This window comes from Cupressus sempervirens, chromosome 3 (genome assembly GCF_028749045.1).
Source record: "Cupressus sempervirens isolate cs-2001-9-10 chromosome 3, ASM2874904v1, whole genome shotgun sequence".
Taxonomy (NCBI): domain Eukaryota; kingdom Viridiplantae; phylum Streptophyta; class Pinopsida; order Cupressales; family Cupressaceae; genus Cupressus; species Cupressus sempervirens.
Window position 1 is genome coordinate 102,258,727 of NC_143120.1, and position 144,179 is coordinate 102,402,905.

Genomic DNA, 144,179 nt, shown 5'->3' on the forward strand with positions numbered 1-144,179 from the left:
GAGTGTGAGAGTAGGGGGTGGCAGAGAGAGAGAGTATGACGATGTGGGAGAGAAAGTAGGTAGTGGGAGAGGGAAAGAGAGAGGGGGGGTGGGGGTGTATGTGTAAGAGAGATAGAGTAGGGGATGGGAGAAAGTGAGAGTGTGAGAGAGTAGGGGATGGGAGAGGAGAGAGAGAGTAGGGGATGGGAGATGAGAGAGTAGGGGATGGGGGAGAGAAAGTAGGTGATGGGAGAGAGAGTGGGAGAGGTAGAGAAAGCTTGTACAAGATGGGGGAGAGAGAGAGTAGAGAGGGAGAGAGAGAGATAGTAGGTAGTAGTAGTGTGAGTGTGAGAGAGAGTAGGGGGTGGTAGAGAGAGTACGACGATGGGGGAGAGAAAGTAGGTAGTGGGAGAGGGAGAGAGAGGGGGAATGGAAATGTGTGTAAGAGAGACAAAGTAGGGGATGGGAGAGAAGAGAGAGAGTAGGGGATGGGGGAGAGAAATTAGGTGGTAGGAGAGGGAGAGGGAGAGAGATAGGGGGGATAAGAGTGTCTGTGAGGGATCTAAAGAGTCGGGGATGGGAGAGGAGAGGGGGTGAGAGAGGTAGAGAGATTAGGTGGTGGGAGAGGGAGAGTGAGAGAGAGTAAAGGATGGGAGAGAGTAGGAAGAGAGAGAGGGAGGGGATGGGAGAAAGAGTAGGGAGGATAGAGAGTAGGGAGGATGGGGAGTGATGTGTTTTCAGAAAGTAGGGGGTGGTAGAGAGAGAGAGAGTACGACGATGGGGGAGAGAAAGTAGGCAGTGGGAGACAAAAAGAGAGAGGGGGGATGGGAGTGTGTGTAAGAGAGACAAAGCAGGGGATGGGAGAGAGTGTGAGAGTGTGAGAGTAGGGGTGGCAAAGAGAGAGAGTACGATGATGGGGGAGAGAAAGTAGGTGATGGGAGAGGGAAAGAGAGAGGGCGGGATGGGGGTGTATGTGTAAGAGAGATAGACTAGGGGATGGGAGAGAGTGAGAGTGTGAGAGAGTAGGGGATGGGAGAGGAGAGAGAGATTAGAGGATGGGGGAGAGTGTGAGAGAGTTGGGGATGGGAGACGAGAGAGAGAGCAAGGGATGGGGGAGAGAAAGTAGGTGATGGGAGAGAGAGTGGGAGAGACAGAGAGAGCTTATACAAGATGGGGGAGAGAGAGTAGAGAGGGAGAGAGAGAACTTGAGAGAGAGAGAGATAGTAGGTAGTAGTAGTGTGAGTTTGAGAGAGAGTAGGGGGTGGTAGAGAGAGTACAACGATGGGGGAGAGAAAGTAGGTGGTGGGAGAGGGAGAGAGGGGGAATGGGAATGTGTGTAAGAGAGGCAAAGTAGGGGATGGGAGAGAAGAGAGAGAGTAGGGGATGGGGGAGAGAGATTAGGTGGTAGGAGAGGGAGAGGGAGAGAGATAGGGGGGATAAGAGTGTGTGTGAGAGATATAAAGAGCCGGGGATGGGAGAGGAGAGTGGGTGAGAGAGGTAGAGAGAGTAGGTGGTGGGAGAGGGAGATTGAGAGAGAGTAAAGGATGGGAGATAGTAGAAAGAGAGAGAGGGAGGGGATGGGAGAGAGAGTAGGGAGGATAGAGAGTAGGGAGGATGGGGAGTGATGTGTTTTGAGATAGTTATCTCAAATCACCAAAAAATGGTCTAAAACCAACCTTGGGGCCCATTTCATCCATTTTAACTTTTGGTCTATTATGCTCTCTATTATTCTGACAGAAAACACGAGTTTCAACATCTAGCAAACACTATTTCAACACTTTTGGAAGCTAGAAAACACCAAATTCAATCATTGGATACGTGATTTGAAGAATTTTTGAATATTCCTTTAATAGAAAAGGTTAGTGCAATCCATTTTAAATATTTTTTGTCGATATATAGATACAAATTTGATTATAATTTGATATGTTATGTAATATATAGTGAATTCATTGAAAATTGTATGTTTGAATGAAATGTTATTTCAAAATGGTTAGAAATTTGACAAGTCATTTGATATATATTGTGTATTCATTCAAATAATTATAATTTTTATATGTAATTGAATAATTTGTAATTTACACATTTTTAGTAATTCAGATGTTTGAATAACTTGACATGTAGAAATCATCATCATGCCAAGGAAGAAACCAAAGATTCAAACAAATGTAGATAGGGAGAGAGATTTGACAATTAAAATATGTAAAATGAAATTACTACATGAACAAAGAAAACTGCAAAGTAATGATGAAGAATTAACTTTTGAAGAGGATCAAGAACCACCAGTATAAAGAAACAAAGAGGAAGAATTAGAAAGACAAAGAGAATGAATGAGATTGTTACACTCAAGAAGACAATTGAATTGTGAAGCTACACCATCCTCCAATGTTGGAGTCATATCGTCCGTACACCATCTTTGAATTTTGGAGTCATATCATCTGCTACACCATCTTCCAATGTTGAAGTCATATCATCCTCTCAGGTTGAAGAGACACTGATTTATAGATCTAATGATATACACACTCCATCATGTCATGTTGAAAGCACAAAATCAACACATCAAGTACGTGATATTCCATCTTTTACATCTTATTGCTAAGGCACGTCATCTTCAGTTCAAGGTATGCAATACACTCAACCTTATATTGATGTTCAAAATGTTGAGAGAATTGAAGAGATTAGAACACCTTCTAGAATTTGTTTTAGAAAACCAAAATATTTGATTGATATTTATACTGACATTTTGAAATCAATTCCTGACAAGATTAGCAAGCGTACTTGTCAAATAAAAGTTAATCATATGTGGAGATTATTTTTTGAAGAATTAAATATTATAGGTCAATGCCAATTATTTGTTGAAATGATGAGGAATTTGAAATTTAGGCCTATCATGAAGATTCTTGGGCTAAGAATGATGGATGATTCAAATGAAAGAAATATTGTAAAGAATCTAATGAGTGCTTATGACAAAGTGGGTTCTAAATCACGCACCAAAGATAGTAATATCACAAGAGGATTACTCACATCGACAATAGAAAGTATCCAAATGAAGAAAGCTCCAATCATGAGAAAGACAAGAAAAACATTAAAAAATGGTAGAGGTACCTTAAGGAGAGCCATGCTAAGGTGTGAGAGATTAGAAGATCCAACAAAAAATGAGTTAAGGACATTTAGCGGTAGACTATTGCGAAACGATAAAAAAATTAGTGAAACCTTGAAATCATTGATCGAAGATTTTTGAAAAAATAACACACGTGTTTCTCCTAGTCAAAGAGATGTTGTAAGAAGGAGGATTGGTAGCCGAAATCACGAGCCACATGCGAAACATTTTTTGGACCCAACTTAGACACAAATTTTTGCAAAATTTATTGGTATGTATCCTCAAAATCAAATAACTCAAAGATTTTTTGAGATGGTTAGACCTTTTTATGTGAAAATAAATCACACACACACAACTTGTTGTTGTAGGATACATATTGAATTTTCTAACCATTTTGATGTTTTTAGGCACATATGCGTAGTTTTGCATTCTCAGTTTGTTTTGCAGGATTGTGACATAAAAGAGCCACCAAGATCTTTAAGGTAATTAATATCCAACATTTTATGTGAAATAGGGGATGGCCAACAATTTTACAAGACATCATGCTTGGATGGTATGTGCTTATTTTGTGGTTCTTTGCAACTTTTATCAACTTTTCAACATATGGATAGTACACATGCAATTGGAAATGAAATAGTATATTATGAAAAATTCAAGACAGTGACATTTGCTCTAAAAGATGGGAAACATGGTAAAAGATGTGATCTAGTTATTGAAAATATTCTAGTGTATGAGTTCATGAAGATTTTTCATGAAAAGATTATGTACGAGTATGCAAGACATACCCATAGAGCTCGATGGTTGGATTTGCAATTCAAGTTGTGCAAGGATACATTTCCATTGGATACCATTGTTTTGGTTGTAGATTTTGTAGAGAACTACACACTACAACCACAAAATGAGGTGCAAGCAAAGTATTATACATATCAATAGGTTTCCATATTTATTCACATAACATTCATGCATTCACCTACAAGTACAGAGGATGACAAGAATATTTTGAGGGAGTACCATTTTTAAATCAGCGATGATCGATCACATTCTACGGAGTTTGTACATGGTTGTTTTCAACTATTTTAAGGAGATTTGGCTAACAGGGGCATATTATATCATCAACACATTATTTGGTCAGACAATTGTGCATCTCAATTAAAGAATGCATGGATGTTCTATTGGTTGAGAAAGATGCATAGCTTGTGTAGAATTCAATATATGTGGAATTTCACAGAGGTTGGTCATAGTAAGGTAAAGCACGATGGTGCAGGCGCATGCATTAAAAGAGCCTTGGCTCATAAAGAACTAAAGTACAAAGATGGAGCAATATTGATAGATGCAAAATCCATTGTCCAATGGTGTAACACTACAATGGGTCCAAGTAAGGAAGGTGAGTCTACAGTTCATAGATTTTTTTGGTTGATAGATAATACTAACATTGCACCATATCAAGATTGTTGCACACTAACAGGATCTAGTGAGTTACACTCTTTTAGAAGCTCTGATACAAGTTCATGAAGTATCCACACACAAAAAATGGCATGCTATTGTCCATCATGTGCAGAAGAAAATTGGGATGACTGTGAGTCAACTGAATGGGTGGACAAATGGGATATACAGGTTTTGGACCCAATTGACACCTATCATCCCCCACAAGCACTATAAATGGTAGAGATGGATTCATCTATTGACTTTATATATATATATATATATATATATATATATATATATATATATATATATATATATATATATATATATATATATATATATATATATATATATATATATATATATATATATATATATATATATATATATATATATATATATATATATATATATATATATATATATATATATATAAAATTTCAATATGTAACTTTATAACTTTTACCCAAGTATTTTTTGAATTAATCATCGCATTTTGTACATTAGTCACTGCAGGCCATGTTTTTGTTGTTATTGCACCTGAAGACAATGAAGAAGGGATAGATTATTATTTTTTTTGTTTTTTTGAAGCCAAAAAAAAATTGGATCACTCAGTTATAGATGGTGAAGGTTTAGAGTACCATGTCGGTGCGGTGGTTGTAACAGGAACATGGCTTAGACGATATCCTATGAAGAATCCTAACTTGTGGTTATTCAAGGATTGGCAAACAGAGAGGAAGATTCTTCATTATTCAAACCTTGTTGTTGCATCAAATGTCCACTTGATAAAATATGGTGGAAAACCACATAATAAGATTCTTTGGAAAGTTCGTGAGTCATACCATGAGGAAATACTTGAGACATTAAAATGTCGAGCAGATCCAGTTGGCTCATTAGATTGAATTGGGAGAGAGAGAAAAAGTGATCAATTGGATCCAAATACAATGTTACAACCTCTTCCCCAAGACTATCACATGACTAAGGTGGACCGTATTGTTATGATGTGTAAGTGATGAGATTTAGTTTTGATTTATTTAGAATCTAGATACATTATTTGAATTTATATTAGATTCTTTAATAGGACCCTTATTTTTAATCTTATGTTAGATTTTTTACTGTGCCAATTCTTCATTTGTAGGTCACCAAAGAAAAGGGCTAATAAAGTTGATGCATAAGTGATAAAGGGTGAGATGCCAAAATCATCTATGAAATGGTATTATCAATTCACATCCTCAATATTTATTAGTGTTCTTTGTTCAAGTACCATTGTATGCTAATCATCTTATGCCTAGAATTGCAGAGGTTAAATTATGTCAATACTAAGGTTTGTAGCATCAATACTAAGGTTTTTAGCATCAATTGGTCATGCTAAGTATAGTAGTTGTATCATGAATCCTTCTGAACCAATATGACTAAGATTCTCGGAAGAAGACTAAACCATATCATTTGTCTACTCCCTCTTTATATAAGAGTTTGTCAAACAATGAGAATGAAACATTGATTATTACTCCCCCCTCAATGTAAAATTCTCATTGATTGCATTTTCTAAATTTTTAAGTCACTATCAAACTCTATATCATTGTATTCTTCTTATCATCAAATTACACAACAATGAGAATATGAACGATGACTTCTTCACATGAACTTGACAATTATAAATGCTACATCTTAATAAATGTTTGGGCTTGGTCTTTACCATTTGAGCTTATAATACAATGCATTGGCTTCATTTGTATTTGGAAGTATTTATTATGTTTGTTCCAAAAGTCATTCTTCGTTTGCCAATGAAAATGTGACTATCATGAAAGGCGTAGTCTTATAATTTGTAATTTGTATAATGGTATAAAAGCTAGGTTGTGGGTTTGAATCCATACAACCTATGATGAGTGAATAGTGTCATGCAAAACACCCTTCATTTCTTTTTCTATTTCAAACACATTCAACCATAATTACCACCATTACCACTACCAAGGGATGAAGTCTTGTAGGCTTATAGGTAAAATTCTGATTGGTAGTGATCTCCTTAACAAGGTGATCTTGCTACGAGGTGGACTAGTATCAGTGTCCAATGCAATACTCTCCTTCTAGTTGAGAAGAATATTTGACCCATTCATCTAATTGCTTCCCTCCCAAAATTTTCCATTGCCCCCATGACCCTCCTTCTCATGCATTTATTCTATTTATTCTTCTACCTCCTCCTCTGCTTGGCCATTTTGCAACACCAACTGGATGGAACTCTAGCCTTCCTCAAAACCATTATACATGACCTCTCCTTCTTCAATATATTCTATAAAAAGTTCCTCAACCCTTGAACCTTTCAAAACACCAATCTCAGTGGAAGGCTTCTAGACCAAAGGAACTAGTAGATCCGGTTCTTTAAGATAAAGAGACAACAAATCCAATTTTCTAGTGACTAGATGGAAAATTGGGGAAATCATTTCAATTAGTTGTAAATCGAAAGGAATTATAAGTAAACTATATCAATATAATAAGTAACTTAGTAATTATATCAATATAATTTAATTACTAAGAAAATGAATTTATTACTCTAACATATAGTACATTATTTTGCACACAAAGGTGTTGAATTTGCTGCTTAACAGATTTGCATACATGTGTAATAAATATTAAGTGTTGTAGCTTTGGGATCAACACTATAGAATGAAGGATGTCATACTACATTCACAGAGGTACCAAAATATTTTATTTGATATGGAGACAAAAGAAAATGTGTATTCTTCATAACTGCATTTGAGTCTCATGTATTATCATTTTCAGCTATTGACATCAGAGATTTATTTACATCTTCATCATTGTATTGATCAACGAGTCCTTCTTGCACTCACTAGTTCTAAGCCAATGACTAAGGTATGAAAGAGTTTACATTAAAATTTCATTAGTACTGAAATTCAATATAAAATTCATATATAATTTTGATTGTAACATTTCGAGTTACAGAAGATTTTAGACTAATGGACTAGTGAGCATGTTAGGAAGACCTCGTTATATACACCATCTCCCACTTGTTGGCAATTAAAGACAACTAGGGATTTATTTTGTTCCCCTAGTTGGAAAGAGTATATATCTAATGATGTACATTTTACACCTATATGGCATTATTGGGCATATGTTTTGTATTATTTTTTCTATGTATGTCATTTTTTACATATATTTCATGTATGACATTATTAGACATATTCTTATGATGTTTCAAATTATTGATAAATGAACTATATGATATTGTTAGACCTTATGGAATCAACTTTGATTTTTTGTTATCACATTGGTTTGATGCTTGTATTACTGGATTAGTTGATTGGATGCTAAGATTTGAAGATTGTGAATTTTAAGATATAATATTTTGAAAAATCAAGAAATTTCATAATGCATATTACCTTAGACCCATACAAATGTTTTTTATATTTAAAGATCAATAGTTATCCATAGCTTACAAAGTTTAGCACCTTTATGTTGGTTGAATTCTTTGTTGAAATTTGTGACTATGGCTACATGAATGGTTTGAACATATGATTTTATCACATGTTCTAGATGTTTTTGCATGTGAATGGTTTTATGCCACTTTAATTTTATGCCTATAAAACACTATATACAATGATGCTTCTTGTTAGCTTCAATAAGACCCTATCTTGCGCAACATGCTAAAACCTCAATAATGATGTTTTTTTTGTTCATAGTTTGAATACCCATGTTTGTAGAGTTTGATTCTATTAGTTTTATTTTATTAATAGCCCCATGATATATTTTTAAATATTCCACATGTTTGGTTTTATATTCAATCAATCAACATATTTTCCTTTTAATTCTTCCACATTTGGCATATCCATCTAACAATGAACTTATGATACTCCCATCAAGAAGTGCATGATTGCATAGTTTTATGGTGGATGTCCCTCTCTTTTTTAAATTCCATTTCTTTCAATTGTATTTAAAGGTCATTAAAGTTTTTTCAAACAATGTGATTAAATAAATATCATTCAGCATTTACCTCTATCATCAAGGTTGATTCATTCCTCCTCTTATTTTACCAAATAATTTGGATGAATCACCCATGGCTCCTTACATGTCTTGAAGAAAATTTTCAAAGACTTTGCAACATGTCTTCTCTTCTTCCATATAGTTCATGTTCATTGAATACATTTGGTCAAACAATATATATGCTTTGTATATTCTCACAACACCTATAGTCATGGTACAATGCTTACAAGATCCATAGTTCAAGAGAAGCTATGTGAAGCTTCTAGAACCATGGACCTATAATTAATTTAGTATTATTGCATCCATGTTACTTATGAAAGTGGAACTTTCACATAGATAAGTAGCAAAACCAAAATTGAAAGCCAAACTTAACATAGAAAGGTAAAGCAAGCCTCAACTATATTCTCATTAAACACTGTGAATTCAAATATCTTTGATGGGGCATATCTCGAAGATCATGCAAGATATGGATGAGGTTCTAGTTCCTACAAGACCATGTTGCAGAGACCTACAATAATCTTGCTCACTTTTTGGAGATCGCATTCCATTTTCAATGTACAACGCCATCTCGAGTGATGCTGAAACTTGTAGTGTTGGCGAGTACAAAGTTACCACCTGCCAAATCTCTCTCATCTTTCATCGTGGGATCAAACTATCTACTCCATTAGCTTTGAGAGGTTGGGTAAACCCTATCTCCAACCTTTTCTTTTCCCCTTCAGTGCTCGAACGTTCTCAGGCATGCTAAACTGGAATGTCCCTAAGGGTCACTAAATGCCACAGGGTTGCAATCTTTGATGGGGCATATCTCGGAGCTCGTGCAAGATATGGATGAGATTATAGTTCCCACAAGACCATGTTATAGAGACCTACAATAACCTCTCTCACTTTTTCGAGATCACATTCCATTTTCATTCTACAACGCCATCTCGGGTGATGCTGAAACTTGCAGTGTTGGCAAGTACAAAGTTGCCACCTGCCAAATCTCTCTCATCTTTCATCATGGGATCAAACTGTTTGCTCCATTAGCTTTGAGTGGCTGGGTAAACTCTATCCCCAACCTCATCTTTTCCCCTTTAGTGCTCAAACATTCTCAGGCACGGTGAACCAGAATTTCCCTAAGGGTCACTAAATGCCACAAGGCTGAAATCTTTGATGGGGCATATCTCGGAGCTCGTGCAAGATATGGATGAAATTCTAGTTCCTACAGGACCATGTTGTAGAGGCCTACAATAACCTCTCTCACTTTTTGGAGATCACATTTAATTTTCATTCTACAATGCCATCTCGGGTGATGGTGAAACTTGCAGTGTTGGCGAGTACAGAGGTGCCAACTACCAAATCTCTCTCATCTTTCATCGTGGGATCAAAATGTCTACTCCATTAGCTCTAGGTGGCTCGGTAAACCCTATCCCCAACCTCATCTTGTCCCCTTCAGTGCTCGAACGTTCTCAGGCGCGCTGAACCAGAATGTCCCTAAGGGTCACCAAATGCCACAGGGCTGTAATCTTTGACGGGGCATATCTCAAAGCTCATGCAAGATATGGATGAGATTATAGTTCCTACAGGACTATGTTGCAAATACCTACAATAACCTCTATCACTTTTTGGATATTACATTCCGTTTTCATTCTACAATGCAATCTCGGGTGATGCTGAAACTTGCAGTGTTGGCCAGTACAAAGTTGCCACCTACCAAATCTCTCTCATCTTTCATTGTGGGATCAAACTATCTACTCCATTAGCTCTGGGTGGCTAGGTAATCCCTATCCCCAACCTTGTCTTTTCCCCTTCAATGCTCAAACATTCTCAGGCATGCTGAACCAAAATGTCCCTAAGGGTCACTAAATGCCACATGGCTACAATCTTTGATGGGGCATATCTCGGAGCTCGTGCGAGATATGAATGAGATTCCAATTCCTATAGGACCATGTTGCAGAGACCTATAATAACCTCTCTCATTTTTTGGAGATCACATTCCATTTTCATTCTACAACTGTAAGGAAACTTGGCAACAAAGAATATAACCATTTCCACATAACCCATAATAGATCTGAAATAAACATGGAATTAAAATCCACATGCAAGAGAATAGACAACATACCCACAAAATGTGACACAAGATATACCCTGGGAAACCCTCATTGAGAGAAAAACCCAGCCTCCAAAAGCATCCATCACCATCTATTAATCAGCAAAAAAATACCATTACCATACAACCATGGAAGCCTTCATGGCCATAGCCACAACCGAGCAAACTATGTGAACAAGCATGAATCCACACATCTCATGCCATGCTTTCAACCTTCACAAATACTCCCTTGGCTAACCTGTCAAGCCTTGTCCCGCTCGAGTCTTGCCTTTTGTCTTCTCCTTGTCACTCTTTTTCTGTACAACAACTACCCTTGTGGCTGCTTATATAGTAGCAAGTCCCACAAAACCACCAAGTGGTATTACATAAATCATGTGCTGAAACCATGTGCTACCTAGCCCACTAACCCCACATTTGATATTGGGCATTTAATTCTTTTCCCCAATATTAAATAATTACATGAAATATTATCACAATGTTACAATACAACTCATCAAGTATATCCCATGAGAATCTTTACATGTTGCACGCCCATCTAGGTACAACATTACATAATAAAATAAAATAATAAAATAACAATATTATGCAATGTGTGCAACACCCATTATGTCAACAATCTCCCAGTTGTTGTATACATTGCATAGGGTCAATCCGTAGCCGCATAAATGAATAAGAGAACAATCCCTCCCAGCACATCCACCATCATGGATCAAAATACACCAAGTGCTTCATCATGGTACCCGCAACAAAATCAAAGTATCCAGCATCTCAAACATGAATGATCTCACCTCCTATTATGCCACTCCCACTGGACATACATAGAAGCCATCCAAAGAGAAAGCCACCCAACCTATTGCATTAGAAGATCATAAAATCTTTTACCAACTAAAATTCCAAGCACAAATAACCTAATCCAAAGGTAATCACCTGTATCCGTAGTTGTCAAAATATCCATAGCTGAAATAGCACCCACAACAAGTGCCAAACCCATCCAACTATCCATACCTCTAAGGTATAACAAGTGAATCTTATATCACCGACATATCCAATCTGCAACCTACAATCACAAGCCTCAAGAGCAATACCTGCCACATATATACTAAGAAGCTCCCACTGCAAAAGATAATGTCAAATCTATAACCAATTCACTCACAACATCTCAAAGAAGTGAATCCATGTAGTATCAAGGACATCCACAATACATAAACTTATATCCTGCAAGAACAACTCTCATAACAAGTCTCCAATAGTCTCCCAAATTCTCCACAACCAAAAAAGGAAAGAGATAAAGAAATAATCATGTCATCTCTCACATGACATACATGAGCACAAACCAGTGATCACAATCTCTAACCAATCTCAAATCCAATGTAGGAAAAACTAAACATCCAGGAAGATAACCAAGACCAGAGAAACCATGCAAATCATAACCTGTATCATATCCTTCTACACACACCTCTAGATGTAAATTGTGCAAGTATGATCTCCTCCATAAAACCCCAACAAGAAGCCTCAACAACACCCAAACCATACCATATAACTAATCATGGATGTAAGCCTCTCACAAGAAGATCAAACTCAATAAAACCATTCCTAAACCAAGGAATAACCATTCCTAATCCAAGGAAAATGCCCAATATGAAATGTCCCTTTTCTGATTTTACAAGATATTTCCAACCTTTAATCAGATCTTTAAGATCAAACAACTAATATCACAAAGATCTTCCAAATTTCTCAAGAAACCCCAAATCGGGTATGCCAGAAATTGTGCCAAAAGCTTCACAGCTTCACCAATTATTAATAAATCTGAAAGTGGAAATTTTTACAGAACTTTCAGCAGCATAAAAGCCTACAAATTGACATTTCCAGATCCGTATAGCCTTTACACAACAGCTCGAAAATGTAGGAGCAAAACTATGCTCATCGGGCTCCCGAAATAGCACAAAATATGCCTGGAAACACCACAAAAACACAAATAAACTATCTCAGAAGTTTAATCACGTCCCAATATATATATTCAGCTCTATTTTAAAATTTAAAAGTCTGATATACAGCAGCAACCCAAATTGATATGAAATACTCAACTGTAAATACCAAACTCATACAAAAATACACCCGAAAGCTCACAAATCTGCACTGTTCAGCACAAAGGCAAACTCTGTATGAGCATGCACATGGAATGGCTTCAAACTCCCATCCTTAGCCTTCCTAGAAACCTGCAAACTCCCATTCTTGGGTGTCCCTAGAAACCTGCAAATTCCCGTTCTTGGGTCTCCTTCTCCACAGGTTTGGCAGCCTTTGAAGAATAACAAAGAATGAGCAAAAATCAAGTTCTGAAATCAGCCCAAAATGCCTCCAAACCCCTTAAAAGAGGGCATAACTATAACTCACGTCCAAGAGAGGTTAATGAAACTTATTTTAATAATAATTTTTATTTATTAGTCCAACGGTTTCCAAAGATTAACTCCCTTTTTCTGAAACTTCACTTTCTTGGGCCTGCCTGCCTTAGCAAAGATTTTCTTTTTTTAATTATTTGAAAAGGGGACATGACAAGTCCTCCCCTCCCAATCATTGCTTGTCCTCAAGCAATGGCTGAACAATAAACCAATCAATCCACCTGGATCCCAAATGTAGTCATGAACTATACTACTACCAATTAACACAGGCTCCTGTAATATCCTCTGCAATATGACCAAGAGGAATCCATAGTCAAATTGACAATTATAGCTCAACCAAACTCCAAAATCACCACTACCACAATCAAACACCCATGAGGCACAAACTCTTAGAACATCAGAACCCAAGTAAAGTGGACAAATCAAACTACCAACACAGTAAATACCATCAACGCATCCCACTGGCCTATATGGAATGTACAATCCAACTCTGCAACAATGGTGAACCCTCTCGAATGAAACTGTACCAAGTATGGAGAATCCACACACTGTACAACTCCTGCAGTCAACACAACTCTGCAAATCATTGGCCACTATCTCATAACCATTACTCCCATACACTACTAATGGTGAAAAGAGATTACAAGATAAAGAGTAAGAAATGGAATCCAAACCAAATTTGTCTGCCATCAACTCCTCAGCACAAGGATCAAATGCTAACTGATGTGCATACCTTGCAATATAATGTTGATAAAAAAAACCAACCTCAGTCAACAGCTCACCATGAAGAAGTGATACAACCCATTGTGATTGATCACCAGCTAAGTCAAGAGATGTCATAGCCAAAGGAGTAGAATCAATAACAACACCTGCTAATGCATCACTCCAAAACTCTTGCTCTAATTCATGTATTATCAACCTGTCAATTGCAGGACCTATCACCATGTCATGCCCATCACAACTCTCATCCCGAGGCATCAAACTATCCCATAACTGATGATAAGCACTAGGAACCAAAGTACATCTCTGTATCATCATCTCATCAACATGGTATTTCACACCTCTAATCAAATTTTCAAAATCAAACAACTGCTATCACAAAGATCCACCCAATTTCTCAAGAAACCCCAAATTGGGTATGCCGAAAATAGTGCCATTAGTGCTAGAGGTCACCACCATGTCAGGCATACCACAAAAATCTACTACAGAACCCAACTCAATTGAACCTGACTCTAGTGGGAATGAACCTGATATGCCAATGTTAGTATCAAGGATGGATGCATCCCCATCTCTACTGTCTCTAACAATCTCGGCCATGGACATCCTCGGATCACCAAACACCATAGCTTGTGACTGTATAGAATCAGGTAAAGACTGTAGTCGCTCTAACTCCATGGTCACCTTAGCCAAATGAAACTGTGACTCCTTGAGAGCCAATTGTGTACTCTCAAGAATATCAGAAGTCACCTCAAGCTGCTCAGTAAGATCACTCACCTCATCTTCCTTGGCCAACAATGCATCATATGCTGTACTGCCCCACTCCATAAGATAATCTCTGTCGGCTACCAACTGCATATAATTCTATCTCAAAATCTGAATAGCCTCCCATAAAGAGTGGATCTCTGTCAAGGAAAGATAACTTCCTCCCTGCTCATCACTAGTAGGAGAACCCCATCCATAAACTGCTAACAACTGACGAGCAGCATCGAAATGTTGGCAAGTGATAGCAATGTCTTGGTCACTAACTCTCAACTGATTAGACACATGATGGCACTGGCTTGACTGTCTCCTACAAACCTCCTCTGATGCACTGTCTGAAGGAGTGTCCTCAAAGTTACTAGTCTCTAGAGTATTACCATCCATATCCTGTGAATCAAATCTAAAGCTCATATCAACATACGGAGTATCAAAAACATTAGCATTGCTATCCAACTCCTCTATACCCAAGGAAACTAAGTCTTCAAAACTGCCCATTGCATCCTTCTGGATGTCATCAATGCCAATATGATCCTGGGACTCATCTATACACACTGCCAAATATGAAATATCATCAACACATTCCAGCAAGTATGGCCGACTGGATATATGAACAAAGCCCAACATTCGTGTATAAAAACTAATACCAACATTAGACAAGATACTGGCACAAGAAAAGACAACACCATGTAATCTGCTAATCAAATCCATGATAGCACCCAAACAAACACTGCTACCAAAAAGTGTTTAAGATCTCCAGTCAACTGAATCCCAAATGCCAATATAACAATTTCGAGTCCATATCCGTAAACTAGAATCAACTGGTAACTCAAGCAAACTCCTCACCTGAGTAATATGACCAATACCAACTAACTCCACATACCTGTCATGATGAGATAATGAAGTCACACTACTATCTTTGTTCACCTTCAGCTGGCTGGACAAATCATGTGAAGTACTACCAGCCTCAACCTCATGTGATGAAGCATCTAACTGTGTCTGGTACTCTTTCTTAGCAAAGTCATGAATGCTCAATGTCTGCTCATCTTTACTAGGTATCTCACCATCCTGCACAACAACATCCTCATAATCATCATCTGAACCCACTACACTGTAGTCACTGCCTGTTGTAACTATACCATCCTGAATACCTGTGGCATCACCCTTTGACGACCTGTAAACAATTGTCTCAATTTGAGTATCAAGTTGACCGTTACTATCAATCTGTGTAATATCCTTTCCCACCACCTCCTGTGGCAGAGTAGAATCTGAGACCTCTACCTGGCTATCAGCTAGTTTCTCAAACTCCTCATGCAAGTTCTTGGGAATTGTGTCATCTGTCCTGTGAGAAAATCTGCCAAATAGAAATCCAGTCAACTTATCCACCTTAGCTGGGTCAGATAACATGTCATTCATTATACGGTGGTGCTCAACCAACTGTTTAGACATGTCATGGCTTATTTTCATAAGTTTATCTCGAATGTCTAAATAACCATCCTTTCTACTATTTTGACTCTGGCTATCAATTGTCCAAGATCATTCCCTCTGAGACTCTGTACTATACCTGTCCATTCTGGATAAAGTAGAGTGTAACCCCAATAGGATATAACTTCTTCAAACACCAAGAACTAACATGCAAATGATTAAAAGTAGTATGCAACCATAAATTTGGACATGCAACTTATTAGAAGCAACATGCAACCACCAAATTATGACATGCAAGATCTGGGTAGTTGTCAAAACTGACCTGCAACTTCTACAAACCCTCAGGCTGGCAAGATCATGGCTCTGATACCACTGAAATGTCCCTTTTCTGATTTTACATGATATTTCCAACCTTTAATCAGATCTTTAAGATCAAACAACTAATATCACAAAGATCCTCCAAATTTCTCAAGAAACCCCAAATCGGGTATGCCAGAAATTGTGCCAAAAGCTTCACAGCTTCACCAATTATTAATAAATCTGAAAGTGGAAATTTTTACAGAACTTTCAGCAGCATAAAAGCCTACAAATTGACATTTCCAAATCCGTATAGCCTTTACACAACAGCTCAAAAATGTAGGACCAAAACTATGCTCATCGGGCTCCCGAAATAGCACAAAATATGCTCGAAAACACCACAAAAACACAAATAAACTATCTCAAAAGTTTAATCAAGTCCCAATATATATATTCAGCTCTATTTTAACATTTAAAAGTCTGATATACAGAAGCAACCCAAACTGATATGAAATACTCAACTGTAAATACCAAACTCATACAAAAATACACCCGAAAACTCACAAATCTGCACTGTTCAGCACAAAGGCAAACTCTGTATGAGCATGCACATGGAATGGCTTCAAACTCCCATCCTTAGCCTTCCTAGAAACCTACAAACTCCCATTCTTGGGTCTCCCTGGAAACCTGCAAACTCCCGTTCTTGGGTCTCCTTCTCCACAGGTTTGGCAGCCTCTGAAGAATAACAAAGAATGAGCAAAAATCAAGTTCTGGAATCAGCCCAAAATGCCTCCAAACCCCTTAAAAGAGGGCATAACTGTAACTCACATCCAAGAGAGGTTAATGAAACTTATTTTAATAATAATTTTTATTTATTAGTCCAACAGTTTCCAAAAATTAACTCCCTTTTTTTGAAACTTCACTTTCTTGGGCCTGCCTGCCTTAGCAAAGATTTTCTTTTTTTAATTATTTGAAAAGGGGACATGACACAATATAATACCATCTCCCAAAGTCAACCAGCATAACAACATATGCATATGGAGATAACCAATGCTAAACCATCTCTCAAATGAACCCACCAGAACTAACTCATGTACCATAGCTCAAGATCCATATCCATGAAAGACAAGCATAAATATAATGCAACTGAGAGAAACAATGGGCTATACCTCTCAAGTAGAAAAATGCCGAGTAGACCAAGAGTGGGGAATGAGAATGCTCATCAAGATACGTAAGTCTCCAACCAAGACTCATCTAAGAACAATCTCCTCTCAAGTCCATATCAGGTGACTGCCCGTCAGACTTCCTACTGAAACCATCAACCGTCCCAACAAATACTTCTCTAATCCAAGAGAAATCAGCATCACCACCGTCTCTAAGTATCCATGAGCACCTATAACCAATCAATCCATGCCAACTCCAAATGCAACATAGCAATATCATGAAGTATCCAGCTTATGATCAATGTACTCCATACCAAGAAACTAAACCAAGATCAATGTCAAAGTTCCAACCATGGCCTCAAGAACATAAACATGACAACATGATCTTACCATTTCAATCAAAGAGATAACATGCTCCATATGAACACACCGTAACATGTCACAACTCTAAATGTGTATCAAGAGTATACTATGACATAATAATGAAACCATCCTCATACCAAGGATAACATGCCAAATAAAAGCATAAACCACACCTTTACCAAGAACCCTGTGAGTCCTCGAGATGCAACCATCTCCACACACCATGAAGAAAAACCATCTCCACATACCAAGAAGAACCATCTCCACACACCATGAAGATAACCAAGAACTCCATGAGTCCTCAAGATCTAACCATCTTCATACACCATGAAGATAACAAGTGCACCATGCAAATGTCAAAGATGCTTTTGTAGCAACAGGATCTAAGACAACCCTCCAACATCTACAAATACTCAATAAATATATCAATGCCAACAACTCCCACTCAACTGTGGTACCAAGTCACCTATGGCATCATAAAATCCATCCTCTCCAAACCAAGAAGATATAAACCAAACCAGGAACTAATCCTGCACTGTCACCCCATCACTATCACAAGCTCCCACTAAACTGTGTATCCAAGCTATCCATGACATAATGATAAAAAACCCATCCTCTAACCATGAGAATCAACCAAGGCATCAAACTATCAAAGAACTCAAAGTGCACATCATGAGCTCCTCAAACGAAACTAAATAACTATGATCCTCAACCAATAAGATATACCACCATAACTGTATCAAAAATCTAAGCTAATGAACATCAAGGATGTACCTGTATATCCAATCATGTCATTCCAAAATCCATGGCACCATGATCACATCCATGAACCGAGCATCTAGTTCTCAAAGTATGTCCAACCTGTCAGCAAAGTCAACCACAATCCTCTGCCATAACTGTACCTGGTAACAACATCTCATCCCTTCTACATGAAGAAAATAGTAGATCATGTGACTTAGGGGATAAACAACCCAAATCCAAGCCACCAATCTGAATATGCATCAATAATGAAAGATCAATGGGCAAAGACAACCCATAACCAAGCTATAAATGCAACCTGTAAGTATAGACCACTTACAACACTACACAACTTGTAGACCCAACAAGTCATCATGCATATCCAAACGAAACACTGATAACCATATCATCATGAGACCAATCTAAAATATGAACTCAGTATACAATGACATCAAATCTTAAATTTCTAATGCCATAAACTCACAATGTTACCCTAGTCAAAATATATCTATAAACTGTTCAGATTAATATATCAACAAATAAATCATGCCAAGCCTACACCAAATCTGAACCAATGTGTAGAGCTCTCCAAGAGCTTTCTGTTGACTATTCAAAGTCCAAAATCTGACTCCGTATGCCTAAGTTATGCCCTAATTCGTGCTCAAAATAAACAACATCTGACTTTAGGGCTCTTAAAACCTGACAAAATTTCAAAATCATAGAACCAAACCTACACCATCTTGTAGTGCTCTAAATTAGCTTTCCAATGCCTATAAGAACTTTGAAATCCAATATTCTGAGAGAAAGTAATGGCCATTTTACTAAGACAGTCTTTTTACCATTTTCAGTACGATTTTTCATTTTTTATTTTTTTTCTATGACAAAAATTCCGACGGGATTAAGTTTGACGACCATCATGGGCTGAAACCAAAAAACTCTTTCATTTCCTCTGAACATGGCCAAACTAGGGCATATTATATATCAAAATTTATGGAAATGTCGACCTAGATCCAATGGTGAGATCTGTTTTTACCTAGGAGGTCATTTTTGCAAGCTACCCCCCAAAACCCTCATTTAAATGAAACATCCGAAAAAATATTTTTGTCCAACAATTTCACATGCCCAAATTTTTTAACATCCCATCATAATAGAAAACCCAAAAAACCCTTAGATCTGCAATAAATCATTCATATATCTTGCCCTTTCTTTTATCCACTCATGCATTCCCATGGATTCAATCTAGGGTTACAATAATAAAACCATAGCTCTGATACCACTTGTAAGAAAACTTGGCAACAAAGAATATAACTATTTCCACATAACCCATAATAGATCTAAAATAAACACAGAATTAAAATCCACATGCAAGAGAATAGACAACATACCCACAAAATGTGACACAAGATATACCCTGAGAAACCCTCATTGAGGGAAAAACCTTGCCTCCAAAAGCATCCATCACCATGTATTAATCAGCAAAAAAATACCATTACCATACAACCATGGAAGCCTTCATGTCCATAGCCACAACCGAGCAAACTATGTGAACAAGCATGAATCCACACATCCCATGCCATACTTTCAACCTTCACAAATGCTCCCTTGGCTAACCTGTCAAGCCTTGTCCCGCTCGACTCTTTCCTTTTGTCTTCTCCTTGTCACTCTTTCTCTCTACAACAACTACCCTTGTGGCTGCTTATATAGTAGCAAGTCCCACAAAACCACCAAGTGGTATTACATAAACCATGTGCTAAAACCATGTGCTACCTAACCCACTAACCCCACATTTAATATTGGGCATTTAATTCTTTTCCCCAATATTAAATAATTACATGAAATATTATCACAATGTTACAATACAACTCATCAAGTATATCCCATATGAACTTTTACATGTTGCACGTCCATCTAGGTACAACATTACATAATAAAATAAAATAATAAAATAACAATATTATGCAATGTGTGCAACACCCATTATCTCAACAACAACGCCATCTTGGGTGATGCTGAAACTTGCAGTGTTGGCCAATACAAAGTTGCCACCTACCAAATCTCTCTCATCTTTCATCGTGGGATCAAACTGTCTACTCCATTAGCTCTGGGTGGCTAGGTAAACCTAATCCCCAACCTCATCTTGTGCCCTTTAGTGCTCAAACATTCTCAGGTGCACTGAACCAGAATGTCCCTAAGGGTCACTAAGTGCCACAGGGCTGCAATCTTTGATAGGGCATATCCCAAAGCTTGTGTGAGATATGGATGAGATTCTAGTTCCTACAGGACCATGTTGCAGAGGCCTACAATAACCTCTCTCGCTTTTTGAAGATCACATTCCATTTTCATTCTACAACGCCATCTCAGGTGATGATGAAACTTGCAGTTTTGGCCAGTACAAAGTTGCCACCTACCAAATCTCTCTCATCTTTCATCGTGGGATCAAACTATCTACTCCATTAGCTCTAGGTGGTCAAGTAAACCCTATCCCCAACCTCATCTTGTCCCCTTCAGTTCTTGAACATTCTCAGGTGCACTGAACTAGAATGTCCCTAAGGGTCACTAAATGCCATAGGGCTGAAATCTTTCATGGGGAATATCTCGGAGCTCGTGTGAGATATGGATGAGATTCTAGTTCCTATAGGACCATGTTGTAGAGACCTACAATAACCTCTCTCACTTTTTGGAGATCACATTCCATTTTCATTCTACAATGTCATCTCGTGATGCTGAAACTTGTAGTGTTCGCCAGTACAAAGTTGCCACCTACAAAATCTATTTCATCTTTCAACGTGGGATCAAACTGTCTACTCCATTAGCTCTAGGTGGCTAGGTAAACCCTATCCCCAATCTCATCTTGTCCCCTTCAGTGCTTGAACTTTCTCAGGCATGCTAAATTAGAATGTCCCTAAGGGTCACTAAATGTCACAGGGCTGCAATATTTGATGGGGCATATCTCGAATCTCATGCAAGATATGGATGAGATTCCAATTCCTACAGGATCGTGTTGAAAAGACCTACAATAACCTCTCTCACTTTTTGGAGATCACATTTCATTTTCATTCTACAACACCATCTCAAGTGATGCTAAAACTTGCAGTGTGTGATGGAAGGATCTTAATTATATTGTTGGAAAGCATATCTAGCATGTCATTTTTGGAAAGAAAAATCATGGAACTTGGTAAATGTCTCATAAGTTAATGAAATTTGTTACTACCAGATTATGTAAATTTAGGATTATATGATCTCCAAGAGTTTGGTTATGTTCTTTAGCGCACCTTGCACGCAAGGTAGTGTGTAGCTTCTACTCCCTCTTTGTGAGTAATGTTAGTCACTTTGTATATGTAAATTTGTTTTCAATTGGGTATGTTATTTTCAACCTTAATGGTGATGAAGGATTAGCTTGAATTAGCTTGTAACTATCTAGCCACCAGATTTTCTGCGATTCCATCAAATGTGGGATTTGTTCATATTTATTTTTATCTGTTGTGCTCTTGAGCTTTGAGTCTTTGAATTTAAACTTGTGCACTTTGGTTTTTGAAATTTTATGTTCTTGAGGTGGCTAGGAGGTATGTTCTATGTTGCTAGTTATGTGTTGTGATGTTCTCTATCAGGTTCAATGTCGAACATTGATAGAATGTATAAGGGAGTAGATTGCGAAGAAGATACCGTTCTCCTTTTTGTAATACACTATTTATTATGTTTTAATTCCACTTGGACCCATTCCTCTTTTGGCAATCCCTGAGATTGCCAATTCTTATTAATTCGAGTAGAGACAAGATGAACCAGAGATCAACCAAGGATAAGGATAGCATAGTAAGAAAATGATTATTTATCTGGTGGATATAAGTCTTTTATATAACAAACCATTTATATGCATAGTAAAAGAATTGAATATAGATTTGAGACATATTGATCACCTGCAGTCTGATCATCTTCACAAGTATGAAACTTTTGTTTTACTGTTTCATGCAGGTTTATTGAACTTTCTTTATGAGGTCATTTATAGATGGGATGTTTAAAGGTTGTTTTCCTATGGGCTATCAATACTTTGACTATATTTTAAGTCAACAATTATCAATATGGGAAAAAATGGAACTCGTTGTATTTTGAAGTACTAAGAAGATGGCCTTGCCCTTCCCTAGGAGTTTCAGAAATGGGAGACATTAGGTAAGAGAGTGAAAATTTTACTATCACTTCAATGCACATGACACAATTGGAAACACAAATTTTGATGGTAATCATTTTGTGATAAGGGGGAGACTAGGGATGATCATTGTTACTATCTCTTTAGTAGTGGATTTTTGTTTTCTCTTGAATTTGGTGGTGGGAGATCAGTGGTAAGTCTCCTTGGATATTCCTTCTTATGATGTTAGTGACAAGTGTTGCTCTTTGAAAACACTTGTACAATATTTTTTAAATTATTAGATAAAAATAGATAATTGTAAGTATTAAACATGATTAGCCTTTAGTTCCTAGAAGATCTTTATTTCCCCATCAATGCATTTAGAAAGTTAAGTTTTAAGAAGATCATAAATAGAAAAAATTAGAGAAGCGATTTAAACATTTATATTGATTGGAAACATGTGAGTCTTGAGTTTCCTCTACCTTTTAAAGAACATTCCTTAGCTAGCATACCTAATTCCACATTCCATAAGAGTGTCATTGCGCTAAAGATTTAGGAAACCAACTACTCTAAGATAAGGCTTCTTGGTCAATAATAATCTAGCCTATTGAGGTACACAATACTTCTCAATTAAATTTGTGTTAATTCAGTATTAATTTTGTAATTAACTACAATTTTAGTATCTATGTATAGGGGGTGACTGAGAAAACTATTTGAGGTCCAATTTGAAAATATATTTGTAAGGATCTCGACCAAGGTTCACAACTTTGATGATTAATACATTCATTCAGGCTAGAACCTCACTACAAAAAAATAATATATAAAAAAGGTAGTGAATAACATCATGTCTAGAACCAAATCAACCAATGAAAGTCAAATCAGCATAATGTGGACCAACAATATATGCATTGAGTGGGTTGTCATAAAAAAGCTTCAGAATAAAATTCATGTCTAGAATTAAAAGACCTTAAAGAATATTTATGCTTGTAACACAAATGGCCATTCAAAACTGAATATGATTACAATATGTAAACTAGCATTACAAGAACTTGTAATGCTCTTGTGAACATCATGTTAATTCTTGTAAGAATCCCTAAGATGCTTGTTATACTCAAAATTGTGTTGAAATTGAATTAATTTTTATCCTGTCGGTTAATTGGCTTAGGGTGATAAATGCTTCTTGGATGGAATAATGAGTTTGTGATTAACTCTGTATTAAGATTCATAGCATCTTCTAGTTATTTGCAAAGGAAATTTATAAATTAAGCTAATGTCATATGGCTTGCTTGAGAAAGATGTCCGTGTTTTTATTGATGGGTACTAATGACTGTCCACATTTAGTTCTTCAATATCCTATTTGACAAGTTTTCCATAGACATTTATTTGCCATACTAAGTATTTTTGAAAACATATTTGAGTAGGAGCACTACAGTAGATACTACATGATGTTTTAACAAATAATTTAATTGGTTAAAGACTATTATTTCCAAGGTATTATGTCATAGTATTTTAATTGTAATGATCTTAGACTAATGATATTCTTGAAGGTAACTTTGACATGCAGCAAGAAAGACAAACTACAGCCAAGGATATATTGTGCCTACAACCAAAGCCATAAATGCTCACAGCCAAAGCCACTAGTGCACATAGCCAAAGCCATGGATGCTTATAGCCAAATTTACGAGTGTTCACAGCCAAAGCCATGAGTACATGAAGTCAATGATCACAATTGTTTACAACTATTCACTAGAAACAACTTCTTTGCAGTTTTTGAGAAATACTAATAAAGCAAAAAAGAACATCTACTAGTTGGTAGACATAATGGCAACTCTTTAGCAATTGAATTTAATTTCATACATGCACATATATAATTTAATGTCATACATGAACATATCTAATTTAACATCATACATGAAAAAACATATAATATAAAATGATAACCAATAATGTCATATACATTAACAAACACATAATATATTATGATAACCAATAATGTCGTATATGAACAAACATATCATATATTAACCAATAATGTCATACATCAAATATAGAATGTCATATGTACATCAAATGTATGTCAAATATGTCTCTCTAATACCTATATATATACATGGGGAAGGAAACAAGTCTCCCGATGTCCTCTACTGTCGTGTGGAGGGAGACAGTGGAGATGACGGGGCCCTCCTGACACGCTCACTTGACCTCTTGTTGAGGCTCTTCTCCAGGTCCAGCTGATACAAGGAAAGTAGATATGAATCAATATTTATTATACATTGAAATCAAATATATGTACGCATAAAATCAATTATTTTCTTACTGCCAACAAATAGTCACTCTGTAAGTCCACCTCAAATGATCGTGGACGATCAAGCATGACAAGACCCTACAACAATTCAATAAATATAATCACTTATAATAACATTAGAAATTTTGAGATTAACTATTATAAACAACAACTAAAATGAAGAAAATTCTTTCATAACTCTGTCATTGGATGTGAGCTAGCCATAGCTATGACCACTCCACTATCAACAGATTGTCGCAGATGAGGAGGTGTGTTCGACATCATGAGCTGCATGTCATACAATACACATTATATCTAACATGAAACATGGAATAAATATAATCAAATGAATTAAATTAACATGAAACAACTATACCTATGTGAAGCTCGTATGATGTCTTTGCTCTATGTCTATGGTAAAGGTTGAGGGTCCTGTGGAGAACTGATGCACATGCATAATTTTTTTGTCAATCCTTAATATGATTATGTAATAAATATATGTATTAATTAAAATAATTAAATTGATACATACCTCAGGACTCATCGAAGGGACAAAAAATGGGCCTGGAGGATCGCTGCTAGGCCGAACAACACTTTGACCCTAAATTTTGAACAATGTCAATAAATGCTAATTAATTAATCATTCACTATACATATGAAATGTGATCAAATTATTAATTTACCTGTGTGTCAATGCCAAATGTCTCATTCAAGAACTGATTGGTGACAAGCCCATCATCTGCACCATCTTCGGCATGAGTGCCAAATGTGCATAGGGATCCACATGAAGTGCACATGTGACCACGATGCATAGAAGGCTCCCCCTCAACTAATGGGCTCATGGAATGGATGAGGGTCTGCGTCAAAGCATTAATGGTCCCTAGAGTGCTGGCCTCTACATGTTCTTTCACAACTGAAGGAATAATCACATGCTCGTGTTGTGGATGGACCACAAGTGCCCTAACTACATTAGGGTCACGACATGCTCCTAGCCTCTCAAATGATGATCCCCCACCTCTACCCTGGGAGTCTAACATATCAAAATAATTGGGGATCTCCCCAAGGACAAACTCACAATATGATTTCTTCAAAAAATACATGGGGAACTCATGATTGTTGCAAGGAGGGGCATCAAAAACCATCCACCATCTATCCCAAAAATTATTTCTAATAGCATCGTGTATGCAAAAATGGATGGGGAATCATTTAGTACCCTCTCTAATAGTATTTTTCTCATCGAGTTTTCTAAATAATGCACATATACTACCTTTTGGTATTTCTTTTTTTTTTTTAACATCTTCATATGACAATTTATTTGCATAAAATATTTTTTGTTCATCCCTCTTAGCCCACCAAATATCTAACTAACCACTAACTGAGGCTATCAGAGTGTTAATGGATTTGAGGGATGATGCCAATTGAGCCCTCATTGGATTGGTTTGTTCAGATTTTTTCAACCGAGCAATGAGTCTTTCTAATTCAGTTTTGCCTCTCTCTATTTCATTTATTATATTTTTTTGTGTACTTGGAGGAGGTCTTGCAATTGGTTTAGGTTGTGGAATTTGTTGTTTTTCTTGAGGAGGGTTTTGATTTTGAGGTTCTTGAGGGTTTTGTGGATTTTTCAGTTGATTATGGACATTTCCTGATAAAAAAATCAATTGAAATTCAACTAAATAAACAAATCTAAATGAAATTTGTAAAAACCTTACAAAAGAATATAAAAAACCAATAAAACAATATGGAAAACATATTAAACAATGCAAATTTAAGTTTATATCACTTACCTCATCGTCGTGGGTGTGCTCGTTGTCTTGGATTTCGTCGATGAGGCATTTTGGCAAATGGTGGTGAAATTTCATTGTCAAACCCATGTACGTGATATTGGAGAGCCAAAAAAAAACTGAAAATGATGGGCCACAGGTTTGCAGCCCATCATATAACTTTTTGGTCATTAGAATAGTGCATACACACTATAGCACGTATGCGCTATTGAAAATTAGAAAAAAAAAAAAACTTGTCATCTTTTTGGCACCACAACTCGGTGCATATGCCTGTCATTGCACACAAGATATATAGTTCAAGCAGATTGAATAGTGTTTCATGTGAAGTAGTGGACTTCACACACAAGGTGGTTAAGAACAATTTATCATATGACCTTGCTAAGCTATTGTTGAAACAACTCAACAAAAATATGGAAAGCATAAGAAATTAAAAGAATAACCCATGTAAGTTTGATTCCTTGTTAACTTGTCTATTCTTCTATGTTCAAAAATTCTTCCCCTCAAAAGGCACTATGGTTTGGAGAAAATATGTGTTGTGCTTTATTAAATAAATAAGTATATTGCCCAGATGGGTGAAAATTACAATAGTATAATGGACAATTATTTTGATGCATTCAAGGAGAAAATGAACAAAAGATTTAGGATTCCCAAGAAGCTAGTTGATGATTATAAAGATGATACATGTTTCATGGTGGATAGTGATAAGGTGTACATTTAGGTGGTTAAGCCTAGAATTGTGTGTGTAGAACCTCTTGGTTATGAGGTTAATATTGATGAAACCAAAGATATCATTGAAGCTCTCCTAAATGATCCAATTGATCCTAAGGATGCATATTTTGTAACATATGATGAAGAAAAAGCCAGGATTGAACCAGAAATAAAGTTTCCTTAGGCAGTGAACAAAGGGAAGAAAGGAATTGCAAAAATGAAATCTAGTTCAACACTTTTGTTAATTGAGGGAAAAGGTGAAGATGAGGAAGTAAAGGATGACAAAGTAGAGGATGAAAAAGAATCTAAGGAAGAAGACCCACCAAAGAAGAAGGGCAAGGTAATTATCACTAAGTCTCTAAAGCCATCCACTACAATTTTCACAAGGAGACCTTCAAGGAAGAGATCTAACAAGGAAGGAGCAAACATTGTACTTAGAAAGCTTCCACCCACCTTCCAAGAAAAATTAAATGATCTAGAAGTAGGAGCAGGTATAAAAATTTCAAATCATTAAAAAATGAAATCAAGACAATAGAGGAGCAAAAGAAGATCGAATGCCTAGTGTTGAATAAAATGGGTAAGTGGAAATACTCACCAGATCGACTTGCTTCTCAAATTTGTAGTGAATTATTAGAAAAGATTAAGCCAAGATTGAATTTTACTATGAAAACTATCAAGGATATATATGGACAAACCTTGAGGTAGCTATAATCGAGCATATCAGATGTTGAGGTAAAAGAGTCACTAAAGAAAAATAAAGATAAACTGACTCTAAAGTTTAATACTTGTCTAGTTTTAATCAAGGACATTGAGCATGTTGTAAGGAATGCAGAAAACACTTGGAAGAACATTTATCTACTACATAAACCAAGTGATTTTCTAGTTGATGTTAAAGAAGATAATGAAGAAGAAGATAAGGAGAAAGATGAAGAAGAGAATGTTGAAGAAGTAACTCACTTTGACAATGAAGAAGATGAAGAGGATCAAGGACAAGAGGCTGTTGAGAAAGAAAAGAAAGATGTTGAGGAGACTAAGCTAGTCAAGATAGCTGTAGCAATCATTGCCTCACTTCCTCACTCTCCAAGAAAGCCAGTGTCAACATCAAGTGTGGAGACAACATCAACAAGTTTGATTGTGACCACTAGCGATATATCAAATGTCCAATCACTCTTTGTTCCTACTTAGCTTAGCACATCACTAACAGAAGTGACTTCCACTTCATCTACTGAGCCAAAGATTCCTCCTTCATCTATGGAGTTGAGTATTTCAGTTTTGACTTCTCAAAATTTGACTTCTTCAATTGTAAGCACACTAGTTTTGGGTTCTACAATTTTGAGCACACCAATTTTGGGTTCCTTGGGTATTTCTCTAAGTATTCCTTCTATTAGAATAGTATCAATTTTTACTGCAAGCCCAAGTATCTCTACTATTGTTTCTATTCTGGATATAAAGGATATAAGTGTAATGATAGTTGAGCCCAAGGTTTAACTAAGCACAAAATTTTTAGGCAAAGGAAAGGAGATAGCGGAAGACATTGATTTAGATGAGGAAATAGTAATCCCCAATTAGGATATTTACAAGCTTACTCCAAACCAAATGCAGACATTTGGTGAACTCCTCTAGAAGAAGGCTAAATAGTAAAGGCTAAGAGAGGAGAGAGATAAAGAGTATAAGATGATTGAAGATTCTAAAAAGATTTTGGCAAAGGCTATAGGATTTGAGATTGACTCTGCTCAACCTATTTTGTATCAACTAGCAAAAGTAGTCCAAAAATTGAATGAAGACACTAATGGACTAGAAAAGCTAGTGTAGAAGAATGAAAATAAGTTTGATAGTAAAGTGTTGGAACACATTTCTCAACAAATTCTCGTTTAGTAAGTAGAACTTTCTATAATTTTGGGCAATTTAGAAGCATCATGTTCAAATGTATCATCACTTTTTGGGAAACTATGTGATGTTTCTAAATTTATAAAAGAAATAAAGGACAAATCATCCAAAATAGATGAAGATCTAAAGGCTAGTGCTCAATAGCTACAACTTGACTCTATTTTAAGCTCTAAAAAATTTCAAAGAATAAGATTTTTGTTAGATATGCAAGCAGAATTGCTAAGGGAAGAAGCAAGGATCAGATCCACATTGATTAACATACAAAAAATTATACTTCCCAACATGGATGCATTGTAAAAAAATATTACATATTCAAAAACTCTAATCAATGATAGAAACTTCTATATTATGGGTTCCATATGATACAATTGTCAACAAAGGTACAAATTGCACTTCATACATGTAAGGTCCTATAGAAAAATTGGGGTAAAACCTTGGCAATCATTTTTAAGGTACATTGTAAATTTTTCTCTCATTTTGGTGTTTCTATGTAAATAAAAAGAATAAATCTTTGGCATTACTGTCAAAAAGGGAGAGAGAGACACTTTGAGTGAAAAAGAGGGAAGAGAGATACAATATGGGAAAATATGCTATGCAAGAGAACTTGCAATAATATAGAAAGACATGTTGTATATAGCAGGAAGATGTATAGTATACTATATATACCTTACAAAATTAATTTTAAAAAATACCAAAAATAGTATACTCTACCGAGCCATTATCACGTAGTGATGGATATAAAATATTCAATTTTGGCTGATAAATGTTTTTGTCACTAATGCCAAAGGGGGAGATTGTTGACATATCAGTCAAGTTTGTTATTAGTGACACACACTTATTCAAATTGTATATGGTTACCAAGCTCATTGTATATTTTATAGTGTTTTCCATGTAATTTAGTTGTCACCAAGTTCTACAGTTGCTACCAAGTCCTTTGGACACATCCTAGTGGTTATCGAGTAGATTTAGTTAATGTGAAGACCAACAGTTTAACCCATGTATTTTAGTTGATGTCAAGTTTATTAATGGTTATCGAGTAGTGTAGTGTTCACTGATTCACCCCTCCCCTCTTAGTAACTTAGCTTATTCTTGAATATTTTCAACAATATATTTTTTTTTTCTCAAAACTGAGATCTTTTTAGGTGTTAAAATACATGGTTGTAGAATTTTTTAATTACAATATACTATATCTAATTAAAACACTATAAACTCTATATGAGAATATTCTTAAATCTAAGCTCTATAAAATGGTGTTTATAGATTATTAAAAATATATCATAAAAAATAGTAAGAGTTATTGTAATGCCACTTTCCTGAAATAATTTTATTTCTTTAGTAATTGGATACAAACTAGTATAAAACATGCATTTAATAGACATTTTCAATTGGAAAAGTGTGAGACCATATATAGCTTAGCTAGAATGAATTTATCTAGATCATATGTTTTAAAAAAAATATTTTTAGATAGAATTACTCAAATTCAATCATTCTAATAAGTTAGCATAAAAGGTGACACAACTTTGTACTTTTTCCCTCACCATATCTTGTGTCAAAGTGTTATGAATATTTTACTTCTTTCATTCTTTGATGCATGCAACTAGATGAGAATATTATATGAAGGATTAATTGGTTAAATAAGTTAAAGTTTTATTGTCTCCTATTCACCCCTCCCCTCTTAGTAACCATGCCTATCTAATATTTCCAGCAACATCATTACAAAATTTAACACAACTACCTTTGTATTGTTCCATGGTTTCAAACTTTTATCAATGTAAGAAATGATAAGCTAGAGCTCGGAAAGAAGATAATCCAAGTAAGTTAAGTGTGAAATAATATTACTAGGAGATAAGCAAGATCTAAGAGCATACACCAAGATAGTTCAACAATGGAGACAAGGATTTGAAAGGGGAAAGAAAAGAAAACCCTTTGTGAGTATTATAAATGATAGAAAATGCCTAGAGAAGAGAGAAAGAAAGTGGTGGAGCAAAATAGCTCAATACAATAATATCAAAGTGATGTGTAAAGAAGAAAGAGAAAGGAGCATCTCTATTAAAGAGATGAGAAAGGAGTTGTATGTGTTCACATGTGTAACTCCTATTTCTATGAATGCCACATTCATAATAAGTTTGTGCAAAGTGCCAAGATCCTCTTAAAGAGAATAAACTAAATTCCTTATTATAAAAATGAGTTGTCCTCATATGTGGAATAAAGGACAAGTAAATGACATGTCCTCCAAATGTGTACAATAGGAAAAACTATATTTAGGGATCCTTGAAGTATCTCAAATTAAATACATCCAAGAAAATATTAATATTTATAACACCCTCCCTCCCCACCTTAATCTTTACTTAGGGAGCTTACATCAAATGGTTGTAAATCCAAATTTTTACAATGAAATTGAAATATCTCTTTAAAAGGTGGTTTTAACAAAACATCAGCCACTTGATGTTCATCCTTACAATAAAGGAGGGTAACTTGATTGTTTTCAACCTTTTCTCTAATGAAGTTATGTTTAAGAGAAATATTTTTTGTCCTCACATGAAAAACAAGTTTCTTCGCTAAGGAAATGACACTTTGATTGTCACGATGTAATGGAGTAGGTGCTTGTTGAGGTAGACCAAAAAATTCAATAATTATTCTAAGCCATAAAGTTTCATTAGAGGCATTAGTACAACCTTTATATTCATCTTAGTTGAACAAAGAGAAATAGAGTTTTCTTTCTTACTTTTCTAAGAAATTGCACATGAACCAACAAAGAAACAATATCCACAAGTAGATTTCCCATCATTGGGATCTCCACCTGGATCAGAATCAATATAACCATGTAAAATATATGTAGAATTGGCATCATAAAATAATTCCAAATTAATAGTTCCTTTAATGTATCTTAAGATTCATTTAGCAACTTTAAAATGTGTTTGTTGAGGTTTAGACATAATTCTAGAAACTAAACAACACTATAACCAATATCAAGTCTAGTAAGAGTTAAATAATTTAAACTTTCTACTAGTTTCCTATACAAAGTTTCATCAACAAAAGAAGTTTCCATATTAGCCATTAATTTAGTTCTTAATTCCAATGGAATTGAAACATGGTTAGAATCATTCATCACAAATTTTTCTAAAAGATCATGAGAATAATTACTTTAAGAAAGAAAAATACCCTCAAGAGTTTGCCAAATTTGCATGCCTAAGAAGTAATGTAAAATACCTAAGTTAGTCATCTAGAATTTATGTTTAATTTGCAACTTAATATCAGGAATCAAAGCATCTGAACTCGAAGTTAGAATTAGATCATCCACATAAAGAATAACAATGATAATATCATCTTGAGTATGCTTAATATATAAGTTAGGATCGTTCTTACTTCTAGAAAGGCCTTGAGATATAAAGAACAAATTAATCTTAGAATACCATTCTCTAGGTGCTTGTTTGAGACCATAAATAGATTTTTTAAATTTACAAACTAGATCTTCACTAGCTTATTTAACAAATCTGGAGGGTTGAGCCATATAGATTTCTTCATGTAAATCACCATTTAAGAAGGCACTTTTAACATCCATTTGATGAATAGGCCAATTCATTTTAGAAGCTAAATAGAGAACTAATTTGATAGTACGCATTTTAGCAATAGGGGAAAAAGTTTCATTATAATCTAACCCTTTAATTTGTGATAAACCTCTAGCAACTAATCTAGCCTTAAATTTACTAATTTCATTATTGACTAAGTTCCAAGTTTGATTAGCAATTAAAGAGTCATTTTCCTCTTGCATGGCCATTTGCCAATGAGTTTGAGAGTTAGCTTGATCAAAGGACTTAGGATCATTATAATTCATAATAATAGTCATCAGGGCATAATTGTAATAATTAATCCATCTAGATTTAATTTAACTGAATCTAGTAATGTAGTCATCACTTTGACTAATTAAGCCTTGAGCACATATAGGTTTTTGTTTAGTAGTAATGGAATCATCACTAGAGGAAGAATTATTATCAATAAAAGCATCATTATTATATATTTGAATCTCATTACTAGTAGAAGAAGAAATAATAGTTGGAGCTTGAGTAGTAGGGTTAAGAGTAGGAGTAGGGTTTAGAGAAGGAGGTTGGTCCTCCACTAGCACAATTTTAGTGCCACTGAATTTTGCATCATGGCCAATAGGACATTCATGAACACCATTTTCTACAATGCAATCATCCCTTGCAAATTGAACTTTATTAGTAGTAGAATCATAAACTCTATAACCCTTGGTATTTTCATCATATCCAACAAAAATATAAGAAGAAGACTTAGCATCTAATCTAGGCCTTTTCTGTATAGGAGTATGAACATAAGCAATAGATCCAAAAATTCACAAATGATTTAAATCAGGATTCCTACCATATCAAGCCTCTTTAGGAGTATTATCCTTGAGAGATTTAGTAGGAGTACTATTAAGAAGATAAGTTGCACAAAACATAGCTTTAGCCCAAACTTTATAATGAAAATTCTTAGCATGTAACATACATCTAGCCATTTCAACAATAGTCTAATGCTTTCTTTCCACTACACCATTTTTTTGTGGTGTATAAGGAATAGTAAGATTGTATTTAATTCAAAATTATTTCAAATAAGAGTTAAAAAAATTATTCACATATTCCTTTCCATTATCTATTTTAAGAATTTTAAGTTTAAAACTAGATTGCCTTTCAACATATAACTAAAATTCAATGAATATATCAAGAACTTGATCCTTGCTATGTAGAAAATAGATCCGAGTTCATCTGGAAAAATCATCAACAAAAGTAAGTGCATACCAAGAACCTTTGATGGAGTTATTCTTCATGGGGCTTGAAAGGTCACTATGGACAAGGTACAAATTATGAGTTGCTGCCATGATTTACAACTTGGAAAGGGCACCATATGCATCTTACCACTCATACAACCAGTGCAAGAAATTTTGGAAGGAATAATGTGAGGCAAACCATCAACTATATTTCCTTTTTGCATTGAAGTAATATAATCCAAATTTAAATGGCCATGTCTTTCATTCCATATGTTGAAATCAATGGAGGTATGTAAAGAATACTGTGAACTAGCAAATTCACAGAATTTAAATAAATTTTCATGATCCATTTTAGTATGAGAAATAACTTGTTTAGTTTGAGGATCAATCACATAGAAAATATCTTTATAGAATTAAAATTTATAGTCCTGACATAACTTTGCAATAGAAAGTAGATTAGTTTTCAAATCAAGAACATAAAGCACAACATGACCATCTTTGCCACAATAAAAACAATGAGGTTTGCAATGATTCCTTTGATTATTATTATAGTTGAAAATATTACAATTGTTATTGTGATGATTTTTATGGTTATTGTTATTATTGTTATGGTTGAAATTAGATTTATTATTGGAATGATTAGATCTATTATCATGATTATGATTATTATGATGATGATCATTATTATTTGAATGAAAGTTATTACTATTTGAATTCCTAGACATAAATGCATGTTCAGTTGATTTAAGAGTACCAAACTGAACTAGCTTAGCTTCTTCCTATCATAATTGGTTTAAAAAAATAACATAAGCTAATTGAGTAGTTAAATTAGGAATTGCAAGTTGGGCATGTATATTAGTTATAAACTATTGAAACTATCTAGGAAGACACATTTTAAGAATAATATGAATTAACTAAATGTCAGCTAACTAAACACCTAAACCAACTAGATGACTTTTAATAGTATCAAATTTTAAAAGAAATTCATCCATGGTTTTGAAATCTGTATACCTGAGGTCTTCAAGTTGATCTTGCATCTATATTTTATGGGATTCATCTACACTATCATAAGTGGTTTGCAGAATTGTCTAGGCTCCATGAGCTTTGGAATAATTTACAATTAATACATATAAATTGGGAATGATTGAAATACCAATTAAACCTAAAGCTTCTTCATTTTTAATTTTGCAAGCATCTTTTTCATCTTGGGTAGTCACTGAACTAGGTTCAACAGAAGGATTAATGGCTATTTCTAACATGTGCTTTCTAGGAGTGATAATTAGAACTATTAAGTTTTGTTTCTGGAACTAATGTTGAAATATTTATGGAAAAAAATGTCCCCCATAAAGAAATATGACTTAAAAGTTAAAGTTAACTAAAAAAAAAAACTTCCTATTTAAAATATGAATAAGATTCTAAAAGCTTAAACTGGAGTTGAAAGAAACTTGACAAAAAAAAATTGAAAAAAGAGGTAACAGATGAATAATAAGGCAACCCTGCAAGAAAAATTTAGAGGAATGATGAACCTACAATGAAAAAACAATGATGCAGAAGTGTTATGAAATGATTAAAATGAGCAAGGAATTTACAAAAAATGGAAAATGGAAACAAGAAATTATCAAATTAAACTAAATGATAGATGTATCCAACTAAAGATGATTATGATGCCTAATGAATTTAAACAATTAAGTAACACTAAATAACTTATAAGTAGCCAAGATTATAAGTTATAAATATATTTTATAACTTTATAATATGACTACAATAATAAGTTATATATGATAAATTAAAATCCAAAAAATTATATTAAAGAAATAATAATGAAAGCTTTATAACTTAATGTATCACTTGAACTTAACTTTGAAATAAAACTAAAAAAAGAGAGAAAAACATATAAGTTATGAAGAAATATAAAATAAACCTATAACTTATAATATATAATATGAAATTATGAAATGGAAAAGGCTTGGGCAGCAAGCTGCAAGCAAGAGCACAACTAAAAAAAAAAAAAAATAAGTTTGGGAGAAAGGTGGTTGGGCACTCATGTTAATAGGAAGAGACCAGTGTGAAGGGCATGCCATAACAATAGTAGAAAAGCCAACAATGGAAGAGGAGTGGCTACAAAGGAGCAAGGAGGAGCAGGGAGGCTGTGAAAGAAGCTTGGGCCATAGGGTGAAGGAGGAGAAAGAAACTATGAGGGAAGCTTGAGCCATAGGGTGAAGAAGGGATGACAAGCAAGATAGAAGAGCATGCATAATAGGGGTTATGCCTAAGTGAGGAATGAAATAAGGTGGGAGCAAACACAATAGGGTAGCAAGCCACAGGGGTGAAATTGAGAAGGCACTCTAATGATAGAGTGATTCATGCAACAACAAGATGGGTCACAAGGGAGGTGTGAGACCTACAAATGAGCAACAAGCTATTACAAAGAAAGATCAAACACCAAACAAAAAGAATACAATCCCAAAAAAAAAAACTCAAATGAAATCCAAAAGAAATGCAATGAAAATGCTAACAAAGAAGGAATACTAATTAAAAAAATAGCCAAATAGGAAAAAAGAAATAAAATAGGAGGTTAAAGTAAAAATCCTAAAAAAGAACTAGAAAGGCAACTGATAAGGTAGGTTTAGTTATAAATGCTCACAATTTCAAAAAAAATAATTAATATATGATTAAATATTAGAAAAAAATGATTGAGTTAAAATATTTAAACTTGCAACAATAATATGAAATTTTTTAGACTTTTAATGTAAGGTGACTAATGTTATAGTCATCAATAGGATTAATTAGTTTTTCCCTACAATAAAAATATTAGGAAAATAATTTTTAATATTTTTAAAATTTTAAATAATTAAAAAATGCACACTATAAATGCTATTGAAATAAGGATAGGTAAATGCTACTTGTTAAAACTAGAGCAAAATAAATAAATTTTAAGAGAAAAACCCTTTGGTGGTAAGCCTTTCAAAGAGGGTTAGAAAAAAATGATAAAAAATAATTTTAAAAATAAGAAACCTGCACACACAATATATTAGGATGAGCTAAAAACCATAGCACAATTTTTTTTCTCTCAATAATGTCTCCAAATAAGGTTTGCTCCAATGAATGGAAACCTTCAACACAAAAACTTAAAATGAGGATTAGTAACCAAGTTTTGATACCATGTAAGAAATGATAAGCTAGAGCAAGGAAATAAAACAATCCAAGTAAGTTAAGTGTGAAATAATATTACCATGAGATTAGCAAGATCCAAGAGCATACACCAAGATAGTTCAATAATGGAGACAAGGATTTGAAAGGGGAAAGCAAAGAAAACCCCTTGTGAGTATTATAAATGAAGGAAAATGCCTATAGAAGAGAGAGAGAAAGTGGTGGAGTAAAATGGCTTAATAGAATAACATCAAAGTCATGTGTAAAGAAGAAAGAGAAAGGAGCACCTCTTTTAAAGAGATGAGAAATGAGTTGCATGTGTTTGCATGTGTAACTCCCATTTCTATGAATGCCACATTCATAATAAGTGTGTGCAACATGTTAAGATCCTCTTAAGGAGGATAAATTAAATTCCTTAACAAAAGAATTATAAAAATGAGTTTTCCTTACATGTGGACTAATGGACAAGTAAATGACATGTCCTCCACATGTGTACAAGAGGACAAACTACATTTAGGGATCCTTGGAATATCCCAAATTATATACATCTAAGGAAAGATTAATATCTCTAATAATCACTAGTCCTATCATGTGAACAACCACTAATAACTATCCATCTGTCACCTTTACTAACATATCAAATTATTGTTATTTTGTCAGCTTCATCAGAATCTTATTTCACAGCAACATAGAGAAATTTTTCATCATTCATTTCACATTTCATTATCAGTTTCTTCTTTAGCAATATAACATGATTTCTTACCTTTGTCTTTTTATTCCTTGTTTCACTTGGTGTCTTAGTAATGGGTTGATTGTTAGAAACAATAGTCCACCAAGATAACTGAGGGGGTGAATATATTATCTTACTATTAAAATATTTATCTTCTTTAAACAAACTTAACCATTCAACCAAAGTAAACAACAACCATAATAAGATGCACATAGACAATTTACACTAGATAGGTTAACTAGGGAAACCATTGATCAGGGGGAAAATCTTAGTGGGAATGATTTCCAAAAGATGATGTACTAATATAAATATTCCTTGTTAGATGATGGACCTTGTTAGGAGTCTATTACAACATTTAGTACATATGTGTCCCTATTAGGAGAGTTTGAATCTCTATTAGAAGATTCCAACCCTATTAGGAGTTGTAGTACAATGTACGCAAGAAGATCCCACTGCCCAAATATGCAATTTCAACTACAAGAAGAGCTCACTGCTCAAACATGCAATTTACTATTATGTTCTTCTTTCCTCTTTTTCTATCAACCAAACCAATCATTGTTAGACCTTGTATACTGAGTCACCAACCTTGGATCCAAATATCAAATCTCAGATCACTCAATAAAACCTTAGCAATGAAGTTTCATTCACTTCCACTTTTTGATGATCATCTTTGCATTCCTGTCTCTCTACTTCTTACAATCACTTCTTCCCTTCCCATTTGATAAAGGAAAATGTCCTTCCTTTATACTAAGCCCATAAAACAATTCCCTAAGTTGGTTGTTAGACCTTCTCAATTAATCCTCATAGAACTACATTAAGAACACATTACACTTAGCAATAACATTAATCTTTCACCTTGCAACTTGAATATCATGACAAGCGAACTTAGCCATGTCATCACCAACATGTCTTTTTCACATCCTCAACCTCAACTCTTAGAATAATGACTCTACTAAGAGATATAACAAGTTTACTAGAACATGCCTTTGTAAAGTCTATCTCAAAAAAGACATCACCAAAACTTACATAACTTCTTCTGGGTTTATCATTTCTTTTTTTGACGTTAACTACATATAATAGATACCTTGAAGTATCTCCCATAACCTTGAATAGTGATAATACTCAACTAGCCATCCATACCAACTTGATATTTCCATTGTTCTTCTAACAAATACCATAGAAGACTGCTACATTGATATCAATGATAAAATTAGTCATGAATGTAACATATCATCACAGTAACATATCCATAATACTCCCTGATAGGATTATCATTAGCATTCATGCTTCCAACAATCTCCCCCTTTGGCATTGATGACAACATAGATGAAAAACATCTAGTTCCAAGAATACCAACAAGACTATTAACCTTTCTTTTCAAGTTCTCTTCATCAATCATTCTCCCCCATTGATATACCTCAATGTTCTTTTTTTCAAACTATCATTTCATATTGTGCTTGTTCTTAATATGATGTACTTGTGCTTTCTTGTCTTTTCTTATCACCATGATGTTCTTCCTTATGATCTTCTCATAATGTTTTTCATGCCAAATTTCTCTCGCATTGACATCAATGTGAAAGGTTTTAACAACTATCAAACTTAATAAAAATTGATTCTTACTAGCTCAAGTGTCCAAAGACACTATTCAAAACAAGATCCAACAAGAGTCCTAAATGACTTTGTCCATAACAAATACTCCCCCATATAGGAAGCATCAACATTCAGTCTAGACAACAATGGTGCTCTGTTACATTGGATTGATGCACTCTTGCATCATCTACTCTAATGTAGGAAGGTGCATAACCCCTAGCATACCTCACAAATACTCAAAAGTCTCTTTATAAGATGCTTAGTGAATATATTTGTAATCTTCTCTTTAGTGTTCACATACTCCAGTCTAATTTCTTTTTCTCCAACTTTTTCTTTGAACATGTGATACTTAATATAAATGTTCTTGGTCTTTGAATGCAACACTAGATTCTTAGATATATTCATTGTGCTTGTGTTTTCATAATGTATGACAATAGTTTCACTAATTTCTATCCTTATATCCTTCAACATCTACTTCATCCAAATAACTTGATTGTAATTATTTGCTGCTGCAACATATTTTGCTTTTGTTGTACCTTGTGATGTACAATCCTACTTCTTGGTTAGCCAAGAAACCAATCTTCCTCCAAGAATGAAGGCTCCACCATTAGTGCTCTTCCTATCATCCATACTACTTGCCCAATCAACACCAGTATAGGCACATAAAGTAAAATCATTAGATCTGTCATACCATAATCTGAACTCAAATTTTCCTTTCAGATATCTAAATATCCTCTTGACTTCTGCATAATGTGCTTCTCTGGGATCAGCTTGAAATCTCACAACAATTCCAACCGCTTTTGCTATATCAGGCCTTGTGTGAGTCAGATATTGTAAACCTCCAATGATAGACATGTATTTCTTCTACTCAATAGTAGGTGTCTCATCCTTTGTAGATAACTTGTTTCCAATCACCATAGGCGTTCCAATGAGTTTGCATGTTTCCAAACCATACCTTTTCAATAAATCCATCAAATACTTAATCTAAGAAATAAAGATTCCTTCTTTATTCTATACAACCCACAATTGTAGAAAATATTTCCATCAAATTCTTTCTTCACCTCTTTAGAAAATTTGTCACTTTCATCCTCATTTCCTCCAAATATGATGTCATTAACAAATATTACCAATATCATCAAACCATCATCAATTTATTTCCAATATAGATTACTATCTGCCATACCTTTTCTATATCTAAGCTTTGTCAAATTCTTGTCCAACCTTTCATACTAGGTTTTGGGTGCTCGCTTCAAGCCATACAATGCTTTCTTCAATTTTCATACTATGTCCTTATCATTTGTCAAAGGACAACCTTCAAGCTACTCAATGTACACTTCTTCTTCAAGTTCTCAATTCAAAAATGGTGACTTGACATCCATCTGATATACTTTGAATTTATTTTGTGTTGCATAGGCTAAGAATAATCTTACTGCTTATATTCTAGACACAAGAGCATAGGTCTCATTAAAGTCTATTCCTTCTTGCTATGAGCAACCTTTAGATACCAATATTTCTTTGTTCCTTACAACTTCACCTTGATCATTCCTCTTGTTCTTGAACACCCATTTAGTTCCTATCATATTTTTGTCTACTAGTCTAGGGACCAATTCTCATGTCTCATTCTTTACCATCTAATCCAATTCCTCTTTCATAGCTTGTTTCTAATAATCATCTTTACATTCTTCATCTACATTCTTAGGGTCAACTTGAGATATCAAACATAGTTCTTCATTGACTCTAGTTCTTGTCATCACATGTTTATCTTTGCTTTTGATGATCTTCTTAGATGGGTGATTCTTTATCATATTCTTTCCTGAAGTAGGAGTTACTTTCTCAACTCTTAGCTCTATTGAAGGTTCTGAGCTTTGTTCCTGCCTTAGCTCTTCTTCATTCTACAAATCATTGTTAGTCTCAAGAAATACCTCATTATTCCTTGGCTTAGTAACAACATTATCATCTGAATTGTAATCAACTATTCTCTCCTGTATCCTGAACTTTTCATCAATTCTCACATTTGCACTTTCCATAATAGTCTCCAAAACTTTTTCCTCTACTACTTTCTCATCATTAACAAATCTAGACTCATTAACACATTATTTCAAGGATCTTTCTATGCTTTTTCTAAATTATTCAAGTTTATTAGAAAATAGATTCCTTCTAGCTTTTCTCAATCTCTTAGGACATCTACTCAAAAAATGACCAAATTCTTTACATTCCCAACAAACACAAATTTTCATACCTTCTGGTTCTCTCTTTGTAAGTATATCAATACCTTCCTTTATCTTTATGTCTTCTTTTGATCTTGATATACCTTCTCTTGTACTTTATTCTTCTGTATACAACAGAAGAATTCTAGATCTAAAAACTCAATAATATCCTCTTTACACAAATATGATAACTCACCAAGAATTTCCATCAATCAAGTGTCAAAAATTCTTTTATCAGATGTAGGACTATCCTTCCTAAACATTCTTACCATGGATCCCCCAAAATTATTAAACTTTATCTTCAAGGACTTGGTGCTCTGATACCAATTGTTAGAAATAATAGTCCACCAATATAACTGGGGGGGGCAGGGATAAATCATTTATCCAATAATTAAAACATTTATCTTCTTTAAAAAAACTTAACCATTCAACAAAAGTAAATAACAACCATAATAAGATGTACATAGAGAATTTACACTAGATATGTTAACTAGGGAAACCCTTGATCAGAGGGAAAACCCCGGTGGGAATTATGCCCACAAGATAATGTACTATAAATATTCCTTGTTAAGGATGGACCCTATTATGAGTCTATTACAATATTTAGTACATGTATGAGTCCCTGTTAGGATATTCCAAACCTATTAGGAGTTGTGCCAACTATGTTAGGAGTTTTAGTACAATATATGCAAGAAGAGCCCACTATCCAAAAATACATTTTACTATTATGTTCTTTCCTTTTTTCTATAAATTGAACCAATCACTTTCAAACCTTTTCAACTAGGCCATGACCCTCAGATCCAAATACCAAACCTCAAATCACTTAGCAAAAGCTCAGAAATGAAGTTCCCTTCACTTTTGTTGTGCTTTGCTTAACTTCGCATTTTGCTCTCTTTGGTGCTAACAATCACTTCTTCATGTCATAATCCCATCTCTTATGATAAAGGAAAATTTCCTTCCTTTATATTGAGTCCATAAAATAATTCTTTGATTCGACTATTAGACCTTCTCAATTAATCATTATAGGACCACATTAAGAACACATTACACTTAGCAATAACATTAATCTTTTGCCTCGTAGCTTAAATATATTTCAATACACATAATATCATGATGAGTTAACTTAGCCACATCATCACCAACATGTCTTCTTTACATCCTCAACCTCAACTCTCAAAATAACAGCTGTAGTAAGAGATATAACAAGTTTAATAGAACATGCTTCTATAAACTCTATCTGAGAACAAACATCACCAAAAATTACATAACTTCTTCTAGACTTATCATTTCATCATCCAAAATTTCTTGCATATACTATATTCTCATAAGTGTCTCCCATAACCTTGGATAGTCATAATACTCAACTAGCCATTCGTACCAACTTGATCTTTTTGATGTTCTCCTGTCAGATACCATAAAAGACTGCTATGCTAACATCAATGACAAACTTAATCATGAATGTAACATATCATCATAGTAACATATCTACAATACTCCCCCATAGTAATATCATCAATATTCATGCTTTTGACATTGATGCACCAAGTTGTGGGGCCAAAAACATAACACAAAAAATGGATTTTAAAAGTTCTAAAAGTGCACACGCGCTATAGCATGTGCACACTTTTTAAAATTACAATTTCTAATATATGGGTTGTAAACACATGGCACATTCCATTCCATTTCATTTATTTTTGCTAATGCCTTCTTTCTCCTCAATAGTGCACACACAGTTTGTAAAACTTAAAGAATTTGCTAACTCGACTCCTCAAAATGCCTCCTCTTCATTAGAGGTCAAGATCGAGATCTTGTAGTATGTTTTTTACAATTGTTTTTTCATTTTTTTGCATTGATTTGTAGGCTTTTACATTTTTTTTTTTGTAGGTATTTTTAGTTTTTCTTTAAAATTGTTTAATTAGCATGTCTTGACATTGTTCAAAATTTAGGGTAAGAGTGTGGATGGCCATAGTATATATTCCTTGATCCCATTTTATGTCTTGCCGACAAGTTGAGAGGTATGTATCAATTTGATCATTTAAATTAATATATATATTCATTAAGTAATTTTTGAAATTCTTTAGAATAACTGGGGGGTGAATTAGTTATCCAAGGTCCAAATGTATAAATAAAACTTTTCTCAACTTAATGAACCCATAAAACATTTATCATCATGCATGTATCCATAAGATTATGCAATCAATTAAAACTTGTAGGTTACTATCAAATCAATTTGTAGAAATGTAAATATGAAACATAACAAGTTCAATAGCATGTTTGACACAATGGTTTACGCAAAAACCCAATTTAGGAAAAACCACCAGTAACATGCTACTCTTTTTCACTCTTTTGAAGTGATGCCATGTGAAAGGCCAACCTTGTTAAAGGTTACAATACACAGTATTAAATGTGACCCTATTAAAGGATTTCAATCACCCTATTAGGAGCAAGCCTTGTTAGAGGAATTTAGACCATTCACTTGGAATGTCACTCAGTTAAAGGATTTACAAATGACTATTAGGTCAACCTTAATCGAAAGGATTTACCCTAGACTGATGTAATGATTAGAGAGTAATAGTAAGGCTTGATCTGATAAAAAATTACAACTCCATTTGCAATTTATAGATCTATGTTTCAGTCCTCTGTTTTGCCTGTCTTTCACACTCTTCAGCTCTAATAGCTTGTTCATCCTTGAAGAATTCATACCCTTAAGCCTTCTTTCTCATCATGCCAATGTAGACTCTTCTCTTAGGTTACTTGATGAAGCAGAACCCTTGACTCCTTGTCTTCCTTAGGTTCTCACACATGAAAACCTTTCATTCTGACCAACCATCCCTATAAATAGGAAATTAAGATCTTTTGTTGCTCATTTTCTATTGTCTAATTTACTGTTAGGAAAGATTAGGTAGGATTCAATTAATCTACCCCTCATTTCATATTTCTTCTAGAAACTTCTCCTTCAATCCTCTTTGAATTCACCTCAAAATGGTTTACCTTGAAGTATATGCCACCAACCCATCAATCTTATCTTCCACATGGTCTACATAATCCAAGAAAACAAACTTATTTTCTCAGATCCATAAAATTCATGATCTTTCAAATAATGCAGCCACTTAGCATTAACTTGCTCCTAATGCTCGACACATACTAAGTTGTTTAACATCCTCTATAAAATCACTTGACATGAAATAAATTTTATTGGCACTCAGCATAAACTAAACTTTACTCAACATCCACTATTTTTCTTGTCATACACTAGAATAGACTTTTACTTAGATCCAACTAATTTTCTACTTAGCTTGTACTCACTTTAATTGGCACCTACTAGCTACTCAATCAAGCTTGGTAGAAAAACTTTGTTTAACTTGTTCTTCTAAACTTACTTAGTATAACTAGCATTTGCAACCTTAAGTAGATTATCAATACATCATATTATCACTATCTTAGCTGATCCTTGTACTCCCTTTTTATATCATAACTCAACTTTTCCTCTAGGTGCTATTGTTACATCTTTTGATCCAATCATCTTCATCAATCAAATAAGTGATAGTACTTAAATCATATAATAAGTTTTCTTACTATCAAATTGCAAGTTTAAAATCAACAACAAAAAAATCATTGAAACATATTTATCATATTGTGATATTTCTATCAGGATTTAACTGTGTGATTTTTGAGTCAAAATCATTGACCCATATTCCATGAGTAGTGATTCAACATGAATCCATCTCTCATGAGAATAAATGTAACACTTAGCACTCATTGGATCTAGGTGATGCTCATAGGGGTGAAGCACCGAGACTTCCTGGGAGGTCACCCATCCCAGTACTACTCCATCTTGAGCACGCTTAACTATGGAGTTTCCTCCATGGTTAAACCCAAAGCTTGCAACTCTATTTGCAAAACCTTCACCAAGTGTTGTGCCTTATGAACCATACTTATATCAATCTATTCTCAATAGTCTCCTTCTTTAACAATCTTCCTCAATCTATTCTCAACAATCTCCCTCTTTGGCATTGATGGCATACCAAACTGATCAACCAAACTAACTAGGTTGAAATTGTAAGACCAACAAAATACCAAAATGAAAATAATACCTTGTACTGAAATCTCTCCCTCTATCAGAAACTTTCATCTATTCAATAGGTTACAAAATTCTTTTGTGTCATCCTTGTAACTCCCTCTGTATCTCCCTCTTACTAGGTAGATGTTAGGATTTTTCCTTCTTTGTTTGATCTCCAATCTCTTGATTTTTAATTTTTTTAACAATAATTGTCTCCCTCTTTCTTGTACTTTTCTTGATTAGCAATTATCTCCCTCTTTGACAAAAATGCCATAGACTTGTCATCTTAATATAAAAATATGAACTTCTTTAGTTTCTCCCTCTGTCACCTTACTTGTGGTTAATTTGTAGTTTTATCTCTTTTATTACTTTAGGAAGCTCCTAAAGTAAGATCCACTACATCAATATGTAACATATGAAAATCAACTTATTTGATGTAGAGCACTCCTTTTGTTACTTAGATGGCCTTTAATAGGGGTATCACCCCTAGTTTATCTCTTAGATACTCATGAGAATCCTTAGGTAATGCTTTTATAAAGATATCAACAATTTGTTCTTTTTTGATACTTTATTGCAACATGCTTAGTCTTTGTGTGCATCACAAGATTCTTTGATATATTAATAGCACCTTTATTATCACAATAAAGTCTCACTAGTTCTATGATATCTTCCTTCATATCTTTGAATAGTTGTTTGATCCATACAATGTTTTTACAATTTACAACAACAACATATTCAACTTTAGTAGTAGATTGTGAAGTGTAATTTTGTTTCTTTCTATTCCATGTGACCAACTTCTCACCTAAGAAAAATGCTCCTCCACTAGTGCTCTTTCTATCATCAATGTTTCCAGCCCAATTAGCATTAGTATAAGCTCTTAATTCAAATTTCTAATTTTTCTTATAGTATAAACCATACTCCTTTGTTCCTTTCAGATATCACATTATTCTCTTTACAACCATCAAATGATTCTCCCAGGGATTAGTAGAGAATCTTGTAACTATCCCTATTGATAATGCAATGTTAGGTCTGCTATGTACTACATATTGTAATTTTTCAATTATAGATCTATATAATGTTTGATTCACTTGAGCTGAATCATCATTCTTTGACAATTTATGTCCTATCACCATAGATGTACTTACTAGTTTGGAGTCCTCCAATCCAAAAGTTTTCAATATTTCTTTGACATAGTTTGATTGAGTGATGTATATACCATATTTCATTTGATATACTTACAAACCCACAAAAAATTTGATCTCTCCAAACATAGACATCTCAAATTCTTGCTTTATTTCATTTGCAAAACCATTACATTAAGCATCTTGACCTCCAAATATGATATCATCAACAAAAGTTTCAGATAACAAAATACCTTATCCTTTTTTTGTCTTCATGTATAGATTGTTGTTGTCATCAATCCTTTCAAATCCAATCTTCACAAGATAATTATGAAGTCTCTCATATCATGCTCTTGGTGCTTGTTTCAAACCATATAAAGCTTTGTGTAATCTACATACCATGTTCTTATTATCAACATCAAAAAATTCTTTTGGCCATTCTATGTAAACTTCTTCCTTTAATATGCCATTTAGAAATGTAGATTTAACACCCATTTGATAAACTTTGAACCCTTTGTATGCATAATAAGAAAGTAGAGTTCTTACTCCTTCCAATCTAGCAATAGGAGCAAATATTTCTCCATAGTCAATTCCTTCTTCTTGTGCATATCTTTTACAGACTAACCTTGCCTTTTTCCTTGTGACTTCACCATTTTCATCTAGCTTGTTTCTAGATACCCAGTTAGTGCCAATCACTTTTTTTTTTCTAGTCTAGGAACTAGAGTCCATGTTTTGTTTTTCTCAAATTTTTCAATCTCTTCTTTTGTGAATTTACTCTAATCCACATCTTCTAAGGCATGTTTCACTATTTTGGGCTCTTTCATGTTTAGAAAACATGTATCATTTCTAAACTTGTTCCTTGTCATTGGTCTAGCATCTTTATCTCAAATGATTTGTGTAGCAGGATGATATCTCTTGACATATTTAGACAATCTTGGTTTAGCTCTAGTTTCTTCATTTGGTCTTTCAACTTTAGAGTCACTATGTACATTTCTTTTGGGTAGTTTAGCATCTCTTTTATGTATACTAATCTCTAAACTAGAATGTGCTCCGACTTCATTCTATAGCTTTGCATCTGAGTGTAGCTTGGTTCTTGAATGCAACTCAACATTCATAGTATGTGACTTGATAGTCACTAAAACTTGTTGTCAGTTTGTAGCTTGATTTACAACATCTTCTTCAATAGACATTCCTTCATAAAAGTATACAAATGATTTGTATTCTTCTGGTTCTTTCATAGCTTCATCCTCATATACTTCTATATATTCATCAAATTTTACATTTACAATTTCTAAAACTTTTTTAGTGTTAGTATTTAAACACTTATAAGCTTTACTTCTTATGGAATAACCTAGAAATTGTCATGTCCCCTTTTCAAATAATTAACAATAATAATCTTTGCCAAGGCAAGCAGGCCCAAAAAGGTGAATTTTTAGAAAAAGGGGATAATATTTGGAAGAGAATGGACTAATAAATGAAAATTACTATTAAAATATGTTTTATTAACCCCTCTTGGATGTGATTTAGGGTTATACCCTCTTTTTAAGGGGTTTGGAGGCATTTTGAGCTCATTCCAGAACTTGATTTTTGCTCATTTCTTTGTTGTTCTTCAGAGGCTGTCAAACCTATGGAGAAGGAGACCCAAGAATGGGAGTTTATAAGTTTCTAGGAAGCTTAAGTATGGGAGTTTGAAGCCATTCCATGTGCATGCTCATGCAGAGTTTTCCTTTGTGCTGAATAGTGCAGATTTGTGAGTTTTCGAGCGTGTTTTTTATAAGAGTTTGGTGTTTTCAGTTGAGTATTTCATATCAGTTTGGATTGCTATTGTATTTCAGATTTTTAGATGTTAAAATAGAGTTGAATATATTTATGTGGTCATGATTATACTTCTGTGATAAATTATTAGTATTTTTGTGGTGTTTCCGGGCTATTCTGTGTTATTTTTGGGAGCCCGATGAGCATTGTTTTTATCGTTCATTTGGAAGTTGTTGTGTAAATGCTATATAGATATGGAAATTTCATTTCTTAGGCTGTTATGCTGTTGAAATATCTATAAAAAAAGTCTGCTTTTAGATTTATTAATAATATGTGAAGCTATGAAGTTTTTGGCATTATTTCCGGCATACCCAATTTGGGGTTTATTGAGAAATTGGTGGATCTTTGAAATATTGGTTGTTTGATCTTAAAGATCTGAATAGAGGCTTGAAATATCTTATAAAATCAGTAAAGGGACATTTCAGTGGTATTAGAGCTATGATCTTGCTAGCCTAAGGGTTTGTAGAAGTTTGCATGTCAGTTTTGACAACTACCTAAATCTTGCATGTCATAATTTATGGTTGCATGTTGCTTCTAATCAGATACATGTCAAAATATATGGTTGCATGCTACTACTAATCATTTTCATGTTAGTTCTTAGTGAATTTGGTGGTTGCATGTTGCTTCTAATCAGTTGCATGTCAACATCTATGGTTGCATGCTACTTCTAATCATTTGCATGTTAGTTCTTGGTGTTTGAAGAAGTTATAACCTATTGGGGTTACACTCTACTTTATTTAGAATGGATAGGTATATTACAGAGTCTCAAAGGACATGATCTTGGACAATTGATATCCAGAGTCAGAATAGTAGAAAGGATGGTTATTTAGACATTCAAGATAAACTTAGGAAAATAAGCAATGCCATGTCTGAACAGTTGGTTGAGCACCACCGTATGATGAATGACATGTTGTCCAACCCAGCTAAGGTCGATAAGTTGACTGGATTTCTATTTGGCAGATTTTCTCACAAGGCAGATGACACAATTACCAAGAACTTGCATGAGGAGCTTGAGAAACTAGCTTATAGCCAGGAAGAGGTCTCAGATTCTACTCTGCCACAGGAGGTAGTGGGTTTAGATAATGATTATGAGGATGTTTTTATGCATGATGGTGAGATACTTGGTAGAGATGAGAAGACATTGAGCATTCATGACTTTGCTGAGAAAGAGTACCAGGCACACTTAGATGCTTCATCACATGGGGTTGAGGCAGGTAGTACTTTACATGATTTGTCTAGCTAGCTGAAGTTGAACAAAGATAGTATTGTGACTTCACTATCTCATCATGACAGGATGCGAGATATGATAGAGGATCACATTCAAATGATTCAATTAAAGGGTAGAGATAAGGGAGTTCAGGAAAAGTCTTCTTGTGTTGACTTACAAGTGATTAGGGAAGGAATGGAAATGATGAAGTTGAGTTATTTACATCTTCTATCAGATTGTGACCATCTTCTTATCCTTCTTGGAGACTATTCAGATGCCTTGAGGAGGAAGGAGGAGGAAGTTGACAGGCTTTCTCACAAGCTTGAGGACACTCAAGCTTCTTTGGTGAATACTCCATTGGCATTATAAGACTGGGAGAGACATGGGGATAAGCATGGCATGGAATTGAGTTTAGTTTCATCTTACACTCCTGATACTCAGCTTTTTGTGAATGGTAGATCATGTGTGGTCATTGATAATGTTTCGAGTTCATCTTGCATTCACATCCAGGATATAGGGACAATGTCAGATAGGTATGTGGAATTAGTTGGTATTGGTCATATTACTCAAGTGAGGAGTTTGCTTGAGTTACCAGCTGATTATAGTTTACGAATATGGACTCAAAATTTTTATATTGGCATTTAGGATTCAGTTGACTAGAAATATTTAACACTTTTTGGTAGCAGTGATTGTTTGGGTGCTATCATGGATTTGATTAGTAGATTGCGCGGTGTTGTCTTTTCTTGTACCAGGAGCTTGTCTAATGTTGGTATTAGTTTTTATACATTGGTGTTGGGCTTTGTTCATATATATAGTCAACCATTTCTGCTAGAATGTGTTGATGATATTTCATATTTGGCAGTGTGTATAGATGAGTCTCAGGATCATATTGGCATTGATGACATCCAAGAGGATATAATGGGCAGTTTTGAATACTTAGTTTCCTTGGTGGTTTCTTTTGGTAAAGAGGAGTTGGATAGCAATGCTACAATTTTTGATACGTTGTATGTTGATATGAGATTTGGAGTTGATTCGCATGATGTGGATGGTAATACTCTAGAGACTAGTAACCTTGAGGATACTCCTTTAGATAGTGCGTCAGAGGAGGTTTGTAAGATACAGTCTAGCCAGTGCCATCATGTGTCTAGTCTGTTGAGAGTTAGTGAGTGAGACATTGGTATTGCTTGCCAACATTTTGATGTTATTCGTCAATTGTTAGAATTTTATGGATGGGGTTCTCCTACTAGTGATGAGAAAGGAGGCAGTTATCTTTCCTTGACAAAGTTCCACTCTTTATGGGAGGCTATCCAGATTTTGAGACAAGATTATATGCAGTTGGTAGCTGATAGAGATTATCTTATGGAGTGGGGAAGTATAGCATACGATGCATTTTTGGTCAAGGAAGATGAGGTGAGTGAGCTTACTTAGCAACTTGAGGTGACTTCTGAGATTCTTGAGAGTACACAGTTGGCTTTCAAGGAGTCACAATTTCATTTGGCTAAGGTGACCATGGAGTTAGAGAAACTACAGTCTTTACCAGATTCTGTACAATCACAAGATGCGGTGTCTAGTGATCTGAGGATGTCCATGGTCAAGATTGTCAAAGATAGTGGAGATGGGGATGCATCCATCCTTGATACTAACATTGGCATATTGGGTTCATCCCCACTAGAGTCAGGTTTAGTTGAGTTGGGTGTTGCAGCAGATTGTTGTGGTATGCCTGACATGGTGGTGACCTCTAGTACTAATGGCACAAAGACTAGAGATGTTGTATCAAAGACATGCATGATGTTGGTGAGCTGACAGTTGGCATGGTTCCTACTAGTAATACTACTCCCTTGGAAATGTCTTCAAAGGTAGTAGTCAGTTCCAACTTGGTTAGTGATCGATTCAAGTTAGTTACATCTAGATTGCAGTCTGAGCCACTGACTAAGATTGGCGCATTCTATCAACATTACATTGTGAGGTATGCTCATCGATTCACCTTTGATGACCATGTTGATGAGATGATGATACAGAGATGTACTTTTCTTCCTAGTGCTTGTCATCAATAATGGGACGGTTTGACACCTCGGTATGAGAGTTGTGATGGGCATGACATGGCGATAGGTTCTGTAGTTGACAGCTTGATAATACATGACTTAGAGTAGGAGTTTGGGAGTGATGCTTCAGTAGTTGTTGTTACTAATTCTACTCCTTTGGCTATGACATCTCCTGACTTAGCTGGCAGTTAGTCACAGTGGGCTATATCACTTGTTCATGGCAAATTTGGTTTGGGTTCCATTTCTTGCTCTTTATCTTGTAATGTCTTTTCACCATCAGCAGTGCATGGGATTAATGGTTATGAGATAGTGGCCAATGATTTGTAGAGTTGTGTTGACTGTAGGAGTTGTATAGTGTGTGGATTCTCCATACTTGGTACAGTTTCATTCAAGAGCATTCACCATTGTTGCAGAGTTGGATTGTACATTCCGTATAGGCCAGTGGGATGCATTGATGGTATTTACTGTGTTGGAAATTTAATTTGTCCACTTTACTTGGGTTTTGATGTTCTAAGAGTTTGTGTCTCATGGGTTTTTGACTGTGGCAGTGGCGATTTTGGAGTTTGGTTGAGCTGTAATTGTCAGTTTGATTATGGATTCCTCTTGGTCATATTGCAGAGGATATTGCAGGAGCCTGTGCTAATTGGCAATAGTATAGTTCATGACTACATTTGGGATCCAGGTGGATCAATTGGTTTATTTTTCAGCCATTTCTTGAGGACAAGTAATATTTGGGAGGGGAGGACTTGTCATGTCCCCTTTTCAAATAATTAAAAATAATAATCTTTGCTAAGGCAGGCAGGCCAAAAAAGGTGAAGTTTCAGCAAAAGGGGATAATCTTTGGAAGAAAATGGAATAATAAATGAAAATTATTATTAAAATATTTTTTATTAACCCCTCTTGAACATGAGTTAGGGTTATGCCCTCTTTTAAGGGGTTTGGAGGCATTTTGGGCTCATTCCATAACTTGATTTTTGCTCATTTCTTTGTTGTTCTTTAGAGGCTATCAAACCTATGGAGAAGGAGACCCAAGAATGGGATTTTATAGGTTTCCAAGAAGGCTAAGGATGGGATTTTTAATCCATTCCATGTGCATGCTCAATTATAGTTTTCCTTTGTGCTGAACAGTGCAGATTTGTGTGTTTTCGAGTGTGTTTTTTGTAAGAGTTTGGTGTTTTCGGTTAAGTATTTCATATCAGTTTAGGCTGCTACTATATTTCAGACTTTTAGATGTTAAAATAGAGTTGAATATATGTATTTGGTCATGATTATACTTTTGTGATAAATTATTAGTGTTTTTGTGGTGTTTTTGGGCTATTCTGTGTTGTTTTCGAGAGCCCAATGAGCATTGTTTTTATCCTTCATTTGGGAGCTGTTGTGTAAATGTTATACAGATCTGGAAATGTCATTTTTTAGGCTGTTATGCTACTGAAATTTCTATAAAAAAATTCCACTTTCAGATTTATTAATAATATTTGAAGCTGTGAAGTTTTTGGCATTATTTCCAGCATACCCGATTTGGGGTTTATTGAGAAATTGGTGGATCTTTGAAATATTGGTTGTTTGATCTTAAAGATCTGATTAGAGGCTTGAAATATCTTATAAAATCAGTAAAGGGACATTTCAGAAATATACCTTCTTCACCTTTTGCATCTAGTTTACCATCCTTGAAGTCTTTGAGAACATAAAATTTGCTTCCAAATACCTTAAAATATTTTACATTGGATGAGTATTCATACCATAGATCAAAAGGTGCTAAATAAGTACCTTTCTTAACTTGTACATAGCTCAAGGTATAGATAGATGTACCTAAAACTTCTCTCCACTATTTCAAAGCAACATTTTTCTCCATCATGAGTTTCCTAGCATAGTCCATCATAGACCTATTCCTCCTTTCAGTAATTCGATTTTGTGGAGGGGTTCTATGGGTAGATGTCTATCTTTTGATTCCTCTATTATTACAAAACATCTCAAACTCATTGGATATAAATTCTCCTCCTCTCTCAGATCTCAAACACTTCATACTTTTACTTTTTTCCTTCTCAACTCTTGCTAAGTACTACTTAAACATTTGCGAAACATCATATTTCTATTTTAGAAATATATCTATCATCATTCTAGAATAATCATCAACAAGAAACATAATATAGTTATCTCCTTTGTAGCTTTGCACTCTAATTGGTCCACACAAGTCAATATAAACAATCTCTATTATTCCTTTAGAGGTACACGTTTTACTCTTAAAACTTGAGTTTGTCATTTTCCCTAACTAACATTGTTTGCACATTATATTATCAGGCTTCTTCAACTTAGGGAAACCTCTAACTTTTCCCATGTTACTGATACTAACCAATTTATCATAATTAACATGACATAACCTTTTGCACCATATCCTCACATCATCAAACTTGACAATTAGACAAGTACCATCATCTATATCAAGATAGAATAGATTACTCCTAGTTTGATCACCCTTTCCAATCAGTTTCCCATTAGTGTCATATATCTTAGTAATCTTGTTTTCAAACTCAACCCTACATCCTAATTATTTAGTTGTGACACACTCAAGAGATTATAGTTAAATCCTTCAACATAGTAAACATTGTCACACTAAATCTTATCTATGAGTTTGATAGAACCTTTTCCTTTTATTAAAAATGGTGCATCATTACCAAATCTTACACTATTTCCATCATAACAATTTAAGGTAATGAAATTACTTTTATCTCCAGTCATGTGATGTGAGCACCCACTATCAATAATACATCTATCATTCTTGTTCACACAAGTCACAAGTGCAGTTGCCTCATCTTCATCAAATTCATCCTTGATTGAAACATACACCACTTCATCATATGTTCATCAAATTCATCTTTTGTTTCCTCTTAAAAAATGTACCAAGTTTTCTTGCATTTGTCTTTGTAGTCCTTACTATCTCCATTTCTTCTACTTTTGTACTTGTCACCAGCTCTGTAGTTCTTCTTCTCTAAACATCTAGCAATATTATGATCAACCTCATTGTAATTGAAACAAATGATATGTAATTTACCTTTGAACTTGCCTTTACCTCTATGGAATCTTCTTTCTTGTAGTGCTTTAAATTATTTTACATCCTCCTCATCTGTATCACTGTCACTAGAGATATACTTTGTCTTTTTCTTCTTTTTCTCATCAAGTTCCTTTAATGATAGCTTAACCTTGAAAGCATATTCAATATTTTTAAATTTATAATTATCAAATTTAGATAGCTCAAAATAAGTGAGCCTACCTACTAGACCTTCAAGTGATATATTATTCCCTGATATACATCTCAATTCTTGAATTATAGAAAATCTAATAACATATATAGGCAACAATGTGCTTAAAAATTTTCTTAGTATATTATTATCACCTATTTTATAGCTTATTTATCCTTGCAACATATTGAGCAATATGTTCACTATCTTTCATTATCATATCATCAAACTTACCTCTTAGACTTTCATCTTTGGCTCTTAGAACATTAGTGTGTCCTCCATAGATTATGGTTAAGGCATCCCACATTTTCTTTCCACTGTCAAGACTTTTTATATCATCAAATTTAGCATAACTTAGGGCAGAATCAATCTCCAACATTTTTTGTTTGTGTTCTTTCTTTTTTTTCATATCCTCAACTGTTGGGGCTCCATTAGGATCAACATTCTTAGTAGTAATGGCTGATTGTGAATGATCTCCAAGTCCTCCAAGGTGTAGCTTCATCAGAATTTTCCATGCAGGAAAGTTATCTCTATTAAGCTTGGGTACTTCTCTTTTTAACATATTGATCTTTGTGCTTCTAGTACCTTCAAAATAGTCCTAATAAGTATATTAGGATTTGATACCACTTGTTGGAATTCTTTAGAATAATTGAGAGGGGGGTGAATCAGTTATCCAAGGTCCAAATGTATAAATAAACTTTTTCTCAACTTAGTAAATTTGTAAAACATTTATCATCATGCATGCATCCATAAGATTATGTAATTAGTTAAAACTTGTCGGTTACTATCAAATCAATTTGTAAAAATGAAAATATGAAACATAAAAAATTCAGCAACACCTTTGACACAATGATTTATGTGAAAACCCAATTTGAGAAAAACCACCAGTAACATGCTACTTTTTTTTACTCTTCTGAAGTGATTCCTATGAAAGGCCAACCCTATTAATGGTTACAATACACACTATCAAATGTGACCCTATTAAAGGATGGTAATCAACCTATTAGGAGTGAGCCTTATTAGAGGACTTTAGACCATTCACTTTGAATGTTACATAGTTAAAGGATTTACAAATGATTGTTTGGTCAACCTTAATCCAAAGGATTTACCCTAGACTGATACAATTATTAGAGAGTAATAGTAAGGCTTAATCTAATAAAAACTTACAACTCCATTTGTAGATTATAGATCTCTATTTCAATCCTCCACTTTGCTTTGCTTTCACACTCTTAAGCTCTAATAATTTGTTCACCCTTCAAGAATTCACACCCTTAGGCCTTTTTACTTATCATTCCAATGCAGACTCTTCTCTTAGGTCACTTGATGAAGCAAAACCCTTGAGTCCTTGTCTTCCTTAGGTTCACGCATATGACAACCCTTCATTCTAACCAGCCATCCCTATAAATAGGAAATTAAGATATTTTTCAACTCATTCTCCATCTTCCAATTTAGAATTAGGATGAATTAGGTAGGATTCAATTAATCTACCCCTCATTTCATATTTCTTCTAGAAACTTCTCCTTCAATGCTCTTTGAATTCACCTCAAAATGGTTTACCTTGAATTTTGTCCCACCAACTCATCAATATTATCTTCCACTTGGTTCATGTAATCTAAGAAAATAAAATTTTTAGCTTCGATCCATCGAATTCACAATCTTTCAAGTAATGCAGCCAGTCGACATTAACTTGCTTCTGATGCTCAACACATACTATGTTTCTTGGCATCCTCTATAAAATCACTTGGTATGAACTAATGTTTATTGGTGCTCGACATCAACTAAGCTTTAATTGGCATCCACTATTTTTCTTGGCATACACTAGAATAGACTTTTACTTGGCTCCAACTAATATTCTTCTAACCTTGCACTAACCTTTCTTGGCACCTACTATCCACTCGGTCAACCTTGGCAGAGAAATTTTGTTTAACTTATTCTTCTAAACTTACTTAGTGTAACCAACCTTTGTAACCCTAAGTAGATTATCAATACATCATGTTATCATTGTCTTAGCTAACTCGTGTGCTCCCTTTTTATCTCATAATTCAACCTTTCCTCTAGGTGTTATTGTTACATCTTTTGATCCAATCATCTTCACCAATCAAATAAGTCATAGTACGTAAATCATATAAGCAACTGTCTTACTAGCAAATAGAAGGTTTGACATTAGTGACAAAATAATGATTGAGAAAAACTTATCATACTTATATCAATATTTTCTCAATGTCTCCTTCAACAATCTTCCTCAATCTATTCTGAAAAGTAATCATACGAAAGATTGACAAAAAAGATTTATCCATGTGCATTAGTTCTCTACTAGACCATTGACATTCACAAGGGACTCTATGCCTAGGCACGATACGAGCTTCGTAGAGGTACATCTATTTCATGTTAATTTAATTCATTTGATTATATTTATTTTATGTTTCATGTTTCATGTTACATATAAATTGTATTCAATGACATGTAGTTGTTTAAGTCTGAGACTCCTCCTCATCTTTGCCAGTCCATCGATCATGGAGTTGTTGCCGTGATAGCTAGTTTAGAGCCATTGACTGAGGTATGAAAGAATTTTCTTAGTTTTAATTGTTATTTATAATAGTTAGTATTGAAATTTCAAATGTTATTTATAATTGATTATATTGATTAAATTGTTGTAGGGCCTTGTTACACCTAATTGTCCATGAGCCTTTGAGGGGGATGTACAGATTGACTATATTATGGTGGTAAGAAAATAATTAATTTTGTGTGTAAATATATTTTATTTCAATGTATAATAATTATGGATTTATATCTACTTTGTTTGTATTAGTTCCAGTTAGAGAGGAGCCTAAACAAGAGGATGAGTGAGCGTGTGAGGAAGATCCCATCATCTGCATCATCACCCTGCTTGCAATGACTGAAGACCTCTAGGGATTTTTTTCCTTCCCCTCATGGGATGGATAAGATATAGGGATAGAAACACATGTATAGACATTAGTGGACATATATCTTGGATTTTATGTTAGTGGACATATTCAACATATATTTGATGTATATATGACATTTTATATTTGATAAATGACATTATTAGACTTATGACATTATTGGCTAATATATGATATGTTTGTTCATGTATGAAATTATTGGTTACCATAATATATATCTTCTTTTACTTGTTTAAATTTTAATTACATTTCATGTATTTCATTTAAATGTAATTTGCATCCAAAATGATGCAGAATGCTCAAACCAAAAGCTAGTGGATTCCCACAAGAACACTTTTAAGGAAACCTACCTTTCCCACCTTCCTAAATATCTTGAAAGACTCTTTCCAACTTGGTTACAACACTAAACAAAATTCTACCAAACTTCACAAAACTACTTGATCACTTTCCCTATCCAAGACTTGGGAAGCAATAAGGGAAAAATGAGTAAATTTGAGAAATGGATCATAATCAACTTCTTGCTTCAAACTAACACCTTAGACAGGTCAAGGGACACCTAATAACTATCTCAAAAACTTTATTCTATCATCTATTCCATCCTTATAAGAGATTCTTCAACACCCTATGAGTGAAAACAATCTTCCAGCATCCTATGACTATATTTTCTTCGCAACAACATGTAGTTTGTTGATTTTCGTCCAACTCTTCAAAAAGGGTAGTGATTATGTTTCAAACCCATGAAATGGATATTAAGACAACCAAGAAGATCCTTATCATCCTCCACTAACTCTATTAAGTGATAATATGCAATGAAAGTGGTGTTTCATTCTAAAAAATTATGGTTGTGTTGTTCTAAATAGGGAGTAATGATATTTGACAATAACTCAATGATGTTATATACAAGTTTAACATTAATAACTTTTGAACTAGGAACATAGTTATCAAATTTATCTATATCAAAAGTTATTAGTCTTCCAACTAGAGTATCCAAAGATATTTTATTATTTGGATCATATCTAATCTCTTCAATTTCAAATACTCTAATTGCATAAATAGGAAGAAGAGTTCTAAATACCTTGCTTACAACTATTTTCTCTTCAATGTCTCCTCTAGATGCTTTGATTTCACTTACACTTGCTTTGATCCTTTCTACATATTTTGCAATGTTCTCATCTTCTCTCATTTTCATCTAATCAAAATGACCTCTAAGACTTTCAGCCTTAGCTCTTCTTTCATTGTCATCTCCTTTGTAAATCCAGCATAACTAAGAGAAGATGCTATATCAATCATCATGATGTTATGATTCTTCTTTTCAATAATATCTTAAATAGATAATGTTCTAGTGGGACTCTTGTATTCAATATCAAGATATTTACATCTAGAGTCACTAATGGTAGCCAAGTGTAACCTCCTAAGTCCTTGCCATGCTGCAAAATTGTCTTTTTTTAGCTTGGGGATCTCTTTTCTGTAAGACATCCTGATCTTTAGCTTAGGTCTTTGAAACCTTCTTCGCAAGCACCAGAATCTTTGATACCAATTGTTGGAAATACAATAGGAGTAATTGAGAGGGGAGGTGTGAATCATTTACTACTAAAATAAATCCTAGATCCCTTAGATGTCAGCACAAAATTCAAACTAAAAACAAAATATTGTTGATGCTTTGTAATCATACATAAAATGTTATAACTTGATAATTACTGAATGTTCTTAATAAATGCTTAATATGAAAATTTTTTGTGTTAACTGTGATTACCCTTACTTTAACTTAATTGGAAACACATAAAGAAAAATAGGATGAACACATTTGGCACCAAGTTTTAACATGGAAACCCAATTTGGGAAAAACTACCAATTGCATCTAGTTATTTTTTTCACTCTTCTAAAGTGAGCCATGTTAGGAGCCAACCCTATTAAAGGTTACAAAACACACTATTAGGTGTGACCCTGTTAAAGGATTTAATCACCCTATTAGGAGTGGCCTTGTTAGAGGTCTTTAGACAATTCAATAGAACTACGACCTTGTTAGAGGATTTACAAATAGTTGTCAAGCCAACTTTGTTAAGAGATTTAGATCACTACTACAATGGTTAGAGAGTAACAATGAGATGACCTAATTTGAATGCGATTGAATTGATGATTACAGATCTCTATTCTAGCTTGTACTTGATCCTTCCTAATTGAATATAACTTTTATTCTCCACAAGGATATTCTTCCTATTCTTCAAATTCGCTTCATCTCTTTATCATTAAATCTTCAATAACATCTTCACCCTCTCACTTTCAAATTCTCAACTTGACCTTATATGTATATCTTTCATATTGTCAAGTCAGCTAAAATACAACTTAAAATAATCAATATCCATTACCTCAGTTGGCAAGAACCAACAGATACATCAATTAAGCTTATTATGCCAAAATAAAAAAATCCTTCATTAACACTGCAAACTTTTGAAAAACCTTTGGCAACTGAGTGAGCTCTATTAGCACTAATTCCATCCAACTTTTCTTCATTAACCAAGTGAGCTTGGTTAACACTCATCCTCTATAGTCTTTTCTTCAATGCCCAAGTGAACTTGGTAGACACTGCCTTCTAAACTAGGAAATCACAAGAACACTCGGTAGATACAAAAAATTATCTTTACTAGCTAAGTGAGCTTGGCATATACTGAATGATAATGATATGACATTTGTATAACATTAAAGACAATATACAATTAATCAATTGCATCCAACAAACTCAATCTTTCCTCTAGGTGATCTTGTTACCTCATTTGATCAAATCCTCTTCATCAATCAAACAAATGATAGTACTCAAATCATCTGAGTAGTTGTCTCACCAGCAAGTAGTAGGTTTGATATTAGTGACAAAAGAATTATTGAAACACATTCTTATACTTGTATTGATCTACTTTCAGAAAAATATATCTATTTGGAATAATTGTGGCAATTTTGTAATGTATTGTACAAATTCTCACTCCTAAAATTGAATAAACATGTTTTTGGAAGTTTTTCACATCCAAGGGTCTCCTTAGTATATGTGTCATTATGTTATTAGTTTCATTTGAATTTTCTTTCAATATTCATTTTTATTAATTAATCTAGAGTATTGGTTGTTAGAAATTAGATTGATATACATTATTCTATTTTCCATTTTATGAAATTTGTTGAGCAATTAATTTATAATTGGGCTATAGAAATTAGCATAATATTAGATATTTTTAAAATTGGAATACATAATCATTTTTTGAGACATAGATTTGAAGGAACAAAATAAATTTTAATTTTCAATTTCTTTGAAGGTTCCATACTTTAATGATAATCTTTCTTTGACATGTGGATAGGCTTGAGAGTCTGTTAAAATACTTGCAACATAAGGTACAATTTAGATTAGCTCTCTAAGAAAAAATAGAGTGGACCTATGCAATTATATAATGTCTCCACCAAGGGATGATCTTATTGCCCTAGACGCACATGAATTCAAGAAGGTCAAGGTTCAATGGATTATCTTTGATAGAATAAGAGATTACTGGATTGCCTATCTTTAAAGGAGAGGCATACCAACGATATGTGGGATACACTTACAAAACTATAATATTGTCATATGATTGTGCTTAGAGACAAATTAGATGATATCAAGATGTCCAAAAGCAAGAGCATGGTGTTAGTGTAGTTTTTTATTTTTCCTATTTTGCTAGGTTTTTCCTACACTTTTAATAATCTTGCTTAGATTAATAAAGCATGTCTTATTAGGTGAATGGTTTTGAGGTGTCACCTTCCTACATGTGAGAATCCATTAGCTATCTTGGGAAGATACTTTTCTTTCTTTAGTCTGATAGATGGTTCCTCCTCATTGGTGGGTGTTGCCACCTCTTCCCTCTTCCTAGCCTATATATGCATGCTACCTAGCTTGTATTTGCATCTCTTGTATTTGCATCCTCTTAATGCTATTTTGCTTCTAGCATTTGCATTACTCCCTTGGAGACTAACTCTGTGTTGCTATTTTGATTTTTTATCATTTGCATTCATAGTTTAGATATTTACTCTTTGCACTAGTTTTCTGAGCTATTAATCTTTTCAGATTCTAAAATGGTATCAGAGATTTTTTATGTGCAAAAGTAGATTTTAGTTTCCTTATTTGAGAGATTCAGGGGGGGGGGGGGGGGGGTGCTAATAAATTTTATTCTAGTTTTTGGAAAAACAAAGTATGCTCTTCTCTTGCATCTTTGGATGATCTTGAGAATTAGAAAAGTTTTGACAAAAATAGTTTTTCTCTAGGGTTTCAATCTCAAATCTAACAACCAACTTGCATATTTGGAGTTTTCAATCAATATTGCAGGTTCTAGCATGCCATTGATGGACTTAGGAAGCTAATCCAGCATTTGCATGTCATATTTTGGTTGCTGGAGTCGTTTCTTGATTTTTGGAGCCATTTTTTACTATTAAAGGCGCCTAATTTACACCATAGCAACATCTTTTGTACATCAATAAGAAAAGCACTTTTTTGATTTTGTTCGCAGCCGCAAAAAACCATCTTTGTATCTTTTAGATTTTGCATGAAATCTATATATTTTGCAAGATCGAGCGCAGAAAGCTATAGGCGTACCCCTCTTCGTTGGCAGTCACAAATTTGAACGTAGTTTTCAAATGTCTCATTCTTGCTCATCCATACTCTAATTTTGATGATTCTTGTTATGATCTTGGCTATTTTTTTGTGCTCTATCCACTAGTGGGGTTTTTTTTTTTATTTTAATGCATAAATTTTTCAAAAATTCCAGATTCTTGGCCGTAACTGTGCATAGTTCTCATTTTGGAAACTTCGAAGGATCATATATTTCTCATACAACCTCATATCAAAGTAATTCTTTTTTTGAAAGTGCATAATTTTCTAAGTAGATCACAGTGGTGCTATTTGATTCTTTGATTATTGTGCCTAAGTTTCACTTTCAGCATATGCTCTTCATGAGGGTTTGTAATGCATTGAAATGAAGACCACTAAGTATTTCTTTCTAGTGGTAGTTGTAAATGCACTAAAATAAAGTGCCAAATCATATTTCTTTTGAGGGGGTACTTTGATTGAGTAAAAAGGGGGGGCATTGTCATGGATGGGTTCTCTTTTTTTTAGCATTTCTTCTCTGCATTTCTTCATCATGGATCAAACAAATATGCCCATCCTAACTCCATACAATTAATTTGAGTGGAAATCATGCATGACAATCCACTTAAGGAAAATGGGATTAAATAGGATAACTATGGGACTTGAAACTGAACTTGATAAAGATGAAGATAAGCCTAAGTGGGTAAACAAATGTGATGAGGCATATGGAACATTATGTTTTTCTATTTCTCTTGACTTGCTATTTCACATTGAGTCTTTGGATAGACCAAATGAAGTATGGACAAAGCTAAAAACACAATTTGGCACACAAGATTCAATGAGGGGTCATATGTTGGAAAATGAATTAATTAGTTTAAGTCCAGGCAATTTCAACACAATCCAAGATATCTTCACCAAATTGAAATCACTAAGGCTACAGTTAAAACAATGTTGAATTGAAAAGAAAGATGAACTACTAATTCTTAGTATTCTCTCTAAGCTAAGTTCAAAATATTTTGTGTTTGTCTCTACCTTCTATGCTACTAAGGGTGTGCTTGGTACTCAATTCATCATGCTGTCTCTAGATGATTTTGCTATCAATCTCATTCAAGAACAGGACAAGCTAATCTAAATGGGCACTCTTAAGTCATCTAAGTCACATGCCTTAGCAACCAACCAAGGCACAAAAGAACAAAAGGGACAAAGTAGTAACAACAATAGTAAGGATGAGAAACAAAATAATAGTGAGGAAAAGAAGGATATGATACCAATTTCTTCAAAAGAAACTATTGATACCTCATCCTCTAAGGGCGATAAGCCTAAGAAAGAAAAGGTTAAATGTGCCTATTGTAAAAGATTTGATCATGATGAACATAAATGTTTGAAGAAACAAATTGATCACTTGACATACATTCTTGAGAGGAATAATATTAGTATTTTTGAGTCTATCAAACAAAGTTCTAATGAAGAGTCTAACAAGGCAAAATAAAACAACAAGGGGAAAGGAAAGGGCAAGGCTCTTGTTGTAGTTTCTTCCTCACCATCCACTTGGGCTCTTGATTTGGGTGCTTCGCACCACATGGCTTCATCTAAGGAAGAACTTGCATCCTTGGAGCCATGTACTATGCCTTCTATTTTGATGGGTGATGACACTCCTATTGATGTGTGTGGGAGAGGGTCTGTTGATGTGGGGGATGGCACATTACATGATGTTGTTTGTTTACCCTCATTACCAACTAATCTCCTATCACTATACCAGATCACTCATAAAGGTTTAGGTAAGTGGATTGAGTTCACTCCTGATCCAGTGGAGATACGTGAGTTGCATAGTGATTCTGTAGTTGCATTTGGGAGAGCAGATCATCAGTCATGACCCTACCTATTTTCTCACTTTGTTCCTGATCCTCCTTTATTTGTTTTGTTCACTCACTCTAATGATGCGAATAAATTATGGCATGAGTGGTTTGCCCATCTTAACTTCCACTATTTGCATCAGCTCAACCAACAAAGCATGGTCATAGGGTTTCCTTAGGTTCAATTCTTAGGAGGTGTTTGCCAAGGTTTCATTCTTGGTAAGAATCCTAAGGAAAAGTTTGACGAAAGTAAGGCATCGAGAGCTTCACAGATACTAGAGTTAGTTCACAGTGATTTGGCTAGTCCATTTCAACATCCTTCTTTCAGTAGGGCCCAATATGTCCTCACATTCATTGATGACCTTTCTCGATATACATGGGTGTACTTTCTCAAGTAGAAGTCAGAGGTATTTGATCATTTTCAAGACTTCAAAATTTTTGTAGAAAATCAATCTGGGAAAGCCATCAAGGTTTTGCACATAAAAAATGGTGGTGAGTATGTCAACCATTGGTTTGAAAGATTGTTCGCTTCAGAGGGGATTGATTTACAATATTTAGTTCCATACAATCCTCAACAAAATGGTGTTGCAGAATGGAAGAATAGATCCTTAAAGGAAATGGAAAATTGTATGATTCACTCTAGATCTCTTGCACCATAGTATTGGGCAGAAGCCATTAACTATGCTTGTTATATCTAGAACCATGTTCCTCACCAAGCCTTGAAGGGAGTTGCTCCTTTTGAAGCTTGGAGTGGTCAAAAATCATCAGTTAAGCACTTTCAAGTTTTTGGCTCCCCTGCATGGGCCCACATTCCTACAGAGAAAGATAAGGCCTTAGATCCACAAAGAAGACCTTGCATATTTGTAAGTTATCCTAATGATGTGAAGGGTTATCGATTGCTCCACCCTACTACACATGAGTTATTCATTGAGAGGAGTGTTCAGTTTGAGGAGGGATCTTCAAGCTCACTTTCTATCACTTCTCCAACTCCTTCTACCTTGACATTAGAGTCACTTGGAATACATGACAGATCTTCTAATGAGTCAAATTCACCTGAACAGTCTTCTACCTCTACTTCTGATGCAGAAAGTGATTTAGAGAACTCACCTCCTTCCTCTCCTAGTCATCATTTAGAGGTTAATGATTCCCCTCTAGATTCTCCATCTTCCTATCCACTTTGGGCTAGAAAAACCTTGTAGTCTACAAGTGATTGGGTTGGGGATCCATCAGACACCAACCAAGCTTATTCACAATTCTAGGATGCTCCACATGTCTTCATTGCTACTGCCTTAGATCCACAGTCCTTTCATGAGGCTTTTGGTATTCCTGAGTGGGATATAGCTATGTAGGAAGAGTATAGTTCCTTGATGAGGAACGACACTTGGGATCTTGTCCCTCTTTCTAAAGGAAGAAAAATTGTTCGATGTAAGTGGATCTATCAAACAAAATTTGCAATAGATGGGTTAATTGATAAACACAAGGCTTGCTTGGTCACTAAAGGATTCTCTGAGGTTCCTAGGATTGACTACTCTGAGACTTTTGTGCCAGTTGCTTGAATGAATTCCATTCGAATTGTTCTTGAAATTACTGTAGCTAATCATTGGGAAGTAAATCAAATGGATGTGAAGAGTACTTTTCTTCATGCTGATCTTCATGAGGAGAACTACATGGAGCAGCCATAGGGCTTCCTTCAAGATTCTTCACTTCTGTGTTGTCTTTGAAAGTCTCTCTATGGCCTCAAACAAGCTCCTCGGGCCTGGTATGCCAAGATGGAATCCTTCCTTCTATCAGTTGGGTTCACTCAGTGCCATTCTGATCCTAATGTTTACATTTTGAAACAGAGTGATTCAGTTCTATTTTTAGTTTTGTATGTTGATGACTTGCTGATCACAAGAAGTTCTTCACCCATCATTAAGGTTGTCAAAGTGGTCGTTCAGGACAATTTTTTGATGACTAACTTGGGCTTGTTGTATTACTTTCTAGGGTTTGAGATCCTTCAATCTCCTTCTGGGATCACCATCACATAGTCCAAGTATGCTCTAGATTTACTCTTGAGGTTTCATATGGTTGACTATAAGCCCTCTTTGACTCCCTTCCTTTCTAGATTCAAACTTGAGGCTCAATGTTCTTCTCCACTTGGTGATGGCACTTTGTACCACCAACTTGTTGAGAGTCTCATTTATCTGACTCATACAAGACCTTACATCTCCTATGTTATAGGCATGGTCTCTCAATTCATGCAGGAGCCCCATGAGCTACACTGGAAAGTAGTCAAGCGGATCCTTCACTACATTCAAGGTTCTCATAGCTATGGGATTCACTATGCAATAGGTATTGAGCTTGATTTGGTGGGCTAGACAGATTTAAATTGGGCAAGTGATTTTGAGGATCGCAAGTCTACTTTAGGGTATAGCTTCTCACTTGTGTCAAGTCCTATTTGTTGGTCAAGAAAAAAGAAATCTACTATTGTTCTATCTTCTACTAAGGCTGAGTATTAGGGAGTTGTAAATGCTGCCACTAAGGCCATTTGGCTTCAACATCTTCTCACTAAGTTTGGTATCCAGATTAGATGGCCATTAGTCATATTTTGTGACAACCAGAGTGCCATTCAAATCTCACATAATCTAGTTCATCATCAGGGGACCAAACACATAGAGGTCCACATGCACTACATCTGGGAGCTCATCCATGGTCATGTCATTGACCTTCGCTATTGTCTGACTTTTAAGCAAGTTGCTAATATCATCACCAAACCCTTCACTGAGAGCAAGTTCCTTCATTTGTGAGCTTTGTTGGGGGTGCAAGATGCTTCATCTTTTGGGGGGGCCTCTTCCTCTCACTCAGAGTCCTGACTTTTTTTGGGGGTTTAATAAAGCATGTCTTATTAGGTGAATGGTTGAGAGGTGTCACCTTCCTACATGTGAGCATCCATTAGCTATCTTGGGAAGATACTTTTCTATATTTAGTTCGATAGATGGTTGCTCCTCATTGGTTGGTGTTGCCACCTCCTCCCTCTTCCTAGCCTATATAAGCATGCTACCTAGCTTGTATTTGCATCTCTCTTTTTTGCATCCTCTTAATGCTATTTTACTTCTAGCATTTACATTACTCCCCTGGAGACTAACTCTGTGTTGCCATTTTGATTTTGTATCATTTGCATTCATAGTTTAGATATTTACTCTTTGCACTAGTTTTTTGGGTTATTAATCTTTTCAGATTCTAACACGTGGCATCTTAATTATCTAGGTTAACTTAAGCTAGGGATAACTTAGTTGTTGTTGGTGACTAGGATGTTGAAGATGAGCTAGTGTATATAACTTTGAATGGTTTGTCAATTTTTTATAATTTTTTTCAAGTATGTTGTTGATCGAGATCACCTACCCAACTAGGTGAGTCTTCATGATATATTTTTGCAAGATTAGATAAGAGAATGTGTTCATAAAGGAAATTAGAAGAAGAATGATGAAGAAGAAGAGAATCTTTCTTATGTAAGAAAGGGTCAGTAGAAGGCCAAGAAAGGGCCAAGTAAATGGTCATATTATAAGAATGGGACAAAGAACAATATGAGTAAAGTGATTTTGTTTCCATTACTTAGCTCCTTAGATCACTTAGTGTTTAAATAAGAAAAACAATGGATGGTAGAAGAAATGAGTTATGACTATTACAAAAGTGGATAGGTTTGTAATGTAGTTTTTTAATGAATTTTCACTCATTATTTATTAGTCAAGTTTATTTTCCAACAAGCTATTATATATTGACAATATGGCTTCTCATCATGGTATGGAAATCAAAGAAAATTCTTCCAATTCAGAGGGGAAGGAGTTGGGTTTCTATATTGAGCTTGGAGACAATGCCAAATATTGGATGTATCTAGTGACAACATGGTTAAGTTTCAAAAGGAGTTCAACAAACCTTGAGTTATTACTTTTTTTCACATGTCCTAGGCATAATAGATAGAGTGATGTAGGTATCTACTTTAGAGAAGAGTGGTTATGCAATAACCTTTGAGGGGGTAAAGTATCCATCCATCCTAAGGATTTCAAGGTGGTAAAAGTGATTGGTATCAAGGATGGTAACTTGTTTCAATTACCATTTGAGGTTGCACATATCCATTACTAAGTAATGAAAGAAAAAAAATAAGGATTGTGACAGGATGATGATAAATCTTCACAATGAAACACTTAATGTGTTTAAGAAAAATATTATGTGCTTATGTGAAATAAAGTTTGAGATGCATGAGGTGTACAAAGATTTTGCATCAAGTAAATATGTCAAGCCTAGTTTTCAAAGACATGATACTAGGTTTGAAAGGATCTTGGATCTTGTATGCCCAAATGTTTATGGGCCTATGCCAATATTATCCTTCAATGGGAATACATATTGTCTTACCTTCATTGATGATTTCTCTAGGAAGACATGGATATATTTTTAAAAAGAATAAAGTTTGGTCTTCTAAAAGCTCAAAGATTTTATGGCTCTCGTGGAGAACAAAAAGGGGGAAGATTAAGATATTAAGATTGCAATGAAAATGGAGGTGATTATGCCTCAAATGCCTTCAAGATTTATGTGTTTAGGAAGACGTCAATAAAGAATTGGCAATTGTGTACAAACATCAATAGAATGGGGTGTCTAAACATAAAAATAATGCTATAGGGTGATCCCACAATAGTGGTTACCACTTTTTGACCAATTTTGACACTGAAATCAGCATTTTTGAAACAAACCTCACATTCGATTGACAATATCTCTAAAGCTTTTAAGAATTTGAAGATGACATAAACTAGTGATTACTAGTACTTTGTTCCTACTTTGTAACCATATTTTTTCAAAAAGTGGAACATATGAAAATTCAATATTTATATAGAGTGATAGTCATTTTGACAAGCATAACATTTTTTTCTACAAATCATAATGATGTAATTCTTTTGATGTTGGATTTGTAACATCAATATCTAGAGGATCCTTTTGGTTTGATTGAATTTTGTTGAATATTGTATAGTTGATGAAGTTTTGAAGTGACATCAATCATAATTTAGCTGTACATTCATTTTGAAAAGCATATCTTGAACTCAATATATCATAAATAATTTTCTTTTTTTCAATAGAAAGCTAACTCAGTAACCTATTCCTTAGAGATATTTCAAAAAAAATTGATCTAATTTACAATTTTTCCTAAAGTGTTGAGGTTAGTTAATGTTCAATAATTAATCAACCTATAATGAGTTAAACTCATATTTGAAAGTCATGAATATAACACCTATTAAAATAATTTCTATTGGAAAGCTTGCTTTGACCAACACAATTAGAAATTTTTAAATTTACAATAGGAGATCATTTGATTCTAGTTCTGAGGGTCAACAGGTCATTTTTAATTTTTGAAAAAGTATAATTTTTATTTTTTAAATAACATGTTCACGCAAACATATATGTTCATTATATGTTTGCACAAACATATAAATTATGTTCTCCCAAGCACATAATGAAATAGGGTTCTCATGAACATAATTTATGTGTTCGCACAAACATATAAAGTTCACATGAATAATCTTAAATTATTTATTTTTTAACATTGCCAATTTTGTTTGTGCCACAAAAATGACACTCACTATTGTGGGCTCACCCTATAGCTTGATCATTCAAGTTCATGTTACATGACCAGGATTTAAAGAGGTAGTGAAGTTACAATACATTCCTAAAAGTGAACAAGTGGCAAACATCTGTACCAAAGGTTAGATGAAAGGAAATTTTATATTCTTTTAGGATAAGTTATTTTTTTGTAGAACACCTTCATTGCAAAGAGGGAGTGGTGATTCTTATAGATTGAAAAGTGTTTTCATTTTCATTATTTTTAAAAGTATGTACAAGGAAGTTAGAACTTTAATTTACTATTTCCATTAAATAGAGTATATTTTAGTTATCTAGCTGTAATCATAGTCCCTAAACTTAGTTAAAAGTCTTAATTTCTTTATAGTGGGCATAATTCATACAAGATTTATAGCTATTAAATTGTTGTTTAAATATACTAGTTGAGTGTGTGTGAGTTATAAACTCAATGAATATAGAGGGATATGTATAGATAGAGAGTTATATCAAGAAATAGGAAAAGAGATATACAAAAAGGAAATTTTGAACTAAAATCTACTAGCATGACTAACTAAGAAAAATGAGGAGTAGTTAACTCAAGCATTGAGTAAGTGTGCATGTGTTTTCAGTGATTGTAGAAAGTTAACAAGAGGAGTGAAGTCTTGCAAGTGCAACTACTAGTATACTAGCATACTGGTCTTGAAAAATGAGAGAATATGACAAGCCCATGACAAGAAGAAAGACAAAACAGTGAATGGTTGTGACCTAGTGATTACCATTGATGTGCCAAAAATGGAGAAGGTTTCAAATTGACATGAAATGCATACAAAGATATGCTATAGATGTAACATAAGTACACAAGCACTCGGGCATATAAGTAGACTTATAGCTAGATAGAAAATCATATATTTATAGGCATCTATTGATAGATAGTCACGAGAGTCTTATGACTATGCATACTATGCAATTCAAATTTCAAATTCACAATTTGAGGGAGATTACATTAGGGTTTCTTCCAGAGAAAAAAATGACTGATTTAAGGACACTTGGACTTCATTTTGAAGTTGACATTTTCATTGTTATTTAATAGTACTAAGCAGAGATCTATAGAAGTAAACCAAAATAGTTATGAATAGAGCATAATAGTAGACCGATAGACAAGTGCAAGAGGACATAAAAAAAAAAAAATACACCAAGAGATGTGTTTGCCTAATTTTTAGTGTGATGAAATTTCCCTAACATAGGTATAAAAAATCAGGTTGAATCCATCATTGGTAAATAGGGTTTCTTGTTTAGTCGTCAAATTTTTGTTTGCCTTCAAAATTTCCCATTAAGCCCTTCTTCTTATTTATTTTAAAGGTCTTGGGTGCAAAATATTTCAAACTTTGGCGAATATTGTGTTTTCTTTTTAAAAAAATTTGTGACCCTATGTAGTGTTGTTCTCTTATGTCTTTCACCATCCAATTCTAACAAAATCTACGGCTATCACTGCTTCACTATGATAAGTTGTGCATTTCATATTTAAAGTGAGGTAGTGAACACTGCAAAACTAAAGAACAGCGTCAAAAAATGGAAATACAGTAGTTGAAAAATATGTTATGGCTGGATTTTTAGTCACGTTTTTTTTTAGAACTGTTAGAATAGGAAAAGAAAGTAAGTAAAATGTAGGGACATGATATCACTAGAATATTATTTTTTCTAGTGATTTTCCACTTCGCTAATCAGTAAAACTAAGCATCTCATCGTTAGTGATATAGCGAGTGGTTGAAGAATGTATTACACAATGGCTATCCAATTTCTCGATGGTCATTAAGAGTTCCAAGTAGCATAATAAATGATGATACCATTGCCCTGTTAGGACCACAAAGTGGGTAATTATGGTCTAACATGCTTGTACTTTCCAATGTCAAGTTTTGTTAAATCATCAAAGCTTGCTACTTTACTAATCAAAAAATCTAGACATCTTGTCATTCACGATATAGTGAGTGGCCATGAAATGAACATACAGTGTAACCCAAGAAATGTGGAGAGATGACTAGGATTAAAATATTGTTTTTCTTTCGCCAGCTATGTAGAATTTATCACGTCATCAGTCTTCTAGACCCACCCTCCCATTCATAAAATGCATGAGGAATTTTGATTGTCAGATCAAGCTAAGATTAATGATTCTCACTATCTCTCCATAAAAAAGATGTGTGTGGTTTACTCCATGCGAGATATCGAATATGGACCCACCATATCTCAAGACATTCATGTAGTTTCTTTACCCTTGGATTGATCTCAGATCAATGGCTATTGCTATCTCACTATGAAGAGTTGCTTAGAGGATATGTACAATGAGATAGTGAATATGGGGCTGCTCTTCCAAGCAATATAGTTGCATGTCATCCACATGATCAAGACCAAATCAATAGCTATCGCTAGTTTTCTATTAGCAAGGTGCTTTTTCTTTATGTATAGTGAGGTAGCGACCTATTGACACATCTCCTCACTTTCCAGTGGGTCCAGACAAAGATGCCATCAAGGAAGGAGTTGTGCTAATAAATTTTATTCTAGTTTTTTGAAAAACAAAGTATGCTCTTCTCTTGCATCTTTGGATGATCTTGAGAATCAAAAAAGTTTTGACAAAAATAGTTTTTCTCTAGGGTTTCAATCTCAAATCTAACAACCAACTTGCATATTTGGAGTTTTCAATCAATATTGCAGGTTCCAGCATGCCATTGATGGACTTAGGAAGCTAATCCAGCATTTGCATGTCATATTTTGGTTGCTGGAGTCATTTCTTGATTTTTGGAGCCATTTTTACTGTTAAAGGCACCTAATTTACACTATAGCAACATCTTTTGTACATCAATAAGAAAAGCACTTTTTCAATTTTGTTCGCAGCCCCAAAAAACCATCTTTTTATCTTTTAGATTTTGCATGAAATCTATATATTTTGCAAGATCGAGCGTAGAAAGCTATAGGCGTACCCCTCTCTGTTGGCAGTCACAAATTTGAACGTAGTTTTTCAAATGTCTCATTCTTGCTCATATAGACTCTAATTTTGACGATTCTTGTTATGACATTGGCTATTGTTTTGTGCTCTATCCACTAGTGGGGTTGTTTTTTTATTTTAATGCATAAATTTTTCAAAAATTGCAGATTCTTGGCCGTAACTGTGCATAGTTCTCATTTTGGAAACTTCGAAGGATCATAAATTTCTCATACAACCAAGTATCAAGGTAATTCTTTTTTTGAAAGTGCATAATTTTTTGAGTAGATCACAGTGGTGCTATTTGTTTCTTTGATTATTGTGCCTAAGTTTCACTTTCCGCATATGCTCTTCATGAGGGTTTGTAATGCATTGAAATGAAGACCACTAAGTATTTCTTTCTAGTGGTAGTTGTAAATGCACTAAAATAAAGTGCCAAATCATATTTCTTTTGAGGGGGTTCTTTGATTGAGTAAAAAGGGGGAGCATTGTCATGGATGGGTTCTCTTTTTTTTAGCATTTCTTCTCTACATTTCTACACCATGGATCAAACAAATATGCCCATCCTAACTCCATACAATTACTTTGAGTGGAAATCATGCATGACAATTCACTTAAGGAAAACAGGATTAAATAGGATAACTATGGGACTTGAAACTAAACTTGATAAACATGAAGATAAGCCTAAGTGGGTAAACAAATGTGATGAGGCATATGGAACATTATGTTTCTCTATTTCTCTTGACTTGCTATTTCACATTGAGTCTTTGGATAGACCAAATGAAGTATGGACAAAGCTAAAAACACAATTTGGCACACAAGATTCAATGAGGGGTCATATGTTGGAAAATGAATTAATTAGTTTAAGTCCAGGCAATTTCAACAGAATCCAAGATTTTTTCACAAAATTGAAATCACTAAGGCTACAGTTAAAACAATGTGGAATTGAAAAGAAAGATGAACAATTAATTCTTAGTATTCTCTCTAAGCTAAGTTCAAAATATTTTGTGTTTGTCTCTACCTTCTATGCTACTAAGGGTGCACTTGGTACTCAATTCATCATGCCATCTCTAGATGATTTTGCTATCAATCTCATTCAAGAATAGGACAAGCTAATCTAAATGGGCACTCTTAAGTCCTCTACGTCACATGCCTTAGCAACCAACCAAGGCACAAAAGAACAAAAGGGACAAAGTAGTAACAACAATAGTAAGGATGAGAAACAAAATAATAGTGAGGAAAAGAAGGATAAGATACCAATTGCTTCAAAAGAAACTATTGATACCTCATCCTCTAAGGGTGATAAGCCTAAGAAAGAAAAGGTTAAATGTGCCGATTGTAAAAGACCTGATCATGATGAACATAAATGTTTGAAGAAACAAATTGATCACTTGACATACATTCTTGAGAAGAATAATATTAGTGTTCTTGAGTCTATCAAACAAAGTTCTAATGAAGAGTCTAACAAGGCAAATGAAAACAACAAGGGGAAAGGAAAGGGCAAGGCTCTTGTTGTAGTTGCTTCCTCACCATCCACTTGGGTTCTTGATTTGGGTGCTTCGCACCACATGGCTTCATCTAAGGAAGAACTTGCATCCTTGGAGCCATGTACTATGCTTGTACTTTCCAATGTCAAGATTTGTTAAATCATCAAAGCTTGCTACTTTACTAATCAAAAAATCTAGACATCTTGTCATTCACGATATAGTGAGTGGCCATGAAATGAACATACAGTGTAACCCAAGAAATGTGGAGAGATGACTAGGATTAAAATATTGTTTTTCTTTCGCCAGCTATGTAGAATTTATCACATCATCAATCTTCTAGACCCACCCTCCCATTCATAAAATGCATGAGGAATTTTGAATGTCAGATCAAGCTAAGATTAATGATTCTCCCTATCTCTCCATAAAAAAGATGTCTGTGGTTTACTCCATGCGAGATATCGAATATGGACCCACCTTATCTCAAGACATTCATGTAGTTTCTTTACCCTTGGATTGATCTCAGATCAATGGTTGTTGCTATCTCACTATAAAGAGTTGCTCAGAGGATATGTACAATGAGATAGTGAATATGGGGTTGCTCTTCCAAGCAATATAGTTGCATGTCATCCACATGATAGGACCAAGTCAATAGCTATCGCTACTTTTCTATTAGCAAGGTGCTTTTCCTTTATGTATAGTGAGGTAGCGACTTATTGACACATCTCCTTAGTTGCCAGTGGGTCCAGACAAAGATGCCATCAGGGAAGGAGTTGTGCTAATAAATTTTATTCTAGTTTTTTGAAAAAAAATGTATGCTCTTCTCTTGCATCTTTGGATGATCTTGAGAATCAGAAAAGTTTTGACAAAAATAGTTTTTCTCTAGGGTTTCAATCTCAAATCTAACAACCAACTTGCATATTTGGAGTTTTCAATCAATATTGCAGGTTCCAGCATGCCATTGATGGACTTAGGAAGCTAATCTAGCATTTGCATGTCATATTTCTGTTGCTGGAGTCATTTCTTGATTTTTGGAGCCATTTTTTACTGTTAAAGGTGCCTAATTTACACTATAGCAACATCTTTTTTACATTGATAAGAAAAGCACTTTTTGGATTTTTTTTGCAGCCCCAAAAAACAATCTGGGTATCTTTTAGATTTTACATGAAATCTATATATTTTGCAAGATCGAGCACAGAAAGCTATAGGTGTACCCCTCTCCGTTGGCAGTCACAAATTTGAACGTAGTTTGCAAATCTCTCATTCTTGCTCATATAGACTCTAATTTTGACAATTCTTGTTATGACCTTGGCTATTGTTTTGTGCTCTATCCACTAGTGGGGTTGTTTTTTTATTTTAATGCATAAATTTTTCAAAAATTGCAGATTCTTGGCCGTAACTGTGCATAGTTCTCATTTTCGAAACTTCGAAGGATCATAAATTTCTCATACAACCTCGTATCAAGGTAATTCTTTTTTTGAAAGTGCATAATTTTTTGAGTAGATCACAGTGGTGCTATTTGGTTCTTTGATTATTGTGCCTAAGTTTCACTTTCAACATATGCTCTTCATGAGGATTTTTAATGCATTGAAATCAAGACCACTAAGTATTTATTTCTAGTGGTAGTTGTAAATGCACTAAAATAAAGTGCCAAATCATATTTCTTTGAGGGGGTTCTTTGATTGAGTAAAAATGGGGGGGCATTGTCATGGATGGGTTCTCTTTTTTTAGCATTTCTTCATCATGGATCAAACAAATATGTCCATCCTAACTCCATACAATTACTTTGAGTGGAAATCACGCATGAAAATTCAGTTAAGGAAAGTAGGATTAAATAGGATAACTATGGGACTTGAAACTGAACTTGATAAAGATGAAGATAAGCCTAAGTGGGTAAACAAATGTGATGAGGCATATGGAACATTATGTTTCTCTATTTCTCTTGACCTGCTATTTCACATTGAGTCTTTGGATAGACCAAATGAAGTATGGACAAAGCTAAAAACACAATTTGGCACACAAGATTCAATGAGGGGTCATATGTTGGAAAATGAATTAATTAGTTTAAGTCCAGGCAATTTCAACACAATCCAAGATTTCTTCACCAAATTGAAATCACTAAGGCTACAGTTAAAACAATGTGGAATTGAAAAGAAAGATGAACAACTAATTCTTAGTATTCTCTCTAAGCTAAGTTCAAAATATTATGTGTTTGTCTCTACCTTCTATGCTACTAAGGGTACACTTGGTACTCAATTCATCATGCCGTCTCTAGATGATTTTTCTATCAATCTCATTCAAGAATAGGACAAGCTAATCTAAATGGGCACTCTTAAGTCCTCTAATTCACATGCCTTAGCAACCAACCAAGGCACAAAAGAACAAAAGGGACAAAGTAGTAACAACAATAGTAAGGATGAGAAACAAAATAATAGTGAGGAAAAGAAGGATAAGATACCAATTGCTTCAAAAGAAACTATTGATACCCCATCCTCTAAGGGTGATAAGCCTAAGAAAGCAAAGGTTAAATGTGCCTATTGTAAAAGACCCGATCATGATGAACATAATTGTTGAAGAAACAAATTGATCACTTGACATACATTCTTGAGAAGAATAATATTAGTGTTCTTGAGTCTATCAAACAAAGTTCTAATGAAGAGTCTAACAAGGCAAAAGAAAACAACAAGGGGAAAGGAAAGGGCAAGGCTCTTGTTGTAGTTGCTTCCTCACCATCCACTTGGGTTCATTATTTGGGTGCTATGCACCACATGGCTTCATCTAAGGAAGAACTTGCATCCTTGGAGCCATGTACTATGCTTGTACTTTCCAATGTCAAGTTTTGTTAAATCATCAAAGCTTGCTACTTTACTAATCAAAAAATCTAGACATCTTTTCATTCACGATATAGTGAGTGGCCATGAAATGAACATACAGTGTAACCCAAGAAATGTGGAGAGATGACTAGGATTAAAATATTGTTTTTCTTTCGCTAGCTATGTAGAATTTATCATGTCATCAGTCTTCTAGACCCACCCTCCCATTTATAAAATGCATGAGGAATTTTGATTGTCAGATCAAGCTAAGATTAATGATTCTCGCTATCTCTCCATAAAAAAGATGTGTGTGGTTTACTCCATGCGAGATATCGAATATGGACCCACCTTATCTCAAGACATTCATGTAGTTTCTTTACCCTTGGATTGATCTCAGATCAATGGTTGTTGCTATCTCACTATGAAGAGTTGCTCAGAGGATATGTATAATGAGATAGTGAATATGGGGCTGCTCTTCCAAGCAATATAGTTGCATGTCATCCACATGATCAAGACCAAATCAACAGCTATCGCTAGTTTTCTATTAGCAGGGTGCTTTTTCTTTATGTATAGTGAGGTAGCGACCTATTGACATATCTCCTCACTTGGCAGTGGGTCCAGACAAAGATGCCATCAGGGAAGGAGTTTTATATGTGGTTAGTTCCCATTAGATTGACTAGCCAACATGTCAAGTGGAACACTAGTCACCTTTTTTTTGCATCCCTTAATCATAGGATTTTTAAAAGATCGACAACGTAGATTTAAATGAAGAAGGTGGTGCCACTCTATGTACTCATTAGACATGAAAGCTTTGCATATGAGAAAAATAGAGTATAACACAGAAGATTTCATCAGTTTCACCTTACACAAATAAAGATTTCAAGCCTTTTCTGAGTAGAAGCAGTTACTGAGAAGATCGTGCTCAAGTTGCCAAGATTGTGAAGCAACTTGTTCATAGAGAAATTGCAAAAGTATAGAAAGGAATGAGAATATAATTCAAGTAAGTAATTAGACTATTATCTCTATACATGTTTTAGTTTTGCAAAGCATAAGTGAAGATAACTCCAAAGAATGAATTTTTATGTTAGGAAAATTATTTGGATAGAAATGTACACGATGATTTGCATGAGTTTCTTCCTTAGTCTACTATTGAGATAGCACAGGTTAAGAAATTAACCTCATTAAACCCTAGGTTGAGGATAGTAGATGGATTATTTGATAAAGGAAACTTGGTCCGGGATGCTCATATGATGTAGGAGCATCTAGAGGTATAAGGGCAATCTTTTGTCACCCAAAAAAAAATGTACTTAGACTTAGTTTCTGTTTCATGTCTTTACATTTTTGGATACCCATTTGGCTCAAATAAAGGTTCCAACTCTCATAGTTCAACTATCAGTGTGTTTGAAAATCTTGAAAAAATAGGAGCATGTATTTGGGCCATCATTTCGGTAAACTAGAAGGTGTGAATTGGCCAGATGAATGTAATCATGATTTAGAGCATTCCAGAAAAAGAATCAGGTCAATAGGCCCCACGGTTTGAAAGTTATTGCAGTTTTTTGGGTTTTGGAGACCTTCTAAGAATGCTTCAAAGTCAGGTTTGGGGCATTAAATGACCTCAAAAAGGGTCAAAAAATGGGGGATGAGCAAAGCTGGTCCATAGGGCTATAGAGCACTTTGAGATCTTTCCAAAAATATAAACAGTTCATCAATCGGAGCTATGGTTCAAAAGTTATGCCTCCCGAAAGTTCAGCTACCATTTTTGGATTCTTCTAGATTTGCACCAACTTCTAACGTAGTTTCTGGAACCTTCTATTTTGTCGGTGGATGCCTACTAGCACTTTCTAGAATGTACTCCTAGTCCTTAACCCTCTGGGGTCTATTTAAAGAGATTTATGGCATTGTAAAAGGTAGTTCGGACTGGAGTTTGAGAGGAGGTGCTAAAAGGAGAAATATTCTCCAGATTTATGCTATTGTAAGCCCTTAGGACATGTTCTAAAGTTTATTTTCCCTATACTATTTGTACTAGCTTATTTTCTCAGTTAATATAATTTTCCTTTTCTATTGTGTCCATTCTATTTTTGGGTTGTGTCCCCATCAAGTGGTATCAGAGTGGGTTTTCCTGAGTGTGTAGACAGAGCGCCGACTATGAGGCAGTTTGCACCAGGACTGTGTGGTTGTGGGTTCGAGTTAGAAGATTCCTCCATGAAGAGAGCGTGGGGGAAGGGCTAGAGCTATTGATCTTGAGGAGGTTAGAGCCCTCCAGAGGAAGGTACAAGCATTGCCAGAGGAGCTTCGTAGAGGAGCAAATGTTGTCGCAGGTGACAATAGTATGGATGACAATGAAGAGGAAGTAATGGGACTAGAAGAGGAAGTTGACAGGGATGTTCTGAATCCTGTAGAGGAAAGGCTTTTTAGGGCCATTACTAAGTTTGGGAAAAGACCTACAATTGAAGTGGGTATATTTTTAGGAAATCTGAAACCAGATGAGTTGATCGATTGGATCAATGAATTAGAAGAATACTTTGAGTATGAGGATATAAGGGACCCAGATAGGGTTAAGTTTGCAAAGGCCAAAATGAAAGGCCATGCCAAAATCTGGTGGCAAGAGGTTTGACTAGAAAGACTTAGAAGAGGAAAGGAGAAGATCACAAGAAGCAGTTCATTCCTGTGGACTATGAGCTTGATCTGTTTAAGAAGATGCATGGGTTAAAGCAAGCAGGAAGATCAGTCCAAGAATATATAGAGGAGTTTTACCGACTCTTGATTAGAGCGGGGCATGCAGAAGCAAATAAGGAGAAGGTTGCTCATTATATCAGTGGGTTGCGACCTAACATCCAGGAGGAATTAAGTCTGGTAAGAATGACTAGCGTTGAAGAGGCATACCAATTTTCCCTACGAGCTTAAGAGAAGCTGAATAAAAGGTTTGAAGGAAGACAAAGAGGGTGCAGTCAAGGAGGAAGGGGAAGTGGTAGATCATCTGGAGGCCACAATGAAACCCAAAAGAGAAATGAAGATGTGGGTACTAGCAGAAATCAGAGGAATGAGGGTTTCAACCGCTCCCATGATCAAGACTTTGGAAATCAAAGAGGAAGAGGTAGAGGACATGGACAAGGAAGAGGAGGCTTCCGTGGTACCTATTTCCATTGCAATGAAGAAGGTCATCGTGCCTTTGAATGCCCTCAATGACAAGGAAGGATAGATAGGAGAGTTGAGGGCCAAGCTAGGGTTTCTCATGTGGATGAGGATGCACAATCATCACATTCAGAGGATGCAGAAAGAGGAGAGACCTTGGTAAATGAAAGAGTCCTACTAAGTGGTGAGAATGAACCAGGACAACGAAGGAGTTTTTTTCATACCAGATACAAGTGTAAGGATAAATGTTGTGATGTGATCATTGATGGTGGTAGCACTGATAACCTGGTATCAAAAGAGATGGTCTATAAGCTAAAGCTCAAGAGGGAGAAACATCCCCAACCCTATCAGATTTCTTGGGTAAAAGATGATCATAAGGTCCTGGTAAGTGAACAATGTTTAGTAAAATTCAAAATTGGGAGTTACCATGATGAAGTTCTCTATGATGTTATTTCGATGGATGTTTTCCATCTATTGTTGGGTAGACCATGGCAGTTTGATAGACATGCAATACATGATGGAAATGCAAACACATACTCTGACAAAGGATGGAGTTTGCCACAAATTGAAGCCCATGAAAAAGGAAGGTGAAAAGGTATGTAGCAGTGCTAGGATTTTTCTTGTTGATGGAAGGAAGTTTTTAGATGGCATGAAACATCAGCATATGTGATATGCTTTGATTCCTAGGAAAGATAAAGAAGGTAGTAGTGAAATACCATTTGAAGTTTCAAATTTAATAGGGGAAGTTGGAGATATTATCTCTGATAATGTTACAGGTGGATTGCCACTAGTAACCCAAATTAGTCATCAGATAGATCTGATTCCAAGAGCTAGCTTGCCTAACAAGGCTGCTCACAAGATGACTCCTACTGAAACAGAGGAGCTAAATAGATAGGTTCAGGAGTTGCTGAGGAAGGGCTTGATTCGAGAGATCCTGAGTCCATGTGCAGTACCTGTAGTACTTGCACCAAAGAAGGATGGAGAGTGGAGGATGTGTACAAATTCTTGAGCTATAAATAGGATAACCATCAAGTACCGATTTCCTTTACAAAGGATGGATGATCTTATGGACTGCTTGAGTGGAGCTCAGTACTTCACAAAGATAGATCTAAAGAGTGGCTATCATTAGATACGGATTCAAGAAGGAGATGAGTGGAAAATAGCCTTCAAGACCAAGGAGGGTCTTTATGAGTGGTTAGTCATGCCCTTTGGATTGATGAACGCCCCAAGCACCTTCATGTGGCTCATGAATGAGGAACTTAAGAAGTTCTTAGGAAAATTTGTTATTTTCTATTTGGATGATATTTTAATTTTTAGCAAGACTTTGGAAGAACATTTACTACATATTCGTAGTGTCCTTGAAAGGCTAAGGGAAGAGAAACTGTTAATTAATCTAAAGAAGTGTGTCTTTGCAAAAAGGGAGTTAGTCTATTTGGGATTTGTTATATCACCTGAAGGTCTCAAAATGGATCTAGAGAAGGTAAAAGCCATCTTGGAATGGCCCACTCCAAGGTCTGCTACTAAGGTAAGATCATTTCATGGTCTGGTTAGTTTTTACAGGAAGTTTATTAAGAATTTCAGTGGCATATGTGCACCCCTAACTGATACAATAAGAGGGGATAGAAAAGAGTTCAAATGGACTGCAACAGCTACGAGAAGTTTTTAATTGCTAAAGAAGAAGGTGATAGAACAGCCTGTGTTGGCACTTCCAGATTTTAGAAAAGTGTTCCAGGTCAATTGTGATGCTAGTGGCAATGCTATTGGGGCTATATTAAGCCAAGAAGGTAATCCTATTGCATATTTTAGTGAGAAATTGAATGATGCAAAGAAGAAGTATTCTTTTTATGATCAAGAATTCTATGCAATAGTTCAGGCCTTAAAGAAATGGAGGGATTATTTATTGCCAAAGGAATTTGTTTTGTATACTAATCATCAGGCATTACAGTACCTAAATAGCCAAGGTAAATTGAATCAGAGGCATATGAAGTGGGTAGAATTCTTGCAGAGTTATACATTTGTGTTGAAGCATAGAAGTGGAAAATCTAACAAGGTTGCAGATGCACTAAGTAGGAGGCAGTTGTTGCTTACAACAATGCAGGTTGAAGTAGTTGGGTTTGATGAACTCAAGAATTTGTACCTTGAGGATCCTAATTTTGCCAAAGCATGGAAAGCTTGTAAAGAACCTGTTGTTGTAGATAGAACCAAGTGGTTAGACTATTTGATTCAGGATGGCATGTTGTTCAAAGGTAGTCAATTGTGCATTCCAAGGAGTTCCATGAGGGAAAATCTGATTAAGGAGAAACATAGTGGAGGGATGGCAGGACATTTTGGTCAGGATAAGACCATTTCCATTCTTAGAGAACATTATTTTTGGCCTCAAATTACACAGGATGTGAAGAAGTTTGTACAAAGTTGCCAGGTTTGTTAAGTTGCCAAGGGGTTTAGTCAAAATACTGGCCTATATCAGCCATTGCCTGTTCCATCAAGACCATGGGAGGACATAAGGTAAGGATTTTGTTCTTGGATTTCCAAGGACATAAAGGGGTAATGACTCAGTATTCGTGGTGGTTGATAGGTTCTCCAAAATGGAACATTTCATTCCATGCCACAAAACTCATGATGTTGTCCATATTGCAGACTTGTTTTTCAAAGAGGTGGTAAGACTACATGGTCTTCCAAGGAGTATAGTTTCTGATAGAGATACTAAATTTGTGGGGTATTTCTAGAGGACATTGTGGAAGAAGTTGAGAATAGACTTGAAATTCAGTTCCATGCATCACCCACAAACTAATGGCCAAATAGAAGTGGTAAATAGAAGTTTGGGCAATTTTCTGAGATGTTTAGTTGGAGATAAGCCCAAGGGATGGGATTTGATTCTACCACAGGCAGAGTTTGCTTATAATAACTCTTTAAATAAGAGTACTGGAAAATCACCATTTCAAATTGTATATGGGAATAGCCCAAGGACTGCACCAGAGCTGAGGAAGATAGAACAAGGGGAGAGGACAAGTACTGAAGCTGAGGAATTTGCTAAACATATCAAGCGTCTACATGAGGAGGTTCAGGCACACATAACCAAGATGAATCAAGAGTATAAAGCTAGGGCTAATCAAAGGAGAAGACATAAGGAATTCCAAGTAGGAGATTTAGTCATGGTACACTTACGAAAAGAAAGATTTCTAGCCAGTACTTACAGCAAGCTGAAAATGAAGAAATTTGGCCCCTGCAAAATTTTGAAGAAACATGACTCAGGAAATGCATATGAAGTGGAGCTGCCAGATGGTATTCAGATCTCTCCCATTTTCAACATTGCAGATTTAACAGAGTATCATGATGATGGTGCAGATGAGGAGCTAGTGTTAGAGCCATGTCCAATTCCTACTTCTAAGAAGGAGGAGATAGAAGACATTCTAGATCATCGTGTGGGTAGGAGTACCAAAAATAGGGAGTATGAAGAGTATTTGGTCAAATGGAAAGGACGGCCGATCGAGGACTCAACTTGGATTTCAGTAGCTGAGGTTTCCCATTTGGAATTTCCTCTACCATCCATAAAGTGATAGGATCACTTTTCAATCTACCCTGGGTGTCTGATGCAGGAGCATCTAGAGGTATAAGGGCAATCCTGTGTCACCCAAAAAAAAATGTACTTAGACTTAGTTTTTGTTTCATGTCTTTACATTTTTGGATACCCATTTGGCTCAAATAAAGGTTCCAACTCTCATAGTTCAACTATCAGTGCATTTGAAAATCCTGAAAAAATAGGAGCATGTATTTGGGCCATCATTTCGGTAAACTAGAAGGTGTGAATTGGCCAGATGAATGTAATCATGATTTAGAGCATTCCAAAAAAAGAATCAGGTCAATAGGCCCCACGATTTGAAAGTTATTGCAATTTTTTGAGTTTTGGAGACCTCCTAAGAATGCTTCAAAGTCAGGTTTGGGGCATTAAATGACCTCGAAAAGGGTCAAAAAATGGAGGACGAGCGAAGCTGGTCCATAGGGCTATAGAGTACTTCGAGAGATTTTTGAAAATGTAAATGGTTCGTCAATCGGAGCTACAATTCAAAAGTTATGCCTGCCAAAAGTTCGGCTACCATTTCTGGATTCTTCTAGATTTGCACCGACTTCTAACGCAGCTTCTGGAACCTTCTATTTTGTCGGTGGATGCTTACTAGCACTTTCTAGAATGTACTCCTAGTCCTTAACCCTTTGCGGTCTATTTAAGGAGATTTCTTGCATTGTAAAAGGCAATTCGGAGTGGAGTTTAAGAGGAGGTGCTAAAAGGAGAAATATTCTCCAGATTTATGCTATTGTAAGCCCTTAGGGCATGTTCTGAAGTTTATTTTCCTTGTACTATTTGTACTAGCTTATTTTCTCAGTTAATATAATTTCCCTTTTCTATTGTGTCCATTTTGTTCTTGGGTTGTGTCCCCATCATCATACCTCACAAACTAGTTTAAATTTGTTCAAGAAATGGTTTGTAGAAAGCAAATTATTTGCCCCACATGCCAATATATGGAATTCTGATCTAGGACAGCTAGTGGTCCCCGGTGTCTTTATGGATTATGATCTCCTTGATGCCATGGAAAAAAGCTATGATCAAGCCACTAGGGTAGTAAGGAGAACAGATAGTGAAACTCTAATCACCGTCATCCTAGAAGAGATTAGAGAAGTTTTTCATTTGGGACCTCTCACTAGGTATCATGTGCCTATTAATTTGAATGATTTAAAAAAAGAATATATGTCTAAGAAGGGTGTAGTCAGAAAAGGTGCACTCAAGGCCCATATTGGAAAAATTGAAACCCTACTAGCAATAACATTATCCTTTAAAGAACCTTTTAAGAAAGAATACTTGAATGCTAGGGCAGTCGAGATATATAGGACTTATGCAAAGCTTTCAAAGAGGATGAACAAGATTTTGTGCCTCTGAGTTTCATGTATATGATTACTCAAATCTCGAATTTTGGTATAGAAATAATTTTTTATTTTTCTTCTTACTTAGCCGTTGAGATTCATAATAGATTGATCAAGATTTCTAAGAGCAAGGTGGAGAAGGTTTTGGGGCAATACTCTCTATTGATGCACATTTTTTTGTTTAATAGGGTGACATACTTTGGTAAGAAATGGTTTTGAATAGAGAAAAAGAAGTGGAAGCATTGCCAGTTTAGTCGTGGAGTGCAGACATGACTAGTGAAGTAGAAAATGCCAGTTTTGTTAGATTTGATAGGTATTTTGCCTCCAAGCTGAGATGCCTTGTATTGAGTTATAATCCTAGGATCCTAATGCACTAATGCACCTTGTTAGACCTATGGATAGACCCCATAATTTGAAAGTTTCACACAATTGGTTAGACATCATCCCATATTCAGTTTCAACTGTTATCAAAATTTATGGGTTCAAAGCAACACCCCATGTCCTACCTTACTAGGTGCCTTTAAAAGTAGGAGTAGCTAAATTATTGTGGTAGTTGGGAGGAGTAGAAGAAACCTTTTTGCATAAGAGGGCGATAGGATCATTTTTTTCGATTTGCACAATAGCCCACCAATTTGTAATAACCAAGGAAGGGTGGGTTTTCATTTACAATTATTTGGATCAGTATAAGATGGCTATCTCTCACCCTTATTTCTATGATATAGAGGGTTTCTATCATTTGGCTCTTAGGCATAGGTTCAAGCTTGGTCCAGTTGAACATGAATTTTATTTTCTTGAAGATATAATAAGGAATGAGTATTCTGTGGGAGCAAGAGATAGAGAAAGAAAAATGGAGAGTCTACTCAAAAGTTTTGAGTTTTATTAATTGTTTTGATGAATACTATAGCCCCCTAAGTAACATTGTAACTACTATAGTTAAAATTAACAAGCTTATTAATGCATTCCATGAAATAATGGAGATGATGAATGAGAAGAAGCAATATTTCATTAATTCTGCTCTAGATAAGGCCAGGGAAATCATGAGAAGATTGGGTTTCACTTCCAATATAGGAGCAGGTCCATTATTTGTTCAAAGGAGGCCAAGATATAATGTCATTTAGAATCAAAGGCCCATTATAGATCAAGGAAAATAGGTAGTTGAATCTACTAGTGCTATTCTTGAAGAAAGGCCTCCTAAACCTTCTCCTAAAAGTAGAAAGATAATAAGGGAAGAAGAACATCATGTTGAGGATTACTTACCTTCTCAAACTCCCATGAAAATTGAGGAGGACCAGATCACTAATGAGCAGGTTAAGTAAATTGAATCACAAGGGGGATTTTATGTTACTCAAGAAGAGATTGATTAAGGTAACCTCTGGGAGCCTCATGTGCCAAGGTTTGAATTGACTATTGTAGATTATAGAGGAAGGGAACTAGACCCTATTTTGGAACAATCTAGTCAGTAATTTTTGTCTGATGATAGTTTTGTAAAGTCTAGGAATTTCCATCAATTTTCTTGGAGGGAAAACATGAATAATCTTGACAAGAGATGTAAGAATTTGCAAACAGAGCATCTAGAAAATGGATGAAGCCTCCATTCAAAATAAAATTAAGGAACAGATGATTCAAGAGTTCCAAAATATAACCCTTGAAGAGGGGAGACAGATGGTAAAAGCCACAAATATTTTATTATTGCCCAACTGGGACATTGCTAATGAATTAATTTTCAATTCTATGTCAAAAAATTTGGGGTTGCTAGATCCCAATAAGAAGGAGTTCTTGGGAACTGCATTTAGTAATGACCAAGCTACTCTTGTGATGTGGTCACTAAGAAGAGGATCCAGGACTAACAAGGAATATCATTGTAACAAGAGCTATTGACACCTCAAATGTATAGGCAGCCCATTTGAATGTGGATTATTCTCAATTTTCCTTAGCTACTATAGAAAAGGAGGAAAAAGAAATGATTGAGTTGTAGAGAAATTACAAGATAGTTGTGGATGCCTAAAATAAAGTGATAAAGAGGAGAATTGAACTTGAGAACAAGTTATTGGGGAAGTCCACAAGGCCAAGAATAACATACCCTCCCCCCCCAGTTGAACCTTTCAGATCCACTCCCCTCGTAGAAGTACCAAATACACCCCAAAGGCTAGAGTACTACACAATAGAGGATTTTGAGGAAGAAAAAAGTAAGCTATCGGCAGTACATGTGGAGTTGGATTCAAGATATGAAGATAAATTGAGGAAAGCTCTTACATACTTGGCTAATAAAATTGAGTGGCCATTAGTTTATGACCAATTGGCTAGGGTGGTAAATATTTGGAATGAATTAAAAGAAAATGATGAGGTTTTAAAGCATATTATGAACAAATGGGGAAAGAAACAGAGGAAGAGAGAGGTGACCTTCTTGTGTTACTCTGTTATAAGATCATCACATGATATGATTGAGAAAACCTATGACATGGTTGTTGATCTCCCAGAGTTTGATGAAAAGAGAATTCATTTAAAGAAAATAATTATTGGCTATTTAGATAAATATAAAAGCCAAAAATTTAGCTTATTCCCTCATGCCCGAGATAAAAAAAGTAAATTGAAAAGTAAAGATGAATGGACCAAGCAGTTAGATTATTTACTTTGTCTCAGAATGAATAAAGTTATCAATGAAAAAGGGCATGCATGTTGGGCAACAACTACTGAAGAAATGGTAAAGGTTCAATTTTTTTTTTATTCTTTGAAATAAGAATTCATTAATATTGATAATAAGGCAGTGTTTTTTATCTAAATGCAACAAGATATTCTACAGTTTGATTGGCTAGAGGACAAACTATTTGACAAGTGGATGGCGGAAATAGCCCCTAATGAATAGTTCAAGGAAGTTAAAACTGAAAGTGATAAGGTGCAAGGTGATGAGATCCAAATAATTGACACTACCACTACACAAGACCCATAGGAGGAAGAAGATAATAATGATTAGTCAATTTTAGTTGCATGCCCAAACCCAAAGGATGCTGACACAATAGAAGAAGAGGAAAAGGTAGAAGTTACTCCTGTAGTACAAGATAAAGATGGTTAAAACCCTCAAGTGGAGGATAACCTATAATCATCATAAGTATCTTCATCATTGGCTAGCTTAGCAGTTGCATACATGGAGGAATCAAAATAGCAACTAGATCAATGACATGAGAGGATGTAACAAAAAGGGACCCACCAAAAGGAATGTTTGATTTAGAAATCTTTCTATTAGTCACTTTTTGTCATTTTTTGATAGGTGTATGTAAATACCTCTTTTCAAAGACACCTATCAAGTCTGTTAGCCTTAAGATTTTTGCATCTCACATATTTAAGTGAGATCCTAGGGCTAGAAGAATGGTCCATTTTCTAATGCATTTTAGTATTACACTTAGGATGTATTTGGTCTAGTAATTTGAGCAAAATTTATGATGTATGTTCTCAGCAAATTTTTTGGGAATACAAAAATATAGAATGATCTCTATGTTTCATTCTAAGGTCATTCTGAGTTCATTGCAAATGTATACCATTTTAAAAAGAAAATGAATACTAATTATGAACTGTACCCATATCAGTTCTTTTCTGAATTTTGTCTCCTTTTGATTTCTTAGTCATCTTGATGTTGTGTGAGTAAAGGCTTGTGCAATTGAATGCAATCCACTTAGGTTGTATATCTTCTCATCACTACTATTAGTTCAATAAATTAAGTAAAAGCTTTGATGAGTTTGATAATATTGTTGTAGTAATGGGGAGGATGTTTTTAATGATAAAGTCTGATAAGAATTGCTGATGATATTTTTTGTAAGGTGACAAATCAAATCTATGGAATTACAGTAGAGTCTAAACCCTAATGGAATAGGCATTGATCAAACTAATTCAATTGGAAGAGAAATAGATCATATATGGGTATCAAATGCAACATTACAAACAATTTTATTTTTATTTCCTGAAGATCTTCAAAAGTTGGTCAATACTTGTTTGCATGAAATATTCTAGCCTTGGTTAGCCACTGTTGCAAAGAATACTTGCAAATCTATAGAAGACTTTATGACCAAATGTATTATATGGGATGTATTTTGTTTAAAGGTCACAATTAGCTGTGTGTTTACAGATTGAGGATGAGAATCATAATGAAACTAAGATAGTTTTCATACAACAATAGCCAGATTGAGTCATCCCTTAGGTGTACCCACCTTGGTTTTGTAGAGCCTAAAGAGGAGAAATCCATTCTTGATTTTGTTAATTTTGGATCCAAATGGTTTGTATGTGTAATTGAAAATAGGAAATAGCTAATCCTTAGGTTGCATAAGTATTATCCTTTTGGTATGAGGTTCTCTATTGCTCAGTAGCTTTAAAAACTCCAACAAAATGGCAACTCTATTGGGGAGTTGTCCAACACATTTGTGAAAAATACTATAGTTTCTCTACTCTTGATGTGTATGTAGGTGTCAATTTTCATTAGTTTTTTTCGTGGTTATAAGGGGATTTTTTAGTGACAAACCTTGAGAATTTAAAAAATAAAGAACAAACAAAAAACCAAATATCACAGAGATATACTAATGTATCCAGCCTATCCAAGTGTCTTATCTAACAAGCAAGAGTTGTAGTCTTATAATCTTAGTAATTGGTCCATCTGTGTAAGATATTTCCATTTCCATTTGTGTTTTTTTTTCTTAAAGTCATAAATAATTGTAATTGTGTATTTTTCCCAAGAGAAGGGTGGCAACTCAGTCAAGGTTTTGAAGCTAGTGCTTATTTAGTATATAGTGAAATGGCTAACAAAAGAAAAAGCACAAGAGCTCATCCTGATGAACCAATGTATACTGATTTTCCTAAAGGTGGTAGGAAGAACCTAAATAAGAAAAGGATAGATCCAAATAACACTTGGAAACCTAGAGGTAGTGTATCTATCAATTCCTAGTATCAACCAGTGATAGGAAGAGAGTCATTGTCACTCAGCTCTAAATCATAAACCACAAGACTCTTAGGAGGGATATTTAGTACCTTAGTACTAGATTAAAGAGCATATCAAGATAAGGATATGTCATCAATAGGGAATTTATCCCCTAGACTAGATCTCATAGCTAAAATGTAGTGTAGGTTAGGACTCAAAGGTTCTTTCTAAGATCCTTCTAACCCTAAAATAGTCTCATACTCTAAACCAAATCTTATAGATCTAGATGACCCTATTGATTTAGAAGCTACTTCTTTAGATCATGAAGAAGTGCAATCAGAGATAAGATTTCTAAAGAAATGGGTTGCTAAGGAAGAAGCTAAGTGTGTTTTCCTTGAAAAAGAAAAAGAGCAATCCACCTTGGATGCGATAATAGAAATAGATGCTCTACTGAGAAGGATGGTTGCCTTGAAGGAACAAAATAAAAAGTTAGAAGAGAAAACTATGACTCTCCATACTGATGTTTTTGGAGACATAGATAGTCTAAAAGCTAAAGTTCAAGAACAAGAACAACACTTGAATCAAAAGCAAGAACTAGTTATTACTCAAGTCCAAGACTATAAACCTCTACAAGTAAATCTTGTAGAACCCATTGTGAAAGTTACAGATAAAGGAAAGGGCAAAGCTATAGGAGTCCAAATAAATGAACCTCAAACTCAATCAAGAAAATCCTTAAAGCCTTTCATGTCAAAATTAGATTTAGATCTAGAGAAAATTAGAAAGGAGAAAGAAGATCTTGCAAAAGAGCTTAAAAAGGTGGAAAATGAAGCTCAAGCTATAGAAACTAGGAGAAAAATTTAGTTCTTTAAGACTAATTCTAGATTAGCCTCATGGCCAAATTTATCCATCCCAGCTTTAGTTTCTATACCCCCTTGTGGACCAATAGTTTTAGTTCAAGGAATATCTCAATCTGCTCCAACTTCATCATCCATCCCTTATACTCAAGCCCCTATTGTCCAACCTCAACAATCCCAAAGTGTTCCTATAAACCAAAAAATTTTCCTAGTTTTTAGAAGAAACCTGTATACATGGAAAAGTATAGACAAATATCATTTGTAGGTATTCTTGGTGCTCCATATCCCATATCTTTTGATTTAAGAGACAAAGCGGTTAAGTTTTTTGGAAATAATGTTGTCACTAGAGAAGAACATTTGAGAATTTTCATAGACATGTTAAATGATTATGAAGTTGAACATGAAGATGTGGTCATGAAGTTGTTTGTACATTCACTAACTAAGGATGCAAGGGATTTGTTTAGAAGGCCACCTGATGATAGTATTAGCTCATGGAATGATTTGGAGAAGTTATTCAAAGAACAATATGGAGACAGGACTAATGCTAGATTCATGTTAAATATATTCAACAATATCAAGAAGAATCCTAATGAATCTGCATTTGATTTCAATGTATGATTCCAAAAAGGTATGTACAAATTGTTTCAAGTTATGAGATTGAATGAGGATGTTTGTCTCACAACATATTTTAATGCTTTTGATAGCAAAATGGCTTACCAATTAAGGGATAAGGATCCTAAAACTTTAAGGGATGCATACAAGGTTGTTGTAAATATTGAGAATAATAGGAAGGCATTTGGCAAAATGGCTAGGAGAGATGACATCAAAGCTTTTCAATCCCAAAAATAATAACAAAAGGGAGGGTGATAAAACTCCTCTAGGAAAGAAGCCAAAAGAACCTACAATAGGCCAGGTGTTGGAGTTGCTTAAAAAGATGAATCCCATTATTTTCAATAAGCCAAATATTGCTGAGAAAATCCCTGTGAATAATAGAAACTTCAATAGACAACCTAGAATGTAGAATTACCCTTATACTACCCAATGGAAGGATGGCAAGCCAATCCCTATCCAGACTCAAAATGTAAAGGATAAGGGTACCCCAGATCCTCTACAAAGAAGTTTAGTAACTATGAATGATAATGTGCCATGGTGTATTATTTGTCTATCACCCCACTCAGTAGAATATTGTGTAGCTTCTTAGTCATTTGTTTTTAATCACAGTTTACAAACTAAGGACGAGGAAGAAGAAAAGAGTCATGATGATGTAAGTTGTAATATGGTAAGCATGTGTAGTGATTGTGTTGATTTTGTTTTAGAAGAAATATAAAGTGATTTGGAAAATAAGAAAATTGCTTATCAATTACATCATCAACAAGTTTTTTTGGACAATGAAGGCTATGATGAAGATCAAGTATGTGTTACATCTTCTAAAGTGGGTCATGTAAGTTTAAGAATGCCTTCCAAAGAAGAAATTGATAGGATTACTGCAGAAATGATTTCCCAAGTGCATAGAAATTATAATTTGAGAAACAGAATAGTTAACAATGAAATTGTGAAGCCTTCTGGTATATTCATAAAAGACATCACTCACAAGATGAAAGATGAGGACAAGAAGACTAATACAGAGACTGTCAAGGCTAAAGATGTTAAAACTAAGAAGTGGGAACCTAAGAAGAAAGTGCAATTCCAAGCCAATGAGATATCAAAAGCATTTGTGTAAGAGAAGGGATTGGGGTCTGATAATTCCAAGCAAATAGTAATCCCTACTACTCAGAAGGCTCGTACTCCAAGTATGACTGTTAAACCTACTATGTTTAAGCCCATTGATATGATATCCATGTTATCCCAAATCACTGTTAAGGTACCATAAAAGTAAAGCCTTGTCATGGTTGGGAGGGATAGGAAATAGAAATAACAATGTAGAACAAAGTGTTATTTAGTAGACTCCCTTAGTAATAGAGGATAGTGGTATCATGTCCCAAATTCCCCAAATGTTCTTGGATGACTCATCAGTATCATACATAGAAGATATTGACCCATTCTTTCTTTGTCTAATTATAAAAGGGAAGACCCTAAAAAATTGCATGATAGACTTAGGAGCCTCTAACACCATAATGCCTTTCAAAGTAATGGAAGCCTTAGGGTTGAAAGTAGACACTAAGTAAGGTAGATGTAGAGGTATGGATGCTAGGGAAGTCCTATTCATAGGTACTATAAATTATTTTCCATTTAAACTAGCTACATATCCTGAGGTAGAGTTGACCATGTCAATCCTTGTAGTTGATATACCTCCACACTATGGAATGTTGCTTTCTAGAAAATGGAGTGCTACTATGGGAGGTAGCTTGCAATGTGACTTAACTTATGCAACTTTTCACATAGGTGATAAGGCTATAAAAGTAGATGGAGAGCCAAGGGTTAGTCACATCTTGGGTGAAAAAATTGACAAAGATGCTACTTGCTTTTTAGATACTAGTGTAAATGCATTCAGAGCTGAATTGATTATCCAAGAAGTTGAGAATTTGCCTGCTGTAATTGAACATGAAGTTGAGTGTTGTATGAATTCACCAAATTTATGGACAATGTTCTTTGATGGGACCAGTTCTAAAGAAGGTGCAAGGGTAGGGTAATTTTTGTCTCTCCTAAGAAAAACACTTTTAGATACTCTTTTACCTTATATAGCTAAGTATAAAGCCTTATTGTTAGGATTGAAAGTGAGTACCCATCATGGGATTAAGAAGTTACATGTTATAGGTGATTTAGAATTGATTATCTCACAAGTAAGGGGAACATATACTTCTAAGAACAGAAGGTTGAAATAGTATAGAAATGTTGTGTGGGATTAGATTGAATTCTTTGAAGAATTTGGTATACCATGAAGGGATAGAACTCAAAATAAGATGGTCGACTTATTAGCAAATGTAGCAATTAAACCCTAGGATTCATCATTTGTGGGGATATCATAAATTGATTGTCAAAATAGGCCATCAATACCTGAAAATGTTGAACATTGGCAAGTCTTTGAAGATGCCAAAGACATTGTGAATTTCTTGCTAAATGAAGATAAGTATCATGGTTAGGAGATGGATTGCAGTGATTTGGTTGAGACCATAGATGGGAAGGAAATGATTTTTGGCCAAGAAGTTATATAGCCGAAGACTAAAAAAGTACGTAGAGGTCTAGTCATCTTGGAGAATATGTTTGATAATTAGGATAGGGTAAGACATGGAACTAAGGATTGTAAACCTCAGCAGTTAGAAGAGATAAATCTGGGTACTAGTGAGGCCTCAAAGAAGATCTATATTGGTCAGAATTTATCAACTAAAATTAGGAAGCCTTTGATTGACCTATTAAGAAAGTAAAAACATGTTTTTTCTTGGTCATATGATGACTTGAAAGCCTACAGAGAAGATCTCTTTCAACATGTTATACCATTGATAGACAATGTAAAACCTTTGAGGCAAAAGAAGAGACCAGACAACCCCAACCTATCCTCCAAAATGCAAGAGGAACTGATGAAGTTAAGGGATGGAGGAATAATTAAACCTATTAGACATTCCACCTAGGTTTCAAACTTAGTTCCTGTTAGAAAAAAGAATGGAGATATTAGACTGTGTTGATTTCAGAAATTTGAATATTGCTTCCTTAAAAGATAATTATGGATTGTCAAACATGGAAGCCATGCTACAACAAGTAACTAGATCTGAACTCATGTCTATGATGGATGGATTCTTAGGATATAATCAATTCCTAGTTAAAGAAGAAGAACAATTCAAGACAACATTTACAACCCCTTGGGGGACTTATGTATATGTAAGCATGCCTTTTGGATTAATTAATGCTAGTTCTACATTCCAAAGAGCCATGGATGTGGCTTTTTGTGAATATATAAATAAATTTATGGTTGTGTATCAAGATGACCTCATACCTTATTCCAAAAGGGTTGAGGACCATTGTAGGCATTTGGAAAAGATTTTTATCAAAGCATTGGAATATGGAGTGTCATTAAACCCTAAGAAATGTACATTTGGGGTAATTGATGGTAAGTTATTGTGACATATAGTATCAAAGGATTGGCTAAAGATAGACCCTAAAAGAGTAGTAGCCATTGATAAGGTCCCTAAGACAAAGAATGTAAAAGGAATTCAATCTTTCTTTGGGCAAGTTAATTTTCTGAGAAGGTTTGTTTCTAACTTTTCTGAAATTAGTAGACCTATTTCAAAGATGCTCAAGAATGGGGCTATTATAGATTGGAATGGTGATCCTTCACAAGAATTCCAAGATATTAAAAGTACAATAAAAAATGCTTCAATTTTGAGAACTCCTAACTACACTAAGCCCATGCACATATTTTCTTTTGCTTCTTGTCATACTATAGCTGTAGTTTTGTTGCAAAAGAATGAGGATGGATATAAACCACCAATTGCATTTTTTAGTAAGTCACTATTGCCAGCTGAGTTGAAATATGAAATAAATGAAAAGTAAGTACATGCTCTAGTAATAGCTGCAAAGGCTTTTTGATGCTACTTGGTAGGTGTTATTGTCATTGTATTTGTGCCTAGTGCTACTATAAAAGATATATTTTCTCAACAAGAAGTGTCATGAAGAAGATGTAGGTGGGTCAATAGGATCCAAGAATTTAACATCGAGATACAGATAACAAAGTTGGTAAGAGGTCAAGGTTTAGCTAAACTCATGGCTTAATCTAATTTGGATGCTAACAAAATCAATATGGTGATAGATGACCTTAGAATTGATTCATGTGATATGAACCATTGTGAGTGGTATACCAATGTTATTCACTATCTATAACACATAGAGGTTTCATCTCACTTAATTGAAAATGAGAAAAGGAGCATGAAATTGCAAGCCATCAGGTACATAATTGTAAAAGGTAGTTTGTGGTGGAGAAATTTTGAAGGGATATTACTAAAATGTGTTGATCAAGAAAGAGCCCAAGAAATTTTGAATGAGGTGCATACTAGAGTGTGTGGGGGACATTATATGGCTAAAACTACTACACACAAGGTAATGAGGGTTGGATTCTGGTGGCCATCCCTCTTTAAAAATGCTCAAATTTTGGTTAGGAAATGTGACTCTTGTCAAAGGTTTGTTGGAAAACTAAAAAATTTAGCTAATACTCCTTTAAAGCTAGTTGAGCTGCAAGCACTATTTCAGAAGTGGGGTATGAATTTCATAGGTGAAATTTCTCCCAAATCTAGTACTAACTACTCATGGATTTAGTCGCTACTGACTAGTTTAGAAAATGGGTAGAAGTTATCCCCACAAGAAATGCAACAAGTAAAGTTGTTAATAATTTCTTGCTATGTAATGTTATTTCTAGATTTGGTTGCCCTCAAAAAATCATGATTGATAATGCCACGTGCTTTAGGTCTAAGGATTTTATAAAGTCCTATGACAAGTATGGAATAACTAGGTCAACATCTTCGCCATATCATCCACAAGGAAATGGATAGGTTGAATCTACAAATAAAAGCTTATTAAAAATTATTAAGAGAACCTTGGATGATAACAAAAAGGTATGGAACTCTAAGTTGCAACTTGCAGTATGAGCTGATAGCGTGACTGTGGAAAAATCCATTGGAGTAGCTCCTTTTGGTCTAGTATATGGAATTCAAGCCAGGATGCCTCAGAATAACTTAGTGGGACTCTATAATTACATCTAGTTGTATGATGAAGATATTACAAATGATATGCAAGAAAGGTTGGATGAGCTTGTAGGGTTAGAAGAAACCAAAAAAGAAGGATCTCTCAAGAATCAAAAGTTGCAACTACAAGTTAAGACATTATATGAGAAAAGGACAATGAGTAAAAAATTCCAAGATGGAGATTTAGTCCTGATGTGGAATGCCAGAATTAAGGATAAGTGAAAACATGGTAAATTTGACCATATCTGGCTAGGCCCCTATTTGATTAAAAACACATGGGGAGAATATTTGCATGCTCTAAAGGATTTATTAAACAATAATCTAGAATTGCTTATTCATGGATAGTTCTTGAAGAGGTATTTCTTCTTAAATACTTGTTACTTCCACGAATAGTAGTTTAGAGTCTTCTATACATTTTGTAAATTATTAGTTCTTGTTTAGTTCCCCATTTATAGTCTTCTTGTGTTTAGTTGTTCTCCTTTGGTAGTTGGTTTGTAGGGTGCCTAGTTGGTTTGCTTCTCCCAGAAATTTTGAGCCCTCATTTAAATTTGCATAATTCAATGTCCCCAAATAGAGCCACTATTGGCCTAATTTTTAGCATGATGAAATTTCCCTAACATAGGTATAAAAAATTAGATTGAATCCATCACTGGTAAATGGGGTTTCTTGTTTAGTCATCCAGGTTTTCTTTGCCTTTGAAATTTCCCATTAAGCCCTTCTCATTTCTTTTAAAGGTCTTAGGCATGAAATCTTTTCAAACTTTGGCAAATATTGTGTTTTCTTTTTAAAAAAATTTGTGACCCCAAGTAGTCTTGTTCTCGTATGTCTCTCACCATCTAATTTTGACAAAATCTATGGCTATTGCTACTTTGCTATGGTGAGTTGTGCATTTCTTATGTATAGCGAGGTAGGGAACGTTGTGAAACTAAAGAATGACATCGAAAAGTGGAAATGCAGTAGTCCAAAAATATGCTGCAGTCAGATTTTAGTCACATGTGTTTTATTAGAAATATGTGAATAGAAATGAAACCCAATAAAAGGCAGGCATAGGATATCACCAAAATATTGTTTTTTTTTATGATGCACCACTTTGCTAATTAGCAAAACTAAGCAGCTCACCATTAGCAATATAGCGAGTGGTTGAAGAATGTATTACATGATGGCTATCAAATTTTGTGATGGTCATTAAGAGTTCCAAGTGGCATAATAAATGGTGATATCATTGCCCTTTTAGGACCATGAAGTGGGTAATTATGGTGTGACATGCTTGTACTTTTTGGCATCAAGTTTTTTTAAATCACCAGAGCTTGCTAATTCACAAATAAGAAAATCTAGGCATCTCACCATTAGTGATATAGTGAGTGGTCATGAAATGAGCATACAATGGAACCCAAGCAATGTGGAGGGATGACTAGGATTAAAATATTGTTTTTCTTTCACTAGCTATGCAAAATTTATCATGTCATCAATCTTCTAGATGTACCCCCCCATTCATAAAATGTAGGAGGAATTTTGATAGTTAGATCAAGCTAAGATAAATGATTCTTGCTATCTCACCATAAAAAAATTGTGTTTGGTTTACTACATGTGAGATAGTGAATATGGACCCACCTAATCTTAAGGTGTTCATGTAGTTTCTTACCCTTGGATTGATCTCGGATCAATGGTCATCACTATCTCACTATGAAGAGTTGCTTGGAGGATATGTACAATGGGATAGAAAATATGGGGCCCACCACTATTCTTCTAAGCAATGCAGTTGTGTGTCATCCACATGATCAAGATCAAATCAATGGTTGTCACTACTTCACTATCGATAAGGTGCTTTTTATTTATTTATAGTGAGGTAGTAACCTATCAACACATGTCCTCAGTTGCCAATGGGTCAAGACAAAGATTCCATCAAGGAAGGAGTTGTATATGTGGTTAGTTCTCATTGGATTCACTAGCCAACTTGTCAAGTGGAATGCTAGTCACCTTTTTTTTGCATCCCTTCATTGTAGGATTTAAATGAAGAAGGTGGTGCCACTCTATGTATTCATTAGACATGAAAGCTTCACGTGTGAGAAAAATACAGTATAACAAAGAAGATTTCCTCAATTTCACTTTATGCAAATAAAGATTTCAAGCCTATTCGAGTAGAAGCAATTATAGAGAAGATCGTGCTAAAGTTGCCAAGATTGTGAAGCAGCTTGTTCACAGAGAAATTGCAAAAGTACATAAAGGAACAAGAGTGGAATTAAAGTAGGTAATTACACTTTATCTTTGTAAGTGTTTTAGTTCTACAAACCATAAGTGAAGATGCCTCCAAAGAAGGAATTTTTAGGTCAAGAAAATTATTTGGATAGAAATGTACATGATGATTTGCTTGAGTTGCTTCCTTAGTCTACTGTTGAGACAACATAGGTTAAGAAACTAACCTCATTAAACCCTAGGTTGAGGATAGTAGATGGATTTTTTGATAAAGGAAACTAGGTCCGGGATGCTCATACCTCGCAAAATAGTTTAAGTTTTTTCAAGAAATGGTTTGCAGAAAGGAAATTGTTTGCCCTAGATGCCAATATATAGAATTTTGATCTAGGAAAGCTAGTGGTCCCCAGTGTTTTTATGGATTATGATCTCCTCAAGGCCATGGAAAAAAGATATGATCAAGCCACTAGGGTAGTAAGGAGAATAGATGGTCAAATTCTAATAACCATAAGCCCAGAAGAGATTAGAGAAGTTTTTCATTTGGGACCTCTCACTAGGTATCATGTGCCTATTAATTTGAATGATTTAAAAAATAAATATATGTCTAAGAAGGACATAGTTAGACAAGGTGCATTGAAGGCCGCTATTGGTAAAATTGGAACCCTACTAGCAATAACATTATCCTCTAAAGAACCTTTTAAGAAAGAATATTTCAATGCCAGGGTAGTCGAGATATACAGGACCCTATGCAGAGTTTTTAGAGAGGATGAAAAATATTTTATGCCTGTTAGTTTCATGTATATGTTACTCAAATCTCTGCTTTCAATGTAGAAATAATTTTTTATTTTGCTTCTTACATAGCCATTGAGATTCATAATGGATTGGTCGAGATTGCTAAGGGCAAGGTGGAGAAGGTTTGGGTGCACTACTCTTCGTTGATACACATGTTTCTATTTAAGGGGGTGACATACTTTGGTAAAGAAATGGTTTTGAACATAGAACAAGAAGGGGAAGCATTGCCAATTCATTTGTGGAGTGTGGACATGACTGGTGAAGAAGAAAATGCCAGTTTTGTTAGATTTGATAGGTATTTTGCCTCCAAGCTGAGATGCCTTGTATTGAGGGATAATCCTAGGATCCCTAAGGCACTGATGCACCTTGTTAGACCTATGGATAAACCCCATAATTTGAAAGTTTCACACAATTGGGCAGACATCATCCCATATTCAGTTTCAACTATTATCAAAATTTATGGTTTCAAAGGAACACCCCATGTGATACCTTACCAAGTGCCTTTAAAAGTAGGAGTAGCTGAATTCTTGTGGTAGTTGGGAGGAGTAGAAGAAACTTGTTTGCACAAGAGGGGGATGGGATCAATTTTTCCCACTTGCACAATAGCCCACCTGTTTGTAATAACCACAGAAGGGTGGGTTTTCCTTTACAAGTTTTTGGATCAATAGAGGATGCCTATCTCTCACCCTCATTTCTATGATATAGAGGATTTTTATCATTTTTCTCTTAGGCATAGGATCAAGCTTGGTCTAATTGAACATGAATTTTATTTTATTGAAGATATAATAAGGAATGAGTACTCTTTGTAGGAGCAAGATACAAAGAAAGAAAAATGGAGAGTCTACTCAAAAGTTTTGAGTTTTATTAATTCTTTTGATAAATATTAGAACCCCCTAAGTAACATTGTAACTACTGTAGATAAAATTAACAATCTTGTGAATGCATTCCTTGAAATAATGGAGGTGATGAATGAGAAGAAGCAATATTTCTTTAATTCTGCTCCAAATAAGGCTAGGGAAATAATGAGGAGATTGGGTTTCACTCCAAATATAGGATTAGGTCCATTATTTGTTTAAAGGAGGCTAGGATATATTGTCATTTATAATCAAAGGCCCATTATAGATGAAGTAAAATAGGTAGTTGAATCTACTAGTGCTATTCTTGAAGAAAACCCTCCTGAACCTTCTCCTAAAAGGAGAAAGATAATAAGGGAAGAAGAACATCATGTTGAGGATTACTCACATTCCCAAACTCCCATGAGAATTGAGGAGGGGGAGCTCACTAATGAGCAGGTTAAGTAAATTGAATCATAAGGGGGAGTTTTTGTTACTCAAGTAGAGATTGATGAAGGGAACCACTAGAAGCCTCCTATGCCAAGTTTTGAATTGACTATTGTAGACTATAGAGGAAGGGAACTAGACCTTGTTTTGGAACAAGCCAGTCAAAAATTTTTGTCTAATGACAATTTTGTAAAGTCTAGGGCTTTTTGTCAATTTTCTTGGAGGGAAAACATGAATAATTTTGATGAGAGATGTAAGAATTTGCAAATAGAGCATCCAGAAATGGATGAAGCCTCCATTCAAAATAAAAAAAAGGAACAAATGATTCAAGAGTTCCAAAATATAACCCTTGAAGAGGTGAGACAGATGGTAAAAGCTGCAAATATTTTATTATTTCCCAACTGGGACATTGTTGATGCATTAATTTTCAATTCTATGTCAAATAATTTGGGATTGCAAGATCCAAATAAAAAGGAGTTCTTGGGAATTGCATTTAGTAATGACCAAGCTTCTCTTGTCATGTGCTCACTAAGAAGAGGACCCAAGGTTGTTCCATCATAGCATGATGATTTAGGACTGATAGGGAATATCATTTTAAAAAGAGTTGCCAACACCTCGCATGTATAGGCAGCCCTTATGAATGTGGATTATTTTCAATTTGCCTTGGCTACTATAGAAAGGGGAGAAAAAGGAATGATTAAGTTGTAGAGCAAGTATGAGGTAGCTATGGATGCCTACAATAAAGAGGTAAAGAGGAGAATTGAACTTGAGAACAAGTTATTGGGGAAGTCCACAAGGCCAAGAATAACATACACTCGCTCCCCAGTTGAACCTTTCAAATCTACTTTGCTCATAGAAATACCAGATACACCCCAAAGGCTAGAGTACTACATAGTAGAGGATTTTGAGGAAGAAAAATGTAAGTTGTGGGCATTACATGTGGAGTTGGAGTCAAGATATGAAGATAAATTGAGGTAAGCTCTTACATACTTGGCTAATAAAATTGAGTGGCCATTATTTTATGACCAATGAGCTAGGGTGGTAAATATCTGGAATGAATTAAAAGAAAATTATGAGGTTTTAAAGCCTATTGTGAACAAATGGGGATAGAAACAAAGGAAGAGAGAGGTGACCTTCTTGTGTTACTCTATTATAAGATCATCACACAATATGATTGAGAAAACCTATAACATGGTTTTTGATCTCCCAAAGTTTGATGAAAAGAGAATTCATTTACAGAAAATAATTATTGGTTATTTAGATAAATATAAAAGACAAAAATTTAGCTTATTCCCTCATGCCCTAGATAGAAAAAGTAAATTGAAAAGTAAAGATGAATGGACCAAGCAGTGAGATGATTTATTTTGTCTCAAAATGAATAAAGTTATCAATGAAAAAGGGCATGCATGGTGGGCAACACTACTGAAGAAATGGTATAGGTTCAACTATTTTTTGATTCTTTGAAACAAGAATTCATTAATATTGACAATAAGGTAGATTTTGTTATCCAAAAGCAGCAAGATATTTTGTAGTTTGATTGGCTAGATGACACACTATTTGACAAGTGGATGGCAGAAATAGTCCTTAATGAATAGTTTGAGGAAGTTGAAACTGATAGTGATAAGGTGCAAGGTGATGAGATCCAAATCATCAACACTGCCACTACACAAGGTCCACAAGAGGAAGAAGATAAGAATGATTAGTCAAATTTAGTTGCAGGCCCAAACCCAAAGGATGGTGACACGACTAAAGAAGAGGAAAAGGCATAAGTTACTCCCACAATACAAGACAAAGATGGTGATAACCCATGAGTGGAGGATAACCTACAATCATTAGAACAAACTTCATCATTGGCTGGCTTAGTAGTTGCATACACAGAGCAATTACAATAGCAACCAGATCAATGACATCAGAGGATGTAACAAAAAGGGACCCACCAAAAGGAATGTTTGATTTAGAAATCTTTCTGTTACTCACTTTTTGTCATTTTTTGATAGGTGTATGTAAATACCTCTTGTCAAAGACACCTATCAAGTCTCTTAGCCTGAAGCTTGTTGCATCTCACATATGTAAGTGAGATTCCAAGGCTAGAAGAATGGTTTGTTTTCTAATACATTTTAGTATTACACTTAGGATGTATTTGGTCTAGTAATTTGAGCAAAATTTGTGATGTATGTTCACTGCAAATTTTTTGGGAATAAAAAATATAGAATGATCTCTATGTTTCATTCTAAGGTCATTCTGCGTTCACTATAAATGTATACAATTTTCAAAAGAAAACTAATATAAATTATGAGCTATACCCATATAAGTTCTTTTCTAAATTTTGTCTCCTTTTGATTTCTTAGTCATCTTGATGTTGTGTGAGTAAAATCTTGTGAAATTGAATGCAATCTAGTTCGGTTGTATATCTTCTCATCACTACTATTAGTTCAATGAATTAAGTGAAAGCTTTGATGAATTTGATGAGATTTCTATAGTAATGGGGAGGATGTTTTGAATGATAAAATCCAGTAAGAATTGCTGACGATATTTGTTGTAAGGCAAAAAATCAGATCTATGGAACTATAATAGACTTTGAACCACAATGGATTAGGCACTAGTCAAATTAATTCAGTTGGAACATAAATAGATCATAGATGGGTATCAAATGCAAAATTACAATCAATTTTACTTTTATTTCCTAAAGATTTTCAAAAGTTGGTCAATACTTGTTTGCATGAAATATTCTAGCCTTAGTTAGCCACTATTGCAAAGAATTCTTGTACATCTACAGAAGACTTTATAACCAAATTTGTTATATGGGATGTATTCTATTTAAATGTCACAATTAGTTGTGTGTTTATGGATTGAGGATGAGAATCAGAATGAAACTAAGATAGTTTTCATACAACAATAGTTAGATTGAGTCAACCCTTAGGTATACCCACCTTGGTTATGTAGAGCCTAAAGAGAAGAAAACCATTCTTGGTTTTGTTAGTGTTGTATCCAAATGGTGTGCATGTGTAATTGAAAATAGGAAATAGCTAATCCTTAGGTTGCATAAGCATTATCCTTTTGGTATTGAGGTTCTCGATTTCTTAGTAGCTTTAAAAACTCCAACAAGATGAAAGATTAGAGGAAGGAGATTAGAGAATCTTTCATTAGCTTTCAAAGAATAATGCTTCATTCCTTGACTAAAAGCATTAAATAGTCAAAGTTGACTTATTTCTTGTAAGCTTAATTTCTCCCTTAGTGTGTGATTTTTAAGGGTGGCTGCCCAAATTCGGGAATAAATACTTGCAAAAAAAATAGATGTGAAAGGATTTAACTAATATGTCACTACAATCTCTTCCCACCTTTGTGCTAATAAATATGGCAAAGTATTGTTGTTGAAGAAGATACAAGAGCTACAACTCATGTCTCTAAATTCTAAGAGGGTGGCTAGCCTAGGAAATTTGGTCCAATTTTAGAGCTTTCTAGAAATTTGTAGATGTTTTAATTTTTGTTGAATTTTTAACTAAAAAATTAATCATATACCTAAAAATTAAGATTAGCCAATCATAATTTAAGAATTAATGATGAAAACTTAATTTAAAAATAAATCATTTTAAATCATAGAAGTTCAATAATTTTGAAACAAAAATTATATGAAGTAGGATAAAGGCAGGGATGACAACATCCCAAAATCACTTGGCAATGCACAAATATTATTGAAATTGAATTATCTAATAATCAATTTAATTTTGAAATACCATTAGAGTTTGGAAAATGCAACAATCTCACTGTGACTTTTTCCACTCAAAATTATTAGGAAAGCTACATACAAAAATTCCTTCATGATGCCACTTTACAAGGGAAATAAGAAAGACTTTGAATCACCTTTAGAACATTGAAATAAGAAGAAGAAGAAAAATATTAAAAATACAATGTGCACAAGATAAACAAAGGAGACCAAATTTAATGTGGTAAAGCCTTTCAGGAAAATCCCACCACCAAAAAATCCCCAACAAAATTCTTCGTATTACAATAATCAATATTACATACAAAAAAACTTTTTTTTTAATAGGTTCGTGGGCTCATATTGGCTTTACAATAAACATAACTTTCACACCTCCAAGTCCAATGAGACATGCAACAATTTATACATTGCAATCCATTATGAAATCTACCACATTAACTATCATAGCACAAAATAGTTATAAGAAGCATTGGTCACTCCCCCAAAACTAGTCATGATGGTCACTCACTTTGATATCAAGACACTCCCTTTGGTATCAAATCGCTCCTTTTTGTATTAAACATCTCTGGTCACTTGGACACCTACAGTCACTCGAATTCCTTTGATGATGCAGACACATCACATATATGCTTTCAGTGACATAGATTACTTCACTCATGTAGAAAACTTTGGGACATTTCCTTTTCCTCAAGACACTCCCTTCACCGCAAGGATATCTCTTCACTTTAGGAATCTTTCTTTTCCTCAAGACATTGCCTTCAATTTGGGAAACTCCATTCACCTGAATAATTAACCTTCACCTCATGAATCTTTCTTCATTGTACAATGAACCCAAATATTCATCACCATATTGTAAGAATTTTATAATCTAATTCATTCCTAACAATCTCCCACTTGATGAGTATGTACTCATATCTAGCGAGTTACTTAACATGACTACATGTATCATTCAAACTTAATTATTCTCACTTTGATACCTCCAAGTTATACAACATGAACTAAAAAGAAATAACATATACAACATATAACTACAATCTCAAGCCTCAATTATAATCTTCCAGATATACACTAAGAAGCTCTTGCTACACAAGTAATGTAAGTTTGATTTGAAGTCATTTAAATAGCATCACCATAGTCTCTAGGAATTCATGAGCACATGAAACTTATCAATCCATGCCAACTCCAAATGCAACATTTAAATATCATGAAGTAGAAATAAAATGATCTATATACTCAATTCAAGGAAACCTAAAATAAATTCAACATGTCAAAGTTCCAACCATGGCCACAAGAACATAATCATGACAACATTGATCTAAACAATCTCAACTAGAGGTATTACATGATCCATGTAAATATACCATAACATGTTAAATGAAAACATAATCCCAACCTTAATAAAAGACTGTATTGAGCCTTCAGGATGTTAAAATATTGAGTCCCATGAAGATTAACATCTCAAAATAGTACTTCAATAAATGTGAAAAGATCCTTCTTGAACATCAAAATCTCATGCCTTCAACATCTACAATACCAATGAATATTATTTGCTAACCAAAGAACCTACATCACTATGAAAAAAATGAATTAAAATGTGGTGTTGAGTCAGACATGGCATCTACATCATTACTAAAAAGTCCCACTATTTATTGGTGTTGAGTTACACATGGCATTGTGACAAACATCTTCCACATGAAGATGAAATATTGTAACCAAACATCATTACATGACTATTTGGCCAAAGAAGCACTACTAGAATCTTTATCATCACTCTAAGAAGACTCATAATTCAAAGAACTCTCCATTTTCTTCTTATTATTCTATTTGGAATCCTTTTGGATATGACCATTCTTCCCATAGTTTCTGTACTTAACTTTGGACTTCTTTCTATTAGAATTACAAATAGGAAAGGTAAACTTCTGAGAGTGAGGGAGGGGGGGCGAGGTGAACTAGTAGTTTAAATTTGGACATATAAAAACTTTCACCACACATCCATCTCATACATTCAATGAGTAAACCAAAATAATATGTAAAGAATGTACATCTAAATCATGTAAGCACATAAGTAATCATACACATATGACACTAGATGATTACCCAGAAACCCTCCAATGAGAAGGTAAAACTGGGGTGGGGATGACACCCACAAATCTTCATTACCATGGTAATAAAATGTATTCAATGAAGATTAAATTTTTTTGATCATGAGGCCTTACTAAAGGACTTTAACTCCAAATTAAGTAAGCACCTTGTTAAAGGATATCATACAACCTATTAGAACTACTCTATTAAGAGATTTTGATAGAAATCACATGTTAGAATGTCTCATGATTGATTGTATAGTTAGCAGTTGATTTCTTAATAAAAAATCACTTCTAAACAATATCTTCTTGATCCTTCTTTATCAGATGTCTCTTTTTTGTATCCTTTTCTCTACCCTCTATTCTACTCTAACTGATTTTGCAATGTACTTTCAGTTTACAACTTCTAAGCCACCATGAATACTCTGTTTTCATGTGCAAACTTCTCTCTTAGCTCCTTCAATTCCATACACACTCGCTTATAGAGAGTATCATTCTCCTTAGGAAGACTTAGTGACTTAGGGTTTGGTATGAATCTACAGATGAGACTCATCCATTTTTCTACTTAATCCTTGCCATTTTCTAATTGCCTACATGTAATTTCATAGGGAATCACACTAGAGATTCATCCTTATCTTCAAAATGTCAAAATTTAATCTTAATTTGGCTCAAAAATGGTTTACATAGTTGTTTGTGCCTTTACAAACAAATATGTCAAAAATGTCTTACTCGGCACCTAAAGTCTTTGATGCTCAGTATACACTATTCTTTCTGCTATGACTTGGCACTTGTATTGCTCAACATCCACTATTTACTTGACTCTTCTGTCACTTGGCATATACTATATACTCGACACTCCCTATGACTCAGCATGGTCTATTATTTACATGTTGTGCTTGACATGTACTACTAGTTCAGCATGAACTAAGTAAATAACTTAAGTGTGATGACACTCACTTGTTAAAACCAATATGATATCAACAATCTCCCCCTTTGACATGAGTGTCAAAAACACTTCAGTGTACATTATCTTCCCTAATCTTACAATCATAACATATCTCAACTCGACTTATATACAAAACTTCAAAATGTCAAAATTTTGTAATAACTTGTATACCTCAAATTTTGATAACTCCCCCTGAGTTAATAGGTCTATTCTATAACCAAAATTTTGTACTCCTACTAAGTAAATGTGTCTCTGCTGATACAATTTGACTTCATGCTCTATTTTGCTAATGTTCTTTCATCTGATAGTTCTTGTATTTTGATGCTCCCTCTTTTCCTATTCTACCCCATTCTCTCATTCTCCCAAAAAAAGTATTTCTCCCTGTTTTTGACACTTATGTCAATGGGCTATACATTTATTGTGTGTTTTTCTAGAAAAGATTTATGGACATCTAATATCATGTTAAGAGCTACATCCTAGTTCTCACATGCTACATCCAATGACTTGATTTGGATTGCAAGCTCAGTAGCAAGGTGAAGTGGGCCATCTAAGGTAGAAAGATTGGGGTCTTTCTTCATTAGGGTTTCAACATAGCCTAGCTCCTTGTACAATATTTCCATATGGGGGATGAGAGTTGCCTAGATGTTAGTCAATTTTTTCCTTATGTTGGTGCCATCTACTATCAATAGAACTAACTGACTTTGGGCTAGAAGCAATATCCTAAAATGCTTCTCACTCTGAGTTGGATTCATTGGTAGGTTTGTACCTGATGCTGTAATTTGGCTTTCGAAACTCAAAATGTGACTTCTTGTCTCTTGGATGAAGAGCGAGGGATTGCACAATTTAGTGTATAGTGAGAATATATTATCAAGTACATTCTTCACATTCTCAACCGTAATTGTTGATGTAACTTGTGTTAGTGCTATATCACCAGATATTTTCTCATTCACTTTTCTCTAGAATTTCTTTATTGAGCATTCTAATAACTTAGCATTTGTATCTTGATCTTCATTACTGACCATCTTCACTATATCTATCAATTGGTCCATTAGTGGCTTGGTCTCATTAGGAGTATGTAGACCAAATGCATCTAAAAAGATGTCTTTAATATCTTTTAGTGCCTACTTCTACCTGTGCTCCCTTCTAAGCATTGCTTGATGCTTTTTCCTTGCTAGGGCCTGCTACAATATGCCCATTTTTTCTGTGGTCATGGTATCATAATCATACTTGGGTAGAACAATTTCTTCATCAAGGCTCACATCTCCATATTAAATTACTTCTTTGGCATTTGATGAACTTGAACTGGGCACTAAGATTTGCGATGGAGTAGCATCTGTGCTCAACTTCTAAAGAGTATGACTTGATGGAGTGCCAAATGCTAGTAAGGTTACCAAGGCTTGGATGGTAGTTTTCTCCTTCAATTGGGGTGTCATCTCACTCTCTTCAAGCTTACCCTATTCTACCATAATGACTTTACTTGCACCTTGTCCTTGTACTGTAGGTACAAATAAGTCTATTTGACCTATTTTCTTCTATTCTACAATACCAACATGTGTTTACACTATGCTCTTCTCTTTAGTATTAATCTTAGCAATTGTATCAACCTTGTTAGATGTATCTTCTAGAATTTGGACCAAAGGTTGTACATTAATGACTATAGGGATGATACATGGTGGTTCTTGTGGATTCACCTTTTCCCTTGCAACATCAGTCACTGACTTTTGTAGCTCATCCACATTAACCAAAACAATATTATCACAAAGTTTGGTCTGTAGTGTAGACTGATCGAATATCTTCTTCAAATCATCTTTAGAAAGGGAATTGATGTTCTAAGATGATAGATTAGAAACATCCTTGATAGTTACTATTTTAGTAGTCCTAGTTGTGGCATGTGGAGAACTGACACTCAACAATTGTGTGTCTTGCACACTCTATTCTTCTAGCTACTCTAGCTCAAATGTCCCCTTGTCATCTACTTGCATTTCTATTCCTCCCTCAACAATGTTATCTTTTGCATCATCTTCTTCATCATTCTTCACCTTAATGGGTTCTTCCTCACCTTCCTTTGTTGTAGTCAACCCATATGTCACTTTCCACATCTGAGTGGTCTTCTTGACTACATCTTCAATATTATTTTGCAAAATGCTAAAGGTTCTATATTTAGGTACAAACCTAACTGCATACTTCTTCATAGCCTTATAAATTTTTTCCTTAGATAATTCAAGCATTACTTGGGCTAGAGATGTTTCTCTAATTTGTTTCTCCAAGTCTAGACAATAGTACCATTTCTTCTCAACTCTATCACATAGACTCTTAGGCATAGAGTTGGCAAGTTCTAGTGGAGTTGTCTTGAACTTTTCCATCATGGGATATATGGCCTCCTCTACTTGATTTTTCTCTACTTTACCCAATTTATCAAAATCAACATGACTAAATCCTGATAGGTCTACATTATTCTTAAAATTTTCACATAAATTTTCAAAATCTAAAAGAGGATTGTGACTCATCACCTTAAAATGGCTATTGTCATCTGATTCTATTTTCTCCTTATCAAAATCTACTTGTGCAACATACTTCCTTCTTGGTCTCTTCTACTCTTGACATCATTTCTCTACTTGTTTGGTCTTTTCCTTGGAATTTTGTGTAGTTTCATATGTGTTGGCTTTTTTAGTAGGTGCAATGGGCTTGGCCTCACTTGGCTTAGCTATCTTATTATCTTTAGTCAATGGTTGGACCTTAGCCTTTCTCTTGTTTGGCTCAGCAAAAGTAGGTGCTTCCTAAGTTTCTTATCCCTTGGCACCTTTAATCTCCTCCTCTTCTTTGTCTCCTCCCATACATTGTGTAAAAGCTAGTGGTTTTTGTGCTTGGGTTTCTTCTTCCTCTTTATCCTCCTCTTCTTCTTCTTCCTTCTGGGCACCCTCTCCAAACTTAGCTTTCAACTTCTTCACTATCTTCTCTTTTTTCTTCAAAGTTAAAGCATTCCTCAATTCCATTGTAATCTTAGACTTTACCATCTCATAATTTCTAAATACCTTTGCAGTTCTATCTACCTCTTCTACTAGTAAAGTTGTTTTAGCTACATAGGCTTCATCCACATTTATTTCATAACCTAAGGATCTCAACCATCTCACCCTTGGTGTAATAGCTTGTAAAATTTTATAATCAGCATCGACACAAAAACAAATTTCATCAGAGTGTTTCTCAACTAAGGATACTGGTATTCTCAATCTCTCCTTCACTAACTTCTTGAAGTCTTCAAACTAACTTGTCATCAAAGATTCAAAATTCTCTTCTAACTGCTCAATGTATTCACCAATCTGTACTGCTACTAATCTATTGGTTTTCCATCCCATAGAGCCAAATGAGGGGAATGTGCTTTGCACACAAAAGAATATACAAATCATCATAGAACCAAATTTACATTGTGAACTCTTGGTTTTTCTGATTGCTCCAATATTCTCCATCAGTTGTTGCAATTGTAGCTCTTCTAGATGATATGTGTGATCTGTCTTTACAATTTTGTAACCAACATCCATATCTATATAGGGTACACAATTTAATCTACTAGATTAATAGAAATTTTGTAATATAACCTTACAAAAAAGTCTATCAGAGGATTAGTGATTGTGTCAATTGTCATACCTCTTTTGTTCCAGACAGCTCCAATATTCTTCTTAATCACTTCCTTCGAATCACTTATCATTGTCTTAGGCTGATTAAGGGTTGGGTAACTAGTAACCCTATGGATTATCCTCTTAGCTATCTTGATTGGACTACTATCAAGACATAGTGAACCATCATGAATTAAGCTAAGAACTATTCTTATTGACTCTTTCTTGAAAACATTTAGAAAATCTATTGCTCATGTCAATCCATTTCTCTCAATGATTTTGAATTCTTCTTTCAAAACACCATTATCCAGAGCCTTCCATATGCTTCCCTAATCTCTAGGTCTGCAATGCTACCAATTGTATAGTTGTAGCATCTTCTCACATCTTGCACCATTATCACATTTGGTGGGATCATCAACAATGCACCATAAGGGTCTTGCTTAAACACCATATTAGGAATAGCATTGAAAATGGGCTACTTGAATTCATTACTAACTAACTAAACATTCAAAGCTTCCTTCCCCTCTACATTCTTCAAACTGGATGCCATAATTCAAAACTAGGGTATAGAAAATTTAAACTACATAGCTTGGCTCTTGATAAATACCTTATTAAATTTGATGAACTAGTGAAGAATCACTATGAAAACCTTCTACAACTACATTGGATGGATTTCCAGATTGCCTTCTGCTCTACTCACTCTTTCTCAGATTTGAAATGATGAAAAATGAGCTAAAATTGATCAAATACCCTTTGAAATCCTTGCAATTAGTGTTGAGTGCTTACACAACTATAAGCTTGACATCAACCAATTTCAAGCTCACTCAGCATCCATTGACATTTCCATCACTTGACAACCACTAAGAGCTAACCATAAACTAACTAGACTACTCGCTTTACATCTTCGAACATTCCACTCAGCACACATAGGAAACATTTAATGCTCGACAACAACATGAAAAACTCAATGATTTATCTTGGATTCCTAACAACGTCTTGCATCTTTACTCATGCTAATGTAGTCTTTTTAGTACTAGATTCCTTTGGAACTAATGTATGATATAGCCTTTAGATATTAGTCCCACATACCTTTTGATTGTGACCTTTTGATTGCCTAGTTTGATGAGGTGTGATCACCTGACCCATTGGGTGAGGTGATCCCTTCTCCATTTGATGTGTTCCAATTATCTTTCCTTTTCCATGTCTTATTCATCTCATTTCTGATGTGTTCAACATCTGTCTTGCCTTTTCCTTTATCAAGTTCACAACTTGGTGCCTTTGACCTAGTTGGACAATATCTATTAATGTGACTAGTCTTCAAACAACTCAAACATGTGGTTTGACTCAACCACCTTTGGTAGTTACCTCTGAAGTGTGTCCTAATACAATTCTCAGGAACATGTCCATATTCTTGACAATAATGATAGCTATATCTTGTATTATAATCCTAGTCATAAGAGTTGTCATTGTTCCTTACCTTTGTTTGCCTATTTAATGACCAGATGGATTTGGATATGCATTCAAAAGCTCTATGTCCATACTTATGATTTTTGTAGAAATAATCTTCAAATCTTTGTGTGTGCATGGTCCTATTTATGCATTCATGTGCTTGATGACCTTGCTTGTTGAACTTATAAAAATGAACCATGGTCTTAGGCTTGACATTCTGAATTACAGTCTTGCTCTTGCACACATTAGCATTATGTCCTTTCTTACCACAATTATGACAAGTAGGTTTGGAGTTTCTTTTCTTTTTTGTTCCTTTCTTCTACACTTTTGGGTGATTCTCCTTCTTTAGTGTTTGTGTATCCTAGTCCTAATGTGTCATTATTACATCTATTAGATCTCATTAGTTGCTCAAAGTATTTGATGGCTTCACTTGGTTTGTTGAAACTTTTAGCAAACCCCATTTCCCTTTTTAGGTCACTCTAAAATTGCTCATTTTGCAACTTCAATGTTGTTATCTCAATTTCCTTAACATTCAACTCATAGTTGGCATTCATCATTTGACTTAGAGTATCCAATTGCATGTTGGAAATCTTAGTTAGTTCTGATGATTTCTCTTCTAGTCTATTGGCCAAAACTCTTTTGTATTCTTCAATCATAGCTTTGTCTTCCATGGCTTTCTTCTTTTATTCAATCACCTCACATAATAGTATAGCTTGTGATTCTTGCTCTAACTTGATATTTCTAACTTCCCTAGCTTGGTCTCTATTCTTTTCCATTAGATCTACAATTTTTGCATCAAATTCATTTGAGTCTCCATCTGCAAATAGCTTAGTAGTTTCTATCTCTTTGTATTCTATGTCATTCTCCACAATCGAAATTTCCTTACTTCTCTTCAAATATTTCTTTAGTTCTTCTCTTGCTTCATCTAGTTCATGTAGAATAAGTTTTATTTCAATTCCTTGATTCTCAATAGTCTTTCCCAACTTGTAGACTTCCATTCCAAGATCTTCACTCAAAGCTACGAAGCTTCTCTTTTAGAGAACAAAGCTCTGATACCAGTTTTTGTAATTATAAATAGGAAAGGTAAATTTTTGAGATGGGAGGGGAGAGGGGGGTGAATCAATAGTTTAAACTTGGACCCATAAAAACTTTCACCACACATCCATCTCATACATTCAACGAGTAAACTAAAATATCATGTAAAGGATGTACATCTAAATCATGTAAACACTTAAGAAATCATACACATATGACACCAAATATGATTACCTAGGAACCCTCAAATGAGAAGGTAAAACTAGGGTGGGGATGACACCCTAAAATCTTCACTAATGTAGTAATAAAGTGTATCCAATGAAAGTTACAATGTTTTGATCATGAGTCATGATCTACCCTATGAAAGCTCTACCCTATTAAAGGCTTACAAATATTATTAGGTCTCACCTTATTAGAGGATCTCAACACCCTATTAGAAGTGTGCCTTGCTAAAGGACTTTAACTCACAACTAAGTAAGTACCCTATTAAAGGATTTCAAACAGCCTATTAGGACTACTCTGTTAAGAGATTTTGACTAAAATCACCTGTTAGAATGTCTCAGCATTGATCCTATAGTTAGCACTTGATTGCTTGATGAAAAATCACCTCTAAACAATGTCTTCTCAATCCTTCTCGATCAGATGTCTCTTTGTTGTGTCCTTTTCTCTATCCTCTATTCTTCTCTAATAGATTCTGCAATGTACTTTCCATTCACAACTTCTAAGCCACCATGAATGCTTTGTTTGTGCATGAAAATTTCTCTCTTAGCTCCTTCAATTCCTTACACAGTCACTCATAGAGAGTTTATGGTTTCATCTTCCTTAAGAAGACTTGGTGACTTAGGGCTAGGTATGAATCTATGATTAAGATTCATCCATTTTTCCACTTAATCCTTGCCATTTTTTTATTGGCTACATATAATTTCATATGAAGTCCAACTAGAGATTCATCCTTTTCTCAAAAATATTGAAATTCAATCTTAAGTAGGCTCAAAAATGGTTTACATAGTTGTTTGTGCCTTTACAAAAAAAATGTCAAAACTATCTTACTCGGCACCTGAAGTCTCTAATGCTCGACATATAGTAATCTTTTTGCTATGACTTAGCACCTATATTGCTTAGCATCCACTATTTACTCAACTCTTGTGTCACTTGACATATACTATCTACTCAGCACATGAATGGCTCGACACTCACTATGACTTGGCATGGTCTATTATTTACATGTTGTGTTCGACATGTACTACTAGTTCAACATGAACTAAGTAAATAAATTAAGTGTGTTGACACTCACTTGTCAAAACCAATATGAGATCAACACTTTCTAGAATAGTCAATCTTGATATCCATCTTGATTTTATCCTTCAATTTGAATCAAACAGTGAGAGCATCTTTAGCCACCTAAAAATATTTCCTCCACATCTCCTCTGATAGAAGTGCACATAAACCACTTCATTCATTTTGAGCTGGGTGGTAGTACTTCCAATGGCCATCACAAGATGTTCCCATGAATCAGGCAACAAGCATAGCAATAACATGCAACACTATTCTTCACTATTGGAAACAATAATAGATTTCATTTGTGTAATCAACATATTAAATTGATTTAAATGATCTTTCATAACCATTCCTCAATCAATCTTTAAAGAGAAAAACTTCTTTCTCTAGAAGAGATTTCTTACCAAGGAGTTTCCTTGATAAATATCTCCCAACTTCTTCCACAAAGAACATACAGTCTTCTCTTCATGGACATTCAATAGAAAAAAATCTAAAAGACATGGCCTTATCAATCCTCTGTCCTTTCAATCTACTAGATCCTAATCTTCCCACTTCATACCAAAAGGCTTGTTTCTAGACATAGTGATCCATAGACCTTGGCTAGCCATTATACCTTCAACTTTAAGTTTCCACAACTCAAATTTTATGCCATTAAAATTTTCAATGTCTATTCTCCCTATATTCAACATTTCAATTTCCAAACAAACACATTGTAGACTCCCACTAGAACCAAATTGACACCAAAAATAACCCTACTTAACAAGGATAACCTAGGATTTGATACCACTTGATAGGAAAGCTATAAACAGATTCCTAATGCCAATTTATAGGGGAAATAAGAAAGACTTTGAATCACCTTCAAAACGTTGAGATATATAGAAGAAACAAGAACATAAAAAATACAATGCATAGAAGATAACCAAGGAGAAAAAAATTGATGTAGGAAACCCTTTTAGGAAAAACCCACCACTCAAAAACCCCTATGAAACTTCTTTGTATTATAGTTGTCAATATTACATTCAAAAAGCTCTATTTTTGGGATACCCTCATAGGCTCATATTTCCTTTACAATCAACCTAACTTGAACACCTCCAAGTCCTATGAGACATGCAATAATTTTTACATTTCAATTCGTTCTGAAATGTGATGAATTGAATCCAAAAAAATAAATTAGTTATTTATAGTATTGGTCACTCCCCCAACAATGATCTTGATGCTCATTTCCTTTAGTATTGAGACAATTCCTTCTGTATCTAGTCACTCCTTTTGATATTAGATGTCTCCAGTCACTCAAAAACCTCCAGCCACTTGGTTGCCTTTCATCACGCAGATGCCTTAGGTGAAATGGATTCCTTTAGTCACAAGGATACTTTCAATCATGTGGATGCCTTTGGAAAATTTCCTTCACCTTAGGAGACTTCCTTTTCCTTGAGAATATCCCTTTACCTTAGGAATATCTCTTTAGAAGGGCACCCTCCCCAATTAGATGAGGAGGTGGAGCAGTAGGTACCCACCAAGAGAAACACCAGCAATAGAAACATGTATTTTCCCATCTTGATGGAGGCACAACCAAAGACCAAAATGAACACACAGGAAAAGGGAAATATTATTATCAATGAAAAATGCCCTATGGGCTTACAATAGTATGATTCTGGAGAAAGAAATCCTCCACACAGTACCTTCTTTCTAACTCCACTAAGAACTGCCTTTACAATGCCAAAAATGTTCTTAAATAGACCCCTATTTGTTTAGGGTTAGGAATACATTGTAGAATATGCCAGTTGGAATCCACTTCCAAAATAGAAGGTTCCAAAAGTCATGTTAGAAGTTGGTCTAAAATTAGAAGAATCCAGAAATGGTAGTCCAACTTCCAAGAGGCATAACTTTTAAATCAGGACTCCAATTGACAAACTGTTTACATTTCTAGAAATCTCTCAAAGGACTCTATAGCCTTATGGAGGAGCTTTTCTCATCCCCCATTTTTTTTCCCCATACAAGGCCATTTAGTGCCCCAAAATTGACTTTGAAGTGCTCTGAGGAGGTCTTTTGACCTTATTCTTTTTCTGGAGCATGTTAAATTACGAGTATAATCATCCCTCCAAATTAAACCCTCTAACTCATCATAATTTTGGCTCTATTATAAAATAACCTATTTATTGCATTTAAACGTATCCCAAGGTTCTTAAAACTCTGACCTAGAAAACTAATAGTGGAATTGTGAGAGTTGGAAGCTTTATTTGACTCAAATGGGTATCCATAAATAAAAACTCATTAAATAGAAACTATCTCTAAGCATATTTTTGGGTGATACACGATTGCCGCCAGATGCTCTTGCATCACATCTTTTACTTGGAACCCTCCCAATCTCAATAACAATATGAATTGAGGTTTCCTATCTTGTCTATGAAATTGACAACAAATTTGTGATTATTTATAACATAATAAAGCCGCACACCTTGCACCTTGCATTCATTGAATATTTTCTCATGGGACAACCAAAGTCTTTGTAGCATAGAAATATCAACACCAATTGTTTTTGAAAAATAGACAAGAATTTATTTCTATGGAAAATTAATTGAATGATCACGTTCTAGTTTTCAATGTATTTATCAATGTGAGTTCTCTAAGATATTTTCTCAAATCCTTTGTCATATAGATATTTGGAAAGAGAATATAAATAATTTTGTTCAAATGCAAAGCTTCTTAGAATTTTTTAATTTCTCATATTCATGTGACAATAAGTCTAAAATAAATTTTAACTTTATTCTACAGTAGCATACTTAAAAAATTTATTAATTTGTTTTGTAAATTAAGTTGAGAGATGTCAAATTTCAAGATATCTAAAAGTCACAAATATAAATAGTTTATTAAAAAGTAACGAGGTTGATGATGATGATTTACATCAAGTGTATTTGTAGGAGTTCCCCATTAACATGCATTAAAAATGTGGGTACGTGCAGGATCATGGTCAACTAAAGTATGCTCTTAAGTGGCAATAAAAATTCATCAAATCAGGGTTATGTCAACTTGACATGAAATTTTCTACTTGTAAATTTATATCAAAAAGTTGAGCTTGAAAATAATCTCTACAAAATTGAATTTAGTTTCTAAACTACTAGGCCTTATCTGAAAAAATTAAACAATTGATAGGTTAAAATTTTAAATTTTAATGCAATAGTACAAAAAATTTAGGACAAAAATAAGAAGTAGATGTATGTCTAATCACCTTAATCAAAATCAAATGATAATATTTTAATATAATATTCTAGATAGAAGAAGTAGACTCACACCTGGATGTGAAACATATTTTTGTGTATTTTTTTCTATGTAAATAAATAAATATTAATTTTCTACTTTAGTATTTTTGGAATAAAAAAACTCTCATGTTTGATCACCTTAACTATTTCAAAACTTTATCAAATTTATTTTTTCTTCCTTATATTAGAAGAAGCATAGAATGTGATGCTTCCTTTTTATTTCAAAAATGTTGTACCATTTGAAAGTTATAGTTGTTTTTCAAGAAATGTCTCAATTAGCACTTTATACGCAACTCCATTAGAAAATAAGTAATAATTACTTACTAAATTTGTAATTTGACAAACCTTACATTTATGGAAAACTAAGAACATTCTTAAGAAACCCTTTTCATTTCATCAAATTTTGGTGAAAAAAAGTCGTCACCTACATGTTTGAAGTAAAAAACACACAAGAATAGGCCAAAAACACATTTTTGGGATTTTTTAAAGTTGACCATATAGGGTTGGTATCAAACGATATAGTAGGCCTTATAAAGGTTTTTTTTTTTCATTTAAAATCAGGATGGGTGGGAAAAAAGTCGGAATAGATTTTGAAATGCTTTTAGGCATTTTAGGACTACATATTTTTTAGACTATAACTTTTGGGCACATCATGAGGATCACATACCCATGTAGAATCATAGAATTTAATGTATAAGATCAATAAAGACATGAGGACTAGTTGATAGAATGGTTTTGTAGTAAATTTCATCTTAGAATTATATTAACAAGATATATTTATGGAAAAAATAATACACATCTCCAAATAGATACAATTTACTCATAAGAAAATTGTGTACACATTTTGCCAACTATGTGTATTTTAAAAAGTCATATTTGAAGCTCTGCCCCCAAAATTTACCTAAGAGGAAAATCACCATAAGAGCCAGAATATGTCAGTGTATTAGAGGTTTCATCTAATTCTTTGAGAGACTAGAGATCATACAAAAATACATAGCAGTCAAAAGTAGAGATGGAAATAAAAGCGTGGTGATGTCGAAAGAAAGTCAAATTGTAAGAGAAAAGAGAACTTTAAAGAAAAGTTAGTAAATAGAAATATAAATATAAAGTAATAACTATCAAGTTGAAGGTAATAAATTACAAAATATTGTAATTCAAAATGAAATGCAATCATCATCTGGAAGATACTAAGCAGTTTCTTCTTTAATAAAAATATACTTATAATTTGATTTGCATAATGGCTATAGAATATGTGACTTTCTTACAAACAGAATATGGTGGATATACAATGAAACCTATCCATAAATTTAAATTACAAGGCCATAGATAACTAAATTTTAATCTATAATTGTAGCTAAAAAGAAATAGCTGAAAAAATAAAAACCTGTAGAAAATTTCTTATAATGCCGAAGGCTCTTCTAGAAAGAGGAGATGTCTCCACTTGAAAATCTACCATAAAATGAATGAATTGGAAAACTTATATATCATCTATTATGTAGACACTTCAATCATTCATCCCTTCATTACCATTAAATGTGCTTGAGTTGCTTTACTACCAAGCTCTATAATGGATCATGGAAACGATATTTTAAGACATGGTTATCATGGTCATGCAATAATACAGTCCTTATAACATTAGTCCTCCAGCAGTATTCTTGCAACAATATTATAATGTAAGAAATTTATGCTAACATCATTATTTAGTGAGCCCTATTAGGAAAGAAACTCCTTTCATGCGTAATAGATGGAAATAATGAAATCTAACTTTTCAAAAGTTTGGTCATGACTCTTTACTTCCACATGCTCTTAAAAATTCATGTCAACTACCTGACAATTTTTTAAAAATTGCAAAAGTTTAAATGAAAGATGGTTCCATTGAAAAAGCCTTCGATATTCATTAGAAAGTTCAAAATACACAATTTTTATTTAGCTAATAGGCTATTTGTGGGAACTTTGTTTTGAGAAATTAGAATTTTCACAGAAAAGTTGTGTTTTGATATTTATTAGTTGTTATGTCCACTGTTAAATATTGTTTTTCTTTTTCTATCTGTTTAAAAATAATAATTACTTGTGATCTCTATTTATTTAACCTTTAATTTTTAAAATTGATTTAGATTTTAGTTTTTAAATTATTGAAATTTAGTTTTTATATTAGTTTAAATTTTTCTTTTACTACTATTTTTTAGTTTCTATAATTTATTTAGTTAATAGAATAATTATTATAGATATTGATTATCTTAATATTTGAGTGTCAATGTTGAATGAATCATTATACTAGTCCAACATAAATCTTTTATCTGTGTTAGATTATTTGTTAACAATAGTTAAAAATCTTAATTAATAATAATATAACAAATTAGATGTCCTCATAAATATTATTAACTACACCAACTACTAATATTTAAAAACCTTATATCCATAATACAATATAAAAGGTGATGTTCAAGATAGACACAAATTGGACAAGAAATCACTTGTTTGCAATCTAGTCGATAGGCTATTTGTGGTAACTTTATTCTCGGAAATTGAATATTTGACAAAAAAATTGTCTATTGGTTGGAAAAGTTGTGAGTTGATAAAAAACGTTGTTAGTTTGGACAAAAAACTGTACTGTTAATTATTTCCCAGCCAATTATATGTTTGATATTATTAATTGTTATCTCCACTTTTAACTATTTTTTTTTTTTTTTTTTGATTTATTTAAAAATATATTTACTCATGATCTCCACATTATCTCATGTTGTGATCTCTATTTATTTAACTTTTGATTTTTTAAATTGATTTATATTTTAGTTTTTAAATTATATAAATTTATTATTTCATATAGGTTTAATTTTTCTTTAAATATATATTTTTAGTTTCTATAATTCATTTAGTCAATAGAGTATTTGTTAGAGATGTTGCTACTTTTTCATAATTTTTTTCATTTCTCTAATTAATTTTCATAACAGATTTTTTTATGGGGTTTTACATGATTATTTTTTCCATACTTGATAAATTGAATTTAAATAAATAATATTTATTAATCTATTTAAAAGATTTTAATAAATATTATGTTATTCAAATTAAAAATTAATAATAATCTAATTTTTTCACATAAGATTATATTTTAAATCTCTAGTTTTAACTATTATTTTTCTTGTCCTATTTATTTAGAAAATAATTACTTGTGATCACCACATTAGCTCATTTGTGATCTCTATTTATTTAACTTTTGATTTTTAAAATTGATTTAGATTTTAGTTTTTAAATTATTTTAATTAATTTATTATATTAGTTTATTCTTCTTTAAATATTTTTCTTCAAGTTTTATAGTTTATTAAATCAATAGAATATTTGTTAGAGACAATGTTGATAAGTAGGAGATGATTTCCACAGCTAGTCAAATTGTGATGTGAATATCAGGATTTAACTGTGTGATTTTTGAGTCAAACTCGATGACCCATGTTTCATGAGTATTGATTCAACATGAATCCATCTCTCATGATAATAAATGGAACACTTAGCACTCATTGGATCTAGGTGATGCTCACAGGGGTGAAGCACTGGGACTTCCCGGGAGGTCACCCATCCCAGTACTACTCCAGCCTGAGCGCGCTTAACTACGGAGTTTCCTCCACAGTTAAACCCAAAGCTTGCAACCCTGTTTGCAAAACCTTCACCAAGTGTTGTGCCTTATGAACCATTCATTAGAAAGCCCCTTAAGCTCATCAATTGATAAGTAGGAGATGATTTCCACAGCTAGTCAAATTGTGATGTGAATATCAGGATTTAACTGTGTGATTTTTGAGTCAAACTCGATGACCCATGTTTCATGAGTATTGATTCAACATGAATCCATCTCTCATGATAATAAATGGAACACTTAGCACTCATTGGATCTAGGTGATGCTCATAGGGGTGAAGCACTGGGACTTCCCGGGAGGTCACCCATCCCAGTACTACTCCAGCCTGAGCGCGCTTAACTACGGAGTTTCCTCCACAGTTAAACGCAAAGCTTGCAACCTCATTTGCAAAACCTTCACCAAGTGTTGTGCCTTATTAACCATTCATTAGAAAGCCCCTTAAGCTCATCAATTGATAAGTAGGAGATGATTTCCACAGCTAGTCAAATTGTGATGTGAATATCAGGATTTAACTGGGTGATTTTTGAGTCAAACTCGATGACCCATGTTTCATGAGTATTGATTCAACATGAATCCATCTCTCATGATAATAAATGGAACACTTAGCACTCATTGGATCTAGGTGATGCTCACAGGGGTGAAGCACTGGGACTTCCCGGGAGGTCACCCATCCCAGTACTACTCCAGCCTGAGCGCGCTTAACTACGGAGTTTCCTCCACAGTTAAACCCAAAGCTTGCAACCCCATTTGCAAAACCTTCACCAAGTGTTGTGCCTTATGAACCATTCATTAGAAAGCCCCTTAAGCTCATCAATTGATAAGTAGGAGATGATTTCCACAGCTAGTCAAATTGTGATGTGAATATCAGGATTTAACTGTGTGATTTTTGAGTCAAACTCGATGACCCATGTTTCATGAATATTGATTCAACATGAATCCATCTCTCATGATAATAAATGGAACACTTAGCACTCATTGGATCTAGGTGATGCTCACAGGGGTGAAGCACTGGGACTTCCCGGGAGGTCACCCATCCCAGTACTACTCCAGCCTGAGCGCGCTTAACTACGGAGTTTCCTCCACAGTTAAACCCAAAGCTTGCAACCCCGTTTGCAAAACCTTCCCCAAGTGTTGTGCCTTATGAATCATTCATTAGAAAGCCCCTTAAGCTCATCAATTGATAAGTAGGAGATGATTTCCACAGCTAGTCAAATTGTGATGTGAATATCAGGATTTAACTGTGTGATTTTTGAGTCAAACTCGATGACCCATGTTTCATGAGTATTGATTCAACATGAATCCATCTCTCATGATAATAAATGGAACACTTAGCACTCATTGGATCTAGGTGATGCTCACAAGGGTGAAGCACTGGGACTTCCCGGGAGGTCACCCATCCCAGTACTACTCCAGCCTGAGCGCGCTTAACTACGGAGTTTCCTCCACAGTTAAACCCAAAGCTTGCAACCCCATTTGCAAAACCTTCACCAAGTGTTGTGCCTTATGAACCATTCATTAGAAAGCCCCTTAAGCTCATCAATTGATAAGTAGGAGATGATTTCCACAGCTAGTCAAATTGTGATGTGAATATCAGGATTTAACTGTGTGATTTTTGACTCAAACTCGATGACCCATGTTTCATGAGTATTGATTCAACATGAATCCATCTCTCATGATAATAAATGGAACACTTAGCACTCATTGGATCTAGGTGATGCTCATAGGGGTGAAGCACTGGGACTTCCCGGGAGGTCACCCATCCCAGTACTACTCCAGCCTGAGCGCGCTTAACTACGGAGTTTCCTCTACAGTTAAACCCAAAGCTTGCAACCCCATTTGAAAAACCTTCACCAAGCGTTGTGCCTTATGAACCATTCATTAGAAAGCCCCTTAAGCTCATCAATTGATAAGTAGGAGATGATTTCCACAGCTAGTCAAATTGTGATGTGAATATCAGGATTTAACTGTGTAATTTTTGAGTCAAACTCGATGACCCATGTTTCATGAGTATTGATTCAACATGAATCCATCTCTCATGATAATAAATGGAACACTTAGCACTCATTGGATCTAGGTGATGCTCACAGGGGTGAAGCACTGGGACTTACCGAGAGGTCACCCATCCCAGTACTACTCCAGCCTAAGCGCGCTTAACTACGGAGGTTCCTCCACAGTTAAACCCAAAGCTTGCAACCCCATTTGCAAAACCTTCACCAAGTGTTGTGCCTTATGAACCATTCATTAGAAATCCCCTTAAGCTCATCAATTGATAAGCTCATCATCTCCTACTTATCAATTGATGAGATTAAGGGGCTTTCTAATGAATGGTTCATAAGGCACAACACTTGGTGAAGGTTTTGCAAATGGGGTTGCAAGCTTTGGGTTTAACTGTGGAGGAAACTCTGTAGTTAAGCGCGCTCAGGCTGGAGTAGTACTGGGATGGGTGACCTCCCGGGAAGTCCCAATGCTTCACCCCTGTGAGCATCACCTAGATCCAATGAGTGCTAAGTGTTCCATTTATTATCATGAGAGATGGATTCATGTTGAATCAATACTCATGAAATATGGGTCATCGAGTTTGACTCAAAAATCACACAGTTAAATCCTGATATTCACATCACAATTTGACTAGCTGTGGAAATCATCTCCTACTTATCAATTGATGAGCTTAAGGGGCTTTCTAATGAATGGTTCATAAGGCACAACACTTGGTGAAGGTTTTGCAAATAGGGTTGCAAGCTTTGGGTTTAACTGTGGAGGAAACTCCGTAGTTAAGCGCGCTCAGGCTGGAGTAGTACTGGGATGGGTGACCTCCCCGGAAGTCCCAGTGCTTCACCCCTGTGAGCATCACCTAGATCCAATGAGTGCTAAGTGTTCCATTTATTATCATGAGAGATGGATTCATGTTGAATCAATACTCATGAAACATGGGTCATCGAGTTTGACTCAAAAATCACACAGTTAAATCCTGATATTCACATCACAATTTGACTAGCTGTGGAAATCATCTCCTACTTATCAATTGATGAGCTTAAGGGGATTTCTAATGAATGGTTCATAAGGCACAACACTTGGTGAAGGTTTTGCAAATGGGGTTGCAAGCTTTGGGTTTAACTGTGGAGGAAACTTTGTAGTTAAGCGCGCTCAGGCTGGAGTAGTACTGGGATGGGTGACCTCTCGGGAAGTCCCAGTGCTTCACCCCTGTGAGCATCACCTAGATCCAATGAGTGCTAAGTGTTCCATTTATTATCATGAGAGATGGATTCATGTTGAGTCAATACTCATGAAACATGGGTCATCGAGTTTGACTCAAAAATCACACAGAGACAATGTTATTTTTTAATATTATTATTTTTTATTTCTCTTATTAATTTATGATAATAGATATTTTGATGGGATTTTTTTAACTAATTTTTTTTCATATTTGATAAAATAAATTTAAATAAATAATATTTATTAATCTATTTAAAATATTTTAGTAAATATTATGTCATTTAAATTGAAAATTATTAATAAACTAATTTCAATCATCTATCGGCTGATCATTGAAAGCGCAAAAGTGTGCAACTACTAGTAATATTTTAGCCAATAGGCTATTTGTGGGAACTTTGTTCCCAAAAATTGAATTTTTTATAGAAAAGTTTTCAATTGGACACAAAAGTTGTCAGTTAAATATTTATTGACAATTTTATTTCTCCACTTTTATCGTCTCTTGTTTTGATATTTATTAGTTGTTATCTCAACTTTTAACTATTATTTTTCTTTTTCCATTAGTTTCAAAAAATAATTACTTGTGATCTCTATTTTATTAACTTTGGATTTTTTGATTGATTTAGTATTTAGTTTTTAAATTATTTAATTTTAAAAAAAAAATAGTTTAGCTTTTTCTTTTAATATTGCTTTTTAGTTTCTATAATTTATTTAGTGAATATAATATTTGTTATAGATGTTACTATTTTTTCATAATTTTGTTTTTTTGTATCTCTTATTTATTTTTCATAATAGATTTTTTGATGGGGATTTTTTAAATGATTATTTTTTCATATATGATAAATTAAATTTAAATAAATAATATTTAATAATCCATTTAAAATCTTTTAGTAAATATTATATGTTTATTTTAAAGCAAAAGTAGATAAGCCACCATATATATATATTTATTATATAATCAATTCAAAAATTCTTTTGGGAAAGAATCGGGAAGAAAATTGAAAATCTTTTTCATATACAAGCAGAAATTAGTAACAGAGATTACATCACATCTAAATGAAAAATACAACACACTCCTCAAGTGACTATAAATCAGCAAATACTAAACCATGAAGTACTAACACCAAAAAACCATAATATAGCAAAGGCAAAAACTATGGCCTCCTAACAAAATGATCTAAACCTAGGAGAAAACTATCACTTCTCCATGGCTATTGACACTAAAGAACTATACACAAAGTCCCACACCTCATTCCAATCGATAGGAGGAGCCAAAGGGATGTCCATCTCCCAGCCATCCAACTCCTTGAAAAATTGATCCACTAGTAAACTACAAGATACCTCAAAAGGCTAAGGAATTGGGGAAAGAGGTAAATTAAGATCAGGTACCACCATGGAGGCAAATATAGACAAAGACGACTAAGGTGATAAATTTATCAAGCCTAGAAGATCCAACACTGCATTAGCAAGCCACCTAATCTTGTTGACTACTTCCTCACCTAGATCCAAGCCAACCACTTGCAAAATAGAAGCAATAATTCTAAAACTCTACAACACCATTTCTCATTTAAAACTATCATAAGCCATCATATGTTGATGACTAATCAACAACACTCGATGAGAAAATAAACCACCCACCAAAGCATTGCATGAACAAAAATCATATTTTTGGAAGGAAACCATGAGTTTATTATCCAAGAAAATTTTTGGGCAGATAACTTTATTTTCAATGGTGGTCACTAGTTCTACGAATTGCAGCAAGTCCATCAAATTAGACAAAAAAATAAAGACCAATTGCAAAGGAAATACAACTATTTTAGTTCTCATGGAGGGCACATGCTCACCTAGAATACTGCATAGTGCCCTACATAATGACATAGAATGTCACACAAAAATGAGATTAAACTGTGGGTCTTCAATTTGCATAGGAAGAGGATGCTCTTACTCCAATGGAGGAAGAAAGATCCTATAATTCTAAGGCAACAACTCATCATGAAGTCAACCAAATGATACACACCTCAAAAGCTCCATATTCAAAAATCATACTGAAGTAAATGTATAGTATAGTTTTCATAAAAAGTCCAACCATTTAAGGAAGAAATGATACACTTGTACTGTAGGAGATTGTTAAAATATTCACCATAAAATACAATAATGATTGTACCCTAAACACACAACATTTCACACACTTTGTTTAAAACCCAAGCCATCAAGTAGTAAAAAAGTAGTGAGAGTGAGTACTACACACATCACATAAAAAACTTAAAACTAGTTGAATGTGGGAAAGCATATGAAATCCATGTGTAAATAGTGAAAAGATATTAGTTTAATTCCCAAGTAATTAGCTCTGTACGTTCTGTGGAAGAGTTCTCATAAAGTACCCCAACCTGAATAAGGAAGGTGATAATGTCATGATTGTATCAGCTGAGAAGAAGAAGGCACAATGGCATCACATTCATGAATATATGTGTTGTCATCAAAACTTGCCCATGGTCTAAACTAAGTTCATATTATAATAATATATATTTTATCTTCCACTATCAATTTTTGAAATAACTTTTCATATTTTATAAAATCTCTAAGATTTAAGTCATCAATATTCTCCCCATCACATCCTAAATTAGAAAAATAGTCTCCTGGCATATTTCCTTCCCTTAGAATGTGAGAAATGTGAATTACTTTGAATACATAAAAAAGAAGCCAAATTTGTTGAAGGATGTATCACAGTTTCCAAGACTATGATTCCCATTTTATGCATGCATTAATTATAACCATGGAATCACCTTCAATTTGAATTGATTGAAATCCCCCTCCGCTTAGCCAAAATGAATCCTTCAAAAAGGAAAGAAGCCTTAGCCATGTTGTTTATCCTTGGTGGAATGGAGGATGTTTTAATGACAAGAACATCACCAAGATAATCTCAAATATAAATGCCAATCCCTAACTTACTTGGATTGCCACAAGAGGCACCATCAAAATTGCTTTTACATGTACCACAAATAGGAGGAATCCAATGGATTTAATCTCTATTAAGAGAAGAACTTGTGTGGATGTGTTGTTGCCAGCCAATAGGAATATGGATGTATTTCCAATCTCAAATAATGGAGCTATCCCAAATGGAAAAAATTGGATTGCATTTGACTCTATGATGACTAGAATTAACAAATTCACATATGGATTTTTCTATGCCTATTAGAATAGAGTTAATAGATGAAGAGAAATTGCAAAAAAAACTTTTATTTTGTTCCCGCCGAATAGCCCAAACTACAATAGTCAGGATGAATTTTCATAAGCTAGAAAAGAGTGAAGAGGAGTGTAATTATGGCCATGCTTGAAAGAGATCCCATAGTTTGTTAGGAAGGGGAGTAGGGTAGTGAAGCTTGCAGAGAAAATATTGCCAACATTGAAGTGCAAAAGGGAAATTCAAGAAAAGGTGGTCTAAATCTTCAAATTCAAAATCACATAAGCTGATCACTTGTGATGACTCTTCTTTTTAGTGCAATCCAAGTGAAGCACCCATCTTTGGGGAGAGTGACTTGATTCCAACAAAATAAGAAAGTGTGACTATGAATATTATTTGGGTCCTGCTACTGGATAATCATGTAACCATCTTTAATGCTATAAGAATCTAATTTTCCCACAACCTATATCAATTTATCTTCCATTTCTGATAAGAATACCACTCTATGTGAGGACGTAAACCACTCTAAGAATCATGCCAAAATTTGGCCCTATCATCACTATTCACCTCCCAAGTAATGTATTCAGTGATAATATCTTCGGATGCCATCATGAAGTTCCAGATGGATGGACCTTTGGAGGGATTTTGTATGGAGATAACTCTAGATAGGCAAGGGTTATCTAGATATTTGTGTTGCATGATTTGACACCATTTCTTATCTAGCATGGAATACATTTTTGATATTGACTTTCCTCCAAAAGCATTTCTTCTTTTTTCCATATCATGAATGCCATCTCTACCATGTATTTTGACTTGTGTCATAGCTTGAATTGAGACAAGAGGAATTTTGTTTTCCCCATTTAAATTTCCTACCCATAAAAACTATTTTAGGATCTTTTGAATAATTTGGATTACTAATTAAGGGGCTTTCTATAATAACCACCCCTTTTTGTTTTCTGAGGAGACTTGCAAACTACTAAGTATTATCAATTAGGGTGCTATTTTCAACATGACTTTTTGACAAACACTTAGCAACATACAACATAAAATATTCAAAGTCTAGAACATCCATATTTTCTAATAAAATATTGATTTTGCAATAGAAATGTTTACATACAATTTCCTTATAGGTTGTAGCAAATATTTAGACTAGTATTTAACAATTACAATGCCTAAAATGAATAGTATGATGGAAGGAACCTGGAAGGAGTAATTTGCAAATGAAATGACAATATCCCAACTTTTAACTGGCACGGGTGGCCAAGAAAACTCAATGCAACACTATTCATGGCATTATAGTAATTTCACTATTCACATACACTGTAGCAAAACACTATTCATGTACACTATAGCAAAATCACTATCCATGCACACTGTAGCAAAGCACCATTAACACGTACTATAGAAAAATCACTATTCACGGGCACTATACCAAAAACACTATTCATGTGCACTATAGAAAAAACACTATTTGTAGATACATAACCTAAACTTTAGAGCTCTTAAAGCATGTGTAAAATCACTAATAATTGCCATTGTGTTTCCTAAATGAAAACGCCCAATAATCCTCCTGATTGTGTCTTTCAACAACAAAGAGAATGCTAGCAAAGAGGGGTTTCGTCCTCCAAGCTCCACAATTATATTTCCCAAAAATCCAATAGCATAATAATAATATCATCCAAGCATGCCCCAACTCATTCCATCCAAGAGAATATAAAGCCCACCAAGAAGTCTACTTCATTTGCATAAGAAATGTGGGATAAATGGAAAATTCCTTTTTAAAATAAATTTCTAATAAAGTGGCTTAATTAATAAGTCTTATATTTAATTATCTCTTTATAATAAAGTAAATTAACTCCAGCATTAAAATCACATAAGAATTGAACTTAGAATACCATGTATGGTAGCTCATTGAAGAGAGCTCAACCAAATATACCAAACCAAACAACTAAAAATTCCATAGCACTTGACTCCTGTTGACTTACTAAAGTTATTAACTCCTAAAAATATTGCCAAATGAGCTCCCTAACCACTTCATTAGCCTACAGAAGCTCCTATCATAGGGTAATCTATTGACCCTAATGGTCACATTAAGTAGGGGATATTATAGTCTATGCCCCTTGAAATTGCTTTCCGTCAAGCAATCTCAATTCTAGATGCCGCAATACCTAATTTTTTTCCTAAGTAACATCCTCCTCTAGTAGGTTTCTCCACTTAACCAATTATTCCTCAACTACCCTATTCCTAATAGTACTCTCTCGAGTATCTAGAATAGCTTCAAGGACCAACACATGCTTCCCCTCCTCATCCAATGGCAGTATATCTGTAGAAGGCACTATTCATTGACCAGTGGCCTTCTTAAGTCTTGATACATGAAACACATTATGTACTCAACTTCCCTCTGAAAGCTCAATCTCATAGGTGACCTCGCCCACCCTATGAATCACTTTATAAAGGCCATAAAACCTAGGCTTTAGCTTCTCAATTCCACTCTTGTTGAGCATTGACTATCTATATGGATGTAGCTTCATGTAAACCATTTTTGCTACCTCAAAACTATGCTCTACCCTAGGCTGATCAGCATACAACTTCTATTAATTCCGATCCTATTTTATGTTTCCCATGAGCACTCTAAGGATATCCTGACTATCCTATAATAATTATTCAGCTTTGGGCACTCTGTTGTCCCCTAAAACTAAATCGATGAAGCTAGGTGCTTCATAACCATACAGTGTCATGAAAGGAGTCATCTTGATAGACATATGATATGTGGTATTATAAAAATACTCTCCCATATGCAACCATCTAACCCAAGCTCTCTATTGAGCACTCAAAGAGTTTCTCAAATATCCCTCCACCCATTTATTCACAATCTCAGTCTGCCCATTTGTCTGTGGATGGTAACTAGTGATGGGTTTAAGAACTGTACCACAAAACCTAAATAATTATTGCCAAGAAACACTCATAAATTTACTATATTGGTCACTGACTATGAATCTAGGCAACCCATGTAACCTAAATATCTCTCTAAATAAAAGATTTGCCACCTCTGCTATTATGTAAGTGGATGAAATAGAAAAGAAGTGAGGAAATTTCATCAAGCGATCTACCACCACATAGATGCAATCTCTCCCATGCACTCGTGGTGAACTAGTGATGAAGTCCATAGAAATACATTCCCATTTCCCATCCAAAATGGGCAAGGACTATAGTAAACCTATAGGAAATGTGTGGTCTCCCTTAGTCTATTGACAAACAACACACTCCCTGACATACCTCTGAACATCATCCTTGCGCTCTCTGCATGAGAACCACTCTCAGATCTACCTATAGGTCTTGAAGACCTATGGATGCCTAGCTTTAGGTGCATCATGAAATGCCCTTAGAATATCCTCACTAAATTATAATGTAGGGATCAAATAAACATTGTCCTAAAATCTGATCAACCCATCCAACATTTCATAGCTATCATCTTGAATTGTAGCCACAACTATCCTAGAATCCCAATCATCTCCTACATACGCTACTATAATCTAATCTTTTGAATCTCCTAAAACCTCTGCCAGAGCACATAAGTGAGGTCTCCAAGATTAAGCATCAAGCACCACATTTTTCTTACCTTTGAAAAACTCTATGTTAAAGTCATAAGCTTACAATTTGGTAATACATTTCTGCTACTGGTCATTAACATCATGTTGGCTAATGAAGTATTTAATACTATTGTGATTGGTTTTGATCAGAAAATGCCCACCTACCAAATAAGATCATAATTTTCCCAATGCATGCATTAAGGTAAACATTTCCCTATCATATCTCCTCTCAACTCCCAAGAGCTTCTTACTCTCGAATGCAATGGGGTGTCTCTCTTACATCAATAGTACCCCTATCCCATCTCATAAACCATCACAATAAAGCTCGAATGATTTTGGTAAAATTAGGTAGAGCTAGAACTAGAAAAGATGACATTACCTATTTGAATTGATCAAAACATCTCTATTCTGCCTCTGTCCATGTGAAGACCCCCTTCTTGGTGAGATTCGTCAAAGGTGCAACAATATATAAGAATCCCCTAACACACCTCTTATAAAAACCACATAAACCAAAGAACCCCTTGAGCTGTGTGAGGTTTGTGGGAGTAAGCCAATCCATAATAGCTCTAATCTTTTTGGGATCAACCTGAATTTTCACTAATGATGTAACCAAGGTAAAGGATCTCAATCATGCCAAACTTTCATTTAGATTCCTTGGCATACAATGACTCTCTCTCTAGAATAGATAAAACCTCCTCTAGATGTTGTAAGTGCTCCTCCTAGATCTTACTAAAGACCAAGATGTCATCAAATAAGATCAAGATGAATCTCCTCAACTATCTCCTAAATACCTAGCTCATACAACTCTAAAATCTAGAGGGTGCATTAATTAGCCTAAATGGCATTAGCATAAACTCAAAGTAGCCACAGTGACATCAAAAGGATGTATTATTGATGTCCTCTACTCTCATTTGAATCTGATGGTATCCAGATTGTAAATCATTTTTTGTGAAGAAGCATGCCCCATGCAACTCATCAATTAGCTCATCAATCCTAGGAATGGGATAGACTTTCTTTTAATTTTTTTCTTATCTAGTGCCTTATAATCAATGCACGTGTGCATTGTCCCATCCTTCTTCTTCACTAGAACTACTACTAAAGAAAAAGAACCTTTGCTAGCCCTAATGTGCCGCATCTCAAATAGCTCTTTAATTACCTTCTCTATCTCATGCTTGTGTTTCTTAGCATGATGATAGGGGAGAGATATATTATTGATGTCCTCTACTCTCATCTAAATCTGATAGTATCTAGATCGTAAATCATTTTTTGTGAAGAAGCATGCCCCATGCAACTCATCAATTAGCTCATCAATCCTAGGAATGGGATAGACTTTTTTTAATGATTTTCTTATCTAGTGCCCTATAATCGATGCATATGTGCATCTTCCCATCCTTCTTCTTCACTAGAACTACTACTAAAGAAAAAGAGCTTTTCCTAGACCTAATGTGCCCCATCTCAAATAGCTCCTTAATTATCTTCTCAAGCTCCTTAATTACCTTCTCTATCTCCTCCTTGAGCTCAATAACATGCTCTATTCCCCTATCAGGAGGAACCTGATGTGAAATATTGTCAAATACTTTGGCATGCCTATTGAGTATCTCTCAGATATCTGGTGGATGCTTCTTTACCCATGGCTCCTGTGGATCTAGCATAATGAAACATTATGCTACCCACTTTATGTCATTATGCCAAAAAAGTCTTTGCATTCTCCTTAGGGAGACTACTATGTAACTCCCATCCAAAAGTCCTCTAAGTATAACCATTCTTCCCTAATGTTGGAATCTCATCTCCAATTTTTCTAGGTTGAGTGTGAACTCAACTAGCAAGACCATCCATGTCATGTTGAGGATGACATCATAGTCTCCCATGTCTACTATACAGAACTCATCTTCCAACTCATAGCCATCTCCAAACCTAATGTGAAGATTAGATATCTTCTAAGTGCATAATAATTTGTCACCATCAGCTACCATGACTCTAATCCCATCATGCTCCTCGATTTGTAAACATCTTGTGGCTACCAGCCATGCATCTATGAAGTTATGTGTTGCCCCAATATCAATGAGAGAGATCAAGTTTTGCCCCTAGATAGTACCCCCTAACCTAAATGTGATCATATTTTGAGCCCCCGTTAATCATACGAATGACTTATCATCCTTAGGAATATCATTCTCCTCTAGATTTCTACTCTCATCTAAGTCAAAGTGCTAATCCTCCCCCTCTAACTATGACTCCTCCAGTGAGAAATACTCCATTTTTTTTCCCTTAGCCTTGAGAGGGAACTTATGAGATAAATCCCAAGGCTCTTTGTAATGAAAACATAGCTTCTTCCTCCTCAACTCATTCAAGGTGTAATTGTTGAACTTATTATCCCTTTTTGGCCAAGCATCCTTGTCAAAATATTTTTTTTCCTTCTCCTTATCCTTCTTTATATGTAAATCCCTATGTTGAAATCTTCTCCTAAAAGAAGAAGGTACTAAGTCATGAGCCTTCTTAATGGCCATCTGTAATCTAGTTGGGTCATGCCCCTTGATCCAACCCCTCAAGGGATCTGAGAGCCCAACCATAAATAACACTACTAGTCTCCTCTCTGAGATGTCTCAACTTATCCCCACTACCTGAGCTATGCCAACTCTTTAAACTATAACTCAAGAGTTTTTACATCAAATCTCTCTATGAGTCTCTTAATGAACTCCTAGTAAGATGTAATCTAATTATACCCCAAGGTTACCATGCCATGATGCCACCACTTATGTGCTAAGCCATACACATAAATAGCCACATACTTGATAGCCTCCTCCTTCGGCATCAAATTTAGCTGGAAGTATGTATCTACCTTCTGCATCCAAGCTCATGTAGTCATCTTCCTTGAGGCATAATAATAAGGAAAAGAAATTTTCCCAACTTTCTTTCTTAGCTCAAAGTTTTGATTTCTCCTTCTACTCTAGGCATGTATCTCATCCTAAAGTGCATATAGTCTCTAAGGAAAATGTCTTCCTTAAACTTTGGTCCACTAGCTTCCCATTCCCTATTGAACTAATGTTGTAACTTAGTAATCTACAATTCATTTACTGGTTGAATTGGATATTTTGGTGGAAATGTGGGTAGAAGTGGTATGAAGCTTGCTATCCAAGTTGGGAATGCAACATATCTAAAATTATCAACCTCATTCCCATTGTTTCCATGTCCATTATTATTACCATTAATATTATTCTTAGGATCATAGTTGTTGCCTCACCCTCCATTATTATCATTTCCCCCATTATCATTGTTTGCATCACCTGTATTAATATTTATGCCCATTTTCCTAGCCATAAGATGCAACATCATATCCATTCACCTATTCTATTCCTGTTGCAAATGGTGCCCCTCCTCTAATGTATCTAGTAACTATCTAAACATTACCTCCTCCTGATCTGGTTTGGTATTCCTGCCTTTGCCTAGCCCTCTATTCCAGTCATCTTGGTTAGCCATAATATTTTCTTGTTCAAAGAATATCTCCTCTTTGTCTATATGACTTGATTTTATGTCCAACTACATAGATGAACTAGACTTCTCGTTGTGTGAGTCTGAATCTTTGTTGTCCTCCTCTAGTATGACAAAAGTAAATGGCCTCTGTCGCATGCTCAAAAATACATTCTTAACTTGTTTTATTTCTAACTTTAGTATTTTGACATTTTGTCAAACACTTTTCCCTCTATCTAGCTATTCCAAATTCCTTGTAAGGCTTCCATAGGATGGTAGGACTTAAAGCTCTGAAACTATTGTAATAACGACCACCTTTTTTTTTTAAGAGACTTGCAAACTACTAAGTATTATCAATTAGAGTGTTATTTTCAACATGGATTTTTGACAAACACTTAGCAACATACAAAAATAAATATGCAAAGTCTAGAACCTCTATATTTTCTGATAAAATATTGATTTTTCAATAGAAATGTTTACATACAATTGCCTTATAGGCTGCAACAAATACTCAGACTGGTATTTAATAATTGCAATGCCTAAAATGAACAATATGATTGAAGGAACTTGGAAGTAGTGATCTACATATGAAATGACAATGTTCCAACTTTTAACTGATAAGGGTGGGCAAGAAAACTCAATGCAACACTATTCATAGACTATAGCAACACTATTCATGACATTGTAGCAATTTCACTATTCACACACACTATAACAAAACATTGTTCATGCACACTATAGCAAAAGCACTATTCATGCACACTGTAGCAAAAACACTATTCATGTGCACTATAGAAAAAGCACTATTCACGAGCACTGTAGAAAAACACTATTCATGCACACTATAGAAAAACACTATTCATGGCTCCATAATCTCAACTTTAGAGCTCTTGAAGTATGTGTAAAATAACCAATAAATCCAACTATGTTTCTTGAATGGAAACACCCAATAATCCTCCTAACTATGCCCTTCAATAGTGAAGAGAATGCTAGCAAAGAGGGGCTTCATCCCCCAAACTCCACAATTAGATTTCCCAAAAATCCAATAGCATAATAATAATATCATCCAACCATGCCCCAACTCATTCTATCCAAGAGAATATAAAGCCCCCCAAGAAGCCGAATTCATTTGCATAAGCAATGTGGGATAAATGGGAAATAACTTTTTAAAACAACTTTATAATAAAGTGACTTAGTTGATAAGTCTTTTATTTAATTATCACTTTATAATAAAGTAAATTAACTTTAGCATTAAAATCGCATAAGACTCAAACTCAAAATACCATGTATGATAGCTCATCAAAAAGAGCTCAACCAAATATAGCAAGCCAAACACCTAAAAATTACATATTACTTGACTCCCATTGACTTACTAAAGTAAGTAACTCCTAAAAATATTGCCAAATGAGCTCCCTAATCATTTCATTAGCCTATGGAAGCTCCTATCATAGGCTAATCTATTGACCCTAATGGTCACATTAAGTAGGGAACATTACACTTTCAACACTAAGGTAATAATTGGAAATGGTTGAAAGCATTATTTTAACAAGAAGAGTTTTCCCTACAAGTGAATGTCATCTAGCTTTCCAAGCCACTATCCTAGCCTTGATTCTCTCAATGATAGGTAACCAATAGCTGATTTTGTTGGCTCTCATAATGAAAGGAATGCCAAGATAAATAGAAGGAAGAAAGTCTTCAGAGAACCCCAAAATTGAAACAATTCCTTATAGATATAATCTGGTCAAAAAAGAAAAAATAAACTTTTGATTTATGGGGATTAATTTTTTGTCCTGAGACAATTGAATATAGATTGAATGTTTTCTTAATCTTCTTGGTCTCCTTAACATTAGCAAACCCAAAGAGCAAAGTGTCATCTGCAAATAAAGAATGAGTGATCAAAATATTTGTCACCTACCATTGTGCCTTGCCAAAGACCAAGATCATGTGCTTGCTACATAAGTCTACTAAAAGCTTTAGCCATTAAATAAAGAGAAGAAAAGATAGGGGATCACCTTGTCTAATCCCTTGAGTAGATATGAAGTAGCCAGTTGGAACTCCACTGATAATTATTGAAAACCATGCACTTGATATGCAAGCTCTAATCCATTGACACCAACCTTTTGCAAAACCAAATTTGTGAAGAACTTTAAATAGAAATTCCCAACAAACTCTATCATATGCTTTCATCATATCCATCACAACGATGAAATTTGAAGATTTGTTAGCATTAATTGAAAGAAAAGCCTCATGTGTAACTAAGGCCTCTTCCATAGTTCCTCTACATAGGACAAAGCCATCCTATTCATTTGACACATGATTTGGAATCAACTATTTCAATATCATATAGATTTCCTAAGTAATTATATTGTAAATTGTGTTCCATAGTGAAATCGGTCTGAAGTCTAAAAAAGTTTTGGGATTCTTAACCTTTGGAATAATGGCAATGTTAGTTGAGTTGAAGTATCTTAACATAGCTTTACTTTTTCTTGATTCTTATAGAACACCAAGGAGATCGAACCCAATAAAATCTCAGCATGCTTGGAAAAACAGTACTAAAAATCCATATGGTCCAAGAGATTTATCAAGATGTAGAGAGAAAACAAATTTTCTAACTTCAATGATTATCAATGGAGCTAGAAAATCTACATTATTAGAATCTGATACAATGAAAGTGGTAACTTCTAAAATATCTTTAATTTGAGCTTTTGAGGGAGTAGGCTAGATGGTTGGTGTAAGAAGATCTTTGAAAAATCATACTCCTTCCTATTAGATTCCATGGGCATCTCAAAATAGATTTCCAGATTCAACATTTGAATAGAAAATATACAATTAACAATTCTCTTTTGTTTTGTAGAAGCACGAAGGTATTTTGTATTTTCATTTCCCTCTTGCAACCAAAGCTCTTGAGATTTTTGGTGCTAGTATATCTCTTCACAAGAACAAAGTTCTTCCCAATCCTCTTGAAGTTGCTTTTGTTTGAAGTAATTTTCACTGTCCAAACCCTGATTGATAGATTTATCAAGAATAGCAACTAGCCATTGTTTAATAGAATCTTTTTCTTTAAATATATTTTTGAAATTCAACTCATTCCATTTTTAAATTTTCTTCTTAATAAACTTGATTTTGTATGTGAATTGATGCATATTGGCATCATCACACCATAGAACACTTAACCACTATTGCTTCATAAGGGGCATGAATTGAGGGTGTTGAAGCCATATTTTTTCAAATTTGAAATATGGTTGTTGTTGAAACCTAGTGTTAGCTAAGGGAAGTACAAGCTATAAGGTAATAAGAAAGTGATCTAAACTTGGGCAAGCCAAAATTATTGAGTGAAATGTGATGTCACCTAATTTTTAGTCCATAGCTACAAAAAACCTACCCAATCTGACTGCAATCTGAGAAAAAATGGCTCTTCTATTTGTCTATGTGAAGGAACCCTTAGTAGGCTCAATATCCATTAAATTTTTATTTGACACAAAATTTGAGAAATCTATGATATTTTTTAGTGGAGGAGAGATACCACCAATCTTTTCTAATGCCTTTGGAATGACATTAAAGTCTCCAATATGTTGAATAGATTGAGACTGAATACTACAAGTCAATTTCAACCAAATATTTGGCTTACCATTTATTTGTACAGGGCCATATACATTACTCAGGATAAGAAAAACACCATAAACAATGATGTTTAACATTTGGTTATTATTAGAATGAGCTAAAATTTTGGATTGACCATTGTGGGGTCCCATAGAACTGCAAAACCCCTTAAAGCACCATTACCCTATTGATGAAAAGATTGTCAATGCCTCTAGCTACCTATAGTCTTATCAAATGAATTTTGCAACATTTTTGTTTCTTGTAGTAAAATGATATCCACCTTCATAAAATCGAGCTCCTACTTGATTCTATATCTCTTTTCAAAGGCATTCAAACCTCTGACTTTGCATGAGGCGATCTTCATTACTGACAAGGAGAACACTTAGTTTTCCTTGTCTCTTGCTTTAATAGAGTGAACTTGCCATCCAGAGTTGACTGAATACCAACAACAATTTTTTCCTTTTTCTGAACACTCTTTGGTTTTCTTCCTCCTTTCATAGGCATCAGTGAAGCTCGAATGTTTTTGTTAGGAGGTTGTTCAATTGACAAAGTTAATTGAGGATAAAAACATCCTATCAAATAGTTGTTGTTTACAATAAGCATTGGTTGATCAAGTTGTTTAAGTCCCACATCCTCAACATTGGGCTTTGTAGAATCTAAGATGATGGAATTAGAGTTGAACTAATTTTGAACATGATCCTCTAAATATAAATGATCTACCTTGTGAAAAACATTAGATAATTCTCCATTATCCTACTAAATCAAATGAGGATCAAAATTGAGGTACTCCTACTACAACAAAAAAATAAGTTGAGATGCTCCACCCTCTACTAAAGCTAGTATTGAGGAATCAAAATTAGAGTGTTGGGCTAGATCAAGATCAATAGGTTTCCAAGTGAATGGTCTAAAGTCCTCTAACAAGGCTCACTCCTAACAGGGTGATTGAGATCCTTTAATAGGGTCACATTTAGTAGTGTGTATTGTAACCTTTAATAGGGTTGGCATTTCACAGGGCATCACTTCAGAAGAGTGAAAAAGTGTAGTGTGTTGTTGGTGGTTTTTCCCAAATTGGGTTTCCACATAAATCATTGTGTCAAGTGCGTTGCTAAATCTGTTATGTTTCATGTTTACATTTCTACAAATGAATTTGATAGTAACCTACTGTATATGAAAAATATGTTAGCAAGTAATACTAATCTATTCAAAAAAAAAAGCATTAACTAGCATATAAACCATAACATAAATGAGAGACTAAAGAGGAAACCCCAATTGGAAATGTGAGCCAAATGAATGGACTCTCCCAATAGGATTTAGCTCCTTGCTTGGTAGATGGTTCTAAGGATTGGGATGTATGCTCATGGTTCCCAAAAACTAGCTTCAATGGAGATGGAAAATGGAAAATTGGTAGCTTTGTGAGCTCTCAATTTGGCATCATAAGGGTATGGTTGATGGCTTTTGGCTCTCAAAAGGGCATTATAACTTTAGCTCCAAGATTGTGATGAAATGGCTTGGGAGGGGATTCAATTTATAGGCTAAGGGCTTGAGGGTTTGAGGGCTAAGATGCAAGGAAAGATGAAAGCTTAAGGAGGGCTAGGATGCACTCAAAAGGGAGCATATGGATTGTGCTTGTTTAGCACCAATTAGGGAGTGACACATGTCACAAGGTGAGTGGATGGAGGAAAGGGAAGGATGAGTCAACAAAGGAGGCTCAAGGGATAATATCTTCATAAAAGCCCTTCATTATGGCTTGTAAGAGCTTGTAAGAGTTTTTATGGCTTTTGTAAGAGCATTCATTGTTGGGTGGTTGGGATATTTTGGAGGGAGTTGAGATTGTTGACTTTCCTTGGCTTTGGAAAGTCTTAAGCTTGCTTAAGGAATGTGACAACATTAGGGGTGGATTAGGCTTGGGTTTAGGATTAGATTAGGCTTGTTAGAGATTTGCAAGTGGATGGCATTCATGAGGGTCGGTGAGTTAGTGGCTAAGCTTGGTTAGTATGGGTGGATGGGGTGGATTAGGCTAAAAAGGGGGTTTAGGGATAAGTTAAGGGTTATTAGATTTGAGGGTTTTATTTATCAAATAGATTTATTTAATAAATGGGGATTTTTGAATTAGATAGAAGAATAGGATTTAATTGATAAATGATAAGTTATTTGATTTATCAATTAGGACTATAGATGATTAATTAAATTAATCAGCTAGGGGATGGCAAAGGATTAATTAAATAAGAATTTAATTAATGATGCCTTTAGAGATGGCTAAATAGGATTACCAAAGTGGTGTAATCAAATTTAGGTGTCTATACCTACAAGTTTTAAGTGATTGCATCATCTTATGGATGCATGCATAATGATAAATGTTTTATAGGTTTACTAAGCTGTGAAAAGTTTTATCTATACATCTAGACCTCAGATAACTGATTCACACCCACTCCCCCCCACTCTCAGTTATTCTAAAGAATTCCAACATTAATTATTATTTAAAATATTATAATTAATAACTAATCAATATATTTTTATTGTTGTTCCTAATAAATATCATAGCATAATTTCCATAAAAAACACAAAAAAATTCTAAATATATCAATTTTTATTAATATTGATATTGACTTATTTATATATGGATATATTACATTTAAAAATAAATTTGATAAATTTATGTGAGAAAAATGTAAAGGTTGAAACTATGTACCCTTCTCATAGTTTCTCAAAGATGTAATCACGTTATTGTCATAACCCATCTTGCAACTTTCATTATTTTTTTCCTATGTGGTGGTTATGTGGTGACCTTATTGATTTTGACTTGGTCAAACCTTGATTTAAATTGGGTTTAAGTAATGATTAAGTTGACCACTGCTTACGATGTGATTATTAGTGTGATTAAATGGATGATTAATGCATTGGAAGTTTTGGTTATATCTTTCTATGTTAAATATGACTATGCTTATAATGTTATTTTAAGATGAAGTAATGGATTTCTAGATGATGATGCTATAAGTTATGTTTCATGATGATGAAGCATTGTGGATATCGGTGCATGAATTATTACATTATTATTATGATTCTTAAGATGTTGATTAGTTATCTCTTTAACGAATATTGACTCAATTTTGTTTGCAAGTGTTTGAGTGAATGTAAGATTGGCATAACAAGAGTGTGGTTGAGGTAGAGGGGGATAGCCTCTTAGAAGGGAATGAATTGAATGATCCTTGCAGCCACACACACACATTTACACTTAATTTTTATAATGATTGATTGTTTGTGAGATGTTATTTGCTAATCATTTATTTGCGATAAGATGAGATGGAAGTTAGAAAAAAGCATTCAATTTATTGTTTATGAAAAGTATATTTAGTATGTGAGTGTTATATATATATATATATATTGATGTTTAATAAATAAAAAACATATGGAGATTGAAAGCAAATAAATATTTATTCCTTTGATTGTTTGGTGGTGAACATATCTTTATATCTTTATTCTTCCAGTGCTATGATTTTTTTAATTATCATTTAATTCTTAACATATGAGTCCCAACTAATGGATATAGAGAAGTGGTCGGAGGAAATTTAATAAGGTCTTGGAGGCAGTTACACAAGGGAAAGTGGGGGACAATAATTTAAGATACAACCTTAATCTGGTAGAGGAAAAATTAGAGAGCAATTGCCAAGAGCTTAAGGGTAGGATATCTCACAACTAGAAGGGGGTATTGATCAAAAGGTATATGTCTCATACTTCCTTGGAAATTATTCTTCTTCAATTTGTTCTAGTGGAAAAAAAAGCTATCTAGGTGAAAGTAGTTGGTTCCTAAATTTATTTTTCCTATTGGATATATTATTTGAAAAAAAAAATCAAAGACAAACATTGGAAGTTAGAGGGAAACAAAGAGCAATAGTTGGAAGGGGAGGAAGGTTTGGGACTATAGCAAATGTCTTCTCTATTGGAAGATTGGGGAAATTGTTGGAATATTAGTTGGAAGCATGAATATTGATGATATTCCTATGGGGGAGTACTACTATGATGATATGTTACATTCATGATTGAGTTTTTCATTGTTATCAACATAGCATGTTTGATGTCAACATAGCAATTTTTTTATGATATATGATAGAAGAACAATAGAAAGCTCACGTTGGTACGGATAACTAGTTGAGAATAATAAACACCTAAAGTTATGGGAGATACTTCTAACTATCTGGCATATGTAGTTAATTTCAAAAAAAGAAAGGATAATTCTAGTAGAAGTTATGTAAGTTTTGGTGATATTTGTTTTGAGATAGAGTTTATAGAATCATGTTCTAATAAACTTGTTATATCTCTTAGCAAAGTTGATATCTTGAGGATTGATGTTGAGGACATGGAGAAGATATGTTGAGGATGACATGGCTAAGCTCTCTCATCATAATATAAATTTATTCAAGTTGCAATGGCTGAAGATTAAAGTTATCACTAAATGTAACATGTCTTTAATATGCTCCTATAATATTGAGAAGGTCTAACAACCAAATTAGGGAATTTTTTTATGGACTTGGTATAAAGGAAGGTGATGCAGAGGCATCATAAAAATAAACCAATTAGTTTGATAAATTCTGATCCCATCAAGATCCATTAAATAATTTCATTATATAGAGTCATCTAATGAGGCAAAACACAACATGTTTTAAACAAACACATCAATTCTTCACCATTTTCATAGTCTGATTTCTATTCCATAGAATATCATCCATAACTTTTGTTTCTGATATATTCATGAAAAACCCTTTTAAGGAGTCTTAAAAAACTAGGAATATTAAAATATATCAAAATCTAGGTCAAATCATATAAATAAAATACAAGTTATGATCTATGTACCAAGACCCATTTTCGCTATCATAAACCAATAACAAAACTTGTAAACCTGAATAGAGCATCTGATATCTTTCTCAAAAAAAAAAAATGAATTTTTTTTTTTTTTTAATTCATCCTTTTTGATTTTAGATTCATTATCTGTAATACATTTATTTTTCCAATCTATAAATCATTATATCAT